The following is a 144,179-nucleotide window of genomic DNA, read 5'->3' as shown; positions in this document are numbered from 1 at the left end:
TTTCCAGCCTTCTCCTTCAATTTGTATTTCCTTTTAGCAGACAGCATTCTTGCAAATTTAATTTCCATAGTGCAGAGCTCAACTTGTAAATATTACTCCAACTATGATCTTGTTAAGACTTTATATCAAATTGCCATTATATTCAAAATCTTTTTGCCATAAAGCCCAGTGTTCCATGAACTTATGATCATTTCCACTTGAGGTGCTGCCTTTGCTGTCTAGTGAACATAAAATCCCCCAGCTTTTCCCCATCATCCAACCTTTAGTGCTAGCCATTGCTCAGTTGGTAGCATTTCGGCTACTGAGCCAGAAGGTTATGGGTTCAGGTTCCACTTTAGGAACATGAGTACAAAATCCAGGCTGGAACTCCAGTGTAGGAAGAAGAGAATGCTGCATGGTCATTGGTAATGTCTTTCAGATAAGATTCTTCTAAACTGTTGCCCTGGCCAATGTTTATCATTCAACAATATTACTGTAGCAGATTACCATCAATTTATTGATATTTGTGAGAGCTTGCTGTGTGCACAATGGGTGCTGTGTTTCCTACATTACAGCAGTGACTACACTTCAGAAAGTATTTCATTGACTCTAGAATGCTTTAGGAAGTCCTGGGGTTGTGAAAGTTGCTATATAAATGCAAATCTTTCTTTTTCTAAAACATGTCTCCTGCTTTCAGGCCAAGGCTGCGCCACAGAAGAAGGACCAGCACAGACAGGGTACCAACTGTACTAAACCAGTCCTATATGAAGTGATGGGCCTCATAATTTCAGCTCAGAAGCTGTGATTGAAGTCAGGTTTGATAGCACGAAACCATCATCCAGCAACTACCCTCCAAGTATTATGGTCTTTCCCACACTCATCTTCATCCTCTGTTGGGGTTACACTTGCTAATCAGCTATTGAGATGCACAAACTATCTTATAATCTTATCATCTTCCCTCTTGTTGAAGGCTTTCTCATGGGAATACATTTTAAACTCTCTTTTCCCAAAAGGATGAGGCCCTTAATAGGCATTTATTGACCACTTAAGGACCTCTATTGGTGGCAGGCTGGGAAAGTTGTCCTCCAGCCTTCCTGCTACTGATTTAATCTGAATGGAGGCAGGAAGATGGCGCTACCATCCTGCCATTTAAATGCCTCCCACCACCAAATACACCACAGGGCACAAGATTCCATTCCCATGTCCCTGCAAAATTTTCCCTTTCAAATAGCTATCCATTTCCAGCTTGAAAGATATTATTGAATCTGTGCCAAGGATTGCCCCAAAAGAAACTGGGCCAAGAGGCACCACGGACCCTGGCACATCATAATGTATTGTTTCAAGTACTTGACTGTCCCAGCCACACGCAAACGTTAGCATCTTGGGAGTGCAGAGGAAAGTGCACTCAATGAGCCATACGTGAGGAGGAATGAGAGGAGGTGACAGGAGATGGTGAGAAAGGATCTGTTTGGAAGCCACAATGTGATGGTAATTTTGAACTAATCTGCCCAGTGCGAAATTGGTGGGGTCAGATTGGCTATCCGTTTTACTGATTTTATTCTCCAGTGAAATTAATGTGGAGTAAAATTGGGCTGGATGTAAAACTTGTAACTAATCTGACCCCATCAGTTTGCCACTGGGCATGTGAGGTTTAAATTACTCCCATGTCAGCTACATGGACAAGGGATTGGCATTCTGCTGAGTCTCCGTCCAGATGGAAGTTAATGGAGCAAGACCATTTGTTACATCCTTTAGTCTACTATGAATCACCTGCAGCATTACTTGGAGTAGTGCATCTTCTATATCAAGCAGTTCTGTGGGCAGGATTTACAGGAATGAGGAGTTCAATGGAATGGGTGCTGCAATAGAATCTCAGACTGCTGTCATGCAAGGCCTGACTGCTACCATCATGATTGTGGATTATACTGTGCAGGATATCACAGCAGTCCAGCAAGCTGCTCTTCGACAGATTACTATGATTGCTGTGGTGCCATCATGGGGGCCAGCAGAAGTGGCTCTAGGGAGCAGGAACCTACTGTCCTCTCTCAGGAAGGCAGCATTTGTCCTTGCACGCTTGCAACTAAACCAGTACCTTTGTTGGCTGCCAGCCTGCTAGCCCAAACTGCCCTACACTGAGGTGGTGCAGTCCAAAATTTGGGACCTGCAGAGTTGTTCAAGGTCATCCTGCAGGGCCACCTGCTGCCTTCCCCACTGAAAGTCAGCAGCCTTCCACCAGCCATGCCATAGTCACTGGTGTAGCATTGCACAGGAGCATTGGGAAAGTCAAAAGCACATGGGAGACAGGCATTAATAGAATGCGCAAGTGTGATTAGTTGATTCTTGTATAACGTATGGTATGATTAATAAATTTGATTTGGAATACTTTTATTTTTGCATTGAAGCCAAGTGGACACTGAGATGGCCAGTGACAGAGAGAAGGTATAGAATGGGACTGTCGGAAAATGGGAAACTGAAGCTGTGGTTACTGGTATCACACTTTGATGAAGTCTTTGCAGACAACTCAGGCAAAAAAGTATTGCCTAATTTGCTGCCTTCCTTACTCATTCTCTTCTTCTTCCTCATTCTTCTCCTCTCATTTTCCTGCTCCTCAGCTGATCCCCATAGAGCTGATGGCAAGGGTCAATCCTGATTGGTAGAGGTGTTGCCATGGGAAATGCATCTTGGCAACACCTCTACTAATCAGAGTCCACTTGCCAACCAGTCAGCACTGTCTTCTCATGCAGTATAAATTGTTGTTTCCTTTAGAATTGGTATTCTTGCAAATCTGTTCTGATGAGTATAAGATTAAAAGCTTTGACAGTATGTCTCTTTTTTCAGCAATAACATAGGAATTGGAGTAAGAGTAGGCCGTTTGGCTCCTCAAGTCTGCTCCATCACTCCATATGATCACAGCTGATCTTCCATCATAATGCCGATTTTTCACCCAATCCCCAAATCCCTTAATTCATGGAAACAGAAGATATTTACTTGGGGAAAAAAGCAGTAGCTGTTCAATGAGTTGCTTAGCCAGCTTGCAGCCATCAGGCAGGGTCTCTTGGCCAAACTTTTAATTAAATATATTTTACCACCAAAACTTCTCTCTGTACGTTTTCAATGCCAAATAAAGCTTCAACTCATTAAGTTAAGTTGCATCCTAACAGCAATAAATACGATCTCATTTCTCCCCTAAAGCCTGAATCTGACTCATGCCAAAAAAGTGATTAGGACACCTTCCATAAATCCTTCTATATAGCACTTCGAAAGGAAAACAATGATGAATCACAATCTAAATGCTTATATTCATTTGTAAATTACTTTTAAATGCACAATATTTCTTTTCTTTTTGTATTACTTAGTAATGTGGGAGCTGTACTTGACAGAGCCAAGTGGTTTGATGTCAGCCGAGTTGCAAAAGGGGTATTAGCAGATCGGCTATCGCCATATACTCTGACCAATTCTCTACTTCATTGACTGCAATGTGCCTTATGTTTGCTGTGCACTGCTGATGTTGAACTTCACCCATTACATTGCTAGGAAGTTCCAAACAGGTTCTCTCAGTCTCAAACAGATACAACACTTCGGAATAAAAGCAAAAATATTGTGGATGCTGGAGATCTGAAATAAAAACAGAAAATGCTGGAAAAGCTCAGCAGGGGCATCTGTGGAGAGAGAAACAGGGTTAACATTTCAAATATTTACTGTGGCTTCCTCTATTTCAATAACTGTCAACCATCTTCAAAAATAATGCATCAGATGGTCTGTATTTGTTCAAAAATAGGTTGGATCCTTCCTTACTCTTTGCAACTTAACTGATAAAAGCTGCAGCATTGTATTAATTTAATCTTGGAGCCAGGTTCTGACAGTAAGCAGTTTAATTTTCAGACTGGGAATTCTAATCAGCAATCCTTTGTTAGCACCAATGGAAGTCATGCCAGTTGAGAGTAGAATTGGGTTCTATGTAGGGCTTATTAAAGGTCTTAAATAAAAAGGTGAGGTACCAGAAAGTTTGCTTTTTCCAGAGGACCCAACAAGAACCATTGAACAAAGGAAGCTTACAGCACAGAAGAGGGTTTTTTGATCTATCATAATTGTGTTCAGGCAATCCAAAATGCTCTCTCCATACATTATTGCATCTTCCTCAGCTTCAAATATTTATTTATGTTTCCTTACCATTCCCAAGTGGTACTATTCTCTCTTTAACATTTTTTATATGATTATAAAAACCTTTATTACTTCTTTTTATATTATCCTTTTTCATGTTTCTGTGTAAGTCTTCTAATGATTTTTAAAATTATTGTTAGACCCAATTTTACCATATGTCTCTGTTTTAAGTTTCAGCCTAGTTTAATCTTATATCTATAGCATTCTAGTCTTTGATGCTATCCTTTCTGTTTTATAAGAATACATTTATTTTTACTTTTTCTCATATTTGAAGGTTTCCCACTGTTGATCCAATGATCTAGTTAATTAACTTTCCTGCCCAGTTAATTTAGGCAAGACACCTTCTTGCCTCCGTGAAATTTGACTTCTTCCAGTCTAACACGTTGACTCTCATTATCCCTTTCTATTTTCACATTGAACCTAACTATGTTGCCAGCAACTTCAGGAGAGAAGGTGGAAAGTTAGGGGAAAATAATAGATTTATTAAAAATAAACATATTTCCCAACTTCTTCTAAAATATTTAAGGGCTGGTTAATTCTGAATTAGCACAAGATGATGCCAAAGGGATCTCTTTCCGACTTTAATGTCCCTGTTTGGCACCTCGCCCATTGAGGCTCATACTGGAACTTTGGATTTGCGGATGTGCACAATTTTCCAACCATTATCATCAGAAAATAGCTTATAATTTGTACTCAAAGCTTAGGTATTGCTACTTTTGTGCAAGGCAACTTTCTAACAAAATGAACTCAGGAATTGATCTCTCATAAATGCAATCGCATTGATTCATTGATAGGCTCTACATAAAACTTTCAAGCCAATGGAAGTCCATGGTCAGCAGTGACCTCTTAACTGAAGGAGGAGGATAAGAAAAGCATCAAAGGAACCAACCATCTTTGTAAATAGACAAATTATTGCAAACAACATGCTCAGGTTAATTGGGTCAGTATGTGGAAGGAAAGTATCAGCAATTGGATTCGGAGGGTGGAATTCAATGCCTCCCCCTGTGGCAAGTTTGGGATGGGGGGAGAGTTTAATCAGGCAGAAGAGTGGCAGGTGGGGACCTCGATGCCTTCCCACTACTGCCATGTTTAATGCCCACTAAGGGCCTCATTCTGCTGCCATGGGTATTGACCCAGTGGCGGGTGAGAGACCCGCCATGTTGGGAGCACAACAAGTGAAACTGCAAGGGGTTGCTTGTGGGCTCTGAAGTGAATAGATGGGGGAATCTTTTGTTTGAAGGCATTTGGTGCCTGATTGAAGGACCCGGTATTAGTAGGGGTGGGGCCTGCTACCCTCTGCCTTGCAGCTAACCCCTTCAACTCCACTCCTTGACCCACTTCCTGCCATTGCTCACCTGTGGCCTGGGATCCAGCGGTAATTCTAGGCCTCTGGTCTCACTGGTATTGGCCAGGGGCTGCAGCTGAACTGCTGACACAGGTAAAAGCAACTTTTGACCTGAATTAACCTGAGCACAGTCACTGACCTGAGCAACTTTTGAAACTGAGTCCAGTCATTGGTCTGGGCTGACTAGAACCGGTTTTGAAGTAGCTGAGTGACTTGAAGACAAAGGAAATGTGATGAGTCCTTAGTTAGAAAAGGAGGAATGAGGTGATGCTGACTAAGTCTTGGAACAGAGCCAATGAGAAAATGCCACAGATCAGGCAAGCAGGCCTAAACCAACAGGAGAGAGACAGCATAGCTTGGAGAGATAAGATTTCGGAATAAGACTGGGAGGATTTTGGGCGTGGAGCAGCGAGACTCCAGAGACCAACCTTCGCAGAAGTGGAAGAACCTACGGCAGCAACGTAGAGATGCAAGAGAGAGAGAACGGAATGCCTGGCCAGCGTCAGCTCTCCTTTTCGGGTATTAGCTTTTATATTCTGTGACCACTCAGGGAGTATCAGATACTCAGGGTGTGTGTTTAGATCCTAGTTTTGGGTATAAAACTGTATAACCTGCTGTAAACTGCATGTCTATATTTAACCAGACGTATAAGCTATATGTAGATGATCTAACGTCATGAATAAAGCGAGCTTAGAGTTAAGAGAGAATTGACTCTTCTCTTCTTTGTACTAAGCCAACAGCCATTACTGGTGATCTCCGGCAACACTGGCAGCAGCCATTGCCTCCCCAGTGGTGCTGCCGTTCAACACAGCTGCTGGGCTCTGATTGGCCAGGAGCTCCCAATGGGCCGGACTTTGCTCCCAGGGTCTTTGATACCAGGGAAAGATCGCTGGCCTTTCAAGTGCCTGGGTAGCACAACATATGGCGGGCCTTCCCTAAAAGATGTGACATGGGGCTCTCGTTGGCTCTCCAACTGGTCAGTGAGGCTCCCATTGCCTCCATTAAATACCACCCAGATAATATCATGTCACAGAAAAAAAATTTAATTTCTGGTCCCTATCTGCAAGAGATCTTAGAATCTGGAATATTCAGCCCTTAAAGCATCACTTCTGAAAGCAGTTTAAGTTATCTCATAAGGATGCATGGTCAAGAACTTTTAAGATTGATTTTCATGAGCCCTGCGTTACAGTGAGGTCCTGGGAAAATCTTCTTATATATCCTAGTGGGTCTCGCATCACGGTGTGTCTGACAATTGCAGCATTAGACCATGTAACACAATATATACTATTTGTAATAAGGTTGACCCCCTATCTGTCTGTTTGGCTAAGTGGTAGTTCTCTCATGTCTGAGACATTAGGATTCATGCCACTCCAGATTTAACCGGCAGCAGAAAGGGAGTAGAGAATGATAACTGTGTTGTTGATGGTGCTGTCTTCAGGTGAGACGTTAAACAGAAGTCTTACCTATTTCTCCAATTGTATGTAAAAGGTCTTATGACAGTATTTAAGGAAATGCAGGGAGATGCCCTGCCTAGGCCTAATGCTTCAATCATCACTATACGAGACAGACTGGTCATTTATCTCATTTGATAAAACATAGCAACTGGAATAAGACATTCAGCCCCTTAAGCTTGTTCCACTATTCAATCAGATCAATTAGAGGAACAGGCAGGTGTTTCTGCAGCCACAGGTGTGACTCCAAGATGGTATCTTGTCTCCCTGATGCCAGGTTCAAGGATATTGCTGAGCAGCTGCAGAACATTCTGAGGTGAACACCAGAAGTTATTGTCCATACCAGTGCCAATGAAATAAGCAGAAAGAGGAAATGAAGTCCTGCTGGCAGACTTTATGGAGTTAGGAAATAAATTTAAAAGTAAGACCTCACAGGTAATAATCTCTGGATTATTCCCAGTGCACTACTGAGTGTGGAAGTAGGAGATAGTACATATGGTGCAGCTGGAGGAATGGTGTAGGAGGGAGGGCTTTTGATTACCGGGACACTGGGACCAGCTCTAGGGGAGGTGGGACTTGTACAAGTTGGACAGGTTGCACAGCAACAGGGCTGGAACAAATATCATTGCGAGGAAGTCTGCTAGTGGTTGGGGAGAGTTTAAAGTAGCTGGATAGGGGCATGTGAACTTGCGTGTAGATTCAGAAGGAAGAGAAGCAAAGGTGAAAACAGAAGGCAGGAAATTAGTAAGTGAGAATGGAAAGCCAAAAAAATAAAGGTTAGAAAATAGACAACAAAGGAGTTGTTCAGTGATCAATGGTATATACATCAATGCAGGGGGTATAGTAAATAAGGCAGATGAACTGAAGGCACAGATATACACTTGAAAGTATGATATCATAGCTATTACTGAAGTGTGACTTAAAGAAGGGTGGGAATGGCAGCTCAACGTTCCTGATTACAGGGTTGTCAGATGGGATAGAGATGACGATGGGAAAAGGAGAGGGGCTTCATGCAATTGGTTGAACTGAGGAACAAAGCAGGGGCAAACACACTAATGGGAGAATACAATGGAATAAATGTACAGCACTTCTAGCAAGCATTAATCAGTCACATTACAAGCTTGAGTGGTCATCTTCAATTGGCTGTTAGTTTAGCTATTATTGCTCTCAGGATTGTTCAGCAAGTTCCACCCAATTGTGGAATCATATCAAACAGTAGGTGCCTTGTTTTGGGTTTTGCAAGCACAGGCTGGTTGAGTATAGTTTGCCTATTATGAACAAGCAAATGAATATGCTGTTTGATTCAATCTGCCAATCACTGGGACATGCGGGATATGTACATGGCATTGCATCAGTACTGAAATTCATACATAAACCATACAAGCTATGTGAATGGTAATGCCTCAGCCAATCAGAAGTGACTTGCCAGCCGACTAGCACCCTTTTCCCCTGTAGTATAAATTGTTGTGATTGGTTGAAATTTAGCATTCTTGTGTTTGTACAGAAGGGTACATGACAAAAACATCAGCAACATGTCTCTTTTCAACAAAATTACTAACTTATTCTCAGATCCATGAGAATTTTAAGATAGGACATAGAATTCATGTGTTTTATGTTTATTGATTTGTTCTAAAAGTTGTAATAACACCACAGGATTTTTACTGAAAAAGGACCTGGGAAGAAGAATTTAGGGACCACCAAACTCAAGTTGCTTTTCATGGGCCTTTGAACTAGAAATACATCATCCCAGGCATTGTGTACAGATTAGACGAACTAATAGAAAGGGAAAGGAGAGGATATCTTAAAATTTCTATACAAAAGCAAATAAATAAAACATCATATTTGGCAGAAATACAAGATCCATTCCAATTTACAATTTATTTCATTGATTACCTTGCATGAGATAATTGAGCAATCTTTCCTGGATTGCTGTTGAAATCCAGCAGGTGGCACACAAGACATGACTTAGTTTTGGACATATGGTGTTTCTGATTATATTGGTTGATATAAGTTCAGCATTTAATGCTTAACACACATTTTACACTGCAATGCTACAATAACTTGAGTTTAAATAACAAAACAAACATGGTGCAATGCAGTGTTCGATATGTTTAACTGACGTTCTTGTTAAATGGTAAACATTGGATAAACTAATTAAATGAATGGGGATCCAGCCACATCCTTGGAGACCGAGGTCTCAGCAAGAAAAGCCTTGCATGTTAAAGAGGAACAAAAAGTTTCATTTGAATTTCATATCATTTTGAAATTCCGAACAGGCAGATCATACAATTTAAACAATACACCTTATTCCAGTTTATCTTTTTCTGAGTATATTTACTCTGATGCCTCAATTTCTTAGAAATGTGTGGAAGTCAGATGTAAGTCTACATATTTGTTGTTATGTAGTATTTCTGTAACTTAAAGGGGTAATTTGTTTTATTTAGTTAAGGTAAAATAAATGATGCCTGAGACATTCTATCACAGAGGTCCCATTTTTGATGCACTTAGTGAACTCCTAAACCTCTAACGTGGCCAGCACAAAGCACATGTTCAATATGAGCCAGATATACACCTCCTGTCATTTTGGTAAAGGCCAAGTTATTGGTCTGAAATTTTCCTGGCCCCATCACACCCTTTCCCAGTCACCTGCCCTACTGCCCACACCGACCACAACCTCACGTATTTGAGGCCTGCAGCAGCGCATTCTCCATTGTGTTTTGCTGGAGAAATGCCTTTTGCTGTCTGCAGTTCTCCAAACTGATGAAAATGAGGCCCGAGGCACAATATTGTTTGCACCTTGGTTTTCACCATTCAGTCACAAGGGCTGATCCCTGTGCCGTCCCCACCTAGGCACCCAAAAATTGGCACACTCGCATTTCTGGGTCCATCATGTGCCCCCTTTATCTCAGTGCTGTATTTTTCACATGATGCTATGATACATTTCAGACAGGTTTATTTCAAATGAGAAAGATTAGACAAGTCCTTGTTCATGAAGGTGGAACTCCAATATTTTAAATGTATTGCCACATGCCAGTTGTAGAAGCTGTCACTACAAGCAGCAATGCTCAAAGTTCATTGGTCACTTTACTGCTAAATGATAGATTTGGGAAAGAACTGCTCCTATGGAATTTCATATGCATGTTTTTTTTGGCCCTGCTTTAGCAATAGGTACATTTCCGGTGGGTGGCGAGGTGAGTTGAAAATGTACCGCTCCTGCAGAAATCACAGCTATTTTAATTCTCAGATCCCATTAATATGTCAGGAAGTGGATGAGACATGGCTGCGACCCTGTGGAAAATCAGGAGAGTCATAGCCACCTATGGGCATGTGGTAACTGTGGGTAAAGGAGTCCTGGGAGGGTCTAAGGTGAGAGAAAGGGGAGATAGTGGAAACCTGGAGCAAGGAAGACTTCTACGTTTCTTATGTGGTCTTAAGGAGAGAAAGCTTATTTTACAGTTCCTCTTCAAGCCTGATCTTCTTTTGACCTGGCAGAAAAGTTACTGTGGTTTCCCTGCTCAGGTCGGAGTTAAATTCCATGGACCCTGACCCTGAAAGATGTACTCCATAGTCTCTGAGCCAGCTGTTTAGCTATCCACCCAGAACCCTGCATAAAAATCACTGTTGGTGAGATTCAGCTATCTTGAGGGAGAATAAACATCCTGGGTGATTTTAGAGGCTCATCTGTCCAGTTTCACCATGCTTCACTCTCCTTGTTTTTAGTGTTTCCGTATGGGGGATATTTTAATCTCCCTGCAGCCTAATCTTTCAGGAGGAGCCAAACAGCAACGAGATCAATTTCACAATGGAAAACTTACCATTCTCTTTCCACTTGCTCTAATTTTGGTGCTGGCCTTGAAACAAGCAAAGGTCCCGCTAGAACCAGATGGGAGTCTTATTACTTGATGCAAATCAAGATCCTATGACTTAGGATTCCAGTGCAATTTTGGTTAGCGAGTGCCCAGGCCATGTGCACAACAACATAGCGGAGTGTGGCTAAACAGCATGTCTCAAAGGAACCTTTGGAGGCTGCAAAGAAAATGTGTGCTGCATATTGGTTTTCCTTGCATCAGTGCAAATTTGCTAGGCTCATTTACTTGCAAATTGCCAGCTTGGTCCTGCAGATAGTTTGCTGGATTTTTCACCACCTGCAACAGTGTTGGAAATGTGCGGGCAGCTCACCTATCACATTTAAATAAAGCCCGACCAGCAGAATGGTTTGGGTATCATATTGGTGACATCAAGAAGGTGTACTAATCATTGCAACCAATGTACACCTTGCATGAAAATTACCTGCAGGATGTATCAGTCTTGGATATCTGGGGTTTACTATGACTGATGATGGTTCAATATAACAGCTTGAACTGTTCTCGTGTTCAATCTTTTATATCACTGGAGCAAATAAAGCAAAGCCATTGAGCCATGCAGAATCTTCACTGAAGCAAACTGCTCTTATACATCCCTTGTTTATTCTGGCCAATTTGTTCATGACTTAAATTGTCAGCACTGGTATAGCCATTTCTACTTAAGAGACCACTTATGGGACTTGGCCTATTGAAATAATACCATAGCCTGCATTGTGAGAAGCTTAAGTTCTTGGCTGATCTCCCACTGCTGTCCAGGAACTGTTCTTCAGTATACAAAATAACTCCTTTGCCCTTTACCCTGGAAGTATGAATTGCACTTCATTCTCATTCTTTCCTCTGTGTTCAACTCACTCCCTTTTCTCCTCTTTGGCTTTCACTTATTTCCTATAAAAATTCCAGGCTGAGGTGCTCATTTATTAATTTTCCACTTTGTTTGTGCATTCCTGTCTGCTGAGGTGTTAATTTTCAATGGTTAACCTCAATCTCTGGTTTCACTCTACATGTGCTATGGATTATGATCCTGGACTGGGTGGGATTTTTTTTGGAAAGATTCTGTTGAGACTAATGCTTGTGGTTCAAGCTAAGATATTGATAATTATTTTACTCTGGGCCTCTTTGGAAGAATATTAATGAATGTCACATTGTTAAATCTTTAGGGTGCTCTAAATCTGGAGTTGTTGCTGTTTCCCAGCTTTGCTTTTAATAGATACATTGTTTCATCATTACTTTTGAATGGCCCACCATTAATTTTCTTTGATAACTGGAGCAACTGAAGTGTAAATTACACTCAACATTTAGGTGAAAAATGGAAATAAATTGTCTAACAAACATCGAACAGAGACTAATTTAAAGGCAAATCAATCAGAAAGGCCTTTGTGCCGCTGTGCTAAGATTGTTTGCGCAAACACAGAGCAGGCAAAATAAAATTAAAGACTTCCATAATTTTAGAGTCTGAGAAATGTCTCAAAACATTTTACATAAAATGCCCAGACATCCTTTGACACAAGGAATGTCAGGAGCATGTATGAGAGGATCAAAAAGGCAACAGGTAAATCAGCAAATAAAACAGCTCCACTGAAAATAAAGGCAGCAAAGGTTATCACCAACTGCAATAAACAGTTGGAGAGATGAGTGGAGCATTATCTTAAGTTGTACTCTAAGGAGAACAATGTCATCAAGGAAGATTTAGACAACATAGAAAGCTTGCCTGTCATGGCAGAGCTGGATATCGGACCCACAGTGGAGGAGCTCACCAAAGCTATTGACTCGCTTGCCATGGGCAAAGCTTCAGGTGCTGATGCTATACTGCCTGAACGCATCAAGCACAGGAAACTGGGGAGACAGTGGTATAATGGTAATGGTCTACTGATTATTGGACTTGTAATTCAGAGGCCCAGGCTAATGTTGTTGGGAACAAAAACAGAATTATCTGGAAAAACTCAGCAGGTCTGGCAGCATCGGCGGAGAAGAAAAGAGTTGATGTTTCGAGTCCTCATGACCCTCTTCTCCGCCGATGCTGCCAGACCTGCTGAGTTTTTCCAGGTAATTCTGTTTTTGTTTTGGATTTCCAGCATCCGCAGTTCTTTGTTTTTATCTCTGATATTAATGTTGTTGGGATATGAGTTCAAATCCCTCTTTGGTAGCTGATGGAATTTAAATTCAATTAATAAATCTGGAATATAAAGTTTGTCTCAGTGATGGCGTTCATGACAATAATCATTGATTCTTGGTTCATTAATGTCCTTTAGGGAAGGAGATCTGCCATCCTTGTCTGATCTGGCGTACAACTGACTCCAGACTCACAATAAGGTGGTTGACTCTTGCCTGCCCTCTGAAATGGTCTAGCAAGCAACTCAGTTCAAGGGCAGTTGGGGATAGATAACAAATGCTGGCCTTGCCAGTGATGCTCACATCCCATGAAAGAATACATTTTTTAAAAAAGCCACTCCTGCAGCACCTGCATGACTTTTTTCTTCTCTGCTGGAAGGAGGATTCGGTGCCCAGGATATGCAAAATGTAAAGACTGCGATCCTGTACAAGAACAAAGGCAACCAATACGCTTGCAGTAACTATCAAGGCATCTCCCTTCTGAGGTGGAGGTGCAGTGGTAATGTCACTGGGTAACAACTCCAGATACCCCAGATGGTGAAATTTGAATTGAACAAAAAATCTGGAATTAAGAGTCTAATGGTGACCATGAAACCATTACCCATCTGTAAAAACCCATCTGGTTCACTAATGTTCTTTAGGGAAGGAATCTGCTGTTCTTACCTGGTCTGACCTACATGTGACTTCAGACCCACAGCAATGTGGTTGACACTTAAATACCCTCTGAAATGGCCTAGCAAGCCACTCAGTTCTCAAATGCAATTAGGCATGGATATTAAATGCTGGTCTAGCCAGTGATGGCCACACCGCATGAAAGATTTTTTAAAAAGCATCTTGGGAAAAGCATTTGCCCATTTTGCCCTTGTCAGGCTGCAGATCTTGGCTGAAACCATCCAACCCGAATTGCAGTTTGGTTTCAGAATTGGAAGGTCTACATTGACATGATCTTCTCAGTCTATCAGCTGCAAGAGAAATGCATATATTACCTTCACTAGTCTCTCCAAGGCATTCGACCGTGTGAGTAGAGGTGGACTATTTAAGCTGCTGGAGAAAATTGGCTGCCCGCCAAAGCTGTTCATTATAATCTCCTCTTTCCATGACAACATGATGGGTAAGGTCAGCTATGACAGGGTAACATTGGAACCCTTTGAGATCTGAAGTGGGGTCAAACAGGGCTGTGTTCTGGCACTGACTCTCTTCGGCATATTCTTCTCCTTGCTGCTGTCAAATGCCTTCAGATCACCTATAGAGGGTGTCTATTTACATACAGAACTAATAGAAAACTGTTCCACCTTGCTTCTCTGAGATCCAAGACAAACATCTGCCAAGTCCTCATTGGAGAGGAGGCTCTATACTGATGATGCCGCACTAACATTCCATACTGAGAAACACCTGCAGCGGCAAATGGACAGACTTTCTCACACCTGTAAAGAGTTTGCTTCGACTATCAGCATCAGGAAGACTAATGTCATGGCCTAGAATATTGTCATACCACCATCTATCAGTATTGACAATGTGACCTTGGAGGTTGTTGATAGATTCGCATCTCTAGGCTTCACGTTCACCAGAAGAATCACAGAACTGTTATGTCCCTTTGTGTCTGCATCAGCTCTCTGAATGAGCAATTGGCTTAGTACCATTCTCCCGCCTTCTCCCTGTAACATAGCAAACTGTCACTTGATGCTGAAATCCACACGTGCTTTACAAAAATTGCAAATGTTATGTTTGGACAGAGTATGAAAATGTGGAACAACAGCAACTTAAATGGGAATACCAAACTGAGAGGTGACCTACCCTGCATCCTCAGCACACTCCTCTACAGTGGTGAGACCTGGACAATATATTCCAGGAAAGAGAAAAGGCTGAACGGTTTCCACCTTCGCTGCCCCAGGCGTATCCTTGACATCTCTTGAGAGGACAAGATCACCAATCAGATATCCTGGAGTGTGCTAATTCCATCAGCATACACTCATTGTCAAGCCAATGACATTTGCACTGACTCAGCCATGTTCATCAGATGAATGACAGTTGTGTACCAAAAGACCTTCTGTATGGTGAATTGGCCACTGGGGCATGGCCTCGTTGGCATCCATACTTGCAACACAATGACACTTGCAAGCCAGATATGAAGATGGTGGGTATTGACACTGGCAACAGGAAGACAGTCGCTGACAACTGTGGTCTCTGGAGGCTGACTGTGTGGAAGGGCATTGAAAAAGGAAACAGAAACCAAAAGCACTGCTGACTAAGAAGAGGACCAAGAGGAAACAGAGGTCAGCGAATAGTGCACCTTCTCAGCTCACTGTCTTCCTCAACAGAGCATGTGACAGAGACTGAAATTCCAGAGTGGGCCTCCTGAGCCACACCAGACAATGCTTAACACAGAGCTGACTAGCAGGGCACAAACCTTTGGGTGGAATTTGCCGCTTTCGTTGGCGGCAGGCATGTTTGGTGGCATGAGCGGACAATATGGCAAGAAGGCCAAAGATCAGTTTTACGCCATTGTGAAACCAATTTGAGATCATCTGCTCTGCCCGTCAATGTAGGGCTGCGTTTTCTACCATCCAACATCGGGAACTTAATTTTAATGCAGTTGAGTCTCATCATTGTGCCTGCATACAAGAATCAACTCCCAACTTCAAATTTACCACATACGTTGACATTAAAAGGTATGCACCTCGCAAGCTGAACTTGAGGAGAACTGAGAGGTGGGTGCACAAAACTTGTGCAGCACTCACAAGGGTAGCCCATAGGACATCAAGGAAGAGGTACCGTGCATCTGGTGGAGGCACAGGCAAGTGACTTTTTCCCGCTGGCTTTTAGTGCAGTACTGGGGCAAGGGCTCCAATGCAGATGGGGCTGGGGGGTGGTGTGGAGGGGAGGGCATGGCAGAAGAGACTGATGGAAGTACACAAGCACAAACTGGGGGCAGTGGGAGGTGCAGGGGTGGGGGGTGGGGGAAGTGGGGTGGAGAGGGTGAGGGAATTGGCCACACATTTGGAAAAAATGTCAAAAATGAGCATTCTTCCACAGCTGAGACCGTTCAGCAGCAGCTCCATTGACATGCTTGGAGTCGGGCCTCTGAAGATTTTCTGCCAACTCAAGCAACCCAAAAGCATGAAAGTGCCACCAAATGCTCCAGAACATTTCACCCCTTGGGCACAGACTGCAAATTAATGTGCATATTAGGGGACAGTGGAACAACTGGCCAAATGGGCAAGTTGTAGAATCCCATTGCGAGGTGGCCATGGTGCAGTCACTGGTGGAGGCGTTCAGAGCCCCTTGCAATGTCTTTATTCAGGTTCGGACCAGTCTCCCTCATGGTTCAAGCTAACAGTGCAGCCTTGCAGTGCGGGTTCGGAGAATTCCTATGCCTGAGCTGAGAGCACAGCATGCAGTCCAGTGGCTGAAGCTGTGGAGTGGGTGAGGTTTTGGATAGCGATAAAGTGCATTACACACTGGCCAATCAAGTGGTGGCCAGCACTCTCCGGCATGTGTGAAGGGGCCTTAATACACAGCTGGAGACGGAGACTCAACCAAAAGAGGTCCTTAGGAGACATATGCTAAGTTACGAGTCTCTCTCTCTTTGATCCTGCAGGAGGAGGAAATCAGGATCTTGGAGCCTGATGATCTAACGTTATGCCTGATGGCTTACAGGGAGCAGAAAAGGAGAAGAGAGCAATGGAGACAACTGACTCAGCAAAGGGAGAAGCATCACCCTCAAGAAGAAGGTATGGCAGGGCATCCAGCACATGCAACTGAAAAGCCAAAGTGAGCCATCACTCGTCGGTGCCTCGCTAGACCCAGGGTCTATAGACGGCACTTGTCATTCCTGCAGTTGACCGAGAACAAGTGTCGTTTAAGAGTCCACACGTCTAGGGAACTGGTTGGTCACATATGCCACCTATTGCAGGATTTGGTGCGACGGGGACTTGGATGGCATCCACTGCCAGTGGCCATGAAAGTGACAATGGCACTCAATGTTTACACCAGTGGCTCTTTCCAAGGCTCCACAGGTGAGCTGGGGAGGATCTCGCAAGCCTCCACCCACGCATGCATCCAGGAGGTCATGAATGGCATCTTCGCAAAGTCACACAATTTTGTACATTTTTCCCAGGATCAGGAAAGGCAGGAAGCAAGAGCACTTGGGTTTGCGCAGATCTCTGGTTTTCCACTGGTGCAGGGTGCCCTTGACTACATTTAGATCTCTGTGGCAACAAGCAGTCTAATATGTTAACTGCAAAGGCTTCCACTCACTGAATGTTCAGCTGGTCTGCAACCACCACAACGCATCCTGCAGATATGCGTACAATTTCCAGGGAGCATCCATGACTCCTACATTCTTAGCAGGTCACAAATCCCTGACATGTCCCACAGAGGTTGCAGCGTTGGCTGCTTGGGAACAAGAGCTACCCGCAGAGGATGCGGCGGCCTCAGAGTGCTGCAGAAAGATGACATTATGAGGCTCATGCCGCAACTCGGACTTTGGTGGAGTAAAAGATTGGCATATCGAAAATGAAGTTCTGGTGCCTCGACAGGTCCAGAGGATATCATGCATTATTGTAGCGTGCTGTGTGCTACACAACCTGGTGCCGCAACAAGGGGGAGGGGGTCCTGGCTGAGGAAGAGATGGAAGAGGTGCACGTCTCCTTTGATGAGAGAAGTCGAAGAGGATAAGGGTGATGAGGTTCTTGAAGATGAGGATGCCAATGATGAGGCCATCACACTGGCCAGACACGGCAGGCACCCTATTAGCCACAAGATTTATGGAGGATGATGATGAAATGCAGTGAGAACAGTCCTGACATCCTCACATTGCATCTGTGAACGTCTGACTCCTGTGTGGCCGAGGGCAGCTTGCTTGTGCTCTGTGATCAGGGTCATATTATGGAGATGCAGCCATGAAACTTTAAATTGCACCTGATCCTTTGTCAGCCTTCAGCACCTGACCCCTTCAGGACCACACCGTCACTGGACACAGATGTTGAACAGCTGAGAGCACACAGAGAGAATGACGGAACTCTGTGATGTCTACCCACAACATTCTGGCAGTAATGACAAGGACCATCAAGGTGCAGACATCACTGATGTGTTCAGTGTGTGTGAAGTCTGGCCATCACTTTGGTTTGAAGGCTACTGTGCAGTACAGGGAAGAGGTCCTGGACTGAGACACCTGCCTTTATCTTGTACAGAAACCAATGTTTCAAATCTGAGTGATACGAACACTGCCCATCATAACAAGGAGCCATAGGCAGGGAGACATTCTTGGGAGTTTATTTACAATATTAAACATTATGTACAAGTGATTAACCCCGCATCCAGGCTGTGCAACTACATCTTCTTAACCTTCCTAACCCTGCCGCCATGTCTTGGTGCTCCCCTGACATTCACAGCAGAGGTGGAGGCAGCCTGCTGACCTTGCGCCATTTGTGCTGACCTTGGTGAGTGTCCTCTGGAGGTCTGAGACCTGGAGGACCCCAGCCTGCATTGGGTGTCCTGCTGTAGGCCAGTTACACCCACCCCAACTAATTGAGCTGAAGCTGCGAGTGTCACAGGAAGAGGGGGGTTTGGATTAGGTGGACATTCCTGGGATCACCTGGGTGGATGGCCTTGGGGTGTCAAGCTACTGGTCCACTTCCTTACAGGTGCCCGAGGGCCTCTCGCTGACTCCTTGAGGAGAAGCGAAAGTGGAGTGGCATCAGCGATGGAGTTCAACCCATGCAGTAGTGCAGGACATAGGTCTCCATGGCAGCTGCCATCCTGCCAGTGTAGACCTGGATGTGTTGGCATGCTGGTGCTACCACCTCAGAGTGAAGGTGGACAGACTCCTCCATCGTCCCTTGCAAATTGAGGTGTGTACCAGACCTCCCTTCCTGATGTTCCCATGATTATATTTGCAGCTCCATGAACGCATTGAGGACCGAGTCCAGAAGCTCATCATCTGATTTGGACTCAGCAGATTCCTTGTCCCTAGCAGCCTTCTGAGTCCCGGCAACCAACGATGTCTCTGCCTCCACCTGCAGTGGAACAGATTGTGTGTTGTGCTCAACAGATTGTGATCCCGAGACTGCTCTACATCTAGGTCCCACCGAGATGTGTGTCGCTGCGCTGGTGGAGGGTGTGGGTGAGCGCCATGATGGGTCTTCAACGGTGCTGCCCTCAGGGTCCTCATCCGAGGTAGTCTCAGTGCTGGAGTTGGGGTCAAGGTTGCCTGAGGGCAACATGGCGGATGTGCCTAGGAGAGAAAGTGGAAATTATTAGTGCCTGGCAGCCATGTTACACACATCAGTGGACTCAGTGTTGCATTGAGAGAAGGATGATGTGGTGCAGGATCCTCACATGGGTGTTCACCGCCGACCTCACCATCGTCACAGGAATAGTCCATGTCCTCTTCGGCCAGCTCCGGCACGTGACTTTTGAACGGATTGAGGACTTTGATGTCTGGCACTCCATTCTTGTATCTGTCTCTACCACACTTTCAGGTGGTGAGTTCCAGATTCCCACCACCCTTTGGGTGAAATAATTTCCTCCTCACAACCTGCCCCTTACCTTAAGTCTATGCCCCCTAGTTATTGATCCCTCCACAAAGGGGAAAAGTTCCTTCCTGTCTATCCTATCTTTGCTCCTCATAATTTTATACACCTCAGTCATGTCCCCCCTCAATCTTCTCTGCTCCAGGGAAAATAACCCAAGTCTATCCAATCTCTCCTCATAACTAAAACTCTCCAGCCCGGGCAACATCCTGGTGGATCTCCTTTGCACTCTCTGTAGTGCAATCACATCCTTCCTATAATGCGGATTCCAGACCTTCAAGCAATAATTTAGCTGTAGCCTAAACAGTGTTTTATACAGTTCCAGCATAACCTCCCTGCTCTTATATTCTATGCCTCGGCTAATGAAGGCAAGTATCCCATATGTCTTCTTAGCCACCTTGTCTACCTGTCTCCCTACCTTAAAGGACCAGTGGACATGCACACTAAGGTCCCCCTGATCCTTGGTACTTCCCAAGGTCCTACCATTCATCATATATTCCCGTGCCTTGTTTGTCCTGCCCAAGTGCATCACCTCACATTTATCCGGATTAAATTCCATTTGCCACTGATCAGCCCATCTGTCCAGCCCATCTATATCCTATTGTAATCTAAGACTATCCTCCTCACTATTTACCACCCCACCAATTTTTTTGTCATCCACAAACTTACTGATCAACCGTCCTACATTCAAGTCTAAATCATTTATATATATCACAAACAGCAGGGGACCCAACACCGATTCCTGTGGAACCCCATTGGCCAAAAGCATCCAGTCACAAAAACACCCCTTGACCATCACTGTCTGCTTCCTACCACTCAGCCAATTCTGGACCCAATTTGCCAAATTGCCTTGGATCCCATGGGCTCTTAATTTCATTATCAGTCTCCCATGTGGAACCTTATCAAAAGCTTTGCTGAAGCCCAAGTAGGCTACATCAAATGCATTGCCCTCATCTACACACCTGGTCACCTCTTTGAAAAATTCAATCAAATTGGTCAGATATGATCTCCCCTTCACAAAACCATGTTGATTGTCCTTGAGTAATCCCTGCCACTCCAAGTGTAGATTAATTCTGTCCCTCAGAATTGCTTCCAATAGTTTCCAGACCACTGAGTTTAGGCTGACTGGCTTGTATTTCCCTGGTTTATCCCTTCCTCCCTCCTTGAATAATGGTACCACATTGGCTGGCCCCCAGTCCTCTGGCACCTCAACTGAGGCCAGAGAGTTATTGAAAATTATTGCCAGCGCCCCTGCTTTTTCCTCCCTTGCTTCACTCAACAGCCTGGAATACATTTCCTCCGGGCCTGGAGATATATCTATTTTTAAGCCTGCTGCTTTTGAGTCCCACTGCTCTGAAGCAGATTTACATAAAAGTAACTGCTCCCAGTCCACTCTGGCCAAATCATATCTGATCTTATAAAAATTGGCCTTCCCCAATTTAGAATTCTGATTTCTGGCCCATCCTTGTCCTTTTACATAACAACCTTGAATCTAATGGAGTTATGATCACTATCTGCAAAATGCTCCTCCATTGATACCTCTACCACTTGCCCATCTTCATTCCCTAAAATTAAGTCCAGGACTGCCCCATCTCTTGGAGGACCTTCTACATACTGGCTTAAAAAGCTTTCCTGGATGCATTTTAAGAATTCCACTCCCTCTAAACCTATCACACTATGACTAACCCAGTTAATGTTGGGGAAGTTGAAATCCCCCACTATTACTACCCTATTATTTTTACACTTCTCTGAAATGTGCCTGCATATCTGTTCTTCTATTTCTCTCTGATTGTTTGAGGGCCTATTGTATACCGCCAGCAATGTGATTACTCCTTTTTTGTTTTTAAGTTCTACCCATATGGCTTCATTTGAGGAGCCTTCTAAGATGTCATCCCTCCTTACTGCTGTAATTGATTCCTTGATCAATATTGCAATATCTTCTCCTCTTCTACCTCCTTCCCTGTCTTGCCTGAAGACCCTTTTTCCTGGGATATTGAGCTGCCAATCTTGCCCCTCTCTCAACCATATCTCTGTGACAACAATGACTTCATACTTCCATGTGTTAATTAGTGCTCTCAACTCATCTGCCTTATTATTCAGACTCCTTGCATGAAAATAAATGCCATCTAACCTTGCCAAACTCCCTTGTGCCTTAAATGGCCTGTAATTTCTATGCCTTCCAGACTCACTTGCTCTCTCTTCTAATTTTGGCTTTGCATCTCCCCCTGCTGAACCTCCTCTCAGGATCACATCCCCCTGCCAAGTTAGTTTAAACCTTCCCCAACAGCACTAGCAAACCTCCCAGCAAGGATGTTGGCCCCATTCCAGTTCAGGTGCAACCTCTCCACCTTGTACAGGCCCCGCTGCCCCCAAAAATGGTCCCAATATCCCAGAAATCTAAAGCCCTCCCTCCTGCACCACCTCTTCAGCCACTCATTCATCTGGACTAACCTCATATTTCTATACTCACTAGCGTGTGGCACCAGAAGTAATCCAGAGATTATTACCTTTGAGATTCTGTTTTTTAATCTGTTTCCTAGCTCCCTAAATTCTGTTTGCAGGACCTCATCCCTCTTTCTACCTATGTCATTGGCACCAATACGTACCAAGATCTCTGTCTGTTTGTCCTCCCCCTTTAGAATGCCCTGCAGCCGTTCAGTGACATCCTTGATCCTGGCACCAGGGAGGCAACATACCACCCTGGAGTCACGTCTATGGCCGCAGAAATGCCTGTCTGATCCTCTTACTATCAATTCTCCTACCACTGTTGCTCTTCCTCCTTTTTTCCTCCCCCTGTGCAGCTGCACTCACAGTGCCATGAGTGTGGCTACACTCCCCAGAGGAACCGTTTTCCATCACAGAAAAATGGTTCTCAAGCGAGATGCACCCTGGGGATTTCCTGTCTACCTGCCTGACACCTTTTTTCTGACTGATGGTCAGATGAGCAAGTGAGTCTGGAAGGCATAGAAATTAAAGGCCAGTTAAGGCACAGGGGAGTTTGGCAAGGTTGAATGGCATTTATTTTAATGCAAGGAGCCTGACGAATAAGGCAGATGAGTTGAGAGCACGAATTAACACATGGAAGTATTGAAGCAGGACACGTCTCTGTCTGCACTTCTGTAAGGTGTGTAGTGACCACATTTAAAAACGTGCTATCCATGAAACTCTCAGCCTCGTGGATGCACCTCAGTGCCTCCAGCTGCCGCTCAAGCTCTGAAACTCGGAGCTCAAGTAACTGCACCTGGTGGCACTTCCTGCACACATGGTCGGTCAGAGCGCAAGGAGCATCTAGGGCTTCCCATTTGTTGCAGGCGGTACATAACGTGGGACTGAGCTACCCTGACATGCCTCTAATTGAAAAAAAACCCTTACTTTAAGTTAACTACAGTAAAAAATGTTACATTATTTATGTGCTTTAATTAAAAACTAGAACCCTTAACTTTCCTTAGCTTAAACTATTTTAAACTGGAGAAAAACTGGAGAAAAACACTTAACCACTACTCACCAATCAGCTCCCACCTTTGTGCTGATGTCACTTTTTGAAGCTTCCCCACACTCGCGCTAGTTCTGATCTCTCCGCCGCTCTCTCGCACTGTCTTCTGATGTTACCCTTTTTATTTTCAACAAGAACTGACTGCAGGGACACTCTTCCCAGACTGCTGCACCGTGATGCTAACTGCAGGACACTCTTCCCAGACTGCTTCACTGACATTCTGACTGCAGAACACTCTTCCCAGGCTGCTTCACCACAATGCTGACTGCATGACACTCTTCCCATACTGCTTCACTGCGATGCTGACTGCAGGATACTCTTCCCAGACTGCTTCACCGCAATGCTGACTGCTTGTGAGTGGGTAAGTTTAGAATGATGAGATGGTTGACTTACCCTGGCAGCGTAGATGAGGTCAGCCATCTGTTGTCTGCACTGGATGGCAAACCTCTTGTGCGCAGCATTGGCGTTGACCACTGCTGCCACCGCCTCCCAAGCCAGAGGGGTGAAACTGATGGGCCTCCTGCGGAGCAGGGGCAGCGGACATTGTGGTGGGCCTCCATGGAGCAAAAAGTCATTCCTGGATGTGTCACTGACTCAGGGGGCTGCTCCCTTCTTGGCCCTTGGGGCCATGTCTTCACTGGGGCAGTTCTGGGTTGCAAGCATTGGGTGGTGCGTGCCCGGTTGCTGTTTAAAAATGGTGTCAGGAGTGAAGAAGTGGCAAGGTAACAGTGTGACAGCCAAATTGGAGGCTGCCTGCCTGCAATCCAGCATGATTGCATCATTTATGAGGCGGGAAAGGGACGATGCGGTGGGAAAACCCGCCATGGCGGTTGGCAGGTAAAACATCATTTCTCACGCCCGCTACCGCACTTTGTGCAAGCTTGGGACAGTTCCGCGCATTGTCTTGCAAAATGAAAGGCTGCCACCAGTAGTTAGTTTCTGAGAAATGTGTTAAAGTAGTTTACATATAATGTATTACTTTAAAGCACAATGGTTGTTATTATGCTGAGAAACTTGTTTGCTCACAGTACAATCCCACAGGAAAAAAGATGAATGTGCTTTTTGCTGGCATTAATTGAAAGGGAGTAGATGCCCAGGGTACTCAAAAAACTTGTTGCTCTTCTTCAAGTATAAGGTAATAATCAATAATAAAGATAAGGTTTACTGAGTGATTCAGTAGGTAAATATAACAGATGGAATGATACCAAGCCCAACAGAATAGGAGGATCTCAGGTTTGTTCCCTGGTTTCGTGATGTATCAGTCAAGCTGAGCTGGGGTAGTATAGCAGCACCAGAATGGGTCAGAAATCCATGTCAGATCAATAACCTTGGCCGCTGCTGGAAATTCACGTGTGAACAGCAAGTGAGGGTGGGGTCAGGTTCAGCAGTAATGCACCCTACAGTGGGATAGATTTTCAATACTTGCTGTATTTAATGGATAGACAATTGAATGACATGCTTAATAAAGCAGGCTCCTCGGTCATTATAAATCATTAACCACTTCAGGAGGGAAAGTAAAATCACTGAGGAAAAAAAGTTATTAAGAGAAAACTACATTAGCATCACGCCATGTAGGAACAGAATATTGACACATACTTTAATGTAGTTAAACACAGTTCCTCTGACATTTGTTTCACAGACTGCCATGTGTTTCTGTTCAGGCTGGACATAAATTCTCAGCTAAAAAATGCAACAAACGAAGGTAAAATTACAGTTATAATATTATTGAACTAATTTTATTCTGCGTGAGAAACATTATACCCTTGTGCATTTGACCAGATACTGGGTTTCCTTCTCTTGCAAAGAACAAATTGCAGATGTTTGATCAGTTCCACATGTGTAAGGGTGAAGTAAGCGAAATAAAAGTGCCTAAGCTGAAAGGGCACTTAACATGATGGCCAAATATTGATTTTGTCAAGCGGAAAGCTTAGTGACCCACCCAAGGTTCTCTAAACTTGGTGACTACCTCTGTACTTCTTTGTTGAAAGGTGATGATGTAACTAAGGGCTAACATTTCTTGTCACAATTATATCCTGTGGTGTATAGCAAAGTCTGCTACAGCAATTGCTTAATTTCAAAATACATTTTATTTATCTAGATGTACATTCCAAGCACTTTAATATTTGAAATATGCTGTAATGTTTGAATCAGTCTGTCACATCAGAAAATGTTTTGAGTAAGGAAGTATTTCTTTAAGTTACTGATTACATACTTGGGGGTTGATTTTAAATCCTAATACTGTGGAAACTGAGAGTGGGAGGAGAGTGCACAGTTCGATTGGAGAGGGGGCTTAACCACCTCTGTTTCAACCCCACTGTGGCCAAATGAAATGTTTAATTGCCTGAAGCCACTGCCATTTTGGTCAGGAAGTGGCAAGCGACATGCTAATGAGGGCTGGCTGTTTAAATCGGCTAACCTCCATTTTACTACTGCTGGACACTTACTCGGCTGCCCTCCCACCCAGTAGGAAAAATCAACCCCATATTTTCCCTTAAAAGCTGCAACTTCTATTGTCATTCTTAAAATGATATACAACATTGCAAATGTGATGATATACCTCAGGAGTCATGTTTACCTCAATTTTCTAGCACATTTATAAAACAGATAAGCAAGATTAAAATCAGGCTTGCTTACATGTTAAATTATTAAGTACAACTATTCATGGAATTGCTAGAGTTGATAACAAGACCATTCAGGTCTAGGTCAGCTGTTGAAAGCTACATTGGTCATCCTCCAAAATCGGGTGTGGGGATCGCTATGCAGGGTTATCCCAGGCTCATTCAAAGTGATACAGGCAGTATACAAACTTGCTGCTACCTGCCAATTATAATGATTGTGGCATACAGCCTAACCCTAAACACCCTACTGAATGGCTGCATGTCTCAGCATGGGTCCATACTTTCTAGCTAGTACCAATTAAAGCCAGCCTGCAATACTTAAGGCTAGACTGCATGTCTTAAAAGGGATGGGAGTTGAAGCTGCTTGAAGAGTGCAAGATCATGAGGCGACAACAAAAATGCCACACTAGGTCAGAGAGTGTGCCTAAGAACAAGAAGGAAGGCTGGCATTAAGGGAATGCATAAAGGTGATTAGTTGACTTTTGAATGAAATTTTGGCTGGTTTCTTGGATAAAGTTGCTTTGGGCACTTGTGGCGGTTTTTATTTCAGAATTATGGTGCAGATGTTATTGTGATGGTCAGTGATCAGGTATGTGACTGTTGTAGAATGGGGATTTTAGGTTACGCTCAGAGGAACCAGAAGCCAATGAGGTGATCACGGACAGCCCAGCCAGAAAGGTGCTGCGCTGGCTGCCTTCACCCTTCCTCTTGCTCTTCTTTCTCTTTCTCCTTCACTTCCTGCTCCTCAGATGCTCAACATATCCTTGTAACTATTTGCATTTTTTCACTACACTTGTATTAATCAACAGATTATAATCATGCTTATCAAGTATATTTTTATGGTCATTTATTGACTTGTAACTTGCTATTAATTTTCTTTGGATGGAATTGTCCCAGATTTGTACAAAGTGCAGTAGTGGGCGGAAAAAAAAAATTGTTTTATCCACAGGCAGCAATGGCAGGCTTTCACGCGTATCGTCCCATTCCCGCCTCATTAATTATACAAGCAACAGGAAACATGTCGTCTCACTGGCAGGTGGCCTCCAATTTGCCTGCCACACAGTCACCTCACCACTTCCTCACACAAGGTGCCATATTTAAACTGTAGCTGTGCACACACTTCTCAATGCTTGCAGCCCAGGACAGCTCCAGTGAAGACATGGACCCAAATGCCAAAAAGAGTGCAGCACCCACCCCTTCCCCCCGATTCATTGACACATCCCTGGGACATCTTCTGGATGCCTTGGAGGCCAGCTGCGAAGTCCTCTATCCCCGCTCTGGCTGCAGGAAGCCAATCTCTCTACTCCAACTTGGGAGTCGGTGGCAGTGATGGTCAGTGCCAATGCTGCACACAAGAGGTTGGCCATGCAGTGTAGAAAACGGGTGAATGATCTCACCTGTGCTGCCAGGGTAAGACAACCATCTCATTGCTCTAAACTCAAATACAGCCCCAAGGCCATCACACATTCACTGGCATCTCAATCACTGCCAGCTCAAGGGGCATCACCACTCACTCTCTCACACACACACCCTCACATCTCCAACTGGCCTCATCTGCTCTGGAGGCTGCCTCCTCACCCCTCAGCATCTTGAGGCCACTTGCACAGGTCAACATGTGCCCCCACACACACCCTGGGATTCCCCATTCCCCAGTACAGCTCTCATCCTGCAGCCTCTCTCCTTGCCTGAGGCCATTTGTCCCCGTTCTCCAAGCAAGACCTTGCACTGCAGCCTTTGAACAGCCACCCACATATGGCTGACTTGGTAGATAGAGGCCTGCCCGTGAGTCCCCCTAAAAGTGATGTGATGCTGCCTGTGGAGCCTGGCGCTGGTGATGGCAAGTGCTGGCCGAAGCAAGCCTCAAAGTCCTGAGCAAAGTGCAGCTCATCAGGTGCACGTCATTTATGTACAGTTTTGAAGATGCCGATGTGCCCGGAAGCCCCAGCTTGGTGGGGTAATTCTGGCGAGCAGGGCTTATAGTGAGATGCTAAAGTATTGAAATTAGGTTGCTGATGTGTGGCAGTGGGAAACGCAGCCTGCCGTCAACAGGTGGAGTGCCGACCACAACATCGTGAAACCAATTTTTGGATTTCTCACCATATTGTTCTCCCCGACTGCCATGATGCCCGATGCCAATGGGGCCGGAAAATTCCGGCCTTTATTTGTTCACTCAAATTTAGTCTATCAATACTATTTTGATGTATGTTTTCTGTTTTGGTACACATCATGAGTGCCATTTATATTTGTATAACATCCTTTCAGTTCTCATTTGCTTTGAGCCTGGATTTGTTCATCTTTTTTGATATAATAGGTAGGATTTTCTGGCCCCATCAGTGACGGGCATTATTGCAGGTGGTATAGGAAAATTTGGAGAGCAGCCTTAGCCCACGACAATGCCTGCTGCTAGTGGGACCGGAAAATCCCACCTTATACCTTTGACTAACTCATCCATAATCACTCCTTTATCTTTCAGTCATTTGGGTCCTTTACTGATTCCTGTGGCATTGCCTCCTTCTCACAATGCTCCTCTGTCCTGGTTTCCTACATAAACTGGCCACATAAATGACCTGGGAACTGAAGGGATATTTCAACTTGTGAAAACATAAAAAACAATAAATTTGTTCAAAAATTAAATTTAAACATGTGGTATAAATGAAATGTAATGTGGCCAACAGAAAGGAATGATAAATCTCTTTCCTCATGAGGCTAACCATGCACCAACCTCATTGCTCGTGAGTTTCCAGGCAGTCTCACTTGTAAAGGAACTCATCCTTCCTCATTGGCTAAGTGTATCCAGTAGACATATTTCCAAGTCAGGGTGGGGTGTGTCATGCAGGTGGCGCCGTTCCCATGTGTCTGCTGCCCATGTCATTCTGGGTGGTAGAGGTTGCACGTTTGGATAGTGCTGTTGACAAAGCCTTGGTGAATTGTTGCCGTAGATGATACAGACTGCTGTCACCATGCGCCAGTGATGGAGGGACTGAAGGTTTAAGGTGGTGAATAGTGTATCAATCAAGGGATCTGTTTAGTCATGATGATTTTGAGCTTCTTGAATGTTATTAGAGTTGAATTCACTTCAGCAAGTGGGGAATATTCCATCACACCCTTGTGCCTTGCAGATGATGGACAGGTTTTGAGGAGTGAGGGGGTGAGGTGATAGCCACAGAATACTCAGTTTCTGACCTATTCCTGTAGCATCAATATTTATATACCTGGTCCAGTACAGTTTCTGGTCAATGGTGATTCTCAGGATGTTGATGATGGGTAATTTGATGATGCTAATGTCATTGATTCCTTGGCTTGAAGGTAATAGTAGATTGAGGGATATGCCAGGTATGAAGTTACATATTATGGTGGAATACAATTCTGTTGCTGTTGATGGTCCACAGTTCTTCATGGATGTTCAGTCTGAGCTCCTTACATCTGTTCTGAATCTATTTTCTTTGGCACGGAGATAGTGCCACAGAAGATAATGGAGGGTATCCTCAGAGTGAAGATGGGAATTTCAACTCCCCAAGGACTGTGTGGTGGTTGCTCCTACCAATACAGTCATGGATAATTGATTCTTTGGCAGGTACACTGGTGAGGATGAAGTCATGTGGATTTTTCCCTCGTGTTAGTTTCTCATCACCTGCCACAGCCCGTTCTGGCAGCCATATCCTTTAGGACTCAGCCATTTGATCAGTAATAGTATGACTTGGTAATGGACATTGAATTATTTCACCCAGAGCACATTCTGTGTCCTTGCTACCGTCATTGCTTCTTCCTAGTGGTGATCAACATGAATGAATGCTAGTTCACCAGCTGTAGACCAGTAAGTGCTTATCAGCAGGAGATTTCGCTGTCCATGTTTGAGCTGGTGCATTGAGAGTTATGGGGTCCAGATTCAATGCCCAGGCCCACTCACTCCCGATGGTATACCTCTGTGCTGCCATCTCTGGTCGCTCTGTCCTGCTGGTGGGACAGGACATAGCCAGGGATGTAGGAAGAAGTGACCATTGGGAAAGGAATAAACCATTTAGCCTGTGACCTAATTCCATAAGCTGCCTTTGCCCGATACCCCTTAATACCTTTGCTTAACAAAAATATATTAATATCAAATTAACATTTGATCTTGCATCAATTGCCGATTGTGGAAGAGTTTCACTTCTACTTCCCTTTGTGTGTAGAACCATTTCCTAAATTCACTTCTGAAGGATCTAGTTCTAATTTTTAAGACTATGCCTCCCACCTCCAGTCCATTTCCAAACTAGTGGAAAAGCATCTTTCTATCTACCCTATCTATTCTCTGGGCAGAATTTTCCGTCTGGCGGGCGGGGTGGAGTGGGAGCAGGTGTGGACCCGATCGCTGCCCGTGGACACAATTGCTGCCTGCGATTGGGTCTACACTGCAATTTTATACGGGTGGGCTAATTAAGGCCTACCCAGTGTATTTCCTGACTCCCGAGGACAGCAGGAGTGTGCAGGCTGTGGCAGGCGTGCACAGACCACTGGGTGCAGTAGCGACCCAGCAGTCTGTTTAAAAGAAGGCCTGGCAGCCTTTTGTAGGCTGCTCACAATGGCCAGTGCTTGGCCGCAGCAGAGGGGTTGGGTTAGCAGGCCAGGCTAGAGGATAGGCCAGTGGAGCAGGGCAGGCTGGAGGGCAGGCCAACGGAGCAGGCCAGGCTGGAGGGTGTGCCCCTCATTTTTCAGATTATTGCCTTCCTACCCTCCTTGAGGAGGTGTCAGCACTGCGGGAGGTGTTGGTCCCCCAGGATGGGAGGTGGAGGCCCCCCCACATGATGAAACGTGCCTGGGAGGAGGTGGAGGAGGTGGTGAACTCCCGCAATGTGGTGTGGTGCACCTGGATCCAGTGTCACAAGCGCTTCAACAATTTGTTGTGCTCTGGCAGGGAGAGTACCATGTTGGCATTGGACATTTAACCCAGCAGGTAGCCTTACTCTCTGCAGCGCCCCCCAAATCTCAGTATCGTGACTGCATTGAATTGGTGGCATTTTTCCTTTGCTGGGTGGGCAAGCAGATAGTGCCCATGCTGAGGTCAGCCTGAGTGGGTCATGAGGAGACGAGGTTTCCCCCGCAGCATGTGTTGATCTGAGTCCCGCGTGACTAGTTTGGGGACAGCCTGGAGGAGCTGCACCTGGGCGCAGACTCAGAACTCCAGGACATGTCCTAGTCAGGGTGATGAGATGGTGGAAGGGGAGCCTTAAGGTAGCATGGCAACGAACCATCTTCTGCCTTCTATGCTGCATGTGCTTGTGCCTCCTTACTATGGGAGGAAATACCGTGTGGTTCCTAATGTGATGTAGTCAGCAAGTGACCAAGGTCGGGGGGTGGGGAGCAGGCCTAGCATCTTTGTGTGAGTGATCGGCAGCAGGGGGGTTGAGGAGGCACTTGAGGCTCTGTTTGGGGTGGGCCGTGCGCGAACAGAGTCCATGTGCAATTTGCCCTAATCAATACTTTTCTCTCTTTTTCAGGAGAAGAATGTGCATAACGCAGCCTAGCATGTGAGGACTGGAGGCAGCCAGGCACAGCGCTCCATACTAAGCCGCTTTGAACAGGAGGCCTTGAACTGGAGAGGCACCACGCACACAGGTCTACTGGCTTCGGGGAAGCTGGGGTGCCACAGCCAGGTATTTATGCCCAACAGCGAGGTCAGCATTGTCCCCCCAACAGCCATAGCACTGTTGATTGTTAAATTAGTTATTGTTGCAACATTGCTGGGCCATTGGTTATGGAAAGCTGAGTGCATAATGAGCCGGGGGGACAGGGCTGAGCTTTGTCATTGTCTGCATGCTAACTGAACCACAGTCCTTGTTCTTCCTTTCAACATCATCGGAGCAGGGCTGGAAGGAGGAGCAGCAGAGGCCCCCACTCACACCTAAGTGGCCTGAAGTCTCACCAGCATCACACCATCTCTGTGAGGCCGGCACCAGTGAAGATACTAACACCTCGTTGGGAATTAGAACAACGGCTAACGTTCCAGGGCACAGTGATGGGGACACATCACACTTGCTGTAGGAGCTGGCAGAGACAGAGAGTGCCCATGGTGCGAGCAGTCAGAGGACTGCTGGGGACCAGGCACATGCTCAGTCGGTGCCTGAAGATGTGCCTCTGGAGTCGTCTGCAATGCAGCAGGTGCAGGAAATGCGGCCAAGTGTGTGGGAACATCTGGGGGAGATACATGAGGCTATGCTTGGCTTGGTCTCCATGGTGGAGGAGTCTACGCAGATGATCGCTGAAGCAATGAAACACATGTCCAAGCGCCATGCGTCCTCCATGGAGAAAGTGGCGACCCTTGTGGAGAGCCTACTCCTGGAGACCTGCCAGGGCTTCCTGGGGATGCGCTCTGACCAGCAAGCCCTCACATTTGCATTGACCTCAGTTGGTCAGTGCCAGTGTAGGAGATAGTGTGGACATCAAGCTTCCCAGTTCATTGCCCATCCATCCACAGTGAGCAGGGGGGTCTGAAGCGACCTCACAACGGCGCAGCAGCTGCCTGTCATCTCTGTGGGCACCTCTCAGGGTACTCTGGGTGAGGGTGGCAGCTCCTCCGCCCCTCTCCCAGTGACCGTAGCATTTGGTGAGGCTGTGACGACTCAGGAGATGCCAGCTGCGGAACTGGCAACTCCCTCTCAGGCGGGGCCAGCACAGGCTCCACAGGCCAGAGGACAAGCGCCAAGGTCATCGAAGCCAACAGGACAGCAGAGTCAGCAGGCCGGCTCAGATGCCACTCCGAGCGATGGGGCAGCACCAAGTCGTAGCACCCGTAAACAAAAGCATAAGGCACCTTAGGCACACCACAGGTTTCTCACTGGTGCTTTTGCATTAGCCTGAGATCAGGTCCTCCTGATTTCTTTTTGATAGTTAATACTATTGTTTTCTATTTGTGATAAGTTATTTTGCTTCACACATTAAATGCAGATGTGTGACCATGGCTGAGGGTGCCTCGTTTCTTCTGCATGTGTATGGTTGACAAAAGTGTAATGAGTGATTTGTTGGACATTCAGCTTTACTTACAATGGCCTTAGTGCTGCTGGCCTGGCAGATTTTGCACTTAGGTGTCAAGTATCGAGGCGGCAGCCCAGGCTTGTCCTGGTGATCCATCTGTGGTGTGCTTGCTGAAGGTTCATTGGGTTAAAGAATCCCAGGTGTCCCTGCCTCCCTGGAGTCGTCCTGGGTCAGTGCCTATCCCCTCAGCATTTCCCTGTGCATGCTCATCCTCTGACTCACTGCTGGACTCATCGTGTGCAGCTGCAATCACTGCGTCGACATCTCCATCATCCACTGCATTCCCCCCCTTTTCAGCGCAAAATTGTGCGGAGCGCAGCATGTAACCACTATCAGAGACATGATCAGGGGGGTACTGGAGTGCGCTCCCTGAGTGGTCCAGGTACTGGAAGCACATCTTGAGAAGACCGATGGCTCTCTCCACCACAGCCATTGTGGTGCCTTGACTCTTATTGTAGCGCTGCTCAGCTTCTGTTCTTGGATGGCAGAGAGGCGTCATAAGCCAACTTCTGAGGGGATAGCACTTGTCACCCAGCTGCCATCCATCCAGTCGGGCTGGAGCACTGAAGAGCCACGGCACCTGGGAGAGTCTAAGGATGTAGGCATTGTGGGAGCTGCCTGGCTTACTTGCACAGACTTGTAGAATCAGCATCCTGTGATCACACACTATCTTCCACATGGAGTGGAAGCCCTTCCTGTTGCCAAAGGCACTGGGCTCACCTGCTGGCGCCTTGATGGCCACATGTGTACAGTCTATAGCACCCTGGACATGGGGGAAGCCAGCAATAGCCATGAAGCTTCTGGCTCGTTGTGTCTAACTTGCCTGGTCGCATTGGAAGTGGATGAAGGTCAATGCCCGTCTGAACAGAGCATCTGTGACCTGCTTGACAGAAGTATGGACAGCTGATTGGGAGACGCCGCAAAGCTCATCCACTGAGCCCTGGAAAGGGCCAGAGGCATAGAAGTAGAGGATAGCTGTGACCTTCAGAGCCACTGGCATGGAGTGTCCACCCACACAGTTAGGGGAGATCTCAGGCCCAATCATCTGACAGATATAGTTGACTGTGTCCCTTGAGAGACAAAGCCTCCTTTGGCACTGCACCTCAGACATATTGAGGTAGCTGCTTCGCCGCCTGTATACCCTGGCAGCAGGATAGTGGCATCTTCTGCGGCCCCTTCCACCTTGGACAACCTCTTAGCCCTGCGCCTCTTGTGCCTGTGCCTGTACTCTCAAAGGTGGCTCCCCTGGAGGCTGAATGTGCACTCCTGGCCTCCTCCCCCTTCTAGCCCTCCCTTCCTCCTCAGAGGAGCTGCCTCCAGTGGACAGATCAGCTCCCATACCCAGGCTAAGGGAAAGCTTCCTGAAATCTGCAGGTCTGGAAAAGATTCCTCACTGCAGAGTGCTGACTTGAAGCTTAAAAGTTCAGGAAAAGCAGCTGGGATATGTTCTGAAGCACTGCAGATCACACAGGCAAGTTTGAAAAACTTTCACCAATAAATACTTCACAGAGCAAATTCACGACCCCACTGAGCCCTCATCCCACCTGTGGATGAGGTTAATACAAATGTCTCCGACCCGCCTGCCCGTTGCACCCATGCGCCAACTCAGAGATTGTAAAGGCACCGAAAAATCGGCATCGATTGAAGACTAAAGGGCCTTAAGTGGCCCGTTAATTAATGATGGGCGTGCATTGGACTTCATCACGCGCCCCGCCAGCAAAATATCACGATGGCGCACGGCGATGTTGGGACGCTCACCCGAAATCACCGTGCATCATTTTACGCGCGGACTTGTGGGGCCCGCCCCCTGTAGTTCAAATGGAAAATTCTGCCCTCTAAATATCTTGAAATCTCCAACAAATAACTTCTTATTGTTCTAAATTCCACTGAGGTGGAAATACCACTATTAAATTTACACTGTACTCCTTCCAAGGCTGATATATCTTTCCTAATGATGAAGGAGTCTGTGGTCTTGGATGAAAGGAATGATCTGGTGATATGACTATATTAGGCTGTGACTGCAGTAGTCAATAGGGCAGCTCCCCCAGTTTTGGCAGAAGATCCTAGATATTAGTGAGTACCACTTTGCAGACTTGACTGGCCTGGGTGGGCCTTTGTCATGTCCGATGTTTTAGTCGATGCTGGGTGGTCTGTGCATTTTTGTTTTTATTGTAGCAGTTTGGTAACACTGAGTGGCTTGTTAAGCCATTTCAGAGGACAGTTAACAGTCAATCACATTGCTATGGGTCTGAAGTCACATATAGTCCATATAGGTGTAACTTCTATCACTTCAAACCCATTGTCAGTGTGAAGCACTCCCAAATTGCTGGCCGATTCCATGCTTGTGGGTGGAAATGTGAAATAGTGCCTGGGGATTGAGATTATACAATGTTATAAACACTCAAGAATAGTCATAGGTCGTAACAGCAGAGGTAGTTTAACTTTGCAACCATCTAGCAACTTCCTGACCTGGGAGTGCTTAACATTAGCAATGGGTGCAAAGAGCAGGCTTTGGGCTCTTTTAATTGTTAGATTTAATCATGTATCTTCTCCAGACAATAATTTCCTGTCTCTAGTCACAAACACCTTCTTGAGAAGGAGGGTACAATCCCCTTCAACCAATATAGATAACATTAAAATATCAGATAGAGTTGTGATTTTTAAAAAAATATATACGTATTGGGCAGGATTTTTAGGTCAAAAGCAATATACTGCGGATGATGGAAATCTGAAACAAAAACAGAAAATGCTGGAAAAACTCAGCACGCCTAGCAGCATCCGTAGAGAGAGAAACAGAGTTAATATTTTGAGTCTGTATGACCCTTCTTCAGTGCTGAAGAGAAGTGGAAATGTGATGAAACTTATGCTGTTTAAGGGGGGCCGGGGCAGGTGGAGCTGGTTAGGAGGCTAGTGATGGGTGGGGACAAAGGAGGGATTGACAGAGATGTCATGAAATAAAGAACAAAGGAGTGTTAATGGTAGTGGTTAGTACTGAAAAAGGTGTTTCTTCTTCTTATCGTGTCCACGGACAGTCTATACATAGCCCAGCCAGAACTGGACACATTTTTGTGCCTTGTTGTTGAATTCAGCAAGATCTGCAACAGTGCAGGGTTCCTCTAGCGATAGGCATTGCAGGAGATGTTGCATAGTCTGTGGCTCAGTTCCACATTCACAAGTTGTCGGGCTTGTTGTGTATCCCCATTTGCTTAGTGACAACTTTGAACAATCTACGCCAGTCCTAAGTCTGTTAAGGCACTTCCAGGTTGCCCAGTTGCAATTAGCTCCTGGGGGAAGGCTTTCATCCGGTAGAATTTCCATCACTGGGGCTTGTTCGAGACTGGCGAGCTGGTCTTTCCACAAGGCGATGTGGGCTTCAGATGGTGTTGATGGTAATGGAACAACACTGTTCATGAAGCTTTTCCTTGACTTTAGGCGGCTGGGTGTAGGTGTATGACCATGTAGAGGGTGCCTCTCATCTGATGTTTGACGGAGTCGCTCTTTCTTGCTGGCTACCGTTCTTCTTATATCAGGGGGAGCAATACCCGCCAGGATATATAGGCTGTTGGTGTTTATTGGTTTTAAACAACCTGTGATAAGTCGGCAGCTTGCATTCAGAACGGCTTCCATCTTCTTAGCATGAGTAGATCTTTCCCATGCAGGGCAGGCTTATTCGGCAGTGGAATACCAAAGAGCAAGTGCACTGGTTCACAATGTTTTCAAGCTTGCTCCCCATTTTGTGTTAGTAAGCTTATTTAGGATGTTGTTTCATGTGCTCATTTTTGCCTTTGTCTTTTTGATGTGGTTCTTGAAGGTGAGGCATCTGTCAAGGGTGACTCCTAAGTAGATAGAGTGCTCACAGTGTGTCAGTGTTGCTCCACACCAGGTTACTTTAAGCTGGTGTTTGCCTTCACGGTTTGCCTTCACGGCACAAACAAGGGGCCAAGGTAGAAGCGTTCACGTCGTGGCCCTGTTTCAACCAATTCTACCACTACCATGCACAGCAAGTAGTGTATAAAAAGGTGCTGATAGTGGCATAAAGGTAAGAAAGCAGAATGTGATTATAGCAGAACAAGGGTTGCATTGTGTGAAAGAACAACATAGAACAAGTGACAGATGGCCCTAGGGGAATGGGTGGGGGGAGGGGTGGTGGTGGGGGAAAAAAAAGGATAGAAAATGGGATAAAAAAGTGGATAAAACCATGGATAAATACAAATAAAATTAAGTGGATAAAAAATAAAAAATGACTGTAGGAAAAGGGGGTTTAAAAAGGGGTGAGGATGGAGGAGAGAGTTCATGATCTGAAGTTGTTGAACTCAATGTTAAGTCCGGAAGGCTGTAAAGTGCCTAATCGGAAGATGAGGTGCTGTTCCTCCAGTTTGCGTTGGGCTTTCCTGGAACATTGCAGCAGGCTAAGGATGAACATGTGGGCATGAGAACAGGGTGGTGTGTTGAAATGGCAAGTGACAGGGGGTTCTGGGTCATGCTTGCAGACAGAATGGAGGTGTTCCGCAAAGCGGTCACTCAGTCTGCATTTGGTCTCCCTGATGTAGAGGAGACCACATTGGGAGCAGCGAATGCAGTAGACCAAACTGAAGGAGGTGCAGGTGAAGCACTGCTTCAACTGAAAGGAGTGTTTGGGTCCTTGGACAGTGAGGAGGGAGGAGATAAAGGCGTAGGTGTTGCACCTTCTGCGATTGTATGGGAAGGTGCCTTGGGAAGGGGGTGAGGTGTTGGGGGTGATGGAGGAGTGGACCAGGGACCCCCGGAAGGAATAGTTCCAATGGAATGCTGACTAATGGGGTGAGATGAGGATGTGTTTGATGGTGGCATTATGCTGGAGTAGACAGATATGCCGGAGGAAACTCCAACTCCAATGCCAAACCCTGGGTCAGGCTGGGAACAAACCGCTGACTGTGAATGACCCCCAGGCATGATTTTGCGCTGGCTGGCCAATTAACAGCCAGCCACGGTGAAGTGCACACTGAAATGCTCAGCGCTGCCGGGGTGGGGGTGGGAGGAGGGCGGGTGCTGACATAAGCGCGGGTGTGGGCGAGCGCTTAATGAAAGCTCCCTGAAGGCAGAGAGCTGCCTCAGGGAGCTGAAGACTTGAAAACAGTTAAATAATGTTTGACAAATAAGGAAAAAAATGTTCAAGCATCACAACCTGAACATATATGTGATAAAAATGCTGTCCATAGATTTTTATTTTTTTAAATTTAGTAAGAGAAATCTCATTCCGCTTTTGGATAGGGTTTCATGAAAATGCCAAGTCCGCCTGGCCGATTCACCCATCCACCAGCCGTAAGGTTGGACAAACCACGAAAAATCAGAGACAATTACAACTTTAATCACCTTAATCAGCCTCTTAATTGTCGGCTGGTGCGCTTATGACTTTCATGTGTGCCCGCTGGCAGAAATATTGCACGAGCGCAGGATGACATCGGGATGCTCACCTGACATCATCTCACACGATTTCGCATCTGATTGGGTCAGGCATGTGCCTGCACGCTGACCTAAAAATTCTGCCCATTGAGTGAGATTTCTTTGCCAGTGGCAAAAGAATGATGTTAGCCATTTATTACACTTACTCTTGCCTATAGACCTTCTATGGGATTTTGCACTGGAATTGACTGTAAATTAGAGAGCCAAAATGGTGCAGTGCCCTCTAACTATTGAGGTGTGCAATGTTTGAACCAGCCAGCATAAGTTATAACCGTTAATTCAATGTCAAACCCTGTTTAGAATGTAAAATAAAAGGAGAGAAAAGTGGCATTAAGAGAGCTAAGTAAAAGCAACTGAGAGGAAACATAACAGATGTTTTACTTACTAAAAAAAATTATTTTAAGTTTCACTAATAATTATATTCTGAAGGAATGAGACTCCACACTTGTAACTGTTAACTTTCAATGGCAATAAGGTTGTTTGCAATAATGAAGACTGATCACACCATTAAAATTTTATTTTCGCTGGAATGGACAAGCCCTAAATTTTTATTGTGAGTTTCGTGGGTATCTATCACATTGGCAGAGCATCATCAAGCACTTCCATGTCTTTGACAGTGAGCCTCTCAGCAAGGTACCAGTACAAATGAAGCTTCTTGAGCAGGGCAAATTGGCAGCAACTTTCTGATTTCTATGTTTTTAATTTAATAATTTATTTATGGGATGTGGGCTTCGCTGTGGCCATCATTTATGGCCCTAATTGCACTTGAGAAGGTGGTGGTGAGCTGCCTTCTTGAACCGCTGCAGTCCATGTGGTGTAGGTACACCCACAGTGCTGTTAGGAAGGGAGTTCCAGGATTTTGACCCAGCGACAGTGAAGGAACAGCGATACATTTCCAAGTCAGGATGGTGAGTGGCTTGGAGGGGAACTTCCAGATGTTAGTGTTCCCAACTATCTAGTGCCCTTGTCCTTCTAGATGTAGTGGTAATGGGTTTGGAAGGTGTTGTTTAAGAAGCCTTGGTGAATTCCTGCAGTGCATCTTGTAGATGGTACACATTGCTGCCACTGTGCATCGGTAGTGAAGGGAGTGAGTGTTTGTGGACATGGTGCCAATCAAACAAGCTGCTGATGGTGTCAAGTTTCTTGAGTGTTGTGGGAGCTGCCCTCATCCAGGCAAGTGGGAAGTATTTCATCACATTCCTGACTTGTGCTTTGTAGACTGTGGACAGGCTTTGGTGAGCCAGGAGGTGGGTTACTTGTCACACAATTCCTAGCCTCTACCTGCTCTTGGTAGCTACAGTATTTTTACGGCTAATCCAGTTCAGTTTCTGATCAATGGTAACCCCCAGGATGTTGATAGTGGGGGATTCAGTGATAGTAATGCCATTGAACATCAAGGGGCGATGGTTGGATTCTCTCTTGTTGGAACTGGTCATTGTGACACTTGTTTATTTGTGCGTGTGCAGTTGCCGGAAGTTGCTGTCTGATTCCTGCCTGAATAATGGTGAGCATTGATAGCCTCACTATTTATTTTAAATTAAAGTCTGAGCCCATTTCTTTACTGGTAGTTAAACCTTTTATTCTAAGCAGAGAAAGTTTTGTGGTACACTGGTTCCAACTGAAAAGTAAACAGATAACCATCCAGATTATTGAATGAGCACATAGTAACGAGAGGGGAATGGGGGAGAATGAATCATCTCACACTTCAAGGATTCTTAGCATTCATAGCCAGAAGACAAGAACAACTGTGCTTAGTTGGAAATGAGCGCTTATTCTGTTTGAACTGCTTTAGTACTCATTTGCCGCAAGAGATATGTGAGAGATATGGCTTTGCCAGTCATGCTCACATCCTAGTAACAAATTTAAAAAAAAAACTGTACTAACATTAGCCATGCCAGTACACTCAACCTCTGACTTTCAAGCAAGCAATAGACAATTTCTTCAATCTCAGGGCTTCCGGAAGCATAGTGATGCAATTATTTTTGTGTTGTTTTCAAAGCAATATATATCATCCAAGAATGGAAGCAGTTGCAATTGCACATTTCTTTACTAAAATGTATTTATTTCATGTTTATCGTTTTGTCATGAATTTCTATTCTCATCAAAATCTCTGGGTCAGAAGATTGTGGGACTTGAGCGGACGCAGCTCATATTTCTGAGGTTCTTTTCTATAATTAAAAATATAAAGGCTGGAAATGGTTTTCCTCATTACTAAAATTTTAAAATAAAAATTCATAAACTCGTCTCCAATCACTTAGATATCAAAAGATATATTATACTATTTCAGTACTCCACAAAGCAATTTTTTTTTTATGTTCTCACACAAGACGAATGATATTCTGTGGAACATGACCATATTCATATTATCATTTATGCTTTTCTTTTAAAGTTCATGATATGCACTGGTCTGATTCAAGGCAGAAAACATGTTATGAATTTTTGAGCAGCATTAGTTTACAGAAATTATATAAGTATTAGAAACATGAATTTATTTTTTTACATCCACTTGGTTTGGTTTAACTTGGTTCCAAGACTCACAAATTTCAACAGCGTGGAAGCAGGCCATTTGGGCTACCTACATCAATGGAAGGGCAAATTGTGTGGCCTGTATGTAACAAGTGGGTGATCTGCTGCCACCAGTTTTCTGCCACTGCTAATTATCAAAACCTACCCTGGGATAAAGTTTGGGTTTTCCATTACAACCCAATTCTGAGGTTTCACTCCAATGATATGGAACTGCTCACACACCCCAAACTTACCTTAAAATACAAACTATTTCAAATAAAAGGGGAGAATTTTTAGCTGGTTGGGCGAGCGCACGCCTGACCCAACAGCATGAAATGACGCACAATGACATCAGGGGAGCCTCATCATGCACTCATGCAATACTTTGTTCGATGGGCGCACACCAGTGTTGGCAGCTTGCCCGCCGACAATTAAAAGGCCTGTTAAGGCCATTAAAAAGTTGATGGAGACAAATTTTTCACTGCCCGTCCAACTTTACAGTTGGTGGGCAGGCAAAAAGATCAAGCGGCCTTTGGATTTTTTAGGAAACCTCATCCACGGGTGGGATGAGGCTTCCAACAGCAAATAAAAATAAAATAAAAATTTGAAAATTTCATTAGTAACATGTCCCTGCTCATGTGACAGAGTCACATGAGGGGACATGTTATATAACATTTTTAAAATCTTTATTTTTTTAATTTTGAAAATGTCCATCTCCCTGAGGCAGCTCTGTGCCTCAGAGAGATTTTCAAGCGCGAACCCATGTGTATGCATGAAGTTTGTGCCCGCCCTCCTCCCCACCTCTCGTTTCACGCTGGGCAGACCTTAATTGGCCCGCAAGTGTGAAATTGTGGTCTGGCCTCGATTGCGGGTGGCGGTTGCCTTCCTGACTACCCCTGCCTGACGAGGGAAAAATTCTCCTCAAAGAGATTTTCCTCGCAGAATAAACAACTAATACCATTTCAGTGAAAACCGGTAAACGTGAAATAAATATATTTTAGTAAGGAAATGTGTCATCGTAACTGCTTCCATTTTTGAAAAAAACTGAGAGGAAAATAAGCAAAACAATCCCTTTTTCTAAATATGGGCAAAAGAAAATCACATTAAGTGCTCCTGCTTCCTGACATAATCTTTGAGAAGTTCATAATAGAAAACAGAAAGCTCTAAGTCACTTGTCTGAAATAACGCTTTCAAAATCCAATCTCCATTTCCTTTCAAACTCTTGGAAAATGCGAAGGAACTTCCAAATCCTCACAGGATGGGGGCATATCCTTCTAGCCTTCAGTTATTACTGATGCAATGACATTTTTTTCTCAAATGCTCTAAACTGCACATGCTCAGAATACTCAGATGCGGATTAATATGCTGAGGCCTGGAATTTCCCAAAATCTTATGCAAAGAATGGCACAAGTAGGGCACCATGCTAATTCGCAACATGAAAGAATGCTGAATTTTGGGCATATGTCACTGAGGCTCATTTTTTATGGAATGTTTGAATTTCCTCAATCTTTCAAGTCAATTGTATAAAAGCTCCATCAAAATCCTCCGCTGTTCATTAAAATAACACAGCCTTCTATGTAAAAGTGTAACTCGTGAATTTTCTGAATTTACACTCACTCCGAGGGCTTTAAACTTCCACCCATACTTTGTGGCGCAACAAAACCTAAAGTCATTTTTCTTTTTAAACTTTTTTTTTTACAATCTCACCTCACTGAGACCTATAATATATTTTCTGAATCTTTGAATGTCTCTTTATGGCACCAGAATAATTTGAATTAATAATTGGAAAAACTTCCACAATTGCATTTTCTTAAACATGCTGGGTGCTAAATTCATTAACCGTCTGTTGATTGTAATGCAGGCAGCCCGACAACTTTGTGCTGCATACTCATTTCCATGATTTCTGCGTCCACTGATCACACTGTCCATTGGCTGAGCATGTCAGCAGGGGGCCAATATCATGAGTGGTTAGCACTTACTTAATGCTAGCCTGCACTGCTTAAAGGAGAGGAGCATGACGACTAAAGCAGGTAATGGGGATCGCGGTTGAAGAAAATCTAAATTCTGAAAGAATGTTACGACAGAAGAGCAGGCTCTGGACATAACACTGCACTGGAGGTCTTGGTGGAGAAAGTGGAAAGGAGAAGAGATGTCCTGTTTCCACAGGGGTGAAGGAAGCCCTCCTGATACATGCTTAAAAAGTAGTTAAAACAGATTACCTAGAGGTCAATTCCAAGAGTCAAGCCATGAGCACCTGGATGCAGTACAGCAAGAGGCTCATGGGGGCAGTCAGGAATACGTCTTCAAATGTCATATCCTACTAATTGTGCCACTGGCCTCAGACATTGGTCAAGTCTCCATACCCCCCACCATCCGTTGCCATCTCTCACCACTTAACAGCCTCTATCAATTAGGCTTCACGTCAGACATTCATAGCTTCACTTCATCCTCACATACTTAGCACTGCGTCAAGCCTCACACAAACTCATAGGTTGCACACAATGCTATGACAGCCACAACAGCCAAACAAATTGCACAACACTGACTGATATCTTTTCTTCTCTCATGTAGAACAAGGTGACACAGAACAGGAGGCAGCAACAGCTAACCAGAGTAGGAGCGATGTGCCTGCATGTTCTAATCCCAGGGAGGAGATGTTACTGGCGATGGGAGGAGATTAGTGGGACAGGCATTGCTGAGGCCAGTGGTGGGGCTGAAAACACTGAATATGATGCAGTCCTGCATAGAAGTAGTGGCTAATTCTGTTCACACACTTGTAGACTCAACCATGGTGCAGCGTCTGATGGCTCATATCTCAGCTTCCATTGCAGTACAAGCAGCAGCCATCCAGTGTCTGGGTGCTGCAGTAGAAGCTCAGAATACTGTCATTTAAGGTCAGCTTGCTGCCATGCAGACTCAAGACCGCTACCATCAAGGCTGTCAAACCCAGTGCTCAAAGAAGTTTTGCAGGTTGTCACAGCAGTCCAGCAATCATCCTCCAATAGATTACAAGGATTATCAAGGCACTGCCCTGGGAGAGTAGCATTAGCTTCATGGAGCATTAACCTGCTACCTTCCCTCATGCCACCCTACCATTCTACCAATGCCCTTGCTGTGCCTGTCAGCAACCTATGCTTCTTGGTTCATAGATGCTTGACATTGTTCTCCAAGGCCATCTGCAGCCTCTTTCACTGAGTTTTAAAAACCTTCCACCAGCTATGCTGCAGCCATTGGGGTAGCACTGCATTGGAGCACTAGGACAGGGAAAGGCATTAAAGATAATTTATTTGACTTTTGAATGCAATATGGCTAGATTTCATCATATAATTGGTTTGGAATGTTTATTTTGTGGTTGCTTTTATTTTTACATTATGGCCAAGTGGATGCCATCATGATCAGTGACAGAGGGGATTTAAGGTGTGGGACTGCTGGTGAATGGGGAATGAAGTGCAGCTACTAGTGTCACATCCAGTCGAGTTCTTCACAGCTTGGATATAAAGAGGATATAAAGGTTTGTGTGCTTTCAATAACTGTTTACAGTGTCAAAGATCTGCAGAGAGTGGTCTGGCAGCATTGGTGAGAGGGAAATGAGACTTGAGAAGGAGGATTAGGTATGAGGATACCAGCAACTTCAATGGCTTCATCCTTACCAGTGGTCATACACTCACAATGGCGCTTCTGAAAATGGTCAACACCATCTATTCCATGGAGGTTAGAAGATGCAAGTGCACCTGTTCCCTCTAGTTAACTCCTGCTGCTTCTGTTTGTGTGCCACCTTATTCTGCAAGAGAGAGGAAAGTGTGTCAATGGGTGTATTGCAATCTTTTTGGCTGTCATGGTTGCATAGCAGCAATGTATGCAAGCTGTGAGATGTGGTTATGGGCTTGTAGCGATGGTAAGTGTGTGAGGATGAGGTGAAGGATCTAAATATTAGATATGAGTTCTGATTGATAGAGATTGTTGACAGTGAGTGATGGGGGTCTGATGAGTGATGGGGATGTGGTTAATTAAACAGTGTCTGGGGGTAAAGGTGCAGTTGGTAGGGCATGGCATTTGAAGATGCATTAACTGACGCACTCATCTGGAGTAATTGAACATCTTATGCCACTGCATGCAGGTCCTCAGGGCTTGATTCCTGACACTGATTTCCCCAAGGCTATCTGCACCCACTCTCTTCTGAAATGGTGTCTGGCCCTTTGCTAATACAGGACATATCTCTGTCTTTCCAATTCCTCCAAGGCCTCCAGCTCAGTTTCTGAAGCCTTGGAAACTGTGTGCCCCATGCTGCTCTCCCTTTCATTGCTGAGGCCAGCCATTTTTCATCTCCCACTTTTCAGTTCCATTCACTTTGGTAAGACAGAATTTTGGAAGCAATATATAACTAGCGGCTGCTCCAGTATTGCCTATTTTACACTATTGTCAAAAAATTAAAATTACACCCAAAGCAGTCATGAAAATTACCTAATATGTAAACATCTTTATACATTTATACAAAAAAAATAACCTGCTACTGAAATAAAAACAGCTACAATCAAGGTATATTATATATAATATTCTCATTCAATTTATTTAAAACTCATCTTTACAGTAGTAGTTTTCTCCTTTGTTGTTTGTGCTACAAAGATGAAAATGCATGGCTTATTCCAATCAAACTGCATGGATTGTAAACACTGTCATCATAAGGCACAGTAGGAAAACAAAAGATGGCACCTGAATTCCTTCATAAACTATATTGGCAAACCAGGCCACAATTAAAACATTTGTAAAAAACAGGACGTCTTTAGGAAAAGAAACACCATCCATTTTCATATAATATAAAATTTTCAAGCACAATAGTAAAAATATAATTGACAAGGGTCTTTAATGCCACCATGAAAGCTGTTGGTGCAAACTTGGATTGTGTTTACACAGAGAGTATTGTGCTCCTATTGACATTAGGCATTGCTCTGCAGCCATTGTTCTATTTCAGCCTTGTTTCTTTTTAACCATTCTATATTTGTCTGCACAGTTTCAAGGGCTTGCTTGCGAGGAGTCTCTCCTGCTCCAGCCTTTGGATATTTTGCAAAGAAATCTTTCATCTTAAATGGGAAAAAAACATAAATTGGGTAACTCAGAATGAAGAATTTGTTAACTAAAGTAATGACCCCTTTCCCTCCCTTCTAGAACCACAACAGCTTCCTTAATTGGCCCCTCGCCTTCTACTACAGAAAGCTATAGAAAGGATAAAACTGGAGCCAATCTTTACACACTTTTATAAACATTTATTTACAGTGATTCCCATTACAAACATTTGCCTCCTAATCCAACCATCATAGTTTCAGTCTGTTCCTATTTATAAAAGCACAAGTGCATCCCCAGTTAATGTCTACCACCTACATACGATTAACGCATCGGACTCCACATTCAATGGATTATCACCTACCACATCCATCATAATGCCACCAAGCAAATCTTACCTTCCTCTCCCTTTTTAACATTCCAAAGGGACTGTTCCCTCCATGACACCCCCTTCCATCACTCTCAATACCCACTTCCATTCCCAAGACACCTTACTGTGCAAGCCCAGGAGATGCAACACCTTTAACCTCCTCCCCTCCCAACATCCAGGGGCCTAAATAGTCCTTTTAGGTGAAACAGTGAATTAGTTGTGCTTCTTTCAGTTTAGTGTACTGTATTCACTGTTCATGGTGTAGTTTCTTCATGGGGAGGCCAAAGCAGCTTGGGTGATCACATTTTAGAACGCACGTTAGTGGTTAGTTCACACGTATGACCCTGAGTCGCTTGAAGCAACTTGAAGAACAGCACCTTACCTTTTGATTAGGCACTTGACAAACTTCTGGAGTAAGCACTAAATTCAAAAATTTCATGTCATAACCACTGCTCTCATTTCTCAGACAGCAGATGTGGTAATGATTTTCCTGCTGGCATTTCCATCTCCTCTAAATGTTGTTTCTTTAGTTGTCCTTTTTCTGCCCCTTTTGACTTATACTGTCACTCCTTTCCTCTTTTAATCTATTTTGCCTTCCACACTATCACAGACCTTTTACAAAAGCACAATATTGCGGATGCTGGAAATTTTAAATAAATAGAGAAAATGCTGGAAATACTCAAAAGTCTAGCAGCATCTGTGGATAGAGAAACAGGATTAAAGGTTGGAACTTTTCAGTGCTCCCCCCCACTACTTCCTGTAGCTTACCTGCCACAAGCTGAGCTCGGTGTTAAACGATCTTGTTATTCTTGAAACTAGTCGTCCTAGATTTCTATCGTTAATAGTGTATCTGAAATTTGAACAAAATTTAAGCTAACCAAGTTGTAATTTAAAACAATGCTTCAGGTTAATGCTCCATGATGATCTTATCCTGAGTATTTATCTTTAAAAGGCTTCCTAAAAAGATTTAAGAGTGTGCTACTAGCCCAATAGACATGCATATCAGAAAATGATGGTTTTGTTAGCTGTGGTTCCCTGATGTGCAAGGCTCTCCATTAACACCATGTACTCAGAAAATCAGTCCAAATTGTGTACCAAAGTCTAAGCAAAAAAGATAATCTGGCCAGTGTCTCATTGGTGAACTTGCTATGTGCAAAGCAGTTGCTGGATTTCCGACATAACTACGGTTAAAAAAGCATTATATGGCTGCAAAGTACTTTAGATGCTATGAGATCATTAATTGTATTTTATAAATGTATGCCTTACTTTTTAAGTTAGCAAAAGAATGGGGTTCAATTATTAGGTTTAAAAAAAATCCAAGTATAACTGAAATTCTTAAACATGTCTTTGCTCAGTGCTGACTCCCAGCATTCACCAACCAACTGTGAATTTCAAATCTAAATTGTGCATTTTCAAATAACGTTTTGAATACTTTACTGCATACTCTGTGCATCAAATGAGCATTGTGAGAAAGAACTGAGATTCAACTCAATAACACCTGGAGAACTGACCATTAATACCTGGAAGAAACATAGGCTGGGATATTACGTTCATCAGGCGAGCACGCATCCAACCCGAACGAACATAAAATGATGTGCGATATTTTGGTTGGCAGGCATGCGTGGGCGTTGGCAGTGTGCCTACTGACAATTAAAAGGCTTATTAAGGCCATTAAAGTCCCAATTAAATGCTATTTTTCGCTGTCAGCAAAAAGGCCAAGTGGCCGTTGCACATTTTAGGAAACCTCATCCATGGGCGGGATGAGGTTTCCAACAGCAATTAAAAATAAAACAAAAATGTTAATATTTCATTAAGAACATGTCCCTGCTCATGTGACAGAATCACAAGGGAGGACATTTTATTTTACCATTTTATAATTCTTTATTTTTCATTTTTTATATCCTCAGCTCCCTGAGACAGTTCTACCTGTGCCTCAGGTAGCTTTTCCTGCGTGCATGCATGAACTTGCGCCCTCGCCCTCCTACCCGTGCCCCCCAACTCAGGCAGCGCTGAGTGCTACCACGCGCATTTCACACTGGATGGGCATTAATTTTCCTGCCAGCGTGAAACCATGGTCTGGCCCCAATCGGGGGCAGTGACTGGTTTCCCGACTGCTTCCTGCCAAGAATGCCCGATGAGAGCAAAATTCTGTCCATAAATTTAAATCAGAAACAAAAACTACATAGGAATGAATGTTAGTGTATGACACTGTAAATCAGGTATCATCACATCTACACAATATATCTACCTACAATCAAACTTGCACTGAAAAGTGGGAAGAGTTGATCCTACCGTTCCACTAAATATTCCCAGTTGAGTCGCATCCAATCCCAAGCCATAGTTTTTCCATACTTGTTGTATGAAATGTACCGGAGAACAGTGAACACATCCTGACTCTTAATGAGACTTTCGTTTTTAATATATTTTAAGAATCTGTATTACAAAGCAAAAAGGAAATTTGAAAATTGATCAATCAATTTTTAACCCATAGGAAATCACAATGCAAAAAAAAATGCTTTTGAATTATATTGTTGAGCAGACTGATTCTTGGCAAGCTATTACAGATATATTTTTGAAACTTATAAAGATGTCACTGACAGGTTGGGCATGAATTCTGCAATTTGTAGTTAAATTGGCATCGCGACCGTCATTAATGTCAATTTACATGTATTAACGTGGGTCCCACCTGCATGTGACGGGAACTTCAGCTGACTCCGAACAGTGTGCTGTTAGAATAGCAGCATGCTGAAGAACTGGGCAATTGGCAAAAGAAAATTTGGAAAAAGACTCACCCACTTTCCATCCAATTTCTGTGCAGGCTTGGAACATGGCTAGTTGGCGCTGCCACACAAAACAAGCAGCAGTCTCCTTTAAATATTTCAATCAAAGTGCTATGCCCATAGTAGGACCCTGGACTGATTTTTAAGCACCAAGTGGGCAGAGTTTAGATAATGCCCATTGCTGCCTGGCATGAATTGGCCTAATTAATTGTCCTTCAAATGGCAGGCTGCTCCAAAAACAGACAAAATTTATTTTATCTTTCATTTTTGAGGGGCTCAGAAGAGCACAATCACCACAACAAACCTAAACTGGCTTGCAGATATTTTTGTTGTCTTTCTCTTCAGCATCTCAAGCGCTATATATACTTCCTACGATATGACAACCAGTGCTGGAGACAGTTCTGCAGATAGAATCTAACTCATTAGTCACAAGGCAGAGCCCATCAGGATCTTATTTTATAGAATTTAGGTACAAATCTTTAATTGGTTGAGTAATTCTCATTCTGAACTGGTAGAAAGATAGCAATAAATGTTAAAAAGAAGGTTATGTTATAAATAAAATAGTTAGCAATCTGCACAATTGAATCCAGTATTGTAACTACCTGTCCAAAAGCCAAACATTCTCCACTGAAGCCAATCCATACAGAAGCTTGTCCTTCTCCTGAGCAAGAGGTGTTTCCTGGTACTTCTTAAGCATGAATTCCCATGCAGGTGTCTTCCCTGAACTTTGCATCCCATAACGATACACAATCTGACGCAGATTTGGGCTTACACTAGTTAAATAAAAATGTTATAGTTATTATCAAAAGACACTCTTCATTTTCTTTTATGCACAAGAAGACAGTGGCGGGGGGGGACTTTTAACATCCCTATGACGGCGGAGCGGGGTTTGGGGGTTAAAATGTTTAAATTGTGTAACATAAACACAACCCACTGACAGAAGTTCCATGTCCTGTCCTCAAGAGGTGGGACACTTTACTATAATATCAAAATTAGGCTCTGACAGTGCAGCTGGGAGCTTTAATTAAATATAACTGGTTTTGGCAGCGCAGCAGCTAAATGGAGATAGCAGTGACTGGATCAAGCAGGTAAATGCTTTTAATAACATTGCTTGAGAGTCAAGAGGAGCAAGGCTGTTTCGCCCAGCACCCCCAAACAAGCCTTCTGCTGTGATCTTTGCCGTATACCAAGGACTGTAATGGCCTTCTACTATAGGAGGCTTTTCTAACCAGAGGTGAGCTAACTTAGCGGGCGGTTCCAGCTGTCTGGCCAGAAACAAAGATATCTCGTCATTAAATTCAGCAGGACCTCTGCTTGTCTGGGATTTCCAGTGTATCTGCCCACCACTACCCCAATCCGCCCCCCCAAATCCAACACCCACACTGTGCTCCCTACTTCCTCCCTGCCTCCCCATAAACAGCAGGGCCAATATACTCACGTTTTTCCTTTCATCCATTCTTCAAATAAATTAGAGGCTTTTACTAATGCTTCAGCATCTCCCATCCGGCATGCAAGCCCCAGAGCATCTTCCCTCAATAACCTGGGCACACACCAAAATTATTCTCTAATTAGTTTATACAATCCAATAAATGCTGTTATTCATAATTATTTTACAAGGAAAAATTGCAAACCTGTCCAAATGGGGGCCTTCATCTTTCCATCCAAGTTTGTCTGTAATGGGTTTAATTTGCTTCTTCCAATATGTCTGTAAAAGTAAACAAGTCAATTTATTTTCATTGTCAAGGAAAACATATACATCAATCTTTCAAGGTATTTATTTCAGCTCACCTGGAACTTTAAGTAAAGAATCTTATCATCCTCTAGCATGTTCCGAATGTATGAACTGGATGAAATTGCTTTCGACCAAGGCAAATATTCTGTTTCATTCTTCAGATATCTTGTTATGTTTAAAGCTACAGAGTAGTTTAAGAGAGTCGCTCTGAAACAAGCAGGGAAACCATTAAAGGATTTGTCATTAGAATTCAGGCTCTGACACATTTCACTCATGTCCACTGCAAAGTTTGACTTCAATTGTCACTGGCAGTGCTGTAGAGATGTTACTCTGAGGTCTTTTTGTAGGAGAATGTCAGGAGAGGTCAAAGTTGGTGCAGCATTTAGCTGTCTATTAACATAATAAATAAATAAGATAGATGTAGGAGCAAGTCAAAGTTGAGGCAATATTTAGCTGTCGATTACAGTGGCAAATAAATGAAATGTAATTATGAATAGAGGGTAAAAGTATTCTTTTAAACAAATGGTGAAATTGAGTTCCCACCACTGAAGTGTAAGTTGTCTGGCAGCCAACATGCTGGAAAAAAGCCTGCTCTGGAGCCACAATATGCTGGGAGTGGGCTAAACTTGCTGAGAGTGGGACTTTCGCCTCTCAGTGGGAGGAAATCCTGCCCTCAAGAGCTGCCGGCCAAGCTGATCGACTAACAGCTTTAACATCCCAGCAGTGCCAGAGCTTAGTAGTAGGCACTTCTGAGACTGCAGGAAGGAACATGAAGTAGAACGATGGCTGCGCAAAAAGGGCTTTTAGGGTGATGAGAAATCGAGAGCCCAGGGAGGTGTGAAGGGAGTTGGGTTTTGGGGGGCAAGCGTGAAGGAAGTGGGGGGCTGGTGGGGGCGGTGGTGGTACTGACATCCTTGGGGGTGGGCGGGGGAGGAGTGCTGTGATGCACACAGGGTGTGCACTGGGACCCTGAATGAGATGCCCCCCACTTCTTGCTGTTTTTCATCTAGGCCACAAAAAGTGGTTTGCCCACTCCTTCCCGCCTGCTCATTTCAACCATATTATGGCGTGGGCAGCATATTATCCCAGTCCATAGGCTTACTAACAAGATTAATTGACCTTTTAAATATTGTTCATTTAAATATTGTGGGTGGGCTGCCCATTTCGACAACCACCCGCCTAGCATATTATGGGGGTCAGGTCAGAAATGGTGGACTAGCCACCCTACATATTTTACATGCTGCCCCTGCTGAAAATATGCCTGGCAGGGGGCTGTAAAATCTAGCCCTTTGAAACTCAGATATATAAATGTTTAAAAGTAAAGGGACAGTGACTAAAACTGGGGAAAAATATCATATGCAACCCTAACTTTAATAAATAGAGGCACTGAGTAAAAATGTGAAAAAGAGGTATTGCTAAACTTAATAAGGTCAAAGCTTGGTAATGTAAATAGCAAAAAAAAAACTGACTTGTTTGTGAAGTGATAACTGAATGCACAAATTTAAGATCATTATGATTTTTAATTTTTATATATAGAGAGAGATGGTTGTAAGCACTTGGACTACTTTACCAAAAACAATGGTGGAAGCAGGATCCACAAAAAAACTTTTCACAATAAATATTTGAAAAATGTTTTGAAAAAAGAGTCTGGAGAAAAGCGGGACTAAAGGGACAACTCTTCCAGAGAGCTGTGAGAGACTTTCAAATGCTGGTCACCCATTTCACAGATGGAAAATAAGTGACCGGCAATTGAAAGTCTGGTGGGGAACTTGTGCACCAATTTCCCATCTGAATTAACTTACAGGCAGACCTTTAAATGGGTACTCCTGCATGAAATAAATGGGAAGCTCTTTAGATGTGCAAATTGGTGTCCTCCAACTATTCTAAGCTGCTGATTGACGCTTTCAAGGAAAAACAGAGAAAGCATGTCAGTGTCTTGACAACGGGAGGCCTATCCTGCAGTCCCTCAGAGACCTCTGGAAGCTGCTCCCAAAGATTAAAGTTTAAAATAAAGATTTTTGTGGGACCAGGAGTGTTCCTCCAGGCTCCACAAATATGTTTTGACTCATTCTTGCAATGTTCCTGGTATTTGGTCCCTAAACAGGTCCTACATGCTTGCTGGCCAGAGACTTAATTTTTCTCCCAGTAAAAAATATTTGGTGCCCTCAGCTCATCGAGAAACTGTTAGAAGGCTGAAACCAGGGGGTTGTTTGAACCTCCCCATTGCTTCATTAGTTAGGCACGGTGGGCAGCAATGAACCTGTGCCCATTTAGTACCAAGCCTGGAAATCTCCCAGGACGATTCTAGAAATGAGATGCCCAACTAGCACCAATCTAGTTTTGTGTTACCCAGTAGGAATCGAGCTGAAATTTTCCAACACTTGTAACCATAACCATCAATGTAGTGTGGGTTTCAATCGATATCCTAAGGACAGAAGGACAGTGTCAGAACCCATTGCACCACCCAGTTCCTCCTCTGGAAATATTCTCTTCCAAAATTCATGAATGAAATGACTCAAACACTTACCTTCCAAGTGAAAAAGCGTCATCAATTAATCCCGTACGATCAGCAACTGAAAACAGCTAAATGAAGATGCAGATGTTATAGAGTTTTGTCAGCACAAGAGTTCTCTTTAAAGGAACTATACAACTTCTGGTGCATGCACTTTGAAACCTAAAATTAAAGGAAAAACAATTATCCTTACTGTATGATTCTCTATCAGCTCAGCGATGATTTGATCCCAGGTTGTTGCTTCATATTGCACACGATAGAACCCAACATGGTCCGTGTTTATTTTCAGTAATCCATCAGCTATGCGATAGTTTAAAGTAATACCTAAACATTTATCAAATAAGGAAAGTAAATAAATTATTTGTACTTGTATTCTAACAAAACACATAAGGTGAACCAATGCCATGAGCAAAAATCTTTGAATGGTAGAAAACTCATACTTCTTACATGCTCTACGTTCTTCTATCAGCAAATTCTGGCCTTTAGCCCTATGATCGAATGTCTTATTTCATCAATACACTTTAATGTCTCCTGCAAGAGTTTCCTTCCCTTGGTTTTTGGCCTTCCATCTAACTGTCTATGGTGAAGATTTGCAGATTTGTTCTCCAGCCTTCTGAAATGGCTTCACTAAGAAGGAAGCTTAGGGATAGCCTTCTCTCTAATTTTCCTTCTCTCTGGTAGGGAGGGACCACTCAGAAATGCCCAATAGTGGCACAACTCCAACACTGGGCCATTCTTATAATAGTTTTCCAGGAGAGCACCAATCTCGTCTCCAATGAAGGGCAAATAGGGAGAAACTTGCATTTTTCTGATCTTCAACCTCTGATCTTCAGACTTAAAAAATATTGATTCCAGATCTGGTTGGAGATATGCAGGGGAATATTAACTACCAGGCAGGAAAGCCTAAGGAGCAACTAGCTTGTCTGTGACCAATAGAGGGAGGCCCATTTGACCTTAATGGCCAGACTTGATTAATGTGTCACTGACGAACTTCCCAAGCAAAATAATCAGGAAATGTCAGCTTGATCATGAAAACTGATTAGCTCAAAGGCCAGTATTCAGGCCTAAAGTATGTGCATAGATGTAGGTTTTGGTCAACAGTTTGAGAAGGTTGGGGGGGGGTTGCGGTGGAGGAATTGGAGAATGAATTTGTAGAAAAAATCCAGGTGGGGGGGCCGGCCTGTAGGAGCACCCTTTACCTGGAGTGACCTCTTTACCTGCTGATCATCCTCCATTTAGCTGCCGGTTATCAGGAACACCACAGTAATTACTCACTTAGGCCAACATTAAAATGGCAGTCAGTTCCCTTGATGTCCCCAGGACCTAATTAGCATACTTAGAGAAGGACCCCATTACTTCAGATGGTTATCAAAGCTGTCCACAATTTCAAATTGCAGTCAATGGGATTTGGCCAGGAGGCCAGCAGGTAAAGCTTGCACACAAAAGCAAAATATTCTGGATGCTGGAAATCTGAAATAAAAGCAAAAAAAAATGCTGGAAATATTCCACTGGTCTGGCAGCATCTGTGGTGAGAGAAACAGAGTTAACATTTCAGGTCTCATGTAACATAACAGATCAGAACTATTGGGCTGGATTTTCATCAAGTTGGGATGACTTGGTGCAGGCTGGTTTGGGTCAAAAGCCCACATTTTGTATTCTTGACCTGGCCAACTCCATTGTGAGAATAGGCATGTCCTAGTCCTCTGTGATTTTCATGGAGTCTAGCCAGGTTTTCAATGGCTTTTGGCTCACAGCACCTCAGAGGTCCCATGAACCATGGTATGCATGAAGGGACCTTTTAAAAGATAAGTTCAAAATGTCCTCCTCATGCTTCCCATGCGAAGATATGCCCCCCCAAACAACTCCTATGGTTCCTCATGCCACTCCCATGTCATTATTCCCCTAAACAAACCATATGGCCCCTCATGCCCATCATCTCAAGCTATGACCCCAAAACAACCCCTATGCCTCCTGTGGCACTTCCATGCCCATTTGTTCTACACAGTGTATAGCGGGTGAATGAACCCGATGGTGACAATAGCAGGAGCACAATTTTTTTGAAGTCATTCATTCATAATTTTCCATTTATTAAACTCAGTCCTTTTACTATAGGGCAATAGAAGCGTCAATCACCCAGAACCTTTCTAGTTTCAAAAGCTGGAACTACAAACCCATTAACCTTGTGTAAATATTACACAATTGACAGCAGAGAGCCAGAGCTGTTAATCAAGCAGTGTTTTTCTGGGGTTCAGGTGTTTCAACAGACCAATGGATTTGTGGGCTCTCAGCCAAGCCTCTTTGTGTACTTTCTGTTGGGAGCCTAGGAATCCATTGGAGTACTAAAACACCTGAGCCCCAGAGAAAATATTATTTGACTGACAGCTCTGGCTCTCTGATCCTTGTTGTCACTTTCACAATGTTTGTTTGCAGAAGGCTTTTTAAAAGCTTTTTTGTATACATCATATTGTCACTATAGGGTTTATTGGTTCTATTCACTGTACATAATGGGCATGGAAGTGCAACAGCTTGGCATAAGGAGTCACGGGGTGAGTGGAGAAGCATAACTTTGCATAGGGGCATGAGGTGCTATGGGAGGTTGGTGGAGAGGCAAAGCTTGGCATTGGGTGCAGGTGGAGCCATGGAGGTTGTTTGGAGCATACCTTAGCACTGGGGGCATGAGGGGCCATGGGGTAGGTGAGGGGTATGAGGTGGCATGGAAGGGGTACATGTTTGGGGTTGAAGGAGTGATGGCTGGAGGGCCTTCCTGGTTTTATTTTAACTGGGATGAAATCCCCCAGCACTGAGAGGAGCCTTTTAAACAGCCCCCCTTAGCACTCAACAGCTCCTGTGGCTGCCTCTGACCTTTTTCCCAGGCCAGCTGGGCTGACTTCAGCCCGCACCCACCCCCCAACAATGAAAGCCCTGCCCTTGTGGGCACTTCCTCCTGAGGCAGGCGGGCTAAGCGTCAATCTTCCTGACTCCTGCTACCCACCTCAAGGATGAAAATCCAGGCCATTAACTTTCTTTCCTTCTCCTCAGATGCTGCCAGATCTGCTGAGCATTCCCAGCATTTTATAATAGGTAAATCTCCCACTTCATTTTAACCAGAAGGTTTAATTTTTTCCCAACAGTGTGCACTTCCTTTACTGCATAGTGTAGTATTAGGGTGGGAGAGCCATGTATTGCTGGCACTGGCGTGATGGGCCAAATAACCTCTTTCTGTATGATTATGATTTGCTGCCAATAGCATTCCACAAATTAAAAGTATAGTGATGACATGGAGGTCTTGTGGCGCAGTGGTAGCATCCCTACCTCCAAATCAGGAGCTCCAGGTTAAGTCCCACTCTGGGACGTGATGGTCTTGAAAGGTGTGTTCATAGCATGGTGAAACGGGTTGATCATCAACCTCCAAATTCTTCCAATATGCCTATGGCAGGCAGAAAGAGTGGGAGAGTCTCCTGGTCAGCCAGAATCTGCAGAAGGCAAAGCCAAACCAGTGCAGTGCCTTGCCATGCATAACTATGGAAATCACACAGTAGCCAATGCCCTCTTAGGGCATAGTACCTCAAGAGAGTGACGGAGGAATGACAAGGGCTTGAATTCATGTCCTCCAATTCTGCAGTAGATGATATTGCTGTTCCAGTGTTTCACGTTATTTTAAATGGAACTATATGCTACAATTTAAAATCCTTAAAACTAGGCTAAGATATATATATGAGCCTGTGCACTTTTAAAATATCTATTTTAGTTAGAAAATGTTCCAAGCATTATCTGAACCACTGTTTTGAAATCAACTTACTACAATTTTCCAATGCATATTAGCAGCTGATGAGATACCTCCTCATGGGCAAGGACTTGGAAAAATCTACCATTTGGGCCACACTCACTTAAGCAAGTTACAAGACTGTCAAAACCAATATAGATATTTTAACGTTCAATGTCTATATTGATGAATGCTTTACATAAAATCTTTACTCATATATGTGTTATTTGGAAAGTACTACAAAAACATAGGTGGTTCAGTGTTGAATACTTTCAACATCCCTAAAATTATTTTACGGAGGAACAAAGGGTAATTGAAGGTTGAATGTTGATCTGTAAGTTTTCATTGCATTTGGTTTCTGCTTTAATATGTGATATATACATTTAGAGATAGTATTTATAATTTATATAGTCGTTTGATGTATGTTATCTATTCTTCATCTTCCACTGCCTGCACTGTGAACTGCTTAGCCAAATTGATAGAAATCATTTGTTTTAACATAAATTAACTAAACAGTCAATTAACATCAATAACAAAAACAAAAATTGCTGGAAAAACTTAGCAGGTCTGACTGCATCTGTGGAGAGAAAGACAGAGTTAACATTTTGAGTCCGTATGACTCTTCTTCAGAACTAAAGAGAAGTAAAAATGTGGTGAAGTATATACTATTAAAGGGGGGTGAGGCAGGTGAAGTTGGATAGAAGAGCAGTGATAGGTGGAGGCAAAGGAGAAAGTGCAAAAGATGTCATAAACAAAAGGTCGAAGGGCTGTTGATGGCGTTGATATCTCACCTTTGCCTCCACCTATCACTGACCTTCTATCCAGCTTCACCTGTCCCACCCCCCTTCAACAGTATATATTTCGTTACATTTTTACTTCTCTTTAGTTCTAAAGAAGAGTCATATGGACTTGAAACATTAACTCTGTCTTTCTCTCCACAGATGTTATCAGACCTGCTGAGTTTTTCCAGCAATTTTTGTTTTTGTTTCAGATTTCCAGCATCTGCAGTATTTTACTTTTAGCAGTCAATAAACATCTTAGATGACTATTTCTTTGTTACCATGTAAATCGTCTTGCACGAGAAAATTTTATATTTTAAAGCTGAGAGAAATAAAAACAATTCTGATGATGATGCTTGGGTTAGTTTCTGAGTTTGCACTCCCAATGAGGAGCCTCAGCTGTTGAGAACTTATGTTGATAACTTGGGCTCACTCCATGTGTGGACCTCCAGGAGTACAGTTTCAGTTTTCCACTTAGGCATTGCTGTCCGTTATAGAAATGATCATTTCCATGACCTTCAATGCACTTTCAGCATTTTCTGCTTTTATTTCAGATTTCCAGCATTCGTAATTTTCGGTTTTACAAAAGCCTATGATTTGGAGTCCCATCTTTCTTTCATCTGATACTTACTGGTTGAACTTGAGTTGAAAATTGTTTCATTCTTTCCATTCAGTGTGTGCCACTTTATGGGGATATTCCATCGGTAGCTAAAATTGAAAAATAAAGGATTTAATAATTCTGCGAGGTTTACCGTATTGTTTTACCATGGTATTATGTGTTGTGCTCCTGCACCTTTCCTGCACTATCTACAAGATGCACTGCAGCAATTTGGCAAGGCTCCTTCAACTGCACCTTCCAGGCTCATAACCTCTACCACCTAGAAGGACCAGGGCAGCAGATGCATCCTGGAACTCCCTCCCTAATAGCACTGTGAGTGTACCTACACCAAATGGACTGCAGCAGTTCAAGTAGATGGCTCATCACCGCCTTTTCCATGCCAATTCTGGTTACATAACATGAATGATTTAAAAAAAAGTACGTCAGTCAGTGTAAACTGGAATTTGTGTGCACTAAAAATTTAGAAGGATTGTGCAGTATTGAAAATGGGAGGCCATTCTGAAGATCAGAGCTAGTACAATCCCTTTGTTATTGCTAAATAATCATTCACGCATGCTAAGTGAACCACCATCATACATTTTGGGGTTGATTTTGAGTACCCTCATCTGGTATAAATCAGATGATAACAGCCTCAAAATGAGGCTGGTAATGTTTCTGCCTCCTGGATACCAGCAAGGCACTATTTAGAAGTGACTCATCGCTAGGTGGCAATATTCTCCAGGCTTTCAGGGCTGAAATAATCTGGGCTGCTGCTGCCCAGGGACCTCTGCCTCCATGATCACAACTCAGCCCCTAACCCCAACCAGCTACTTACTTTGCTGACAGGAGCTCAAGGCTGATTTACAGTCTTCAATTTGGTGAGCTGCATTGGGATGTCTGTTTGTCACTCTGTAGTTCGTCAGCCAAATTTAAATGAGGCCAAAAGTCTCAAAATAGATCGGGGCCTCTGCTGTCAAATGGGTGACTGACCAACATGCTATACCTGTCGGTCACTCAAAAGTCAAAATTTACCTCTTTAGTTAAATAAACTCTTTTTCAGTCACCATCCTAAGATAAGAACATAAGAAATAGGAGCAGGAGAAGACCATCGAGCCTGCTCCACTATTCAATATGATCATGGCTGATCCTGGGCTTCAACTCCACTTCTCCACACGCTCCCCATTTCCCTTAATTCCCTGAGAGACTAAAAATGAGTCTATCTCAGCCTTAAATATATTCAATGATGGAGCAACCACAACTCTCTGAGGTACAGAATTCTAAATACTCATACCTCTTTGAGTGAAGAAATTTTTCCTCATCTCAGTCCTAAATGATTGGCCCTTATCCAGAGTCTGTGCCCCCTTATTCTAGCTTCCTGAGCCATGGGGAAGAATGCCTGTGTCTAACCTGTCAAGTCCCTTTATAATATTGCATGTTTCAATGAGATCACCTTTTATTCTTCTAAGCTCGAGCGAATATAGTCATGATTTACTCAGCTTCTCATCACAGGACAACTCTATCATCCCACAGGCCAATCTAGTGAACCCTGGCTGTACTGCTTCCAGTGCGAGCAATATCCTTCCTTAAATATGATGGCCAGAATTGCACACAGTATTCCAAGTGTGGTCTCAGCGAAGGCCTTACCATTGTAGCAAGACAGTTTTATTCTTGTACTCCAGCCCCTTTGCAATAAAGGTCAATATGCAATTTGCTTTCTTAACTGCTTGCTGTACCTGCATGGTAAATTTTATGCTCCTTGTGTGAGTATACTCAAGTCTCTCTGAACATTAACATTTGCAAGTTTCACACTTTAAAATAATTCTGTTTTTCTATTTTTATGATTAAAGTGAACCATTTCACACTTCTCCACATTATAGTGCATATGCCATTTTGCTGCCCATTCATTTAACCTGTTTATATGGCTTTGTAAGACTCTTTGTGCCCTCCTCATAGTTTGCATTCCCACCTAGCTTTGTACTGTCAACAAACTTAAAATATTACCTTCTGTCACAGAAGCACAGATTTGTTATGATCATGTCTGCTTGAGCTCTCTGAGCATGTTAACTTAGTGCCAATCTTCTGCCTTTTCCCTGTAACCCTGAACATTATTTCTATTTAAATAATCATCTAATGCTCTCTTGAATGCCTCAATTGAACCTGCCTCCACCACACTTCCAGGCAGTGCATTCCAAACCCTAACTACTTGCTGTATGAAAAAGTTTTTCTCACCTCGCATTTGCTTCTTTTGCAAAACACTTTAAAACTGTGCCCTCTGGTTCTTGATCCATTTATGAGTGGGAACAGTTTCTCCCTATCTACTCTGTCCAGACCCCTCATGATTTTGAAAACTTCTATCTAGTCTCCTCTTAGCCTTCTCTTCTCCAAGGAAAACAGGCCCAACTTCTCCAATATTTCCATATAACTGAAATGTCTCATCCCTGGAACCGTTTTTGCAAACCTCTTCTGCACTCTCTCCAATGTGTTCACCATTGTTCCTATAGTGTGGCACCCAGAACTGTACACAATACTCCAGCTGAGGTCTAACCAATATCTTATGAGTTCATCATAACCTCCCTGCTCTTGTACTCTATGCTCCTATTAATGAAGCCTAGAATACCGTACACTTTAGAAACAGCTCTCTCTACCTGTCCTGCCATCTTTAATGACAGATGTACATATACACCCAGGTCTTTCTGCTCCTGCACACCCTTTAGAATCGTATCCCTTATTTTATACTGTCTCCATATTCTTTGTTTCAAAGTGTATCACCTCACACTTCTCCGCATTGGACTTCATCTGCCACCTTTCTGCCCACTCCACCAATGTGTCAATGTCCTTTTGAAGTTCTACACTGTCCTTCTCACAGTTTACAAATTTTCTACAGCTTTGTGTTATCCGCAAATTTTGAAACTATCCCCTGCAAACCAAATCTGGATCATTTATATATATCAGGAAAAGCGAGGGTCCCAATTCCGACCCCTGGGGAACTCTAATACAAACCTTCTTCCAGCCCGAAAAATACCCATTAACCATTACTCTGTGTTTCCTATCCCTCAGCCAATTTTGTATCTGTGTTGCTGTTGTCCTTTTTATTCCATGACATATCATTTTCCTCACAAGTCTGTTAAGTAGCACTGTACTGAATTCATTTTGGAAGTCCATATACACCACATCAATGGCTTGCTCTCATCAACTACCTCTGTTACCTCTTCAAAAAACTCCAGCAAGTTAGTTAGACACAATTTTCCTGACTCTTCCGAATGAATCCACATTTCAATCCACTCTTCATTGTTAATATAAATTGTAAATAGCTGAGGTCCCAGCACTGATACTCCTGATACTTGCCAACTTGAAAATGTCCCATTTATCCCTATTCTCTGTTTCCTGTCTATTAACCATTCTAAGTATGACCCTCAGTTCCATGAGGTGTCATCTTGTGTATTAAGCTTGTATATTTATGTGGCACCTTATTGAATGCCCCTTGGAAATCCAAGTATACTGCATCTACTGGTTCCTCTTTATCTACCCTATTAGTTATAGCTTCAAAAAATTCTTAATAAATTTGCCAAACAGGATCTCCCTTTTGTAAAACCAAGTTGACTTGTTCTAATCATGTTATGCTTTTCTAAATGCACTTTGGCTCCATGCCCGCCCAAGCCCGCCCCCACACAACACCCCCAATGGGGAGAAAATTCTTCCTGGTGTCACATTTGCTAACTTCTAGGGAATTTTGGAAAACCATAACCAGCACATCCACTACCTGTGTAGCTATCTCTTTTAGAATCCTAGGATGTAGGCCATCAGGTCCTGGGGATTGTTAGATTTTAGTCCATTAAGTTTCTTCAGTATGTTTTCCTTTGCTGATACTAATTTCCTTAACTTCCTCACTCTTATTAGCTCCTAGGTTACCGTCTATTTCTGGTAACTAGTGCCTTCCACTGTGAAGAGAGGCATAAAATATTTGTTAAATGTCTCTGCCATTTTCTCAGTCCCCATGATAATTTCTTCTGTCTCTGCTTCTAAGGGAGCAATGTTTACTTTAGCTACTCCCCTTTTTACATACTTACAATAGCTCTTACTTGTTTTTACATCTCTGGTTAGTTTATTCTCATATTTTATTCCTTTCCTTTTTATCAATTTTTGGTGGCCCTTTGCTGGTTTCTAAAGCAATCAGAATCCTCAGATTTATTACAACTCTTTGCAATATCACCATCTTGTCTTTCTATAAGTGTCCAAAAAGGGAGAAACTGCAGGCACCTGTGAGCACAGAATATCACAACACACAGTGTCACTCAAACTGTCCAATTGGTAGCAAGCATCAGCACAGATATGTTGAATCTTGGTGATTTAGGCAGTTAGATTGATGTGGGTACATCAGGTGAACACATGTCCTTCTTCAGCTGCAGAGGTCTGGGTTGTGGGTCATGAGACCTGCTCAAGTGGAAATAGCCCACCACCATTTTTTCAGGCGCAACTAGGGATAGGCAATAAATGCAGCCTTGCAGCTTCAGTTACATCCCAGAAACAAATAAAAATAGTTTAAAAGGGGCACTAATATAGGCCCTAGAGCATCTACCAACACTATCACCAAAGGGAAGCATGAGGGCAACAAATATTAGATACTTAGTAACATTGCTTATTGTGTATTAAACCTGGTTGCCCCTTACTTTAACTGTACTAAGTGCTTACTGGTGAAAGTCAAAGGATCTAATGTTAACTGAATGAGCACCAAGGGCAATAAGGATGCAAATGACGTCAGGATCACTATGTGCAAACAGAGTCTCATTGCTTGTTTTAAGCAGGCAAATTTATCCCAATGAGAATTAATACGGTTTGCTTGTGGATTAAATATATAGGCCTGAAATTTACGTTTGGTGGGTGCATGCGATCTGTGGGCCTGGGAGCAGCCAGGAAATGGACCACCCACCATGATTTCACGCTGGCTGGCCAATTAACAGCCAACCAGCGTGAAACACACACTGAAAAGCTCAGTGCTGCCAGGGCAGGGGCAGGAAGAGGGCAGGTAATGACATTACCGTGGGCGCAGGTGAGCAGAGCTCCCTGAAGATAGACAGCTGCCTCAGGGAGCTGCAGACCTTCAAATGGTGAATTAAAGCTTTAAAAAGCTGCAAAAAATGTCCATTGCATCAAAATCAAGCACCTGAAAATACACCTCATAAAAATGCTGTCCAAAGATATTTATTTTTGTTTTATTTCATAATGGAGATTTCATCCCGGCCCTGGATGAGGTTTGATGAAAAATGTGAAGGCCACCTGGCCAATTTGCCTGTCCGCCAACTGTAAGGTTGGATTGGCCACGAAAATTTGGAGACAATTGCGCTATTAATGGGCTCAATTGACCTCTTGTCGGCGGGCATGCGCAAAATTTGGAAGCGAATTTTGTGCGCACCCACTGAGTGAAATATCACGTGCAATTTTACGCTCTATTGGGTCAGGTGCATGCCTATACATAATTAAATAGACTTATATATAAATTGAAGCTCTCATATTTTTTTGAGAGAGCCCCTAAGGCCCCATCTCCAGGTCTAACCAGATATCTACATGTGTCGTGGAATGGACCAAAAATCAGGTAAATTTATCACCACCCAATTTCTTGACCTTGCTATTTTGCTCCAGAATCATCATTGAAAGAGACATGAAAATTGACCCAGTTGTCCTTAAACATCTTAATTATTAGATTAAGTTAGTTTTATAAATTGTATCTGAAACCAACTACAAGAGGTTGCAAAGTGTATTCAAAAAAAATCAAAGCAAATTAGTTATATACTGGACAGGATGTCTTACTTTAGAGGTGAAGGAGGTTGAGTTGCATTCACGTCTGAGTCCAACAAAAAGCGTTTCTGTGTGAGAATTTTCATTGATTCAACATTCAGTACAGGAAAGCCCATCTGCTGTGTCCATGTATCCATCACTTCCTTTACAGGCTTACCACTGACCTACAGTAGAAATTAAATCAATGCTGTCTAAGAACATTGGAAAATTTGAATCAACCCAAATAACAAATTCTCACACTAAAAGCAACAACATTGATAAACATATCTAGACTTTACCTCAGTGAGGGCTTGCCAGAAGTCATCAGTCTTCGCATTTGCAAATCTATGATCCATGAGATATTTCTGAAGGTAGAATTCAGCAGTTAAAATACTTTCCTCAGTTATTGTGAACAAAAGTTTTGCCTTTTGGTAAGGCAAGTATTATTTTCCTTCTTGGCCTCTCAGCACCTTGCATCATCCACAGGCAAGATGTAGGCAACTGATCAGACCTCCTACCAATGCCACTCTCCTCATCTCTGTTGGGAACTAGCTGGCCTCCAGTTGGTGTCCCCAATGACAGTATGACTGATAATGGGAGTTCACCGTTAGAGCAATATCAGCACAGAAACTGATCTTAGGACAATGCACTGAAGCCATGGTGCACTGCCACATCTCCTTATGAAAAGAAAAAACTAAAAATGTACCTGGCAGCCCTGCTGAAATTCTTCTGGAGTTATCCAGTCACGCAACATACGTAGAATTGATGCACCCTGCAACCATAAACACACGGCATAAACAAAAACATCATAATTCTTCAAAGTTTGATATATGACTTCAAACAAAGAAAATAGGAAATGTAACAGAAGCTACTTTTTAAGCTGAAATGATTTTAAATCCGTGGAGCAGACTATTGACACAGCAGTGGAATGAGAAACATAAATAGGTTTCAATAAAGAATAAGGCAGGTTCTGGTTAACAAATGCGATTGAGGGTTACTAGAAAAGAGCCACAAGAATAGTTTGGATAGGTAGGCTGAGGGATTGAATGCATTTGCCTGTCTGAAACTGGTACTGTGTTAATGTGTTAACAGAAAAAAATCAAAATATAGAAAAAGTTTCACTTGAAGTGTTATAGCTGGGGCCTATGTGATAATATCTGTTGTTACAATTTTATGGCTCAGCAAGTAATTGAATTTGTCCATCTTGACATTGACAACAGGTTGAAATTTGAGATGGAGCTTAGTTCCACCAGGATTACACCTTATTTATTGCATCTGTTTAATTAGCTATTATCTAATGCCCCCCACTCCATGCTCCAAGGGGAGCAATTCCTGGGGCAATTCCTTGGCTGTCTTGAGAACAACTTTATCATGACTAGAGGCAACTCATGTGATTGCCTTCAGTACAGACCCACTGGCTGCACTGGGAACTGGAGAGAAGCAATACTCATTAACCTGTAGTGCCCTTTCTGAACTTTTCTTCCACCCTTGGAGGGACATGCAAACCCCTTGATCTTTCAGGCCACTGCTGGTGCACCTTTGCAGTAGCTGAGAGTCCACAGATGACTCTGTCCCTAAAATTGCGCTGGTGTATCTGGATGGCTAGAAATTCCGTTCCAATATACTTGCTCTAGCAGAGTGGGAATGCCATGGGATTCCAGCCTGGACAACATGATTTTCACTGCACTCTATAAAAAATGGGCCAGATTCTATTTGCGTAGTGAAGAAGAAAATCTATCTCTGGGATCAAAAGCCAATGTCATTACAGAATCATTGCACAGATTGAAAAAATAATGCAAGTGAAATATTCTTTCTACTTTTGGTGAAACAGTAAGTATGGCATAGACTCAGAATTATTATTGGAAGCACAAAGTGGGTTAGGAGCATTTGCACACAAAAATGGATTAGAACATGGGTGCATTGCTATTAGTGATAAGGTAAAAAAAACTTATCATTTAAGATGAAATTGCAGAAATATTGAAAAAGAAGAATATAAACAGTGATGGTGAAAGGGAAGGGAAACAAATGGAAATAACAGTTGGGAGTGATTTAAACTGCCGACTCAATATGCCAGTTTGGCAAGAAGTCAATAAGTTAATGGCTGGAAAATACCATGTAGCATGTGACCACATTTCTAGTATGCACTGTTGATAGGCAAAGTTCCCTGCTGGCAACATGAAGGCAGAAAATTGTTGCTTTTATGTCAAAACACTGGCTTATAGGGATCATTATTGTTAAATTATGTGCATTTTTCACAAGGTATCCAAGCATATGATAGTCATATAATCAGCCTCATACTAATTTATGGTGCTTTGCCATTTATATTATAATACTTTTGTGAGATTGGACAGTCATAAAGGCATATAAAATGAAATATTTGAACAATTAATTTACTGCGGTATACATATAATATTTCAGTAAATGAATAGGTTTTAAATAAAGGTAAGTAATGCTCTAGGGCAAAGACTACAACAGAATATCATTATGGTCCATACTAGCCACTGTTTGCATTCAAACATTATAGTTTGCAAGATAAGTATTGTTTACAAAATTACTTTTGTTTACAGTCAATCCAGCATATCTTTCATTTCACCACCGTGACCTAAGTATCTTGCTGGTAACAGATGTCTGCAATGCAATTCAATAACATGGAGCGATAACAAGTTTAAATTGCTCAATAGTGCACATTTATCAAGTATACTGGCCCCTATTTACAGTGTCAGGTTTTAGAGTCAGGTTGAAATTTTGTTGTACAATAATTGAGAAAAACATCAATTCCTATTCATGATTTTAATGAATGCATTTACCTTTCAAAATAGTGCATTTCATACAAATGTGTTCATGCATTCTTTACTAACACCTCATAGCACTATTTCAACCCATAGTTTCTGAATTATTGGGCTGGATTTTGTCAATGGGCTTGAGATCCCAATGCCGGGGTCATTCCCAGGTCGCATAGATGGTGGGACTTCTGCAGTGATCTTCTAAAAGCCAGCCAATTAAGATGAGGGTTGTGGGGGAAGGTGACCAATAATGTCAATAATGGGTGGTGGGGGGAGGGGCAAGGAAGTTACTGCCTTGTGGGAGCCACCTTTAAAGGAGAATCTGCATCCTTCATACTGGCTGCACACACACAAGGCTGCAGAAGGGGTGCGGTAGAAGGAATTGCATGGGGCGATTACGGCATTGTGAGGAAGGGTGGCTTTACTTTTCAATGATGCCTTCCTGGAGGTGCTCCTACAGGCGTTACAGGAGGAAGAAACCAGCCAACCTCACGATGAAGGCTGCAGAAGTGAACAGCTGTGGGATTATTGCATGTATGTGAGTGCAGTAGTTGGTTAGGGCTGGCAAGGTGAGTGGCATGCATAATGGCAAGATGGCAGGCCCACATGTATGATATGGCAGTCAATTCATGCGCTGTGGATGCCCCATGCACTGGGACTCAAGGAGGACTTATATGTGCATCAGGACTGAGCACAATGTCACACCAGAGAGTCATGCCAAACATTAACACTTAATGCAGTGCCAAACATGGATGAATGCATGAACAGGCCTTCCAGCGCCACTGCCTTACGAGCATCGCAGAGGCAGGAGAGATGGGTCACACTTTTTCTTTGTTTTGTTGCAGAAGAGTTCAAAATGCAACAGAATGGACACGTACAGATGTTATGATTATGCAGATGGAGGAGGAGCTAGTGGAAATTGGCAGGATGGCAGACCATGTTGTATCAGAGGGCAAGGCACATATGGAACCCAGAGAGAAGAAATGGCAGTGAACCTGAATCTTTGTCATTTGTCTTTTCAGTGACATCTCTGTGGTTCATGATGGCCATATGAAGTTCAAGAATACCTACTGCCAGAAGACATGGGTTGCATAGGGTTGCTGTTAGTAGCACTCTTGTCTCTTCCACTTGTCAATTTGGTGGAGGCTGTGTAGCAGAGGTCATCAGGTTTATCAGAGATCTCAGAGGAGGCGGAGGAGGCGCTATATGATGATGCACTTCACATCAGTCCAGCGAATTCCTCTATCAACGCAGATACGCACTCACTGGTGGGCCATGAAATGTGATTTGAATGAGCATGGCATACATGTAAGAGCAACTGTTGGAGGCAGTTAAAGCTGCGGCCAGTCCCCATCATAGGACTGAGGACAGATCCGACAATGCTCAACTTTCCGCAGATGCTGAAACTCAAGGTCATCAGCAAAGTTGGTGCTTATAGAGTAGCAGCAGGAAATGTGTGAACATCTGTCAGAATTCCCAGACGCTGTTTATTCCTAAACACACATGATGGAGAGGCGAATCCATGACATGAGTGGTGCCATTTCTCCGGCTTATGAGTGCATGGCCTCCTGCCTTGAGACAGCGGTGACCCTGATGGAAAGCACATACAGCAGGCCATGAGCGCATGCAAGTGAGTATCAGCCTCCGAAGTCAACGTTAAGCGATGTTGAGTTCTGGCTTGGCAGGATGGCACACACACTCTGCTGGTAAGCAGGGCAATGCAGGTGGACTATGAAAAGGTCAAGGGATATTTGGTTGAAGACAATGGGGGCTCTGCTCAAATCACTCCCAACTTTGACAGGTCCATTGGCCTCTCTGACATGATACAAATGTTGCTTCCAGCACCAATGACAGAGGCTGTCCTTGCATAGATGTAGGTGGCTCAGCCTGTGTCAGGTCCCTCAAGAGCTCCACAACCAAGAGGTCATCTGCCACAGGCATGTAATGGACCAGAGCAATGAGGCCAGCAGGCTGCCCTTCATCAGCTCCAACTACAGAAGGAGCACAGTGTAGAAGCACTCAGAAGCAAATGAGTTAATGCACCTCGTTAGGGGTCTCAAAGGATTACCTTTATTTCATGTATGGCACAGTAAGTTTAGTGAACCTCAACATGTGTTTCATGCCTATTTAAATGTGTGTGTGATTCTTACTCTCATAGGAGGCCAGGCCCAGGTGTAGGGGCATGGAGATGGAGCCCATGAAAGGGATGGCAGAGACAGTAGGGCAAGGATGGATGATAGGGGTAACATGTGATCCTCATCGGCCCATGACACTCTTATGATGTGCTACCACATGTCATTCTGGCATCCATAGGAAAACGAATGGTTCTGGTCCAGAGGTGGCTGAACTTACTGTGGATTCCCTTGCATGTATGTCAATTGCTACTGCCATCAGCATCGCCTGTACATGGCCATTGTCTGCCAATTCTAACCCCACACCCTCCCATCCTCATCAGAGGAGGATAAGCGCGCCCAAGAGAATCATTCAGTGCCAGGTTGTACAGAGCACAGCAGACCAGCAACTTACAGGAGACCTTTGAGGGCTCCCCCAAGCGACCTAAACAACTGAAGTACATTTTCAGAAGGACAATTGCTTGCTCAATGGTCATTCTTCTAATGCGATGGCCAGATTTCTCCACCTCGGTGTTGGGATCCCACACTGGTGTGAGCAGCCAATGCTCAGTGGATACCCCTTGTCATCTGCTTTACTGCTCCTAAGAGCTTTGCATGTGTCAGCACATCATGATCCCACTGGTGATCCTCTACCCATGGCAGCCCATTCCGATGTGGCCGCCTGACTGGAGGGGGTGCTCCTCCTTTCATCCTTCAATCCTTAATGGGTGTCAACTCCCTTGCCTTGCTTGGCTTTGCTGCAGGAGCCTTGGAAGCAAAAGCTTCCACTTCCTGACCTCTGTGGCAGTCCTTTCACACAATAATCCCTTTAAATTTCACTCCTTCCCAATGATAGCCAATAGCCTTCCTGCTTGGAAACTCTACACTTCCTATTACCCATCAATTGCACACAGCAATCACCTCACATTCAGCTCCATCCATACTGCAGCTGGTTGACTTTGGAACCATGTACCTTCGGCAAAATTCAAAACACAATAAAAAATCACCATTAATGACTCCCTCAGCAGCCTCAAATTGGAGGCCTAATGCTGGCTAGAGGGCTCCTGTCCCCACTCCCCAGCCACCCCTGGGAAATTCAATCAGTGCCAGGAAAACGTTGGGAAGCAGTCCAAACAAGTTCTCGTCTTACTTGTCCAGCACTCCCCCCAATGCCCTCTCACACCACCTCCAATGCCTCCTCCACAGGGCTGGGAAAATGCAGTCCATTTAGTAATTGACAGTCCATGTACAACACTGCAACATATAGTGCTACCAAGAAGGTTCAATGTATAACTCAGTTATAGTAACTGAATGCAGTTCTTACCTTACTATATGATATGCCATCAAATACGGAGGTAATTTCTGATGGTGTTGATACATTAACAATGATTGGATGGGATGATAACAAAGCATCATCAGCCATTACAGACAAGACATCATCTATAAGAATCTGATCCAACTGTGAAAGATAATATCAGAGATATTAGTGACCAAACTAATCATGTACAGTTGTACAATAAAATTCTACAATAATACAGGAGAAGTAAGTGATGTATATAACCCACTAGTTTAGCAACTTATAAAACTTGTGAGAAGCAATTAGGGAATAAGAGACAATAATAGCTGCTTTCACTAGATGGATAATAAAGAATTCCTAATTTTGATCATTAATTTTACTTCAGTGTTCAGATTTGTGTAGCTGTGGTAGTTAAGTAGTGGTGTTTCAATTCACTTAATAAAAGGTTAAAATTTAGGTTATTGGCATTTGATAGTGAGTCATGACTGTTTCACTACACTATCCTCCATCGTTATTAAATTAAATGCTTTTCAAAAACTATAGCAAATTTTTAGGACCACTGATCAGTTACTTCACTAGCCTGGTCAACTTTTTTCCCATCCCAGCTACCATTGATCATCCTTTTCCTGCTCATCGGATAGTGAGCTGCTAATTTTTAACTCAATGCGAACCCATTTATTTTAAACAGATTACTACATCATTGATGCATCCACTTAAATAGAAGAAAAAGGATCAAGCATTTGAATGCTGGTATTCAAATTTCAGATAATTTCAGAACCTGTGTGAAAGATTGACTTACCATTAACCAATCAAATTCAGTGGCATTTACTCCAATGTACTCAAAGAAACTGGCAAACCCTTCATTGAGCCACAAGTCGTCCCACCAATCCATGGTCACAAGATTTCCAAACCACTGCAGGAAAAATACATGTATCATTGGCATGCTAGTTAGCTTGGTAGATTTGATTTCAGTACACTTCGACTTCAACTAAAAAGATAATTAAATGAAACATCTGGAACTAATACCAATTCTCAAAAGGGAACAACAATTTGTACTTCATGAGAAGAGGGCGCCAGTTGGTTGACAAATGGACTTTGGTGGAGGTGTTGCCATGGAGAATGCACCAGGGAACAGCTGACTGCCAAACTTTTGTTTGAATTCAAACTAGGCAAGTTGACTTTGAAAAGCCAAGACATTTCCAGTGGAATGAACCAGGGAATGGCTGTCCCGCAAGCTTTTATTTGGTTGAAAAGGAGCAATGCATGGACATATTCTTTCTGTTCGCAAAGGACAGGGCCCTGTGTGTGAATATATGTAGCTTAGAGCATGAGTAAGTGAACCACACTGCGAGCAAAACTGATAATCTTAAATTGGCTGTTAGTGTAATTCTTAGCACAACTGGGATTGTTTAGTACGTGTGTTCCAATTGCCTGCCACCTGGCATCAGCCCGATCCCATACATACCTGAATGTCTGGGTCTATCGCTGAACACCACCTCCTTGGTCACTGCTCCTTGGTACCGCCAATGCACAGAGCTGCAGGCCTCTGATTGGCTGGCAGGTCTATGAGGCAGGACATCCTCAAACTAATTAAAGGGCCATTGCCCAAAAATTAAAGCAGGAAGAGCTGGGTAAGTGGAGGTGGACTCATCCCCAAAATTTACACTGGACACAGGGAGCTCACCCTCATCGTAAAATCCAGCCCGTGGACCGATATATTATATAAGGGATTCAATGATAATTTTCACATATGAAGAGTAATGTTATGGTAGATGAAAACAAAACTTTTGCAGCATATTTCTTAACCAAGTTATTCATTCAAAACCCTGAAACTTACAGATAGATTTTTTTTTAAATGGTCTCCCACATAACTTCTGCCCACCTTGTGTTATTGGGGAGCTGATTACAATAATTTTATTTGTTAGCTGTATGCATTTTGCACCATTTTCAAATCATGTTGAAACAAACATAATGAAAATAAATCAAGAAGTCTGCAGCTCAATAAATCTTTTAAAATAAACTTTGATTTGCTCCCAAGACTAAATAAGTTATGGACAAGCACTCTCAGCTCACTTATAGCATCTCATGATTTCGGCCAAATTCAGGACCTCACAGAGCATTCTTGTCTCCCCCTCCCCTTTACCTGAGTTCTAAGTCAGTATTCTTTACTTCTAGTTGAATTAGGAATCTTTCAGTGTACTTTTTTAATGTTTCATAAGAATCAACATTCACCAAACTTGGTGGAGAGCTTCTCAATAAATTAACAATTCCACATAGTAGGTTGTTAGTCTCTAGAACATAAGAAATAGGAAGGAGGCCATTTGGCCCATCGAGCCAGTTCTGCCATTTAATAATTTCATGGCTGATCTGATCATGCTTGAGCTCCACTTTCAAGCCTGACCCCATAGCCCCTTGTAGATCAAAAATCTATCTAACAAATTGTTTGCGGTTTCTGAACCTATTCTCAGATATCCAGTTTCTAGCCCATGTTTTAACACAAAGATCATGTCTTCCTTAACCTTTTTATCCAATTAGTATTGATTTTGTTAGATCCCTCTGTCTTTTTCATAGTTGATTGATCTATTTTAAAATATGTCAGTGTCGCTATTTCTAATTACTTAATTTTGGTTAGTGGGAACCCAGCAATTCCAGACTCATCACTGAATAAGCAAAAGAAAAGAAAATGCTTTTAAGCAGGTACAGGAGGCATTTATGATTTAGCATAAGTTCCAGGGTGTGCAGCTCATTATAAATCCATAATAACGTACAAATTTGGTATTTGTGAATGCTGATTGTTGCATCCTTACAGTACCTGGTGAACAAGTTCATGGGCAATAACTGAAGCAACCCGTTGTTGATTATATGAAGAGGATTCATTTTGATCAAACAGCAAGTTTGTCTCCCTGAACGTTACCAGTCCCCAGTTTTCCATTGCACCAGTACCAAAGTCTGGGATGGCAATCATATCTGCAATGTACGGAATAATGTCAACAAAATGTACAATTCAGAAGTAAGATTTGTTTTCACCTTATCATTTCAGATTTATAAAATAAGGAATAAAGAACAACCACATGAACCTATACAATTCACAACTCCAATATTCCTTTGTCACTTGTAGATCACTAGATGCTATATTTGGCATTTAATGGTTATAATTATTAATATAATGGTTCATCAGCACCCACCCCTGCTCTCACATTCCTCTTGCCACGCACACCCCCTCCCCCATGCTCTCACAGGCGCTGATTACACCAACACCCCACCAGCACACTCTCGCCAGCAACCCCCTACCATGAAAAGCTTCCCTTAATTTTTTTTCTCCAAGAGTTGGTCAGCCTGTCTGAATATCCATGGAGGAGACGGCTGGATGTTAATGGGAAGCTCATTGCTGAGGCCACCGTGGCGGGTCTGAAACCATCAAGGGTGGCAGTACCCCCAATCATCCTTCCCACATTAAAAATCTCATGCCGCATTCTCTTCTGATTTACAAGAAGCAGATGATGTAACCATGTACCTTTTACTCCCTTCATTTCCCACCACGCGGAGAAAATGGAGGAAGAGCAGTAAGAGAGTGATAAAGACATAGCATCACCACTTGATTTCCCACTCCCAGCCACCAGCTCAGATACCAAAAGCATGTGTATCTGAGAGCAGTGGTTCTCAAACTGATGATCTGGACCCTGGGATAGACAGACATTGCAGTGAAAATCAGGTACACCCATCTCACTGATAGCTAATAACTAAGTACTTGCATTGTTGAAAGCATTACAAAAGCACTCTTTACATGCAGCACACAGGGGAGATTGTGGCATCATGGTAATTCCACTAAACTAGTAATTCAGAGGCCCAGGCTAATGCTCAGGGGACACAGGTTCAAATCCCACCATAGCAGCTGGTGGAATTTAAACTCAATTAATGAATCTGGAATCAAAAGCTAATCTCAGTAATGGAGACCATGAAACCATTGTCAATGGCTCTAAAAACCAATCTAGTTCAGTAATCCCTTTTAAGGAAGGAGATCTGCCATCCTTACCTGGTCTGGGCTACAACCACAGCAATGTGGTTGACTTTTAAATGCCCTCTGAAATGGCCTAACAAGCCACTCAGTTGTATCAAACTGCTCCAAAGTCAAAAAAGAATGAAACTGAATGGACAACTCGGCATTGACCTAGGCACCAGAAACAACAATGGCAAAGCCAGCCCTCTCGACCCTGCAAAGTCCTCTTTGCTATCATCCTCACAACCTGCTACCGCAGATGCATCTGTCCATGACACTATTGGCAGGAGTGACCACCTATCTTCACATTGAGGATACCTTCCATCGTGTTGTGTGGCAATACCATCGTGCTAAATTGGGTAGATTTGGAACATGTCTAGCAACAGAAAACTGGGCGTCGATACGGCACTATGGGCCATCAGCAGCAGCAGAACTGCATTCACTCGCAACCAGTAACCTCATGGCCTGGCATTTCCCCCATTCTATCATTACTATCAAGCCTGGTTCAATGAAGAGTGCAGGATGGCCTGCCAGCATCAGGCACACCTAAAAATGAGGTGTCAACCTGGTGAAGCCACAACACAGGACTACTTCATGCCAAACATTGGAAGCAGCAAGTGACAGACAGAGCTAAGCAATCCCAAAACCAACGGATCAGGTCTAAGCTCTGCAGTCTGCCACATCCATTCCAATTAAACAACTCACTGGAAGAGGAGGCTCCACAAATATCCCCATGCTCAATGATAGGGCAGCCCAGTACATCAGTACAAAAGATGAGGCTGAAGCATTTGCAGCCATCTTCAGCCAGAAATGCCAAATGGATGATCCATCTCGGCCTCCTCCAGAGGTCCCTAGCATCACAGATGCTAGTCTTCAGTCAATTCGATTCACTCCATGCAATATCAAGAAATAGCTGAAAGCACTGGATAATGCAAAGTCTACAGGATCTGACAACATTCTGGCAATAGTTCTGAAGGCTTGTGCTCCAGAACTAGTCATACCCCTAGCCAAGTTGTTCAAATACAGCTACAGCACTGGCATTTACCTGGCAATGTGGAAAATTGTCCAGGTATGTCCTGCACACAAAAAGCAGGACAAATCCAACACCAGCAATAACCAACCTGTCAGTCTACTCTCAATCAACTCTGTGATGCTGGGGACCTCCGGAGGAGGCCGAGATGGATCATCCACTTGGCATTTCTGGCTGAAGGTGGCTGCGAATGCTTCAGTCTCATCTTTTGTACTGATGTACTGGGCTATCCTATCGTTGAGGATGGGGATATTTGTGGAGAAAAGTGATGGCAGGAGTCATCGACCGTGGTATCAAATGGCGCTTACTCAGCAATAACCTGCTCATTGGAACTCAGTTTGGGTTCTACCAGGGTCACTCAGCTCCTGATCTCATTACAGTCTTAGTCCAAACATGGGCAAAGAGCTGAACTCAAAAGGTGAGGCGAGAGTGACTGCCCTTGACATCAAGGCAGCATTTGACTGAGTGTGGCATGAAGGTACCCAAGCAATACTGGAGCCAAAGGCAGTAAATTCGCCACTTGTTGGAGTCATACCTTGCACAAAAGAAGATGGTTGTGCTTAGTGGAGGTCAATTGTCTCAGTGCCAAGACATTGCTGCAGGAGTTCCTCAGGGTAGTGTCTTAGGCCCAACCATCTTCAGTTGCTTCATCACTGACCTTCCTTCTACCGTGAGGTCAGAGGTAGGGATGTTCACAGATGACTGCATAACGTTCAGCGCCATTTGCGACTCCTTAGATATTGAAGCAGTCTGTGTCCATATGCAGCAAAACCTGGATAATATTCAGACTTATGCTGATAAGTGGCAAGTAACGTTCGCACTACACAATTACCAGCCAATGACCATCTCCAACAAGAGAGAATCTAACCATCTCTCCTTCACATTCAATGGTATTACCATCATGGGATTCCCACTATCAACATCCTGAGAGTTACCATTGACCAGAAACTAAATTAGGTCAGTCGTACAAATTCTAGGGCTACTAGAACAGGTCAGAGGATGGGAATTCTGTCAAGAGTAACTTATCCCCTGACTCCCCAAAGCCTGTACATCTTATACAAGTCTTAAGTCAGTAGTGTGATAGAATACCTCTCAAACCCATGACATCTACCACCAAGGAGGACAAGGGTGGCAGATGCATGGAAACACCACCACCTGCAAGTTACCCTCCAAGCTACACACCATCCTGACTTTGAACTATATCACTTTGAACTTCGCTGCCGCTGAGTCAAAACCCTGGAACTCTCATCCTAACAGCACTCTGGGTGCATCTACACATGGACTGCAGTAATTCAAGAAGGCAGGCAACAACACCCTCTCAAGGGCAATTAAGGGTGCGCAATAAATGCTGGCCCAGCCAGTGATGCTCACATGCCATCAATGAATAAATACATCTTGTTTTAAAATTATCCTGAGTATTATATAGTATTATAATTTAGAGAGTGGGTCCTTAATTATAAATCCACTTGAATAGGGATCTTTCACAGAAAAACCTTTTGAGAACCACTGTCTTAGAAGATAAATGAGAGGTAGCAACTGCAGGTGGTGAGATGTGGTGAGGCTGCAGCCAGAGCAGGAGTTATCTGGTATTAGATAGGGCAAGGTTGCACATAGGTTGCTGACTTTCAATGGAGGAGACTAGGTGAAGGCCTGGTATTCTTGCATCTATCCTGATGAGTGTAAGAGGAAAAGCTTTGACAGCATGTCCCTTTTTTCAGAGTTACATTTTTCTACTCTGTTTTCTTACCATGTTATAATATTATACCCATTTGTAATAAACAAGGAAGAAAATTATAGGAACAGTACCTAATTTAGGAAGCGAATAATGTATGTTAAAATATTTCTCAAAGTAGTCAAATACGTTTTTCATAGTATCTGCTGCATACTTTGCTGTATGCTTCTGCTCAGGCTGCACATAAATTCTCAGCTGAAAGATAAATACAAAGAAAAGTGGAATTATACAAATATAGTTTTACTGAATTCAGTTAATTCTGTAAGAAAACCTTTTCGACCTTACACATTTCCACACAGGTACATTATTTTTTCTTATAGCAATCTAATCTCTGTGTGATGAACTCCATAATTTTTTTTTAATCTTCAATTTTTCCCTCCCTCTCCTGAAGCTTCTTGCTTGTACCAGGGCTTCACAGGTTGTAAGGTTGGCTATTCTTCATGATAAGTTTAAAGCAAGTGTGGAAAGATTGTTTTACCATGGGAACATTACAGATTAACTCGATCCTGTCGTTGAGCAATGTCGACTTCACGTTCATTTCCACCATCTCTGGATAGTACTCAGGAGCAGCTTACAAGCTTGACTAGTTTACGAGCACGAATGCCAATTGCAGTATCTTGACTATTAGGGCCAGCGAACTCAGCACAAACTGAGGCTGAAAACTGTGACCGTCCTGATATGTGTGGCTGAGTTCCACTTATGTTAGTAAAGTCACTAGGTAGAATTAAAAAGTTTAATACCCTTGTCAGTCTCCTGGTGCCAATTCTGTTTAGACATTATAGACCCACTAAATAGGATACTCAGCAAATTGGTGATCCTGACCAAATAGAATGGGAGTAATTTTTGAACTGGTGCACTATTGCCCACTTTACAAAATTGCACAAATTCAAAATTAGCCCCAATCATTGCTATTGTGATTCCCTTATACCAGTTGTGTTATCAATGACTTGTTCTTCATTTAGATATCTCGCAGTCAACACTATATGAAACAAATATATCTCTGGGGCTTGGGAATAGTTCATTAAGTATTCTGATTTTACAAAGAAAGGAATACTTCAGCATAAAATGCTAGCTTATTCCAAAGATATTAAATAACTCACAGGGATTCCACGTGATGAATACCTTTCTTCAAATGTAAACTGATGAACAGCAAAACAGACCAAATATGTACTCATTGGGACAGATTTTTGAAATGTTGCTTTCTTCAGGCCACCATCTAGAGGGACCACTTTCTGGAAGACAAAGAAGCCAATTATCCATGTACCATTGTCATATCTGTATTTTGGCTATGTTTCAGTGTCTTTATGCCTGACATTATATTAATATAATATCTAAATATTTCAGATGTCACAGTTTAAAGTGTCAATTGTATAAAAAGGTCAGACTAGTCATTTATGACTTAGCAAGACCAGAAATTTCAAAGATAAAAGCAAAATGCTGCAGATGCTGGAAATATGAAATGAAAACAGAAAATGCAAGAAAAATTCAGCGGGCAGAATCTTCAGTTCGGCGAGTGAGGGCAGGACCCGCTCGCTGACGCGTAAAATGATGCACGGTGACATTAAGCGTGTGTCCCGATGTCACCACGTGTCGCCCAGATTGAGTCCAGAGTCGGTTGCACGCCCGCCGAACTGTCAAGCGCCTATTAAGGCCATTTAAATTCCAATTAAAATAATTAACTGATCTGCCTGTCCAACTTTAAGATTGGCGGGCAGGTGAAGAGCCCAGGCAGCATTTGCATTTATCATGAAACCTCATCCACGGCCGGGATGAAGTTTCATGAGGGCTTTTAAACTTTAATAAAATTTTTCAAAAAACTTCACAGAGGCACTGTCACATGAGGGGACATGTCTTAATTTTTTTCTTCTTCCTTTATTTACATTTTTACATATCAAACTGATCTTCCTGTGGCAGCTCTGTGCTTCAGGGAGATTTCTGCGCTCTTTCGTACACATGCGCAAAAGAGCATAGACCCCGGGTCAGCCTACTCCCCCCGCCCACACAGTGCTTTCAGATGTGCGTTATGCAGGGTGGGCTTTAATTGGCCTGCCCACGTAAAATGGCGGCACGCAGCCGATCGCGGGCAGTAATCAGCTGTGCGCCTGCCTACGCCCGCTCCTGCTAAGCCCGTCCGACGAATGGAAAATTATGGCCATTAACTCTCTCCACAGATGCTGTCAAGCCTGCTCCATTTTTCCAGCAGTTTCTGTTTTTATTCCAGAAATTTCAAAACTTCCCTCCTCCATCCCCAAGAGCACAATCTGGGGACTTACAAATTACTGCCAATTTACAGAAACTTCATTCAGTATTATCTAATTTAATCACTTCCCAATAGCGAATATTTTAAAAGTGGCCTTAAAAGGATTGGCCATATTAAATATAGCTCCACCATAGCAGTTAAATACGGCAGCCAGGCTCCAGATTCTAGATTACCCATGAGCAGCATCGCTGGAGGTCAATGAGAAAAGAAAAATATTGATTGAACATGCTCTCGATTTTCCCATAAACAAGTTTGTCCATGTGGTTTAGCAATTCGAGGCCTATGTCTACACCAATTTAATTTTTGAAATGTTATACAATTACCTCAACTGGCATGTTTGAAAGCACTTGATATGGCTCGTTATATATCAAAGAGATGGTATATGTCGCCTTCTTATTAGGTTCATCGAAACAAGGGAAAGATTTCCGTGCATCTGTTGGTTCATGGTCAGTTGCTGCAATACTCCTGTTAGCAAAACAACATTTTTTATGGATATTTAAAATTAAATCGTAAAAATCACCAGAAAAAATTAAAATGACAAAACAATTCTGATAAATACATTATTTAAGATTTTCGGATCATGTATTATATAACAAAATACAGGTAATGGGGCAAATGACAAGCGGCACACAATAAAAAGCAAAACCCTCCTTCACTTGTAAAATTTCTATTGCCTTTTAAATGAATGCATCTATTGTTGACCAATCTTCCTTCATATACACTGCACATGGATAGAACAGTATACTCAATATCCATAATCTGAATCTCATCCAACAGTACAAAACATGATTTCTTGCTAATTATACAAATTACAGTTTAATTCATGTATGAATGGACCCAATTGCAAATATCAGCAACGAGATAGAGAACTAAACTTTGGCCTAGAGATTGTAACCTTAAGTGCATCAGTGTAAACATTTCTGCGGACAGCAGCAGAAAACAGGTTACACCAATTCCTCCCTTTGACTGATGAGATTCTTGTGTCACTTGCGCTGGAGTTTAATCACAGAGCTCTTTTTTTTATTCATCCATGGGATGTGGGCTTCGCTGGCTGAGCCAGCATTTATTGTCCATCCCTACTTGGCCTTGAAAAGGTGATAGTGAGCTGCCTTCTTGAACCACTCCTGTCCATGTGGTGTAGGTACACCCACAGTACTTTCCATATCTTTCGCTTTCATTCACATGCACCTACAGTTGATTGATTAGTGATCATATTTTCCATATAATTTTATCGCTTTTATAAAATATTTGCTTAAAATTTGATTCAACCCAATTTCTAAGGGAAAAATATCCCCCCCATTGAGGGGGAAGTGTGGGAGCGGGCGTGCCTCTGATCGGCGCCCCTGATTGGGGGCATGCCACCATTTTACGTGGACCAATTAAGGCCCGCCCAGCGTGACACTTGCCCGGAAACACTGTGCGGCCTGGGCAGTGGGGGGGCGGGGTGAAATCCTTCAGAAGTTCCCTGCGTTCTTTTGTGCATGCGTGCCTCATGGAGATTTGTTTCAGTGCTAGAGTCTTTTAAAACATGTCCCCTCATGTGACACTATCATAAGACCTGGGACATGTCAAAGAATAACAGTATACATTTTTATTAGATTTTAAAACACCTCACGAAGCCTCATTCCGCTCATGGATGAGTTTTCATGAAAAAAGCGAAGGTTGGACGGGCAGCTCATTAAATTGAATTAATTAGATTTTAAATGGCCTTAATACTTGGCTGTGTGCCCATCGAACTGACAATCTAAATGATGCGCGGTGATGTCAGGACGCCCACCCGACCTCACTGCGCGTCATTTTACACTTTGGCAAGCGGGCCCTACCCCTGCTCACCGACAGGAAAATTCTTCCCTAAATGTCTGAAAGAGAACTCACTATTGTAGGTAATCTTTATTTTTTTAGTCCAGCTGACCCAATTTTGCTGTGGCCAACCACAGCACAAAGTTTACTGGTGTCTGAAAATTACATAGTCACCTTATTATCTGGTTATTCGGAAGCAATAACAAAGCTGGGAACAGGATATTCCTACTGCAAGCAATTGCTTTATTTGTCAGGAAACTATGCTAATGCCATTAATTTTGTTTGATTTATTAATAATATGTACTCATTAAATCAGGGAAAGGGCATGCAAAATTGGTTCCAGTAGCCTTTTTCTGCTCAGCTTAATTTTTTTCAGTTCTCTTTTTTATTGCCAGCATCTGTTTTAGAAATTCACAGAAGCAAAGTGCAAATGTAATCCTTTAAAACTAATTTGCACAAATCCTCCAAATGACACTTTTCAGTCAGTCACTCCTGTAAAGCAATGAGATTTTTCTTTTGTGGGAGTTGATTCATACTACCTGATATTGAATTGTATGATTATGCAAGATAGGGGTGTAACAATCATGCCCCTTGCAACCAGAACTGCACATGTGCACCTTGTGCATGCCTACTTCTTCAGAATTTCTGAAGACAGACTAAGAATGTGTATCATAAAGTGCGGCTTGAGTGCTGCTTTGTTATGCAGCATGTGAACAAAAAGAAGTACAATTATGGCCAGATTCACTTCTTCCCATCGGCACAACGTGGGCTGGATTCTTATTCTGTGTTCCCATCTAATGTGGATGTAGATTTTAGCAGATAATGATTGCAAATTTATGCAGTAGGTTCTACTGCTGCTTGCTGCCTGATTAGCTTTCAGTCTCATATCCCACCAGGACTATCCTGGTAACCCCTTCCCCGCCATAACATATAAAAGATGGAGGAGGTTGCTGATGAACTTTTCATATGTTGACCGCTGCCACCACTATTTCCCAGGACCACCATGGAGGGGAAGGGTGTGGTATGTCCCAGGAAGGGACGGCAATGCCCAGGAACTACCCCACATAGGCAGAGGGCTTTGTAGCGATTTCTTCCTCCATTTCCCGCCCCTCACCTGCTGAGACCCCAGTCTTGACTAGGGCCTTCAGTGGCAGGGTATCATTTTTCCAATTTCTGGTAAGCTTCTGATCCTTTAAACACTGATCCCACCTCTTTGGGTGCTCCTTCTGTGGCATCAGCAGAATTCTTCCCTTCTGAAATGGCAGGGTCCCTCTTGGTGACAACAATAGCTTTTAGACCATAAGATGTAGGAGCAGAAGTAGGCTGTTCGGCCCATTAAGTCTGCTCTGTCATTCAATGAGATCATGGCTGATCTGATATTCAATTCTTCACAATCCTTGATTCCCTTATAGATTAAAAATGTCTACCTCAGCCTTGAATATATTTAATGACTCAGCCTCTACAGGCCTCTGTGGTAAAGAATTCCACAGATTAACCACCCTCTGAGAGAAGAAATTGACCTTCAGCTCTGTCTTAAATGGGTGGCCCCTTACTCTGAGATTATGCCCTCTGGTCCTAGATTCTCCCACAGAGGGAAACAATCTCTCAGCATCTACCCTGTCAAGCCCTCTAAGAATATTTTATGTTTCAATAAGGTTACCTCTCATTTTTCTAAACTCCAACCTACCCAAACTCTCATCATAAGAAAATCCCTCTATACCCGAGATCAACCTAATGAACCTTCTCTGGACTGTCTCCAATGCCAGTATGTCTTTTCTTAGTAAAAGGACCAACACTGTTCACAGTATTCGAGGTATGGTCTAACCAGTGCCTTGTATAGTTTTAGAAAGACTTCCCTATTTTTACACTCCATTCCCTTTGAAATAAAGGCCAACATTTCATTTGCCTTCCCTATTACCTGCTGAACTTGTATGCTAGCCTTTCATGATTCATGTACGAGGACCCCCAAATCCCTCTGTGCTGCGGCCTTCAGCAGTCTTTCTCCATTTAAATAATATTCGGCTCCTCTATTCTGCCTGCAGAATCTCACATTTTCCCACATTATGGGCAGAATTTTCTGCCTACTCGGCGGGTGGGCCTGACCCAATCTCCGGCGGGCGGGGAACCGATCCCTGCTGGAGGAGCGGGCCCCGCCGCCATTTTAAGTGGGCAGGCCAATTAAGGCCCACCCAGCATGTCGTCCGGCGGGAAGCACTATGAGCTTCCTGTGCGGTGGGGGGATTCCCCAAATGCGAGGGTGCACTCTTTCATGCCTGTGCATGAAAGAGCGCACATCTTCCTGAGGCTAAGTGCTGCCTCAGGGAGATTGCTGAAAGTTGTACAAACATTAAAAATAGAAATAAAAATCCTTAACATGTGCCACTCATGTGACAATGTCACACGAGATGGGACATGTTGATAAATTTCATAAAAACTTTATTACACTTTTTTAAAACCTAATGAAACCTTACCCTGCCGGTGGATGAGGTTTCACATTTTCCCTAGTTGCCGCTGGGGCTCCTGGACTGCCCGCCAAGCTTAAGGTTGGACGGGCAGGTCCTTTAATTGCTTTAATGATCCTGTCAATGGCCTCAATTGGCCATTGATAGGTCGGTGGGTGGACAGCTGATCTCACTGTGCCCCCACCTTCCTGAAAATTTAAATGGGGCGGGATGACGTCAGAGGTTCCCCCGACGTCATCCCATGTCATTTTGTGCATCAGCGAGTGGGCCCCGCCCCCGCTTGCCAATGGCAAAATTCAGCCCTATGGGCAGGATTTTCAACACCCGCCCGCAGCCAGGATCTTCCAATCCCACTGCAAGTCAATGGACTTCCGGCTAGGGCACCGCTTCGCCCGCGGCAGATCCCTCCCACAATGGGGTCGGAAAATCCTAGCCTATATTCCACCTGGCAAGTTTTTGGCCACTCGCTTAACCTGTCTATATCCCTCTATAGACTCTTTATGTTATCCACACTGCTTGCCTTCCCACCTGTTTTTGTGTCATCTGCAAACTTGGCGATAGTACATTCACTTATCTCATCCAAGTCATTAATATATATTGTAAATAATTGAGGCCCGAGCACTGATCCCTGTGGCACTCCACTAGTTACGGGTTGCCATCCTTAGCCGAACTCTCTGTCTTCCATTAGTTAGCCAATCCTCTATCCATGCTAATATACTATCCCCAACATCATAGACTCTCGTCTTATTATGTGGCCTTAAGTGCAGTATCTTATTGAATGCCTTTTGGAAATCCAAATGTATTACATCTACTGGTTCCCCTTTACCTATCCTGCTTGATACCTCCTCAAAGAATTCTAATAAAGTTGTCAGGCATGATTTCCCCTTCATGAAGCCATGCTGGCACTGCTTGATTATATTATGTATTTCTAAATGCTCTGCTATTTCATTCTTTATTACAGACTCTAACATTTTCCTAATGACAGATGTTAAGCTGACTGGCCTATAGTTACCTGTTTTATTTTTGTCTCCCTCCCTCTTTGAATAAGGGTGTTACATTGACAGTTTCCCAATCCTCTGGGACTTTTCCAGAATCTAAGGATTCTTGGAAGATTACTACCAGTGCATCCTGTATCTCTGCAGCTACTTCCCTTTAATACTAGGATGCAATCATTAGGTTCAGGGGACTTATCGGCCTTTAGCTCCATTAGTTTCCCTAGTACTTATTCTCTAGTGATAGTTATTGTATTTATTTCATCCCCCTCTTTTGCCCCTTTATTATTTTTGGTATGCTATCAGTGTCTTACACTGTGAAGACTGATACAAAGTATTTATTTAACTCCTCTACCATTTCCTGGTTCCCATTATTATTTCGCCAGCCTCATTCTGTAAGGGGCCTGTGTTCATTTTGGTTTCTCTCTTCCTTTTTATATATTTAAAGAAGCTTTTACTGTCCGTTTTTATATTACTTTCTAGTTTACCCTCAAAGTTTATTTTGTCCCTCTTTATTATTTTTTGGTCTTTTGTTGGTTTTTAAAACTTTCCCTATCCTCTGATTTACCACCAATCTTTGACATATTGTATGATTTTCTATCAATCTGATACGATCCTTAACTTCCATGGTTAACCATGGTTGCTTTATCCCCTTCCTAGAATCCTTCTTCCTCACTGGGATATACTTTTGTGAATCATGAACTATTTTTCTTAAACGTCTGCCATTCTTCATCAAACTGTAATCTACCCTTCATCCCAGGGATGAACCTCCTTTCCATCTTGTGTCTTTTTTTATTCACTCAGCTTGACTTGGCTGTCAGCTTTTATTCAAATTAGCTACCCACCCGAATCTCACTACCTACTGCTCAAGAGCAGAATCTATCAGCCTAGCTTGGCAATGAGCCTCTGTTGAATTGAATAGCTGTTGCCACAGAAGAATATAAGCAAACACTGGAATGTTAAACTATATTTTCATTGTTAACAGCGTATCGGTTCAGATAATCTGTTTAAATCGAAGTCTAAAAGACATACAATAGTGTGAATGTAACTCTTCAAAGAGCCAAGATTAGCTTAATAATAGCATTTTTAATATGCTAAGATCACCTCATAGGGAGGATGTTAAATTATCATTTTCCTTTATTGCATGTTTTTAATTTGCTTTATTCGTGCATTTTTTATTGTATCTTCTATGGTTATTTCCTGCAAGTCTTCCGTGTTGCCTTCAGTCACTAGACTACTGTTACCAGGGAAGGAAAGATGGAAGGAAAAGAAAGAAGAAGAAATCCATAATATTTACTACATAAAGATTTAATTCTGCGATATTTGGAGTTATTGCGCAAACACCACTGCAATTTTGAAAGGTTAACTTAATTTTCAAGCTCCACTGCGGCAAATTATATGAACCCCTGCCCTGAAAGCTCAGTCTTATTCAGTTTTCTGTTGGATAAGTAAATCGACAACAAAAATGCTGTATTTTTAAAATTAGTCATTCAAACTTGAGCAGATTATTTAGAAATTACTGCTGCTAATACTAGCATAGTGTATTTGTATGACATGATTTCAAAAGTCATTGAATCATTTATTTTAAATTAGTTAATGTCTCCATTTAAGTAGGAAACAGCAATGTCATATCACTGATAGATGGTTATCTGCTTATGTTGCCAATGGTAATTCATAGGTTTATATACATCTCCAGTAAAGTTCGATACAATGGAAACAAGCTTCACTTTAACAGATCCAAGCATCCAGCATTTTATACCTACTGGAATCCCTTTGCACAGCACTGCAAATACCACAATAACAATTTTTATTTATATAGCACCTTTAAAGTTTCAGCAGCTGATGAGCTGAGACAGGGCAATGTTACAGAGGTGAAAATAGGCGGCCTTAGTGATGGCATGAATATAAGGATGGAAGCTCATCTCAGGGTCAAATGAGACACCAAGGTTGCAAACAGACTGGCTTAATCTCAAACTGTTGCCAGAGAGAGGGGAAAGCTTGCTATAACCAAATAGATCCAATGGCATTATTTAACTAGTTTAAGCCTAATATTTAGAAATACAGGAGTGTATAGTTACTTCAGTGTTCATTGCAATATCAGTGAATATTACACAAAAGCATTTTACTTTTCTGTGAAAATGGACATAAGACAGAGGTTAAAACAGCCAATTCTAAATAATAACAATGACCCATTTGGCTCAGTTACAATTTCCAATTCATGTAGAAATTGACCAGATTTATTAAACACCCTGTGTGTTATGTTTCGGAATTGACCCTTACAAAGAGTCAAAATATCCAGGTGCTGTTATATTCCAGGAACCATGATGAGGCAACTCATTTAACAGAGTTTCATCCATATCTGATCAATTGTTACCAACCTTCACATTCTGTGATTTTGATTGGCTAAAAAATGCCTGCTCTAGATTGCAGGACTCAATAGATAGACAAAGTTAACTTTTTCAGGTTTCCGTTAAAATAAGGCACACAAAGCACAAATTCAACATCTATAAACTTCTACAAAGAATGGAGTGAGATATTTTGCAAATTAATAAAGACCCTTCATTACCTATTATAACATGATAATAAATGTTCAAACATATTTTTGGCAAAAGCTATTAAAATTGATAAGAAAATATTTAGTAAAGCTTGTTATGTCATAGCGATAGCAGTTATACCAGTAATCCATAAGTTAACAGTGAAGCATGGTTTAGAAAATGTTTTCTTTCCTCTAAATTGCTGCTATATCATACTGAAGGATGAAAACTTTTATAATAGATTTGGTAGTTATGATGCACATAATCTTGACTGTAAGAGCTGCATGGCTCCTTCCCCCACTTTGACTATATGATTAATGCTGACGCAGGAAGATACTTTTCAATTCAACAGAAATAGTCTTGATTTTGGTGCAATCAGCAGTTTGTTGTCACTGGTAAGGCCTTAGAACAGGCAGCCTTGGACAGCCAGTAGAAACAAAGAAGGCAAGAGAAAAGAAGAACAAAAGTATGTATTTATGAAGTGTCTTTCATGATCTCAGAACATTCCCAAATTTTTCAGAATCTTTGAATGACTTATTGAAGTATAGCCACAGTTTTAATGCAAATAAAAATGGGATAACATTTTCCCCACATTGGGGGGGGTGGGGGCGCGTGGGGAGTGTGGGAGTGGACATGAGCGGGCTCGCTTCTGATCGGCGTCCCCAATCGGGGGCGCATGGCCATTTTATGTGGGCGGCCAGTTAAGGCCTGCCCAGTATGATGTGCGCCAGGGAGCGCTATGCCTTCCCTGTGCGGGTGGGGTGGTGGGGATTCTCTCAGCCATACGCATGAAAACAGCGCACAGATCTTCCTGAGGCAAAGTGCTGCCTCAGGGAGATTGGCACTGATTTAACTTTCTTCAATAAAGAATAGAAAAAAATTTCCCTGCCATGTCCCCTCAGGTCACATGAATTGGGACATGTCCATAACTTATATTGTAAAATATTCTGCATTTTTAAAATCACTCGTGAAACCTCATCCCGCCCATGGATGAGGTTTCAAGTTTTTTCACAAGCTTGTCTGGGCTCCCGGCCTGCCAGCCAACCTTAAGGTTGGACAGGCAGGCCCATTAATGAGTTCAATTGGTTTTTTAATGGCTTTAATAGGCTGTTGACAGGTTGGCGGACACACATCCAACTCGGATGTACGCCTGCCAAACTGACAATCTAAATGACGTGGGGGTGATGTCGGGATGCATGCCCGACGGCGCCCCGCAGCAGTTACGTGTCGGCGGGCAGGCCCCGCCCCCGCTCGCCGACCAGAAGATGCTGGCCATGGGCCAGAATTTTCCCATCAGCAATTTGGGGGCGGGGCCCAGTTGCCGAGGGGAAAATGACATGAGATGACGTTGGGAGGAATCCCCGATGTCATCCCGGTCCATTTAAATTTTTAGGAAGGCGGGTGAAATCAACTGGCCATTGACAGGCTAGTTGAAGTAACTAAAGACCTGCCCGTCCAACCTTAAAGCTGGTGGGCAGGCCAGGAGCCCCAGCGGGCTCCAGATTATTGATGAGACTTCATCCACAGGCAGGATGAAGTTTCATGTCCATATTTTAAAAAATTAATAAAGTTTATATGGTCTTTATTAACATGTGCCATCTCGTGTGACATTGTCACTAGGGGGACATATTAATAATTTTAAAATTTTGTCTTTTTAAAGTTTTTCGTACTGTCACTGGTCTCCCTGAGACAGGACTTTGCCTCAGGGAGAAGTGCGCTCTTTCACGCGCACGCACTTTGACAGCTGGGGATTCCGTCCCCGCCCCGCACAAGATACACATAGCGCTTCCCATCGGGTATGTTGCTGGGCAGGCCTTAATTGGCCCGCCCACTCAAAATGGCGACGGGCCCAGTTTCAGTGGCGGGGGTCGACTGCCCGCCCGCCGCCAAGCCGGTGGGGCCCACCTGCCATCCAAGGGCAAGATTCTGCGCATGATTTCTGCATCAGTCCCACAAAACAGCACTGAGATAAATGAGCAAATACTTTTATTGGGGATACTTTTAGTACTTTAGTTGGTGGATAAATGTTGGTCAGAACACCATGATAAATCTCCTGCTCTTCTCTGAATATTGCTTTTGATTCTTTTATACCCAACTAAGGGTGCAGACGCAGACTTGGCTTAATATCTCACCTGAAAAATACCTGCAATATCGCACTGACAGTTTTAGTTACCAGTGAAACCCGTAGCTGTGGGGATCCCACAAAGCTGCCAATAAATTTATTGCATTAAATATTTCTATTTGTCTGCTGGTAGGAGGACCTGTGGCACAGTGGGTAGTGTCCCCGATTCATGTCCCACTCCAGGACTTGCTGGCCAAGGAAGGTGTTTCAATAATGTGGCAAAACAATTGCTCATTGTAAATCATTCCAACATATGCCAATGGCAGGTGGTAAGAGGGGGACAGATTCCTGGTCAGCCATGTGATAGAAACAAATTGGAGCTTCTACCATTACTATCCATAACTCCAAGGCTACAACATGCATGTAAAAGTGTATGTCGCCACAGCAACTTGGACTCCTTCAGGCGGAGAGTGTGTTGGGGGAGGGTTGAGGGGGGCAGGATGGGAGGTGGCTAGCTAGCTGGTGTGGATTAAATTGGTTCCAACAGCATGGGGCGTGATCCCTATTCTGGCTGGGGTGGATGCAGGACCTGCTTCCTTGCCCTATCTGTGGTGGAGGTTGTGGTGGTGTGGGTCAGACCTACTGTTATAACACAACAGATGATGTGTGCCAGGTGGATCAAATCCACGAGGGAAACTTGATCACACGGTCACAATGGTTTTGCAATTTGCATTTTATTTTGAGACCCATGCCTTGAATTCAGAAGTAATAAGTCCACCAAGGCTTTAGAGATTTTTCAGAAAACTAAATTAAACTTTTATTAACAAAAAAGATCTCAAGCACATACATAGGTCTACAAATTACTACCATAATAATTCCTAAAACCACTAATAATACTGGGCGGAATTTTCCCAACTTTGCACTAAGTGCAAATATTTTACCCGCCGGCAGCGAGGGCAGATTTTCACGCTGTGGCATCCCAAACCCGCCACATTTCGTGGGGCACCACGTTTAAAGTCTGGCCGCAAGCACACATCTCAGTGCTTCCAGCTCACCACTGCTGTAAGGAAGTCAGGGCCCTGAAACTGAAGAAAACTACACCCCCCAGGTTCAGTGATGCATCTGTTGAGCGACTTTTGGATGCCGTGGAGGCCCACTGGGATGTCCTCTACCCTCACTCTGGCTGTAGGGTGGGCAGCAACAGCACTAACCCGGATTGGGAGGTGGTGGCAGCGGTGATCAGTGCCAAAGCCCTGCAAAAGAGGACAGCCACGCAGAGCTTCAAGAGGATGAATGATCTCCTCCATTCCGCCAGGGTAAGTCACTCATCTCATCGCCCATCTCTCACACTCACAAACCCATCACACATCCACAGGACCTGCATTCACTGCCGGTTCAAGGGGCATCACAATTCACTCTCTCACACTCACTGTCACTGCCCTCATCCCGTTCTGTGCTGTTGTGTAACATGTCTGCATGCTTCCCCACTGACATGGACATATGATCCAGCGGGGGTGCAAGAGCGAGATGGACTGATGATATGCTGATATTTTACAATGAGGTTCCCAACGACGGATGGTGGGAAATGTGGCCCGCCGCTGACGTGCTGAGAGGACAATCGCGGCCTGCCTTCCTGCCATCATGAAACCAGTTGCGCTATATTGTCTGGTCATGCCACCTATCATGCCCGCCACCAGTGGGCACAGAAAATTCTGCCCACTGGAGGCTTATCACACTTCTGGAAGATGTTATAGTGCCTTCTCTGACACAGCCTCATTCTCCTTTATACACATTTCTCCCTTTTGATGTAAATCCCATATGTCTTTGGAACTTTATCTTTCTCATAATATAAATCATTTCATGGTGCTAATATTATCAGTAACCTTTGGGAAAAATAAATACATTGCTTGGCCTAGCTTCTCTGGCTAGGTGTAACATCTTACCATCTCTTTGAAATTCAATCTACCCTGATTTATCTAAAAAACTCAAATTCTCCTCACCTCATATTCTAAGACTTCAGCCATGTTTATGTATTTAGCATTTCAACCCTAGCTTCTTTTGGTGAGTCAAAGCCTCCAGATCCACCCCCTCCCTGTGCACCCACCCCCCAACCACACACACACACACACAAACAAATTACAATAATATTATGAAAATTATTACACTTTTGTGACACCTACCCTCAGGCAAAGAATTCAAGAAGGATATCTGTATATTTTTGAATTTATCACATTACCTATTTGAGCACAGGATGGGCTGAAATAGAAGCTGGGGAGGATGGCATTGGAACAAATCCAAAGGCTGTCAGGCATGGAGGCAGGCTGGACACTAGACCTGCCTTTGTGCCCCAGCACTGTGTTTAAATAAACAAAAAAATAATAAAACAAGAAACATCCCCCCAGACCTCATCCCTCCCCATACACTCCCTATGTTCTACCTATGCCAACCAATGTCCCCCTCCCACTCCCCATGGCCTGTCACATCCCACTTCCCACACTCATTGCCCCATACCCCTATGCCAACTTAGTGCTAACTCATGCCTACTCATGCAACCTCTACACCAATTCAACCTAGTATCCTTGGACAATTCCTTGACAACTTTGATACTTCTGGGTGACTTTTTTACAGGTTTGACACTTCATGGATAGATTTAACAAATTTGACAGTTGGACAGCTCCTTAACATTTGCTTGACAGCTGGACAGTTCCTGGACAGCTGGGCATCTCTCTTACAGCTTGATGGTGTCAATGAGTTTGTGCATAAAAAATGTGGAATCATGTACATTTTTAACAATCTTGGAGGGTACCTTAACTCTCACAAAGGGTAACCTACCTCTCCCAAAGGTGTCACAGAACCTTATCCAAAGGGTACTTTACATCTCTATAAGAATCTACCAAGTTCAAACCTCCTCTTACCTATCCTAATCTGCACACTCCTGTTCTTCCAAAATCCCACTTCAGTGGAGGCAGCTGGCGATTTAAATGACCCCAGCTGCCTCTGCAAATTGTGCATGCGTGAACCCCACCCCAATACCAGTCCAGCCCCCGCAAAGATGGGAAAAGCCGGTTTCAGGGACAGAAGTCAGGATTTTTGGCCATTTTTGGGATCCTCACAATGATGGTGAAGCTCCCCGTTGTGGCAAAAATCCAGGCCTTTGTATTTCTTATACATTCTCTTTATGACTCTCAGAAATGTTGATTCTTCTCTTTGTTATGTGTCTGTCTCGCCCTCTTTTTCTATGTTGTAAAAATGCTTGTGGGGGCGGGAAGTGGCTGTTAACCAGCCAATTAATTGGTCATCCATCTCCAGTTGGCAGGCGGCCCAGTCCTTGATATTCATTGAGATATTCATTGAGAACATCCCACACTGGTGAGAAGATGTCGTGCTCCCAACCCGCCCACCAACAACACCCCCCCACCCCCAATGCCATTTTATGAGGTCCCCCGCTTCCCAGCCAGTCTCCAGAGGGCTGGTAAAACTCAGCCCAAGGTGTTTTTGGGATTGTGTCAATATTAACAGGAAGTTCATCACACAACAGAGGTGAGGAAGTATTTCTTCTCTCAGAGAGTAGTGAATCTGAGAAATTCATTACCGCAGAGGACTGTAAGGCTGGGTTAAGTATACTCAAGGCTGAAATGAACAGTTTTTTAATCAGTAAGGGAATCAAGAATTTTGGGGAAATGGCAGGAAAGTGGAGTTGAGAATTATCAGATCAGCCACGATCTCATTGAAAGGCAGAGCAGACTCGGTGGGCCAAATGGCCTACTTCTGCTCCTCCATCTTATGGTCTTATAAAAGTTTCGGAATAGCAGAATCATTGAATCTATACAGCTCAGGAGGTCATTCGTCTCATCATGTCTGCGCCGGTTCTCCATAGGATCAATTTACCTTGAGTCACTCTCCCGCCTCCTCCTTGTAGCCCTGCATGTTCTTCCTTTTCAGTTAACAATCCAACTCCATCTTGAATGACTCCACCACACTCTCAGGCATTGAATTCCAGATCCATCCATTCATTGTGTGAAAAAGATTTTCCTCATACCACCACTGCTCTTTTGCCATTTACCTTCAATCTGTGCCTTCTGGTTCTCGATCCCTCCACCAACAGGCACAGTTTCTCTCGATCTACTCTGTCCTGACCCCTCATGATTTTGAATATCTGAATTAAATCTCCTCTCAGCCTTCTCCAAGGAAAACAGTCCCAACTTTTCCAATCTACCTTCGTAACTGCAGTTCCTCATCCCGGGCACCATGGTCGTTAATCTTTTCTGCACCCTCTCTACTGCCTTCACATCTTGCCAAAAGTGTGGTATCCAAAACGAAACAAAATACTCCAGTTGAGGCTGAACCAGTGTTCTATACAAGTTTAGCATAACTTACTTGCTTTTATACTTCATGCCCTTCTTAATAAAGCTTTGGATACTGTATGCTTTATTAACCTCTATCTCAACCTGTCCTGCATCCTTCCATGATTTATGCATTTATTCACCCAGATACGTCTACTCCTGCACCCCCTTTAGAATTCTACCTTTTATTTCATATTGTCTCTCTGTGTTCTTCCTACCAAAATGAATCACTTCAAACATCTTTGCATTAAATTTCATCTGGCACTTGTCTGCCCATTCCACCAACATCTATCTCCTTTTGAAGTTCCAAACTATCCTCCTCACAGTTCACAATGCTTCTAAGTTTCTATCATCTGCAAGTTTTGAAATTGTGCCTTGTACACCGAGATCTATGTCATTAATATATATTGGGAAGAGCAAGGGTCTCCCAACACTGACCCCTGGGAAACTCCACAACGAAACTCCCTCCAGTTGAGAAACATCCATTTACCATTACTCTCTGTTTCCTGTCACTCAGCAAATTTTGTATCCATGTTGCTACGGTCCCTTTTATTTGTTGCACTATAACTTTGCCCATAAGCCTGTCGTGTGGCACTTTATCGAATGCCTTCTGGAAGTGCATATACATCACATCAACAGCACTAATCTCATCAACCTTCTATTACCTTATCAAAAAACTCCAGCAAGTTCATTAAACATAAATTGCTTTTAACAAGCTTGTGCTGGCTTTTCTTAATTAACCCACATTTGCCCAAGTGACAATTAATTCTGTCCTGAATTATCGTTTCTCAAAGTTTCCTCATCCCCAACGTTAAACTGATTGGCCTGTAGTTGCTGGGCTTATCATTACACCCTTTTTTGAACAAAGATGTAAAATTTGCAATTCCTCAATCCTCTGGCACCACCCCTGAGTCTGAAGAGACTGGAAAACTCTGGCTAGGGCCTCTGCAATTTCCACATTCCCCTCAGTATCCTTGGATGCATCCCATCAAGTCCTGGTTCCTTATCAGCTCTAAGTACAGACAGCCTTTCCAACACTACTACCTTATCAATTTTAAACCCCTCATCTGCCTAAATTACCTTCTCTTTCACCATGATCTCTCAGCATCCTGATCTTTGGTGAAGACAGATGCCAAGTATTCAATTAATCCGTCAACCATGCTGCCTGCTTCCATGCATAAATCCTCCTTTTGGGCCTTAATCAGATCCACTCCTCCTTTTACCACCCTTTTACTATTTATATGCCGAGAGAAGACTTTGGATTCCCTTCTTTATTAGCTGCTGGTCATTTTTCATATTTTCTTTTTGTCTCTCAGATGCTTTTACAATTATGTTCTGAACCTCCTGTATTCAGCCTGGTTTTCAGTGATAATCATCCTTCTGACATCTGTCATAAGCACACTTTTTCTTCTTCATCTCAATCTCTGTCTCTTCTATCATTCAGGGAGCTCCAGATTTGTTTGCCCTGCCTCGCACTTGGTAAGAATATATCTTGTTTTTGCCTGACAACCTTTGGTTCCAATTGATCTGGGCCATTTCCATTCTCACTCCACCGAAGTTTGTTCTCCTCAGTTAATTATTCTTACCCTGGATGAAATAATGATCACTGTGCTCTACACGTTCCCCTATGCTGACACTTGATTCACTTGGCCTACATCATTCCCAATAATCAGGTCCAGCTGTGCTTCCATTCTCAGTGGATTGGAGACATATTGCTGTAGAAAATATTCCAGAACACATCTTGCAACTCTTGACCTCTCTGCCCTTGATATTACTACTATTCCAGTCTATGGCCTGAATTTTCCCGTCGGCGATTTGGGGGCAGAGCCCGATCACCGACGGGAAAATGACGCGGGATGATGTCGGGAGGAACCCCCGACGTCATCCCGGTCCTGTTAAATTTTTAGGAAGGCGGGCGGACAGAATGATCAGCTGTCCATCCGCCCGCTGACCTGTCAGTGGCCAATTGAGGACATTGACAGGGTCATTAAGATAATTAAAGACCTGCCTCTCCAAGCTTAAGGCTGGTGGGCAAGCCAGGAGCCTCAGCGGGCTTCTGATAATACATGAAACCTCATCCACTGGCGGGATGAGGTTTCATGTCCATTTTTAAAAACTTTAATACATTTTATGTGATATTTATTAACATGTCCCATCTCGTGTGACATGGTCACATGAGGGGGACATGTTAATAATTTTTAAATTTTTCTATTTTTAAAGTTTTTTGGATTGTTACTAATCTCCCTGAGACAGGACTTTGCCTCAGGGAACAGTGCGCTATTTTGCGTGCATACGTGACAGAGCACACTTTGACAGCTGGGGATTCCTTCCACCCTCCCGCACAGGAAACGCATAATGCTTCCTGTCGGGCAGGACGCTGGGCGGGCCTTAATTGCCCCCCCCTCCACTCAAAATGGCGGCGGGCCCCGTTTCAGTGTTGGGGGTCAGCTGTCCGCTCGCTGCCGAGCCGGTGGGGCCAGCACGCCCATCAAGGGCAAAATTCTGCCCTATATTCAGATAATGAATTTCTCCCATATAACTACTTTAGCATTCTTGCATTTCTATAATTTCCTTGCAAATATGTTCCTCTAGCTCTTTCCCACTAGTTGGTGACCTATAGACTACACCAAACAATATAATTGTACCTTTTTTGTCCTTAGCTCTAGCCAAATAGATTCTGTCCTTGACTCCTCTAGGACATCCTCTCTCTCCAGCGCTGCAATGTTATCCTGACAAAATACTCACACCTCCCTCTTTCCTGAACATCTTGGCGTAAAATGATGATGTTTACAGATAAGTGTATTGCACGAAGAACTCATCATTACACTCGATTGCTTTCAGCTGCATACCAGACAAAAAATTGCCACGGCTCAATGTTTGCTCCATGCAGTAACACACTCTTTGTTAGCTTGCAGCGCCATCTGTTGTTAATTCCTTTGTATAAAACAGACTGTGGGGCTCCATTGAGTTCAACAGCCAGTTATGTCCTCATTCCCTAGAGTGGCATATCAAGCATAAAACTCAAGTTGAATGTTACCATAAAACATTTTAGTCTACTATTACCCTACATATGGTTATTCCATTAAATGTAGCAAATGTTTTACATGAATAGAAAAATGGAGCTGGGGTCAAGAGGATAAAGGAGTTTCTGCTCCTGGAGACTGTTTCTTTCATTTATTTTCAGACAGGAGATCATCAAACCAGTTCAACCACTGCAAGAGGATCCTGCCATCTGCCTATTCAACTGGGCCTAATATGAAGATATTAGGCCAGGTTTTGCTGCAGAAATTGTGCTGAGGTGTACAGGGCTTGTGGTTATTGATATGTAAACAAGTTGCACATTTAAATGCTGAAATCAGGACATTGCTGTCCAAGATTGCCCTATTGCTCCAAACGTTTTGCGAAAAGGCATTCTGCCATCTGATTCACCATTGAAATACAATGAACACATGGGGAGAATCTTTGGCTTGGCGAGCAGGGGCAGGGCCTGCTCTCCGAGGCATAAAATGAAGCAATGTCACCGCGCATCATTTAGATCTTCAGTTCGGCGAGCACACAGCCGAATCAGCTGCATGCGCACTGAACTGTCAAAGACCTATTAAGGCCATTTAACTAACAATTAAAATAATTAACGAAGCTGCCCGTCCAACCTTAAGATTGGTAGGCAGGCAAAAAGGGCAGGCAAAGAGCCCAGGCGGCCTTCACATTTTTCATGGAACCTCATTCATAGGCGGGATGAGGTTTCATGAAGGTTTTTAAATTTTCTCAAAATTTTTTTTTGAAATTAATGCACATGTCCCAGCTCATGTGACAGTTTCACATGAGGGGACATGTCATAAAAAATTTTTCAACACTTTATTGAACTGTTAAAATTCTCTGCACTCTTTTTCGTGCACGCACAAAAGGGTGCATTCCTGACTCAGGGAACACTACCCACCCACCCCCACAGGGAGTGCACAGCGCGTCCGGCTGCACATCACCTTGGGCAGGCCTTAATTAACCCGCACACGTAAAATGGCGGCACGAATCCGATTCTTCAATCTGATTGGTTAAGGAGATTCAGTTTCTTGTCGTGTTTGCAAATGCTCTGAAGAGTTTTGGTTCACTCATTTACGGCATGTTCCAGTGCAAAACCCTGTAAAAAATCTTTGAAGAAATTGCAAGTATAACAAACGGCTGCTGCAGTTTGTCCACCGCTCCCTTGTTACCTAGGTGACGTCAGCCGATAGAGAGTCTCGGGGAGTCTCATGAAGCACTCCTTCAGTCTCTAAATAGGAACGGTGTCATTGGACTGAATCTTACCTATGTCGGGCAGGCTGGGCAGGAGCAGGCAGAGGCGGAGCCAATCACCGCCCACGATCGGCTACGCGCCGCCATTTTACGTGGGCGGGCCAATTAAGGCCCAACCAATGCAACATGTGGCCGGTAGCACTCACCTGCGCAGGCTGTGGGGGGAGGGAGAGTCAGGGCCTGCACTCTTTCGCAGGTGCTGCCTCAGGGAGGTTAAGTTGATAAAAATTTTTTATTATAAATAAAGTAAAAAACTATTTAAACATGTCCCCTCATGTGACAGTATGTAGTGAGTGCAGCAAAATTTATTAAATTATTTTATTAAACCTTCAGGAAACCTCATCCTGCCCGTGGATGAGGTTTCCTGAAAAATGTGAAAGCCGCGCGGGCTCTTTACCTGCCCGCCAACCTTAATGTTGGACAGGCAGCGTTGTTAATAAGCTTAATTTTTAATGGCCTTAATAGGCTGTTGACAGTTAGATGGGCACGCAGCCGCCTCTGGTGCGCAGCCGCTGAACGAAAGATCAAATTGACGCGTGATGACATCGGGATGCGTTATTTTACACGTCGGCATGTCGGGCTTGCCCCCGCACGTCAATGGCAATAGTCTGGCCACTAATACTGTTTCAGGCAGTGAAAGAGCCAACCAGGTCACCATGAATCCACTAGAAACAGTGTCATCTCCAGTATAGCCAGGAGATTTTCTGAACTAAATTTCTGAAGAAATTACTGCAGTTGCAAATCTCAGTCTCTCATTTATAAATATTTTATACAAGTGACAGTTTTGTTTATGTATAGTCTGAACTGGGAGATACAAGCCAGAATTTGCTCCACCTTAGAATTTTTCAGGAGGTAGGACCACTTGCATGTCCCGATCCTACTCATGTCAGAAATGCGCCCTGCACTGAGATCTTATGGGAGGCAGCCAATTACCAGCTGCCTCCTCCATCGCCATTCAAAACCACTGGGGAAGGTGAGGATTGTTCAAGCAGACAGAGAGCGGGAGAATGCCACGAGACAGGGGTACTCATGGTCCATACAGAATCCTTTGAATAGGGGCTAGAGCCACCTTGAAGATCAGAGTGCGAGGGAACAACTCCAAATTCCTTCAGACGTGCTGGTTACAACCTTTCTGCCCATTATTACTTGAATCTGAAAGATCACATGTTGACAGTTTTACCCCCCGCTGTGAAGTCACCCCCCATGTGTTGCCAGGTTCCTGGTACAGTGAGGAGACGGTGGCCTGAATTTTTAAGCAGAGTCTCCCTTCCCGCCATCTGAAGAGGCAGGAATCTGAGTGCCCTGCAGCCATTTCGTGCTTGTATGGCATCAATTGGTTGTCGGTGGGACTTCTGTCTGTCACTTGGGAGTCAGTCCTATTTTAGACTGGCCAGCAGCTCTCCAGTCCCTGCAGTGACAGGAGCTGCACTGGACTGAAGAGGAAATGCATGAAGGTGCCTGAGCCCAAGCCCTGGGCTGGAGGACAAAGTAAGTTTAAGGGATCCCAGGGTGGGGAAGAGTAGAGAAGACCTAAGGGGGCAGAAAGGGGACGACTGGGGTGTCAAGGGGAAGCGGTGTGGTGGGGAAGGGGTGCCGGGAGCTCCAGTGGCCACTGGACCTTAAAGGAGTGTGTGTGCCTGCAATCAGGAGGGGGCTTCTGAGCAAGAGGCCTCCCCCCCCACCCACCCCACCCTGCCCTGCCCGAATTCTAAGCCCATTCTTTAATCGGGCTTCCCCCAACCAGGTAAATTCCCCCGCCAGCCTAAAACTTGAGCCTGGGTGGGAAATGGCTCTTAAGTGGGCAATAATTGACCACTTAAGGGCCTTAATTGGGGCAAGATCCCATCTGAGGCCTTGTCTGCCCCAGCGTAAAATCATTGCAAGGTTGGAGTGGGCAGGAACCCAGAGGGAGTTCCTTCAATTTCACTCTTCCTCCCGCCAGCCGGTAGCATGAAATTTAGGCCCATGTGCCATTGGGAAAAGTCCAATGAATTGCCAGAGTCTTTGATCCTCTTGAAATATTGGAATATTTCCCTATTAAGTATCTTAATTGGCTTACTGCGACTGCCAGGTAGGTAGCAATTGCCGCTGGCAGCCAACTTCTAGGAAAAGCCTGAAGTTCTAATACCACTTTCGTGTGGCTGGTAAAATTCCAGCCAGTCACATTAAAAGTATTCCCTTCTGCATGATCATGCCCTTGAACTAACTCTATTCATTCGGTATCTCTCACTAAATTAATGATGTTCACCTTTTAAAATTTTGTGAGCTATGCGCCGGCATTTCAATGTTCATGAAAACAACAGAAGCAAAAAAAAAACGTGCTAATTTTTTTTTAATTGATTCACAGGATAAGGACATCGCTGGCAAGGCAACATTTCTTGCCAATATAGAATTGCCTACATCTATTATGTTATTTTTAAAAATAATTGTGCAACATTTATGTTTTGCTATTTGATATTCCAGACAATAGGAATGACTGGAATGTGGTTTTACAAATTTCAAGTTTTGCACTGGGATCAGGTTTGAGTTTTTTGGTAGAAGTTGTCTACATATCAATTTGAGAGATTTCCATGTCAAAACAGAAACGTAGGCCGGGATTTTCTGGCCCTGCTGCGGTGGGACCCATTGCGGGAGAATCGGCGGCCCAGCCAAAAGTCCATTGACTTTCGGTGGGACCGGATGATCCTGGCGTCGGGGCCAGAAAATCCCGCCCGTAGTTTCAGTAGCTTCGGACGTATCCCATCCAGACCACATGGCTTTCCAACTTTGAGGACTTCTAACCTGCCAAGTGCATCCTCTTTATTTTTGACCTATTCAATAATACTACCGTTGATGAAGGATAGAGCGGGAGACAATCTATCTGCTTCTTGTCACATGGTTAAGTGATGAGAGTCATGGAAGTGATCTCAGCAAAGCTCTCATGAGCTGTCACTGTTCTGTAAATATCTTTAAATTTAAATCTTGCGAGGTCAATGAATTTTAGTTATCATCCTTAAAAAACTTTTAGTATTTTTATCAAGGTTACCATGACTGGGATGTTAATAATTGTACAATAGAAATATCTGATGTGAATCTCACTTGTTTTTAACATGGAGATGTGTCAAATTGGTACGTGGACAACTTCTGTCAAAAAAAAACTGAAACATGATCCCGGTGCAAAACTTCAAATTTTTAAAACCACAATCCAGTCACGCCCATTGTATGGAATTTAGCAAAGCAAAACATAAATGTTTTACAGTTACTTTTTAAAAAATAATATAATAGATGCGGGCAATTAGAGATAGGCAATAAATGCTCCCTTGCAAGTGAGCTCCTCACTGAATTAAAAAAAAAAATTGCATATCTGATCAATTTGGTAAAAAAAAATTTCGTTCAGTTGCTTCTGCTATTTTCATGAACATTGTTCATTACTAACATCACAAAAGGACAGAACTGAACAAGTTGTCTGTTCTCTTTCTAACAAATACAGAGCTCCAGATACAAGCATAACATTTGTTGGCAAACAAATTGTGTCAGTATTCAGGTATATTGCAGAGCTTTGAGTCTCACCTCCATTAAGCTAACTCAAGCACAGGATGTGGCCGTCTCTGGCAAGTCAAGTATTTAATCACAATTCCCAATTGCCCTCGAGAAGCTGGTGTTGAGCTGACTTCTGGAATCACTGCAGTGTATGTGGTGAAGGCTTTCCTACAGCGCTGATAGCAAAGGACGGTGGCAGTAAAGGGCTGTTGATATATTTCCAAGTCAGAATGGTTTACAACTTAAGAGGTGGTGGTGTTCTCATGTGGCTGCTGTACATGTACTGCATGTCACCACCACTTGCTCAATGGCTGTATGGGATAGGCAATAAATGCTAGACTTGCAATGCCAACATCCCACTAAGGAATAAAAAAATAAAGAGCAGTAGTCCCAGTACCAACCTTCAGGGAACACCTTGCATACTCCCCTCAAGTCTGAAAAACAATCTTTCACCTTTACTCCAATTCTGATCCCTGAGCTAAGATTGCATCCTTACTATCCTTTTAATGCCAGAGGTTTTAACTTTGCCAACAAGTGTATTATGTGGTACTTTGTAAAATGTTTCTGCAACTCATATACAGCATCAACTTAACTCCCTCAATAACATTCTCCATTACTTCACAGAAATAAATCAGGTTAGTCCAACACAATTTTCCCTTCACTAATTTGTGTTGCCATCACTTATTAGCTCAACATTTTCCAAAATCCAATTAATTTTATCCCAGATTATTGTCTCTGAAGTTTCCCCATCACCAATGTTGGCTGACAGAATCGTGGTTGCCAGATTTATTCCCCTTCTCTTTTTATAAAAACAGGAATGTAACACTTGAAATTCTTCCAGCCCTCTGGCACTACCCCATCATATCCAGGGAAAGTTTGTAAATCATGGCTGGAACCTCTGTGATTACCACACTTCATCTTTTTTTCAGTAACCTAGGATGTATCCCATCTGGACTGTGCAATTTTCCTACTTTGAAGACTGCTAACGAGCCAAGTGCATTCTTTTTATTTTTGACTTATTCAATATCATTACTGTTATATGTTACAAAATGCCAGTTGGTAAAGGATAGAACTGGAGCCAATTATTATGCATATTTAAGCATTTATTTACAGTTACACATGGCAAGCATTCGTTTCTTAACACAACAACCACCAGTTTCATTCTATGCTTATTCACTGAGGCACAAGTGAATTCCTACTTAGTACCCTCCATGCAAAATACAATTAATCAGTTCCCATAAAGCAATTACAGGAAAAAAAAACTGTCGTACCTTCTAGAGTAGGAGGACTATTGCACAGCACAGAATGCAATTTGGGATTTCACATGCAAATCAATCAATAGGGGACTATCCCTTCCAACCATCTGAAGTGAATTCTTTGCATGAATCATCCATGTCCGAGCAGTTGTCCAATTCTGGTCTGGTTGATCAGCATTTAGGCAACATTTCATTGATTCCCAACATGATTCCTTTCACAAAGTTCATTGGTGAAAGGACTTTCAGTTGCAATATTCATGACTATGATATTCATCTTTCACACATCCCTAAACTCAGTATTAAATTCTCCTCCATTATCAGTCATAAAACTAGCTGGTATCCCATGTCTGGCCCCTACTAATTTCTCCATAATTTTACCACCCTTTTGTCCTTACCGAGTATTATTACAGAAAGACTAAGGCTGGGATTTTCCCGCCATCATTGCGGGACCCGCCGCAGAATATTCGGCTGCCCAGCAAAAGTCCATTGACTTTTGGCGGGGCCGGAAAATCCCACAATAAGTTTGGTCGCCATGCATACAAAATGCAGAATAAAAATATTTCTGTCTTTGTCTATCTATGGCAACTACCTTAGTAAAGTCACATGCCATTGGTAGGCTTACAGTAGGGTATGGTGGCACACTTTTCACAGATTTTACACTTCTCACTAATTTCCATTAGCTTAGTATACTCTTCATCTACCACACCTGCATCGTTTAGCAGGATTTTTAATCTTTGACAAGTAAGATGAGAAAGCCGTCTATGTATCTTTAAGACATATTGTTTTTCCTCTGATTCTTATCACCTGATACCATTAACACTTTTCTAATGTTCTGAGAAACATCAGATTTTGTTAGCTGGATACAATAATGTCCTGAGTGGGTAAACTGCAGACCCACTGACTTTCCAAAAATAATTGCTTTTTTCATAATATGCCTTTTTCATAATAGGTTTACTCAACAGCATAGGCATTTCACTAGAGGCTACATCACTACTTGTAAAATAGCTGGAGTAAGCCATTTTATATAGAATTAAAACTCTTTAGTCTCCTAAATGTGTTGTCATTGCTGAAGCTAAAAAAAGCAGTACTTTTATCTTACTTATTTGCATGAAATGCGTGAAAACAGGAACATCACGGTCATTTTGCAGCTGCAAGTTCTTTCAGCAATGAATTTTGTGAAAGGAATCACGTGGTGACCAATTAAATGATCAGCCAAGTCAGGAGTGGGAAACTGCCCTAATATGGGTGATTCATGCAAATAATTCACTTCAGATGGTTGGAAGAGATAGTCCCCATTGAGTAATCCACAGGTGAAATCCCAAATTGAATTTTATTCTGTGTAATAGCCCTCCTGTTCTAGAAGGTTCCAGTGTTGGGCCTTTCACTCTTACACTAATCCTCACCACTTAATGTATCAAGATAACATCTTAACCAATCTATTCCACATATTGTTAAAATGCATGCACTATTTACTACTGTGCAGTTAAAAAAGTCCATGACTAACACATTCACCACAGGCCTAAAGCTCCTGATGACCAGTATAATTTGTTCAAATGCATCATTATCCTCATCCCCTTCCTCAGAATTATCATTCAAGTGTTATTTTGACGACCCTGTCTCTCAATTTTAGTCAGCTCACTGCATTATACTTCATGTCACACCTGAAGCACCTATTAACAGTTCCTTTGGAATTCCTGGGATTCATTCAAATGTTACTGCTATTCAAATTCTGTCTCCTGCCAAATATAATAGTAATACCCTCATTGTGCCTATCTTTAATCCTTCCATTGCATTGATTCCCGCTAGTATCTGAACCATTCCAAAATCTGGCAATCACCGTGTCTTCTAGTCTTTCTGTCATCACAGAATGTTTAATTTGTTCTATGGAGGCTGAAGGAAAATACTTTCTCCAGAATATTTTTCAAGGCAGCAGACATCAGATCCAGGGTCTCATTCTCAGAGAACCGAACGCCAGTAGCTTGTCCATATGAAACATCTTAGTACAATCCAGTAAACTTAAATGCTGGTCCTGCTCCAAGGATCCAAAAATTGTATAAAAAATTGACAATAGAATCTGTTAAAGTCCATGATATGTTCTTCCATAGAAGGGTCATCTGTTTTCTAAAATCTATCAACCTCTGACTATAACTCAAGAGGCATTAAGAAGATCAGGCAAGATGTAAAATCAGCAACCAATCTGCTATCTTCCATTTTGTGCCCCTGCCAAAGTGAAATTTAACTCAAGTATTCTAATTGTAGCTTAACTAATATTTCTTACAAATTTACCTTCAAGGTTATTCCTACTGTACTCTATAAACCCTATTTAAAAGACGTATAATCCCATATTTTTTTAAAAGTTCCATCAGCCTGCCTTTCCACTTCTTCTTTTACATATCTTAATCACGCAGTCTCTCTTCTTTCTTCTCTATGCCATTTACCATTTTATTATTTAGTTTATATGCCCCCTCATTCTTCTGATCAAATTACATCACATAACATTCATTTCAATTAGGTTTCGTCTGATAGCTATCTTCGATCTTACTGAAGTCAGAAAGATTTTTACAGCCCTCTTCAGAGTTAACTGTGTCTTCTGGAATTATCACTGTTGTGCCCCTACATCCAAGTCTGGATCACATATATTGAGAATAGCAAAAGCCTCAATACTGGTCCCTGGGGGAAACCCCACTGGTTTCATCCCTGTAGTCTGAAAACCATTCACACTGACTACCACTCTGGCCCCAATACTTAAAGGGAAGTTCAGGAGAAAAACCCAGCGAGGCTAGGGAAGCAGAGTTTCTACGAAATTTAATGACATAATCTCATTATTTTTCTTTCCATTTCCCACCCAGCAGCCATCCAGGCAAACCGATAGGCTGTTTGGATTCCTGGAAAGGAAACATGTTAGGCAGGAAAACCAACAGCAGAAGGCTGTAATCCAGGACCTCTGGAGGCAGTCTTGGCAATTTGATGACGGCTTGGGCAGGATGAGTGTGGGGGGAGGTGGGGGGGTGCGAGATGATGGTGGTGTTTTTGTGTGGCAGTATGCGCAGCATGGACTTTGGAAGGGATTGGGGAGTACTGCGGCAGCACCTGGCCCACAAGAAGGGCCATAAAAAAGCACTTACCATCCTAAGCAATCCCCATCTCGTTTACACTGTTGGGTTTCTTGAGCCTTGAAAAACTCATTCAGAACTGTTAAAATCAGGCTGCCAACAGAAATGTGAGAGTATAATTTAAAATGCAGTTTCTCAGTTCTCCAAGATGGGACACATGCATACTCACCACCATAAAAATGGTGGCATACATGGTCAGGTAGGGTCTTTTAAAATTTAAAATTTTATCACACCCCTCGCCCTACCCCCTCACTGACCTTCTCCCACTTGTCTTGGTTGGGAGGTGAGAATTGATACCAAGGCCTCTCTGATTTCTGTCCTATAATCAGCTTTCTATCCACGCTGGCACAATAATAATGCCACATGCCTTAATTTTATCAGCAACCCTCCTAATTTGTTGGCTGTACCTTAATTTTGACGATGCAACTAATCAGGATTGCAAGTTTCTGCCAAGGGTCTTCATGTGAAAGAACGGGCAGATTCTCAACCCACAGATACTTGGGCACATGAGGCAGGATGTCCCACGAAGCAGTGGGATCTGGAGTGCAGGATTTGCTTCCTTTTCTGCTGACTCTGTGCCTCATCATTAAGACTTTGTAACTCAAAGCATGATGCAAAGTGCTGGTCAAATCTTCGCCATTTTGAACAATTTGCAGCAAGTTCACCCAGTCATTAATGCCAAAGCTGCTGCCCTTCAAGGAGAACTTCAGAATGACTTTAAGCACTTTCTTTGTCCTCCCTTGGAACATTGGCCATTTGAGAATTGATAAAACTGGACCTGACCAGGGAGATGCTTTTTGACCATCCAGACACAGTGTCCAGTCCACTAAAGTTGATTTTTCACCTGAATGCTTGTGCAGCTGGCTTTAAGGGCATTAGTGTTTGTTCAGCAGCCCTCCCACTGAATCTGGAGGATATGGCTGAGGCGCTGCTGGTGGAATTTCTCCACCACTCTTATGTGTTCCTGATACACAGTTCAGGTCTCACTGAAGTACAGGAGTGTGGTGACGACACCTGCTCTGTATACTAGCACTTTTGTTGACTTGCGGGGACCTTTGTGGTCAAACATTTGCTTCCACAGTTTGTAGAAGACTGAGCTGACGCAACTGCTCCAATGTTGGATCTCCACGCTAATGTTGGCCTTTTGTGAGAGGCAGCTGCTAAGGTTTCAGAAGTGCTCAAAATATTCCAGGATCTCTCCTTCAACATATGGCAAAGTTCAAGGACAGGCCAAGTCACTTGCATGCAGAACTGAAGAGATCAAGATTGGCTTGCAAATCTGGCACAGACTGCGCAATGACACTGTAGTCTGCAACTCTAGATCATGTATATCTATGGTAGCCAATTTAGTTTTGGCACGGAGGCGCTGAGGTTAAAAAGCCAATCGACACTGGATACCAAATCAGTGGAGACAAACTAACATCTGTGGCATATTCAAAAAAAGGGATAAAAGTCAGCCAGAAAACAGCATGCTGGTATCTCTCACCAGCATCACTGGTGAATTACTTGAACATCTTGTTCATTCCCACGTCATAAAGCATTTTGAAGCTCATAATATCCTGGGAGATAATCAGCATGGTTTTCAGTCAAAAAAGATGTACTGAAACACAAATTTTCCAGACTGTTGATGCCCTACCTTCAAGTCTTGAAAGAGGTTAAACAACTCACATGGCAATACTAGATTTCTCAAAGCCCTTTGACAAAGTTCTTCATGAAATGCTCTTATCCAAACTCCACTGTTATGAAATCAGGGAATGCTATTAAATTGAATTCAGCACTTCCTTACCAACAGAAGATAGAGTGATTTGTGGGGAATCACCCTCTCCTGGAGATAGCCTCTCTGGACTGCCCCAGGGAACTGCGTTGGGACCTCTCCTGTTCTTGACATACATAACTGGCCTTCCCAACAAGTAAATTAAAGGGTGTGACTATTTGAAGATGGTTGCATGGTTTACACATCAGGGAAAACTCCAGATTGTAACAATTCACTACAAAATGACTTATTGGAATTGCAAAAATGGTAGGACCAATGGGAGATGGCATTCAATGTCAAAAAGTGGTATGTCATGTGCATTACCAACTCAAAGGATCCACCAACAAATAGCTTTAAGTTTTGTAATCAAATTCGCCAACAGATGGATACACAGTAATTACTAGGCGTTCATCTGAAAAACAATCTTCAATGGGGATTCTAAGTACAGCAGATAACACCCAAACCAAACACAGCCTTGGATTTCTGAGAAGCAACCTTTTGTATTCCAACAAAACTATCCAAGTTACCAAACACTTGTTCATCCAATCCTGGAGTATGCAAGTTGTGTGTGGGATCTTTATATGGTGAGAGATATAAATAAGATTAAAGTGATCTAAAGATGTGCTGCACAACTCTGCATGAATCAGCTCTGCAGAAGAGTCATATGGACTCGAAACGTTAACTCTGTCTTTCTCTCCACAGATGCTGTCAGACCTGCTGAATTTTCCCAGCATTTTTTGTTTTTGTTTCAGATTTCCAGCATCTGCAGTATTTTGCCTTTATCTGCATGAATCAGTATGGGAAATACACCAGTGCCACATCCTTGATCAAATATTTGGAATTGGAATCACGACAACAAAGGAGGGAGAAAAATAGACTGACTATGTGTTAAAAAACATGGGATGGACTGGTAGAAATTGACAGTGACAAGTACCTGGCACCCTCCGGTAATGACAAAATGCGACATAGCCATCCACACACACTACAAAGACCATTTGTGTCTGAGACAGTACATCAACAATCTTTCTCCCCAAGGACAATCCTACAATGGAACAAGTTGCCAAAAAAATTGCCCCAGCCCATCACTTCAAATCTTCAAAACTCATCATTAGATTATTTCCATTTAAAAGTTTTTACTATCAGAACTACCATTTTAGCAGGCCATGCCTGGTTCAGCTAGCGTTACCCCTATAAGTGTTGGCAAAATACAGATATTAGTCTGTGATGCCAACACAACTAAAGTAGAAGAGTTTTCTTGGACATCCAAAACTCTGAAGCACAATCCACAAAGCCTCGCAGTTTACTGAGTCAAGTGCTTTGCTCAGGTCGATATTTGCAATGAAAAGTTCCTTGTTGCGTTTGACATTTTTCTTGGATTTGTCTGGCAACAAAGACCATTTTGGTGGTTCCTCTAGAAGGTCTAAAGTCACATTGTGTCTTTAGGAGGATTTCCTCAGCCACAGGAAGTAGGCGATACAGGAGAATGTATGTCAGGACCTTCCTTGCTATGAACGAGGGGAAATACTCTGATAGTTTCCACAGCATGATTTATCTTCCTTTTTGGAGATAGTAACATTTGTTGCATTCCTGGAGGGGGCTTGGGAGCTTTGTTGCTTCTCATTTGACTGCTTGTTGCAGCTCTCCCACTGATGGTGGTTCACCCATAGATTCTACTATAGGTTACTGGGAAAATTCCTGGAGCTTTCACTGTAGATTCACAGTTGAAGAGTTGTTCAAAATGTTATTTCCAGCCTTGATGGATGGCATTTTCATCCTTCAGACGAGAAACGTCACCATGTGAGCAAAGGGGTGTTTGGTCCGCTGGCCTCGGTCTATAGACGGCCCTGGTGGCTTCAAAAAAGCTTTGTTTGTCATGATGGTCAGCATGTGGTCGGATTTCTCAGGCTTTCTCTTCACACCACATGACCTTTATCTTTCAAGCTAGCATCTTATCAAATGCCTTTTGAAGATCAACATGCACAATTTCCACAAATCCTTAATCAATATTTTGCCTTTTCTCAAAGAATTCTATTAAAATTTATCTGACATACCCTTACTTTTACAAATCCATGTCCTTAATTGATCCAAGCTTTTCCATGCAGGCTTTAACTTTACATCATCACTACAAACTTTAGGTATTTTCTTCTAGGCACCCTCTTTGTTTTAATATAGTTGGGTCCCCTTCATAACCGCGCCATGAATCACTATAATCCGAACTGACAATTAGATAATGGCATAACCCAGGGATCATGATGCATAGCTAATTCTGGAGCAAATCAACAGCTAGGATGTTGTCAGGCCTCACAGCTGTATCCAGTGCACTCAGCTGTTTCTTTGTATCACTCAGGCTGAATCAAACTGGCTGTGACTTGTACCTGTGATGGTGGGGACCCCAGGAGATGGATCATCCACTTGGCACTTCTGGCTAAAGACAGATGCAAACACTTCAGCCTCCTCCCTTGCACTCCACCATCACTGAGCATGAGTATGTTCATGGAATCTTCAGCTCCCATTAGTTGTTTACTTGCCACCCAGCATTCACCACTGAGTGTGACAGGACTGCAGAACTTTGATCTGATCCACTGTTTGTTGGATCGTTTAGCTATGTCCACACTGCTTCTGCTATACAATCCTGTGTTGTAACTTCACCAGGTTGACACATCATTTTTGGTACCCCTGTTACCATAATATGTAACATAATATGTAGAATTCAGTACTCAGCTTGAGAATGAGAAACTTGGGTTGGAAACAACTGTGCTAAACTTAAATAAGGGTAATTACAAAGGAATGAGGGCAGAGTTGGCTGGAGTGGATTGGGATAGGATTTTATCAGAAAAAATGGTTGATGAACAATGGCAGACATTTAAGAAAATAATTCATGACTCACAACAAAGACATATCCCAGTGAGGAAGAAGGATTCTAGGTAGGGGATAAACCAACCATGGTTAACCAAGGAAGTTAATGAGAGTATCAAATTAAAAGAAAAGACATACAATGTAGCAAAAGTTAGTGGTAAGCCAGAGGATTGGGAAAGTTTTAAAAGCCAGCAAATGATGAGCAAAAAATAATAATAAGTGAGGAAATAAACTTTGAGGGTAAACTAGCAAGTAATATAAAAACGAACAGTAAGAGCTTCTTTAAAAATATAAAAAGGAAGAGAGAAACCAAAGTGAACATAGGCCCATTACAGAATGAAGTTGGGGAAATAATAAAGGGCAACCAGGAAATGGCAGAGGAGTTGAATAAATACTTTGCTTCAGTCTTCATGGCAAAGGACACTAATAGTATTCCAAAAATACTAAATAATCAAGGAGCAAAAGAGAGTGACGAAATAAATACAATAACTATCACTAGAGAAAAAGTACTAGGGAAACAAATGGAGCTAAAGGCTGATAAGTCCCATGGAGCTGATGGGTTGCATCCTAGGATATTAAGGGAAGTAGCTACAGAAATAGAGGATGTACTCGTAGCAATCTTCCAAGTATCCTAAGATTCTGGAAAAGTCCCACAGGTTGGACAGACTGGGCTTGTTTCCACTGGAGTTCAGAAGAATGAGGGGTGATTTGATTGAAATATACAAGATCCTGAACGGCCTTGACAAGGTTGACGTTGAAAGGATGTTTCCTCTTGTGGGTGAGTCCAGAACTGGGGGGGGCACTGTTTTAAAATTAGGGGTCACCCTTTTAGGACAGAGATGAGGAGAATTTTTTTTCTTTCAGAGGGTTGTGCAACTTTGGAATTCTCTGCCTTAGAAGGTGGTGGAGTCAGGGATCATTGAATATTTTTAAAGCAGTTAGACAGATTCTTGTTAGGCAAGGGAGTCAAAGGTTATTGGGGTGAGATGGGAATGTGGAAATCAAAACACAGGAAGGTCAGCCATGATCTTATTGAATTGTGGAGCAGGCTCAAGGGGCTGAATGGTCTACCCCTGTTCTTATTTCTTATGTTATGATTGGAAAATTGCCAATGTAACACCTTTATTCAAATAGGGAGGGAGACAAAAAACAGATGACTGTGGACCAGTTAGCTTAACATCGGTCATTGGAATGGAAAATGTTAGAGTCTATTATAAAGGATGTAATGGCACAGCATATAGAAACACATAATCTAATCAAGCAGAGACAGCATGGCTTCATAAGGGGAAATCAAGCCTGACAAATTTATTAGAGTTCTTTGAGGAGTCATCAAGCAGGATAAAGTGGAACCAGTAGATGTAATATATTTGGATTTCCAAAAGGCGTTCGATAAGGTACTGCACATAAGGCTACTTAATAAGTTAAGAGCCCATGGTGTTGGGGTAGTATATTAGCATGGATAGAGGATTGGCTAATTAATAGAAGACAGAGGCTAGGATTTTCCCCTCAGTGATCTGGGGGCGGGGCCCGCTCGCCGAGGGGAAAATGATGCGGGATGGCATCAGGAGGAACCCCCGACGTCATCCTGGTCCCTTTAAATATTCACGAAGGCGGGAGGACAGTGAAATCAGCTGCCCACCGACCTGTCAATGGCCAAGTAAGGCCATTGACAGGCTAGTTAATCTTGTTAAACATCCTGCCCAGCCAACCTTAAGGCTGGCGGGCAGGCCAGGAGGCCCAGCGGGCTGCAGATTATTAATGAAACTTCATCCTCTGTCATTGTCACATGAGGGGGACATGTTAATAATTTCAATATTTATCTATTTTTAGAGTTTACTTACCTCTCACGAATCTCCCTGAGACAGGACTTTGCCTCAGGGAGCAGTGCGCTCTTTCACGCACATGCGCGAAACAGCGCACTTTGACAGATGAGGATTCCCTCCAATCCCGCACAGGAAGCGCTATGCTATGCGCTATGCGCTTCCTATCTGGCAGGCCACTGGGCGGGCCAGCTCAAAATGGCAGAGGGCCCTGTTTCGGCGGCAGGGTTCGGCTGCCCACCTGCTGCCGAGCCGGTGGGGCCCGCCAGCCAAGGGCTAAATTCTGCTCAAAAAGTTGGGGTAAGGAGGTCATTTTCAGGATGGCAACCCATAACTAGTGGAGTGCCACAGGGATCAGTACTGGGGCCTCAATTATTTACAATATATATGAATGACTTAGGTGAGGGAAGTGAATGTACTATTGCCAAATTTGCAGATGATACAAAAATAGGTGGGAAAGCAAGTGGTGAGGGTGATAGAAGGAGTCTACAGAGGGATATAAACAGGTCAATTGAGTGGGCAAAAAAGTGGTAGATGGAATATAATGTGGGAAAATGTGAGGTTATGCACTTTGGCAGGAAGAATAGAGGAGCTGGATATTATTTAAATGGAGAAAGACTGCAGAAGGCTGAAGCACAGAGGGATTTGGGAGTCCTTGTGCATGAATCCTAAAAAGCTAACATACAAATTCAGCAGGTAATAGGGAAGGCAAATCGAATGTTGGCCTTTATTTCAAAGGGAATGGAGTGTCAAAATAGGGAAGCCTTGCTAAAACTATACAAGGCACTAGTTAGACAATACCCAGAATACTGTGAACAGGGTTGGTCCCCTTACCTAAGGAGAGATATACTAGCACTGGAGGCAGTCCAGAGAGGGTTCACGAGGTTGATTCCGGGTGTGAAGGGATTTTCTCATGATGAGAGTTTGAGTAAGTTGGACCTGTAATCATTGGAGTAGAAGAATGAGAGGCGACTTTATTGAAACATCTAAGATTCTTTGGGAGCTTGACAGGGTAGCTGCTGAGAGGTTGTTTCCCCTTGTGGGAGAGTCTAGGACCAGGGGGCATAATCTCAAAGTAATGGGTCACCCATTTAAAACAGAGATGAAGAGGAATTTCTTCTCTCAGAGGGAATTAATCCGGGGATTCTTTACTGCAGAGCGCTGTAAAAGCTGGGTCATTAAGTATATCCAAAGCGGAGATAGATTTTTAATCAGTAAGGGAATCAAGGGTTATGGGGAAAAGGCAGGAAAGTGGAGTTGAGGATTATCAGATTAGCCATGATCTCATTGAGCAGACTCGATGGGCTGAATGGCCTTCTTCTGCTCCTGCCTCTTCTGCCCTGACATGCTCTCCTACAGCCCTCATTGAACCAAAGTTGGTCTGCTGGTATGATGGGAATGGCAAAGTGTCATGTGCTAGCGCTAAATACCTAAGGTGAGTTTAATACAGATCTGCGCAATTACGGCAACTGCAAAGTATTCAATGGTGTGGCAGACAGCAGAACGCTGTTTCTGAGAAGCTAAAAATAGAGCAACGCAACTCAGACCGTAACTTTTAAGTACTGTCATCGAACAGACCCCTCTGAAGGTGCCGTACCAGTCACTTAAATAACGGCCAGCACCATTGATCTCACTGTTATTTTGACAAGAGTTTAGCAGATGAGGTAAATCGACTAAAGGGAAATACATCTGACAATTGGTTTGAGGCGTCCCACTGCACAGCAACTCAGCATCTTCGCACGACCTTCCTCCAAAGCAGTTCCCGCTTTTCATGTCATTCTCCGTGTGAAGCCGGGTGCAGCTCTCTCGGCGTTAAATTACCTATATTACTATATAGTGTGTAATGTTAGTCATGTTAGTATGTAGACAGACTGACCGTGCCGCTCTCCTTCCTATTCGCACAGAGGAGAGGGTCCGGCAGCAACGAACCACGCCACAAAATAGTACTTTTAGCCACCGCATCCCATGGCGAAGCTCATCGAACTTCATCGCACGATCTACCTGTGCATCGCGGGAAGGTCTTTCCAAATCTTAACTGCTGCAGAAATAAGCGAGAAAAACATTACATTAAACAGAGATGGAGGGGGACTTACTTCACGACTCCATTTTCCACATAAGTGGTTTTGTAAAAGCCGATCAGCGAGCCAAGGAGGCTGCCCTCAAACTCCAAGGTGAGACGGTAACTTTGGTTGGCGGCCAGTTCTTCGACCGCTTCCAACACCAGGTATTCCTGAAACTTGTACTCGAAGCAGCGGCGCAGCTGCAGCGGGCGGAGGTCAGACGGGGTCACCGCGTGCTGAAGGACGGGCTGCGCGGTCACTCTGGTCGCCTTGATGTGCAGCCACAGGTATTTGGTGGGTTTGCTGGTGAGGATGTGGATAATGTTCTTACCCGTGTAGAGCTCGCCGTCCATGTCAGGCTTCAGCTCCAGGTCGTAGTGAATCGGGTTGATGTAGTCGGGGAGGCGAAAGTTATTCCACGGCCCCTGCGAGATCCCGTTGGGAGGGCAGGGGCCCGGAGCCGGCGTGGAGGGCGCCGGGGAGCCCGGGCTGGCAGTGGTGGCGCCGCCCCCCGCCTCGCAGACTTCAGTTCTGCTGCTGAGACCTACTCCCAGCCCCACTGCCAGACCCACGGCGACCACCACCGCGGCCAGGATGATAGCCGCGTTTTTACCACTCATGCATCTTTTCCTCCGCGGCCTCTCCTCGCAGTCCATGCTTTGTATTTGGTGCTTCTTTCACCGGGCGCACCCCTCCAAAATAAAAGTAATTTGGCGAGAGGAGAAGACGGTAGAAGTTCCTTCCCTTGATGTAACTGCGTCCAGCGCACCCTGTCTGGCCTCAGGATATCCCACCCGAGTTAAATATAAATCTGCAGGATGTTAATAAGCAATGGGAAGCTACCAAAGCGCAAATAACATATGAAAAACTCCTCCCCCACCCCCCCCCCCCCCAAAGAAAAACAAAAGTGAACGACGAAACAGTTTGAAGATTGGGTTTCAGGTATGCAAATTGCAGATTTTATGACTATTCGCTCTGACACAAATATTGCTTTCGCCTTGGATTCTGAATTGTCAGGTCACCAGCTGATAGTTTCTTTTTTATCGTTTCTGTTTATGATCTTAACCCAAATTCTACCGCAGTAAATAAAGGAAAGTTAAAATAACATTCAGTTAAAGTCTGGTTTTATTTTTTGTTGTTTTTGCTCATGATTCATTGGATTCTGAATATAGCAGTGTGTCTTTTATTGGATATTTAACGGAGCTGGACTGAAACTGAGAACATCATCACATCAAACCAAGCTAGCCGGTGGATCTTGTATCCAAGAAGGATTTAAATGACATCTTTTAAGATATCACCTCAATCTGAATTTGGTATTTGTTGTTCTAAAATCTTGAAGCAGTAATTGACACTTCGACAGAACTGATTGAATGTTAGAAGAGGGGTGAAATATATGCTGGTTTGGGGGGGGGGGGGGTGGGGGGGGGGGGGTGGGGGGGGCGGGGAAGAGAAGTTGCGGGGGGTGGTGTGGTTGTAGGGACAAGCAAGCAGTGATAGGAGCAGATAATCAAAAGATGTCACAGGCAATGGAACAAAGAAGTGTTGAATTATCTAACTGAATGTGCTAATTAAGAATGGATGGCAGGGCACTCAAGGTACAGCTCTAGTGAGGATGGGGTGGAAAGACTAGCCTGGCATACAAGATTTAAAAATAATGGAAATAGGTGGGAAAAGAAAAATCTATATAAATTATTGGAAAAAAAACAAAAGGAAGGGGGAAGAAATGGAAAGGGGGTTGGGGATGGAGGAGGGAGTGCAAGATCTAAAGTTGTTGAGTTCAATATTCAGGCAGGAAGGCTGTAAAGTGCCTAGTTGGAAGATGAGGTGCTGTTCCTCCAGTTTGCGTTGGGCTTCACTGGAACAATGCAGCAAGCCATTGTTTCCAGGACTGTCACTGATCTCATCTCCTCTGGAGATCTTCCTCCCACAGCTTCCAATCTGATAGTCGCCCAACCTCGGATGGCCTGCTTCTACCTCCTACCCAAAATCCACAAACAGAACTGTCCCGGTAGACCGATCGTGTCAGCCTGTTCCTGCCCCACGGAACTCATTTCTTGTTATCTTGACTCCTTTCTCCTCTTGTCCAGTCCATTCCCACCTACATCTGTGATTCCTCTGACACCTTACGTCACATCAACAATTTCCAGTTCCCTGGCCCCAACCGCTTCCTCTTCACCATGGACATCCAATCCCTCTGCACCTCCATCCCCCACCAGGATGGTCTGAGGGCCCTTAGCTTCTTCCTCGAACAGAGGCCCGAACAATCCCCATCCACCACTATTCTCCTCCGTCTGGCTGAACTTGTTCTCACACTGAACAATTTCTCCTTTAACTCCTCTCACTTCCTCCAAATAATAGGTGTGGCTATGGGTACCCACATGGGCCCCAGCTATGCCTGTCTCTTTATGGGGTATATGGAACATTCCTTGTTCCAGTCCTAGTCTGGCCCCCTCCCACAACTCTTTCTCCGGTACACTGATGATTACTTCGGTGCTGCTTCATGCTCTCGTCGGGACTTGGAAAAATTTATTAATTTTGCTTCCAATCTCCACCCCTCCATCATTTTCACGTGGTCCATCTCTGACACTTCCCTTCCTTGGCCTCTCTGTCTCGATTTCTGGCGATAGACTGTCCACCAATATCCATTACAAGCCTACCAACTCCCACAGCTACCTCGACTACAGCTCCTCACACCCCACTTCCTGTAAGGACTCCATCCCATTCTCTCAGTTCCTTCACCTCCGTCGCATCTGTTCTGATGATGCTACCTTCAAAAACAGTTCCTCTGCTCCTTCTTCCTTAACCGAGGTTTTCCACCCACAGTCATTGACAGGGCCCTAAACCTTGTCCGGCCCATCTCCTGCGCATCCGCCCTCACGTCTTCTCCTCCCTCCCAGAAACATTATAGGGTCCCCCTGGTCCTCACTTATCACCCCACCGGCCTCCGCATTCAAAGGATCATCCTCCGCCATTTCCGCCAACTCCAGCATGATGCCACCACCAAACACATCTTCCCCTCAACCCCCCCGGTGGCATTCCGTAGGATCGTTCCCTCCGGGACACCCTGGTCCACTCCTCCCTCACCCCCTACTCCTCAACCCCTACCTATGGCACCTCCCCATGCCCACGCAAAAGATGGAACACCTGCTCCTTCACTTCCTCTCTCCTCACAGTCCAAGGACCCAAACACTCCTTTCAAGTGAAGCAGCATTTCACTTGCATTTCCCCCCAACTTAGTCTACTGCATTCGTTGCTCTCAATGCGGTCTCCTGTACATTGGAAAGACCAAACGTAAACTGGGTGACCGCATTGCAGAACATCTGCGGTCTGTCCACCCAAACCTCCCCGTCGTTTGCCATTTTAACACTCCACCCTGCTCTCTTGCCCACATGTCTGTCCTTGGCTTGCTGCATTGTTCCAGTGAAGCCCAACGTAAACTGGAGGAACAGCACCTCATCTTCCGACTAGGCACTTTACTGCCTTCCGGACTGAATATTGAATTCAACCACTTTAGGTCTTGAGCTCCCTCCTCCATCCCCACCCACTTCCTGTTTCTTCCCCCTTCCTTTTGTTTTTTTCCAATAAATTATTTAGATTTTTCTTTTTCTCACCTATTTCAATTATTTTTAAATATTTTAAAATCTTTTATGCTCCCCCCACCCCCACTAGAGCTATACCTTGATGCCCTACCATCCATTCTTAATTAGCACATTCGTTTAGGTAATACCTTCAACACTTCTTTGTTCCATTGCCTGTGACATCTTTTGATTATCTGCTCCTATCACTGCTTGCTTGTCCCTACAACCACACCACCACCACCCCCCCACTTCTCTTCCCACCCCCCACTTTAAACCAGCATATATTTCACCCCTCTTCTAACATTCAGTCAGTTCTGTCGAAGGGTCATGAGGACTCGAAACGTCAACTCTTTTCTTCTTCGCCGATGCTGCCAGACCTGCTGAGTTTTTCCAGGTATTTTTACTGTTTGATTGGGTTTGTTTGATTCCTCTGTATCAAATATATTAAATTAAACCAAACGGGATATTGATTAATGCCCAGTTCTCCTAATATATGTCATATCCATAGCACATAGTATTTAGACTGCACTGATGTCAAACATAAGAAACATTTCAGATTTCCAAGAATTCAGCAGCCTGGCACTGATGAAAGACAACCTGGAAGAGGTGATACCAATGCTTGTACTGAAATCTGGATAGAATCATTCAAAATTAATTTGTTTAGTTTAAAGTTCTCCAACAATATACCACTACTTTGACATCTCAAATATAAAGAAAACTGCTACATTGGCTACGAACGAGTGCTTTGATGTGCTTTGCATTTTTAAGGAGGATTGAACCCTTGTGGCCAGAACTCCCTGCCCTGGGTTTTTAATTGACTGCCACTTCTCTTAAAGGAATACCTACCTTGAAGAAGTATTGCTCTTCTCTCCGACAGGATTTCCGCCTCCCTCTTTTGCCTTGTTCTACTTGTCCCACTCCCCCCTTAAACCAGCTTATATTTCACCCCTCTTGTATTTTTCCTTAGTTCTTTTGAAGAGTCATACGGACTCGAAACGTTAACTGTATTCCTCTATGCAGATTCTGTCAGATCTGCTGAGTTTTTCCAGGTATTTTTATTTTTGTTTTTGTTTTGGATTTCCAGCATCCGCAGTTTTTTGCTTTTATTTCATTCCATCATTGCCTTGTGACTGATCTTCCAGCTCTGATAATTTTTTTAGAACCATTCCCTTTCTCCACTTGCCTCAAATATTAATCTCTATCCTGTTTTAGTACAATCAAATTCTCACTTCTGCTATCATTTATAAGAATCAGTGCAAAATATTTAATATCTCTACCATACCATCATCATCTTTAGAGCCTCCTTTGTCCCTGAGTGGCACAATACTTTCTTGAAGTATCCTTTTACTCTTTATGCACTTAAAAAAAAACAATTTCAAATTATTTGTTGGACTTATTTTTGTTTCCTTCTATCTCTCTTTATGCAACTGCTTGTGATTTTCTTTGGCATAATTAGCTGTAACTTTATCATTTACCTCCCTTTCAAGTTGCAATTTAGTTTAAATCACTATATATGCAGGGCAATTTGATTCATTGGTGCATTATCTTTCTGGCTTATTTTGTACATTATCTATCTCAATGCTTTGAAGATTTCCCTGAGGCAATCCATGGATGCATTTCCTAACTTTTCTGCTTAGTTATTTTGGGCCATGTTATCTCACTGAACTTTGCCTTTTTCCATTCAAGCATTCATTTCCTTATTACCTTCATTATTTTCTAATGTTGGAGTTAACTATGTTTAGTGTTGTGTCAATGTGGCATGAAAATAAGTCCAAAACTGTATTTATCAAAACTTTATCCTTTTTTGCTATTTTTAAAATGGGCTTTCTGCTGAACCAAAAATGATGACTGCTACAAGTCACATGACTAACACGAGTTACAGGAATGAAAGAATCCTCCTCTAACCATCATGGACTCACACCCAATTGTAAGGGCATTATAATCACAAAACTAGGGAACTTGCAGATCGAAACTCATTCTGCAAACAGAGCTATTAATAGACTCATCTCACACCTAGGTCTGTCCAGGTCCATTTCAAAAGGGAACTATTGGGGGGCCAATGGACGTCACTTGCATCTTGATAAGCTTACCTCTTTAGTGAAGTTAGAGGGTCTGCCTAGACAATGGCTTTCCAACACAAGAACCTCAATATGGATGGTAACTCTTTCAAAAGCTAATGGCTTGCACATTATCAGCCCTGAAATCAAAGTCAGTTCCAGGCATTGGTTAAATATCCTTTTTGAAATCGTTGTGGACAAAGAAGGTCACAGGATTCAAATGACCACTTTGAAATCTCTATATTCCTTTGAGAATTGAGAAATCCTCAGTCTGTTGTTTAACATACAACCAGTGAACCACCAAGAAGCAGAACTCCAGGCTGAACAACAGCCTGCTCCTTGAAGCCTATCTCTGCTGGAAGATTTTCTACCATTGCCTGCAGGACTGACCCTGTCTCTGTGTACCAACTTTGTGTGTGTGTGTGTGGTGGAAAGGGCCGTTGTCAACACTCCTTCCCTGGCTTTTGAATGTAAATTAACTAACATTCTAAGTTCATCATCATTCAAATTTGCTGAGAATGATGAGTAAATGGATCACACAAACTGAAGGTTTGGGAAAACACACCACAGCGTACTTCAAAAATAATTCAAAATGCCTTCTTCTTACAGACAGTTGATGAACGAAAAGCGTTCAGTTTGCTTATCTCTCCTGTCTAAAACAGTAGTCACTATGTCTCCATTGTTTCACAACTCTCATATTAGTTATTTACCAGAACTAATTCATGCAATGCTTCTTTCCTTGTTGAGCCAGAGACCTAAAAGACATACCTCACTTTGACCATGATTCCAGTATGTCTTGGGATAGTTAAAATCACCTAGCTGTTGAAATGTTCTTTCCAATGGTGATGGATGGCATTGTCACCCTTAAGAAGAGAGATGTCATTCTGTCAGCGAAAGGAATTTTGCCCATTTGACCTCGGTCTTAAGATGGCCCTGGTGGCTTCAAAAAAGCTTTGCATGTCATGATGGTCAGCACCTTGTTGAATCTCGCAGGCTTTCACTTCCCACCACTTATACTTTATCTTCTGGAATTATCTTTGAATGTCAGATTTAAGCTGTTGGGATGCTGCCTTCTTGACTTGCAACCTTGGGATATTCTGCCAGGCAATGAAGGGTGCACATTTTTGATCCAGGAGATCACATATCTCAGTATTGCTTTCCTCAAACTATTCCTGGTGACAATGATGCTCAAGCCCAATGACTTGGACACAGGAGTGTAGTACAGCTGACTTTATTTGATCCCAGTGTTCTGAAATTGAGTTGAATCTGTGAAGATTTTCCAGATTGGTCATAAGCTGCACTTGGAATTCCTCTCTTCAGTTGGGTTGCTTTAGGGCAAGCCGTTGATCTTCTTCAAACTTTTGGTTTTTGCAATGTCTTGGTGGATGTTCATTACTGATTGAACAAGTCTATGATCTGCCCAGCAGGCATCAGTCCCCTGCATGGATCGAGCGATACAGACATCACTTAGATCTTTGACTCAAACACTGACATAATCCAGGAGGTATCAGTGCTTTGAACTAGGATCTCTCCATGTAGTTTCGTTTTTGTCCTTCTGGTGCAGAAGGGTGTTTGTAATGAAAACATTCTGAGCAAACTTTGTCAGCAGGGGGACACCATTTGCTTTGGCTTTTCCCATTCCGTTTTTCCCAATGTTTCTTCTCCGAGTATCATGGCCAACCCTGGCGTTAACGTCCCCCAGAAGGATGCTTACTTCTTCGTTTGAGATGGCAGTGAGGACTTCATCAAAGTCAGAATAGAACTTTCCTTAATATCTTCATCAGAGTCAAGGTTCAGGATCTAAGTGCTGATGATGGTGGCATATTTATTATAACTGAGCTACAGCTGAGTAGGTGAAGTGCCATGAGACTTCCATATATACAATTGGGGATTTCTTGCAGTTTATCCAAGATGCTATTCTGGATAGAAAGTCAACTCTGTGGACATGAGGGTCACTGTTAGCCTTTTCTTTCCAGTTGATGGAGTATCCCCCACTTGTTCTTTCAGCTGCCCTCTCCAGAAAGACAGGCCTCACTGAGAATGGTGATGTCAACTTGGAGGCTGATTAGTTCGAGTGACATGATTGCAGTTCTTCTTTCCAAATGGTCGCTTCTGAGATTATTCATGAATGCCCTAACATTCCAAGATGCAAAATTTAAAATTTTCTGTCTTAAACCACAAAGATGGTGGTCCCAGCTGGGGATATGTATAATGTCCCATCATAGCTATTGATATTTCTAACTCTCCACTTTTTTGTTAATACTTTGTGCATGGACATACCACTCATTTTATTAAAATCTCAACCCTTATTGCTTTTCCTTGTTTTTACTTTTTTTTATATCGCTTGCCTCTTTTACAGTAGTGTTTTTATCTCTTGCCACCTCAAAATCTTATTCTTTGCCTTTCTCTTCTGATAATATTTTCTCACAATTTAATTAATCTAAGCCTCCTACTTCTGATCCAATGGCTTTATTAATTTTATTCCCCCTCTCTAGTCTCAAACCTGGAGTCCCAACCACCACATTAGTTTAAATACTTTGCAAACAGCTATTTTTTAAACCTTATATCCAAGCACATTGGTGGTGTATTAATTTAAGTGATTGTTGCCCCTTTGTTATAGGTTTTGCTTACTCCAGGATTTGTTGCAATGCTCCAAGAATCTTCATAATTGTCCTCTCTTTGACTGGTCTAGAAATTGACACAGGAAACAATCTGGAGATTTCTGTCCATGAGGTATCCTTAAATTCCCATGGAATATCCAGGTCTCTTGTCTCACCAGGAATTGATCACACTCTGCAAAATCACAGGGGATGAGCGGTTTCTGGATTATATGCTCCATAACATGGTCACTATGAGGTTGTGTCAGACAGTTCAGAGCATGGTGACACGACCAGAAGAGAGGAGTGGATGACTATCTGCAAAGGTTGAAGAAGGGACTGGATTTACAGATAATGGAACTTTCCAATAGATGCAAAATGGTGGGTAAGTATGAAGCAGATGTGATTCAGATGGTAGCTCTGACCTGCATGCAGAACTGTGGAGCAAGGGCGAGGGAACCTAGGTGAGTATGAGATATGTAAACTGAACAAACAGGAGAGCAGTAATGGTGAGAGATTATACAGTCATGGGAATAGACAACCATTTTGCAGTTTTGCTGTACTATGCTGATGGCGCTGATATCCTACTGCTGCCAACCATGTTGTAATAAGGTGCATGGTAGTGTCTCAATGATGAGATCTTGAGATTTGTATATTTAAAAATGAACCCTTTATTAACTTTTAACTATTTACAGATCCCAGGTTACTGTCATGCATGGTGCTGTTAGCTCCATGCGGGCTAGTTCCAGAGTGTTCTTTCTAGACTGTTCTCTCAGTCTATTACCATGTGACTCTATGCAGTATACCATGGGTGGTGCTCTTCTCAAGTCCCACATTAATCCTTGCTCTGCCAAGCACCTTTACATTACAATGGCATGCAGGCACATACAACTGTTATGATTAGGAGGCCTCAGCGTTATGTTACCTCTCAGGTGCCAGGGTATAGGACATTATAGAATAGGCAGAAAATTTCTAGGAAGGGGTGGAGATCAGTGAAATGTTACGGTCCATGTTGGAGCCAAATTTTCTGATGATACAGAGATAGGCAGAAAGCAAGTTCTGAGGTTTATCGAGTAGGCAAAATTTTGGTAGATAGAGTATAATGTACGGAAATGTGAGGTTATCCACTTTGGGAGGAAGAATAGAAAAGCAAAATATTAATTAGATGGAGTGAGACTACAGAATTCTGTGGCACAGAGAGAACCGAGTGACCTCATATATGAAGCACAAAATGTTAGCATGCAGATACAGTAAGTAATTGAGAAGGCAAATGAATGTTGATATTTATTGCAAAGGACTCAGAGTATAAAAGTAAGGAAGTCGTGCTACAACTATACAGGGCATTGGTGAGACCGCACCTAGAATACTATGTACAGTTTTGGTCTCTTTATTTAAGGAGGGATATACTTGCATTGGAGGCAGTTCAAAGAAGGTTCACCAGGTTGATTCCTGCATGAACAGGTATCTTATGAGAAAAGGTTGAGCACAATGGGCCTAAACCCATGGGAGTTTAGAAGAATAAGAGGTGATCTTATTGAAACATACAAAATTCTGCAGAAGCCTGAAAGTGTAGAAGCTGAGAGGACATTTTCCCTCATGGGGAAATCTCAACCTGGGGACATCGTTTCAGAATAAAGGGTTATCCATTTAAGATGGAGATGAGGAGGAATTTCTTCACTGAGATGGTCCTGAATCTTTGGAATTCTCTACACCAGCGAGCTGTGGAGGCTGAGCCATTGAATATATTCAAGGCTGAGATAAACATATTTTGCTCTGTTGGGCAATCAAAGATATGGCGAACAGGCAGGGAAGCGAAGTGGAGGCCAAGATCCGATCATCATCCGATCAATCAATCATTCATTGAATGGCAGAGCACATTTGAGGGGCCATATAGCCTACTCCTGCTCCACTTTCTTGCATTCTTATGTATGGCAATGCTGAACTCCCTGAGGCCAGACATTTGCTGAGGCTAAATTCCACATTGTGCTGGCCTTCACACTCCACTGGTCTCTCACAGCTTGACATTGATCTCTTGTTACTAGGCATAAATTCCAGTTTTTAGGTTCTGGCTAAAATTGTGTTAGACTGCAAGATTACGTAATATCTTTGGCTGGAGTTTACGACCCCACCTCCCCCCCTTCCCCTCATCCTCACTGGTTGTTTTTTCAGCAGGGGTAATTTAAAATATGCTGGGTACCCAGCCTGCCTCTTTCCTGCCCACCCCTGACCTGTTCTCCATACTGGGGATGGGTGAGTTGCCCACTAGGCTGCCTGACCTTAGACTGTTGAGTCCCTTAACTGCCCGATTAATTGGCAATTAAGGGGTTCAATCTGCCTCCACTGCCATAAAATGCTGGGCAGTGACAGGTGGGCCAGAGTGCAAAATGGTTCCAGGGATGAGAATCATGAGGTATGAAGATAGATTTGAGTGGTTGGGACTGTTCTCCTTGGTGAGGAGAAGGCTAAAAGGAAATTTGCTAGAGGTGTTCAAAATCATGAGGGGGCTGGTTAGAGTAGATAGGGAGAAATTGTTCCCACTCATCAAGGAATCGAGAACAAGAGGGCACCAATTTAAAGTGATTTGCAAAAGAAGGAAATGTGATGTGAGAAAAAACTTTTTCACACTGCAACTGGTTCATGTCTGGAATGCATTGCTTGGAAGTGTGGTGAAGGCAGTTTCAATCGAGGCATTCAAGAGGGCAATAGATGATTATTTGAATAGAAACAAAGTCAAGGGCACAGGGAAAAAGCAAGAGATTTGCACTTAAGTCAATGCTCATTTGGAAAGCCAGTGCAGACGTGACGGGCCGAATGGCCTCCTGCACCATAACAATTCTGTGTTTTGCGATTCAAAGACTGTTTTTGAAAGGGTTCTTTGAAAAGGTGGAAAGGAATGGGAAGGTGGGTGGGGGGACGCCCCAGAATATCACTTCTCCTGTTCATTCCTTCCTCCTGCCCTCCAAAACTCAGCCCCCAGCCCACACTCTTTCCTCCCCCACTCCACCTTCCCTAGGCTCTTCGATCCCCCCATGCCCTAAAATGCTGGGATTTACCTCTCTCCGATGGCCAGTCATCTTCTTCCAGCACCTGCACCTGCGCTGCCGGGGTTGCTAGAGCTGCCGGCCACTCTAATTGCATGTTATCGCTGCAGGACAGGCTTTTCAAAAGCTAATCTGTTTGAGACAGAATTTCCTTCATCCCTATAAATCCAGCCATGTGATTCGAACACCATGTGAATGTATGGAGCATATAGGGATGCATATTTGGCACTTGAAAGAAATAATGGAGGGAAGTTCAGGAGTGCAGTTATGATAATAAATCCGTAACATAGGGAAACAAGAAAGATTACAATGGAAACACAGTAATATTTAGTGAAGCTATCAGCAAAAAAGTACAAAGGATTGTATGATGTGCGCAGGAGACAATTGAAATGAAGAAGGAAATGAATGGGGAAGTAAAATAGAAAATGGGAAATTAGAGAAGGAAACAAAGTAAGCCAAGGAAGGTCAGCTTCCTCTTTCAAAAAAAAGTTAATGATTAACTGGGTAGAAAAGCTATGAAAAAGAGGTTTCATAGAATTTAACAGAGGAAGTTTGGGCAAGGCTCCAGAAAAATAGATTCCTGGAAAGACAAGATGATTCAAGAAATGTATACATGAACAATTGTCCTGCTCCACTGCTGTAACTTGAGTGGCAGTTCAGTAGAAACCCTCATTACATGGGCAGACACACTGGTGTACTTCCATATTCGACACACTGTCTTGCCGGGAGATGCCCAATATTCGTCTGAGGCATGTAGGTGGAAGCTGTTCAGCCGCTTTTCTTGGCAGGTGTAAGTTGTCCATGCCTTGCTACTGTAAAAGAGGATGCTGAGAGCACAAGCCTAGCACGCATGGAGATTTGTATTTCCAGTTGGTTCACACGCAACTCCTCAACTTTGACATGACAGCTGCAGCTTTGGCAAATCTGATGTTGATTTTGGCATCAAGGGACTGGTTGCTGGTAATTGTTGATCCAAGATATGTGAAGCCGTTGACAACCTCCAGATTGAAGGAAGGCAATGTGTAGTGGTATTGTCCCTGGACTAGTAATCCAGATACTCAGGGTAATACTCTGACGATCCGGTAGATGGTGGAATTTGAATTCAATAAAAATCTGGAATTAAAAGTCTGATGATGACCATAAAACCATCAAGTTCACTAATGTCCTTTAAGGAAGGAAAGCTGCCGTCTTTACCTGGTCTGGCCTACATGTGACTCCAGACTTGCAGCAATGTGGCTAACTCTTAAAATGCCCTCTGAAATGGCCCAGCAAGCAAGTTGTAAGAAACCTCTACAAAGTCAGGAAAATGGAATGAAACCTGATGGAGCAGCTGGCATCGACCTAGGCACTAGAAACAACAACAACAATCTCAGCCCTGTCGACCCTGCAAAGTCCTTCTTACGAACATCTAGGGGCTAGTGCTTGGTGGGGGGGCTGTATCACAGACTAGTCAAGCAAAAGCCTGTCATAGTCATCCTCACAGATAATGTCCCAGACGCCAGCATCCCTTGGTATGTCCAGTCCCACCGGCAGGACAGGTCCAGCAGAGGTGGCAGCACAGTGGTACACATTCGGTAGGGAGTTCCCCTGCGAGTCCTCAGCATTGGGTCCAGCCCCCATGAGCTCTCATGGCATCAGGTCAAACATAGGCAAAGAAACCTCCTGCTGATGAATCAGTGCTCCTCCATATTGAACACCACTTGGAGGAAGCACTGAGGGCGGCAAGAGCATAAAATATACCCTGGGTGGGAGACTTCAATGTCCATCACCAAGAGTGGCTCGGTAGCACGGCTACTGACCGAGTTGGCCGAGTCCTAAATGATATCACTCCTAGACTGGGCCTGCGGCAGATGGTGAGGGAACCAACAAGAGGGAAAAACATACTTGACCTTATCCTCACCAACCTGCCTGCCACACAAGCATCTGTCCATGACAGTATCGGTAGGAGTCATCACCACACATTCATTGTGGAGACGAAGTCCTGCCTTCACATTGAGGGTACTCTCCAGCATGTTGTGTGGCACTACCACTGTGCTAAATGGGATAGATTTCGAAGAGATCTAGCAACTCAAGATTGGGCATCCATGAGGCGCTGTGGGCCATTAGCAGCAGCAGAATTGTGCTTGAACACAATCTGTGACCTCATGACCCGGCATGTCTCCCACCCTACCATTGCCATCAAGCCAGGGGATCAACCCTGGTTCAATGAGGAGTCCAGGAGGGCATGACAAGAGCATCACCATGCACACGTAAAAATGAGGTGTCAACCTGATGAAGCTACAACACAGGACTACTTGTGTGCCAAACAGCATAAACGGCAAGTGATAGACAGAACTAAGCAATCCCACAACCAATGGATCAGATCTAAGCTCTGCAGTCCTGCCACATCCAGTCGTGAATGGTGGTGGACAATTCAACAACTCACTAGAGGAGGAGGTTCCACAAATATCTCCATTCTCAATGATGGAGGAGCCCAGCGCATCAGTGCAAATGAAAAGGCTGAAACGTTTGTTGCAATCTTCAGCAAGAAGTGCTGAGTGAATGATCTATCTTGGCCTCCCCTGGAGGTCCCCAGTATCACAGATGCCAGTCTCCAGCCAATTCAATTCACTACATGTGATATCAAGAAATGGCTGAAGACACTTGATACGGTAAAGGCTATGGGCAATGACAATATTCCGGCAATAGTACTGAAGACTTGTGCTCCAGATCTTGCCGCGCCCCTAGCCAAGTTGGTGCAATATAGCTACAACACTGGAATCTACCCGGCTATGCGGAAAATTACCCAGGTATGTCCTGTACACAAAAAGGAGCAGGGCAAATCCCACCTGGTCAATTACCACCCTCCATCATCAGTAAATTAATGGAAGGGGTCCTCAACAGTGCTATCAAGTGGTACTTGCTTAGCAATACCCTACTCACTGATGCTCAGTTTGAGTTTTGCCAGGGCCACTCAGTTCCTGACCTCATTACAGCCTTGCTTCAAACAGGGAGAACAGAGCTGAACTCCCTAGGCGAGGTGAGAGTGCCTGCCCTGACATCAAGGCAGCATTTGACCAAGTATGGCATCAAGGAACCCTAACAAAACTAGAGTCAATGCGAATCAGGGGGAAAACTCTCCACTAGCATAAAGGAAGATGGTTGTGGTTGTTGGAGGTCAGTCACCTCAGCTCCAGGACATCACTGCAGTAGTTCCTCAGGGCAGTGTCCTAGGCCCAACCATTTTCAGCTGCTTCATCAATGACCTTCCTTCCATCATAAGGTCAGAAATGGGGATGTTCGCTAATGATTGCTTGATGTTCAGCACCATTCATGACTCCTCAGATACGGAAGCAGTACATGTCCAAATGCAGCAAGACCCGAACAATATCCAGGCTTGGGCTGACAAGTGGCAAGTAACATTTGCGCCACACATGTGTCAGACAATGACCATCTCCAACAAGAGAGAATCCAACCATTGCCCCTTGATGTTCAATGGCATTACCATCACTGAATCCCCCACTATCAACATCCTGGAGGTTACCATTGACCAGAAACTGAACTGGACTAGCCATATAAATACTGTGACTACAAGGGCAGGTCAGAGGCTAGGAACTGTGCAACGAGTAACCCACCTCCTGACTCCCCAAAGCCTATGCACCATCTACAAGGCACAAGTCAGGAGTGTGATGGAATACTCCCCATTTTCCTTGGTGAGTGCAGCTCCCACAACACTCAAGAAGCTTGACACCGTCCAGGGCAAAGCAACCCACTTGATTGGCACCACATTCACAAACGTACACTCCCTCCACCACCGATGCACAGTAGCAACAGTGTATGCCATCTATAAAATGCGCTGCAGGAATTCACCGAGGCTCCTTAGAAAGCATCTTCCAAACCCATGACCACTACTATCCTGAAGGACAAGGGCGGCAGATGAACGGGGACACCACCACCTGGAAGTTCTCCTCCAAGTCACTCATCATCCTGACTTGGAAATATATCGCTGTTCCTTCACTGTCGCTGAGTCAAAATCCTGGAAGTCCCTAACAGCACCATAGGTGTACTTATACCTCATGCCTGCAGTGGCTCAAGAAGGCAGCTCACCACCACCTTCTCAAGGGCAATTAGGGATGGGCAATAAATGCTGGCCCAGCCAGCGAAGCCCACATCCTGTGAGTGAAAAACAATGTTGATGCAAGGTAGAGTCTCTTACATCCTGTTTCGGAAGGTCCCTCTGATCTGTGGACTCTAACCATGCTTCTTGGTTACAGGACAAACTGTAGCCTCACTCTGGTACTTGCTCATACTTGTTTATTTGTACTACATCTAATCAGGTTACAGAGTAGACATGTTATTCCTGAGCATGGAGTTCCAGACTCTCTCTCGAGTCTAACATATGATTTAATGATGTCAGCGAAACATCATGATCTACATCACACATTAGCATATCCATTCTGTTTACCCTTTATACTACACCCCTCCCCCAAATATACTATCTACTTTTCAGCAACAACATGGGATTTTTCCATCTGCGCTCTAAGTGCAGTGGCGGGCAGGAAAAGCAGCACTCTCCCTTCCAAGCACAGTGACTTTTCATGCCATATTGTCCACTCCCCATGTCATTACTGATGCAAAAAAGGAAGCACGTCAGATTGCGCCCTGCCGTGACCTCAGCAGTTCTTTCCTCCCGGTACCATATTTAAAGTACACTGGACACAGCTTTCTCAATGTCTCTAGGCTAGGATAGCCTCTATGGAAGAAATTCAAGAAAGGCAAGAAGAGTGCGGCTCCCAATTTCAGTGATGCTTCACTGGGCCACCTGCTGTACACTGTCATGGCCCATTGGTATGTTCTCTACCCCTGTGATGGCCACAGGAGGTCCACCAGTGTCACCATTCTGGCTTGTGAGGCGGTAGCTTCAGTGGTCAATGCAAATGCGGTGCAGAAAAAGATCTGCAATCCAGTGCAAGAAGAGGATGAATGATCTTATCTGTTCCAGCAGGGTAAGTCAACCATCTCATTAGCCTCAACTCACACATTCGCAAGCCCATCAGGACTTAGCAGGATGACACTCCACAGGGATCCCACAAACTGCTAGCTGAAGACACATCACCACTCACACTCACACAGACACCTTTGCATCTCCATCGGGCCTCAAGTCCTGTGTACATCACTTGCTCATCTCCATCCACTGCTCCATTCACCACACATTCAAGGCAAGCATCCTTATCATCTACCTTGGCATGTGTCCTCACAATCTTTCCATTAGTCTTCATGCAGGACAAGCTTGCACACAATAGGATGGAGAGGCCCCAGACCAGGGGATGGAATGACAGAAATTAAGGCCCTCACTCCATATGAGGAGCTTGCCATCATGCTGGCCAGAGAGGACAGTGATCTTGCCTGTGGCGCCGGTGAGATGGGCAGGGTCAACCCAAGCAAGGACCCTGCACCAACTTATTCCATACTGTGAGCCCATTCTGCTATCTTCCAGTCACTTGCTTTGCTTTAGTAATCTCTACTTTCTTTCATAGGCAGCTCTGGAAAGTGTCCATGGGCATCATCCCACCAGGTCCTCATCTCCAGCCCTGCAAACACTTTGGAGGTAGAAGAAAAGGAGAGTACCATTGAAGACCCATCACAGCACTCACCCACACCCTCTACCAGCGCAGAAACGCACAATTTGGCAGGACCTAGTTCTAGAGTAGCCTCAGGGTCACAATCTGGTGAGCACAGCACACAATCTGGCCCACAGCAGGCGGAGGCAAGGACATCTAAGGCAGCCAGTGCTCGGAGGACTGCTGGAGGCCAGGATCCTGCTGAGTCTGAGTCTGATGGTGAGCCTCCGGACTTGGCCCTAACTCAGTTGGTGGAGCTTCAGCGACAATAAAGTGAATATCAGGAAAGGTTGTCAGCTGTTTTGCACAGATTGCAGTGAATGACAGAGGAGTTTGTCTGTGTTCAGTCTGAGGGCAACACTAGTTGGATGGCTGCAACCATGGAGACCTTGGTCCAGGACAATGGTCCTGCACTACTGTAGGAGCAGCATTCATTCACTGTAACCATTGGCATCCACCAGTGGCTATGCGAGAGTGGGCAGGGCAACTCGATCTCACTCCATCTGCCGCTTCTGCAGAAGAAGTCAGCCAGGTGACCTCAGGCACACATAGGGACGAGGACCAGCTTCTGGGGATGCTCCGGTGCCACCCACCCAGGTGACTCCAGGAGTGACCAGACGATCCCAATCCTCTCTTCCTGTGACCCCATCACCTCAAGCTCTACAGGCCAAGGAGGGTGCACCTGTCCCACAACAGGAGCCACAAAGCAAGCCGGGACCCTCCAAATCTCAGCCCTCTAGAGAACGCCTGCCAAAGTCATCACAAACAACAGACATAGCAGTCAGCAGGCTGCCTCCGCCTCCGCTGTGGATGTCGGGAATGCATCCCAACGTAGCGATAAGGTTAGAAAAGTTAAGAAATATTAGGAGCATGACAGTGGCACAGGTGATAACCACATGTTGTCTACTTTGCACTAATATAAATAGAATACCCTCATTTCACAACTTCTGTGTATGCCTCCTCTTTATGATCAGTTGTGTTGTTGTCCATCAGGTGTGACACAATGTTCCCTACTACCACTTATTGCAGATGTCAAAACCATGTGCCTCAGGTCGATGTTGTCAGCTTCCACATCACTACAGTGTGTGTGCGTATTCATATCATTCCCAACATCATTGATGCCTCATCCTTAATGCCAAGTCTGCTTGTGTAAGGAACTTTGGTCACACAATTTGCTGCTTAATGTATTCTTCACTCTTGCCCGTTTAAGATTGAGGCTAAGGTGTTTACCTGCCTTGACTGTATTATTGTAAGATGAAGGTCTTGTTTCCATCAAGACATGTAAATGCATGGTGTCATGAAACTATCATATTTTTCATAATGTTATTGTTGTTTATTGTAAAGTAAGTTTATAAGTGTGAGCGTGTATGGTTCTGTCTGTATGATTTAATTGAGTTGAAGTCAAATAGACTGCAAAGTTGAAATTGTCAAAAGAAGTTAGATGTAAAAGGTATTTGAAATGCTAATGAGTAAACATGGATGAGAACAGCATGTAGGGTGTGAAGAAAATTAGCATTTTTAAATAAGTGAAGGGGTTGTTCAGGTTTCAAAGGGATGATAGGATGTTTACAACTAACAAAATAACCAAGGCCAAGCAGTATGTTTACTTTTTCAAAGGTACTGACCATATTGGCAACATGAAAGAATTTTATACTGTGGGAAAAGTAAATTTTCAAAGACATGTAGAACAATCGGATTTGCAGATTAAAGAGAGAGAAAACATATAAAGAGGAATAGAAGACTATGTATGGGTGTGGCCATGTAAAATGCTGAAAGATACACCATGTGACAGACTTGGAGGAAACCTCTAGCCACTTTTGCAGAAGTCTGATGTGTCCAGTAACTAAAGTTGTGTTAAAAAACCTTCAAAATTCCACTGTTGAATGTGTGGTAACCTTGCTGGATTGCCTATCAGAATTTAAAATATATTGTGGCCTGTTGCCTTAAAGGGGTTGTGTAGTTAGGAGTCAAGTTAATTAGGGATTTTACGATTTGTTATAGTATCAAGTAACTGTAATCTTATATATGTGCTTGAAATCTTTTCTTTTGTTAATAAATGTTTTAATTTAGTTTTTAAAATCTCTAAAGGTGTTCGTGGACTCATTACTTCTGAATTCAGCATACAAATTTTCTCACACTAAATACAAATGGCAAAACCGTTGTGATAGCATAGCCAAGTTTCCCTTGTGGATATGATCCAACTGGCACCTGTCACCTGTCATGTCATAGCAATGGAGGAGGGTCAGAGCTCCTCACACTCCATTTACTCCATTCACTGACATGTGGCAGAATTTCCTACCTATGACACCTAACTCTGAGATCGTGTGCAATCCTGTCCGCCTTGCACGTACCTAGTTCTCACAGTTCTCAATTGCTAAGCTCACCGACAAATGTGAACATCTTTCCACATTTAACTGCTGGAGCTCTGACCCTTGAAGGCACTTCATTTTGCTGGCGCTCAAGCCTCCAATCTTCTGCCTTTCTAACTTTGCAGTTGTCTGTGTTGCGGCCACAAGGTCCTTGTCACAATGTAAGATGCAAAGCTGAGCCACACATTTTGAGTAGCCTTCCCTAACCTATACCTTTGCCAAAATCATTGAAGATAAAAACAAACGGTCATGTGGTGCGATCAAAGGAACCTTGGATCATGCTCTAGAAATGCATATAATAGCTTTTGACACTTTTGAGGGTACCAATGGGATGCATCCCAGATGGTAATGAATCTGATGAGTGCCCTTTATTATCACACTGCATTACCTTGAATGGTTCGTGGTGTATTTGCATTTTGTAGATGGTAAGGTCCATGTCCATTCGTGATCCTAAGGTGCTCCAAATCCACGGAAAGGTCAGGATGAGAGTGACAGATGGCAATGTGATGGAGGAAAACGGGGCACAAATGACCATGTGATGTAAAAATAAAGTTATACCTGCATAACATCCTCTGCTGCCTTGGTCCCAAGTCTGACCTCTCAGTTAAACCATCGCAGTGACACAGAATGTATTGTCCTGTCTTGGCGGATGGATCTCCTTGAGGAGCTTTGTCAGACTAAAGACATACAGTTACGAGTACAGTGAGGATGGTGGAACTGCTTCTGCCTCTACTAGGCTTCCATGGTGACTACAGTGTGCAGAGACATTACAAGAGGCTGTGTCTCTGACATGTGAAGCCGGAATGCCCTCGTCCAGGTTGGACCTCCTCCCAACAAGGACACATATTACCGACAGTACAGGTGTGCACAATATACCCAGGAAGCTGCCACAAATCATGCATCTTGATCCTTCATCATCCTTCAAAGGACCAGGACAATGGTTGGCAGAATGGCTGAAAGCTCACTCTCAGATTGAAGTACATGGTTGCAAGGATAGGATTAGCAATGCTGGTGTTCATGTGGGTTCATGAGAGAGACACTTGTCCACGAGGATGCAGACTACTACTCGTCATCCTTCTCTTGGAATCTGGTGGCTATGAGGGCCTCATGTGCACACCTGCCTTGCCTGACCTGTGCTATAGCCTCTCCCCCTGAAGCTTCGGCTTCCTTCCTCTTTGCCCTCATCCCTTTCAATGTCCTCCTCATTGAAGGAGACGTGCAACTCCTCCATGTCTGCACCTGGCAAGTCCATCCCCTCCCTTTGCAGCGCAAGATTGTGCAGAGCTCACAGATGACACTGATCCAGGAGCCGCTTTGGGGAAGGCACAGTCGTACTCTGCTAGATCTATTGAGGCATCGAAACCGCACCTTGGTGCCAATACTCTGCTCTACCAGTGTTCAGGCAGCGATATGAGCATCACTGCACCTTCTCTCTGAAGGGTCTTGTGGCTTCCACACAGGTCTCACCAGCCAAGTCCTTTGCCAATATCCTTTATCCTTGAGGAGCCAATGCTGGATTCTGACTGGGCCCTCAATGATGTCAAGATCTGTGACCTACTCAAGATGTATGATTTGTGGCAGCTTTCTGGGTATCTTGCGCACACCTGTATTATTTGCTTTTTATGGTCGGAGACCAGCTGAACATTGAGTCCTTTCCTGTTTATGTATTGGAGTGCCTGCTGACAGGGAGCTTTGATAGCCACATGAGTGCAGTCGATGGCACCCTGCACCTATGGGAATTCAGCAATCTCAGCAAAGCCCAATGCTCTGGCCTGCTGGCTCCCTGGATCTCTGGTGAAGTGCACATAATTGTGCGGCTTTGCAAAAGAGGGCGTCAGTCACCTCACGCATGTTTTTGTGCATTGACTCTTGGGAGATCCCACACAGGTCCCCAGTGGAGCCCTGGAAGGAGCCACCCACATAGAAGTTCAGTGCGGTGGTGACTTTCAGAGTCACTGGCAAAGGATAGCCTCCCAATCCCCATGGTGCCAGTTCCTGGAGAATGTAGCAAATGTGAGTCACCAGATCCCTAGACATGCACAGGCATCAACGATACTGTCTCTCTCTCACCTGTAAATAAGACAGGGGAGGTCTGTAGACCCTTGGTCTCGAGACCCGCTTGGGCACCACATTTCTGTTGGCTTCATCCTCTGCGACTGGAGGGGGCCCTGCTGCCCCTTGCTCTTGCGGGTTTAGCTCCTCGCTTTGGTGAGCCTGGCGCCTCAATTGCAATCGTCTCCTGCCTGTATGTAAGAATGCAGGCAGTGACAAATTCATCCTCCATCTTCCTGGTTTCCCTCTTTGCAGCATCAATGAGAAAAAGAAAAAAATTAGGCAGCAAGAGCCTCCAAAGTTCCAATTTTTATATATTTCTAGTGTGGGTTCAAGGACTTGGATTCAGTTGAAGTACTGAAACCCTGGTCAGCACAAGGAACGTTTGTTGGTACACCTTTTCCTCCCGCCACCCCACACCTCTTGACATGACCGGCTGCTATGCATTTGGTTTGGCCAGACGCTGGGAACCTCACTCATTGCACAGTCACACTACATTCTGTGATCCTCATGATGTCTGATGTTCATTGACAAACTGTGATTATTGGAGGTGGCTCTGAGACTTCTCATATGTGAGTCTGCCAACGCCAAGACTGTGGGCTCCTGCTTTAAAGATGCATCTGGAGCTTGCCCAGTCACCTAAATGGTCTAGGCCTCATAATTGCTGTGGGCAATTGCCATTCTAAGAACAAGGGCTGCCATGGCTGGTCATTAATCTCAAATGAATATGCTTTATTGCTTCACTCTCCTGATACCCTGCATTATCATTGAAAGGCTCCCAAAATGTCTCAGATGTGCATCTATCCTCATTAGGCAATACACAGTTGGGTGTGACTTTAATCAGTTCCCCCAGTGCAGTCTGGCAATCCTCCAAATGACCATCGGAGCCCTTACCAGCTGAGCTATTCTTTAGACTAATTTTGTGCTGCACCATCCTTTCAGGTTGCTTGATTGTGGGCTAAGACCTCACCATTAGACCAACTTGGACTCTCCCTTGTGTGAATGCAGTAATCCCTGCCATCATCCTAAGGGTGCATTATGTTCAGGCTCCCTTCCTCCAAGGATTCTCAAGCCATGCCCTCCAAAGCTTTATACATTTTGATTGTGGAGGATATCCCTATGCAACCTCCTGAATGCATTGAGGTAGAAATGCCTATGCTGCAATAGCAGATTAGTCCACCCCTTCTGCAGCCCTATCGCACAGTGAGCTTCTGAGCCCACCCCCACTCCCACACCCATGAAACCCTCGAATAGCACTACAGTTCCTTGTAACCATCTACAGCCTACCCTGACTGTGAGTGTGCCAAGTACGGCCCATTATTGAGCCAGAAAGCTGATAGACCGAGGCATCTGTTACACCAACCACACTCTGATCACAACTTGCTGGGCACAAATGACATTTTACTTACATGCCGCTACCCCCCGCCCCCCCACTCCCTTGTCTAGGGCAAGGACAGTCTTTGCAAGGTCAGCACTGTAAAGTTAAGCACCTCATCACTCTGCAATCTTTCAATTCTGGCCCCTGCTTACCTATGACCCTCTCTGAGAAACTCTTCCCCATTCTGACCCAGAGGACGCTTCCAACCCGCAGCCCCCCAGTCATGTGTCAGAATGCATCCTTTACCACTTTTGCTCCCTTCCCCATGGAGGCCTTGCCCCACGGCCTCTTTCACAACCTCTGTCCACTATTGACCCCTTCATCGTGGAGGCTTTGCACCACGGCCCCTTCCACAGCAACACTGCCTTACCACTGATCTGGTAAGTGGAACCTTGATAGCCCCTGAAAGCGATGTGGTGTGCTGCCTGTGATGCCTGGCGCTGCAAATGCTATGCAATGAAAGGTAGATGAACAGATCTCAAAGTCATGAGCAAGGTGCTGGTCACCAGGTGCACATTGCTTATATATTGTGAAATACATTGGTCTAACTAGATACTGATGTGACCTCTTGATCCGGCGTGGAGGGGATGATACCAGCAAGCAGACTTTATGATGACTACTGATCACATTTAAATCTATTCAAATAGCTTTCCTGACATTGCATGTTGGGAAACATGCACAGCCATTAAAGGCTGGAGGAGACAAAAGGATCCTGTTTTCCCACCGGCATAAAGCAGATTTTTATGCTTTTGCAATGTTTTCTGCTCCCACCAACATTGGGTGTTATGGTGGGTGGGAGCAGCTACTTGTAGGAAAGTCTACATCAGACTAGTGGGTGTCATTCAAAAAGGAAATAGTGAGATTCAGAACCAACATGTTCCCGTAAAAGTGAATAGTAGGACCAAGAAGTCCAGGGAACCCTGGATGTCAAGGGACATAGAGGATTGGATAAGGAAACAAAAGGAGGCTTATGGCAAATACAGAAGGCGGACAACAGCTGAAGCCCTAGAGGAGTATAGAAAATGTAGGGGGGGTTACCTTAAAAAGTGATTAGGAGAATGAATAGGGGGCATAAGAAAACATTGGCAAGCAAGATAAAGGAAAATCCCAAGGCATTTTATAAGTATATTAAGGGCAAGAGGATAGCCAGGGAAAGAGTAGGGCCCATCAGGACCAAAGTGGCAACCTGTGCGAGAAGCCGGAGGATGTAGGTGAGGTTTTAAATGATTAATTTTCATCTGTGCTCACTATGGAGAAGGACAATGTAGGTGTACAAATCCGCGAGGGGTACTGTGATATACTTGAACAAGTTGGAGTTGAAAGGGAAGAGGTATCAGCAGTTTTAGCAGGCTGAAATATGGATAAATCCCCAGGTCCAGATGAGATGTATCCCAGACTGCTATGTGAGGCAAGGGAAGAGATTGCTGGGACTCTGACACTAATTTTCAAATCCTGTCTGGCCTCAGAAGAGGTGCCAGAGGACTGGAGGGCAGCGAATGTGGTAGCATTATTCAAAAAGAGTAGTAGGGATAAACCAGGTAATTACAGGCCATTGAGTCTAACATGAGTGGCAGGGAAACTATTGACAGGATTAATTTCCGCTTGGAGAGCCAGGGATTAATTAGGGATAGTCAGCGTGTCTTTGTCAGAGGGAGATCATGTCTAACAAATTTGATTGAATTTTTCAAGGAGGTGACTAGTTATGTAGATAAGAGTAGTGCAGTTGATGTAGTCAACATGGGCTTCAGTAAGGCTTTTGACAAGGTCCTGCATGGGAGAATGGTCAAGAAGTAACAGTCCCTGGGATCCAGAGCAATTTGGCAAATTGGATCCAAAAATCGGCTTAGTGGCAGGAGGCTGAGGGTGATGGTTAAAGGTTGTTTTTGCGATTGGAAGCCTGTGACAAGTGGTGTACCGCAGGGATCAGTCTTGGGACCCTTGCTGTTTGTAGTGTACGTGATGATTTAGACATGAATATAGGAGATATGATCAGTAAGTTCACAGACGATACAAAAAATGATGGTGTCGTAAGTAGTGAGGACGAAAGCCTTAGATTACAGGATGATATAGATGGGCTGGTAAGATGGGCAGAATAGTGGCAAATGGAATTTAATCCTGAAAACTGTGAGGTGATGCATTTTGGGAGGTCTAACACAGGCAAGGGAATACACAATGAATGGTAGGACCCAAGGAAGCACAGAGGATCAGATTGACTTTCTTGTACATGTCCATAGATGCCTGAAGGCAGCAGCACAGGTAGATAAGTTGGTTAAGAAGGTTATGGGATACTCACCTTTATTAGCTGAGCCACAGAGTATAAGAGCAGGGAAGTTATGTTGGAGTTGTATAAAACACTAGGTAGGCCACAGCTGAGTGCTGTGTGCAGCTCTGGTCGCTACACTATCGGAAGGATGTGATTGCACTGGAGAGGGTGCAGAGGAGATTCACCAGGATGTTGCCTGGCATGGAGCATTTCAGCTATGAAGTGAGACTGAATAGGCCAAGGTTGTTTTCCTTAGAGCAGAGAAGGCTGAGGGGGGACCTAATAGACGTATACAAAATTATGGGGGGGCATAGATAGGGTAGACAATAAGAAACTTTTCTCCTTAGCGGTGGTGTCAGTAACCAGGGGGCATAGATTTAAAGTAAGAGGCAGGAGGTTTAGAGGGGATTTGAGGAAAGATGTTTTCACTCAGAGGGTGGTTGGAATCTGGAACACTTAGCCTGAGGGGGTGGTAGAGGCAGGAACCCTCACAACATTTAAGAAGTATTTAGATGAGCACTTGAAGCGCCATTGCATACAGGGCTACGGGCCAAGTGCTGGAAAATGGGATTAGAATAGATAGGTGCTTGATGGCCGGCATGGACATGATGGGCCGAAGGGCTTGTTTCTGTGCTGTATCACTCTATGACTCTATGAGATCAGTGAGAAGTAATTCAATCAATTCTCCAGGTTGTTGGGAACCTTTTGTTAAATAGTGCTCGCTCTATTACTCAGTTTCACTTTGGGCTAAAATAGGTATCAAAGTCTTTGAGAATGGTCTCAAAGTCCATGGTGGACTCCTCCACTCCCTGCCTCAGGAGATTGTTGCCTGCTACTGGACCTACAGCATAAAGAAAGGAACTACTTGATGCTTTTGCTAGTTTGAATGTGAGGGCCCGACACTGCTAGATATAAAAGGAAATGGCATTTTCATAACTCCGACTCCTGGCCCCTCAGCAGGCCGTCGAGGCAGTCAAATGGTCGGGGCAGGGACTGCTCACCAGGTCCGGTCATTGTCACCACTCTCCAGCTTACCTCTTCCTTCCATTGGTCATAAATATGAGCTGCTATCAAGTTTGTCTTCACTGTGGCTTCGTCAATAGCACCAATGTATTTTTTACATCAACGTCTCCACTGCTGCCACCATGTTTTGGATGGTCCCTCTGATCTGTGGACTCTAGGCATGATTCTTGGTTGCTGGACAGACTGTAGTCATTTTTTTGGTACTGGGTTAAGATTTGTTTAATAGTACTACATATAAACAGGTTATAGTGTAGACATAAAAACAAAAAACTGCGGATGCTGGAAATCCAAAACAAAAACAGAATTACTTGGAAAAACTCAGCAGGTCTGGCAGCATCGGCGGAGAAGAAAAGAGTTACAGTCGTTCTTTTCTTCTCTGCCGATGCTGCCAGACCTGCTGAGTTTTTCCAGGTAATTCAGTTTTTGTTATAGTGTAGACATGTTGTTTGTGAGCATGGTGTTCCAGCCTCTCTTGAAAGAGAGTCTAACATATGACTGACTGATGCCAGTGATACATCATCATCTATGTCATACTTTAGCATATCCCATCTGTTAACTTTTTATGCTATACATCCTGGCTCATAACTTTGGTCTTCCTGACACTGATTGTCAGTCCAAACTCCTTATAGGCCATGGAGAACTGATCTATAAGCTGTTGCAAGTAAACTTCAGAATGGGATGCCAGCACGGCATCATCAGCAAACAGCAAATTACAATTGGGGCATTACGCACCTTGGCTTTGGTGCACAGTCCTGCCAAGTTGAAGAGCTTGTCTGCTCTGGCAGACAGGCAACAGCCTCATTTGAGTGTCCGAAAGCATAAAACAGCAGCATGGAGAAAAATATGCTTAAGAGAGTTGGCGCCAGGACATAACTGCTTTACTCTGTTGCTGAACTTGAAAGACTGTGAAGATGCTGCATTTTAACTGAAGAGACCAGGCATATTATCGTGGAAGGATGAAATGATGCCCAGGAGCCCACGCCAGCAGCCTATTTTCTGCAGCAGCTTAAGGTGTCCATCTCAACTGACAAGGTTGAAGGTCTTGGTGAAGCCTACGAAGGCAATGTAGAGTGGCCTGTGCTGTTTGCAGCACTTCTCCTGCGACTTCCAAAGTCAAAAAAACATATCAACTGTCGATCTGCTGGCTCTGAAGTGCACCGAGACTCAGGGTAGATGTGTGATGCTAGGATTTGCAATCTGGTCAGAGAAACGTGAGCAATTACTTTCTCTACAATACCTACCAAGGAGATGTCTCGGTAGTTGTTGCAGTTACTGCATCCTCCCTTGTTTTTGTACAAGGTGACTACTTTTGCATTATTCATGTCTTAAGGCACAAATCTTTCCTTCCAGCAGAGATACAAAAGTTCATGGAGATGCTGCAGCAATGCTGATTTTCCACTTTTGATGATTTCAGGTGAGACTTTATACCGGCAAGATGGTCAAAGCCTTGTTGAGCTCTACTATGGTGGGCTCGCTGTCTAGCTCCTCCATGACTGGAAAGTCTGGTGTGGCACTGAGAGCTTCTTCAGTGACAATGTTCTCTGTTATGTAGAGCTCGAGGTTGAGTTCCACCCACCTTTCCATCTGCTTGCTAAGTTCAATGATGATCATCCCTGTCTTCTAGAAGGTTGATTTGGTTGCTCCTGTGCCTGTTGCTTTCTTGATTCCTTCATATATCCCTCTAGCATCCCCAGATTCAGCAGCAGATTGCATGCTGTTGCAGAGTTTAACCAGTATAGCCTCAAGGCACCTCTTCTCACCAAATGGACCTATTTACTTTAATCCCATTTTCTTACCCTGTCACTATGTCCTTTTATAGCATTCCGTTTTGACTACAGACCCAATTTGATAATTGGCACTATTGGGAGAAATTTTCAAGATCTCCAAGCCTCCTGTGGGCATTGTGCACAGCAATCTGCTTAATCTGAAATCAAGGATTAAAATTCCCTCTTCATTTTTCTCATAAAGGATACATTGCTGGTGTGAGGTATCAGGAAATTTTCCCCATAAATCTCAGATTCAATGGCCAATTGTAAAGCATTGTATTGTCCTAAACTTCTTCCTGAAAAAATGCCTTCAAATTTCCCTCTTCATTCTTTCATTGCTACTCAAAGGATGGAAACAATTACGACTTGCTTTCTCGAAAAACAATCAAGCAGTGGATTTACAGAAGTTAAGAGTGGGGATAAAATTTGTAGGTACAAAACAAACACAGTCCCTTGCAGAGGCTGGAGTATGGGAAAGTTTCTTTTAAAAGGATAAAATTTGAAGAGATCTCAGCGCTGTTGATCGAACAGGATTCTGGTCACAATAGATCCGGAAGTTCCTTCAGACGGATATTTAGGTGAAACTGTCCTCGATGATTCTCGTTTGTAACAACTTTGCAGACTTTCAAAATACAGATGAGTTATCCTGATGAGACATTTCTGAGGAAAGTTTAACACAAATGTGGGGCAGAGAGAGGGAAAGAGAGTCTCTTCTTGCAGCCTGTATGCCCCCATACTCACTCTGACTGAGAGTTTTAAGAGAATACTTTTCTTAGGCCAGGTGTTTTTAACCAATCAGCAAGAGTCTTTAGCCTGGCAATAGCAGTTCTTTGTTAACTTAGATATACCAAGTATCTCTTCCTTCCATAGATGTTCCCTGCTGGACATCTATCTTGACCTGTGGTTTCTTGAAGAATGGTACTTTCACAGCCAGAATTAATATTGCAAACTTTTACAAATAACTCAGTGGGAACAATGTCCAAAGTTCAATATCCTTCAAATTTTTCAAAAACAAGTTCCTCATAATACCTTTTGAAAATCAAATATGTTTTTCTGGATTTTTCTCAACTATTGGCTTTGTTTCCACTTCAACAATTCCATAGTTTTATAAGATATTAACCATTATTTCTGAAACAATTCTGATGCTTTTATCTCTTCCTATGATACCATATTCTGGCTGTTAGAAACTGTAACATTCAGAATTTTGTTGCACAATCTGGTTTCTAATTGCCTGTAAAAATACTGCCAACTTTATCTGAGCTGGTGCATAATATCGATAAGTCACCTACATAAAACATTGGAAAAATCAATTGTAGCGAAGCTAGTGGCTGGTTTCTATGATTGAACTGGCAAGCATAGCTTCTTTCCACCATGCATTTTTATCTTAGCGACTACTGTGAATTTTTACAGTCAAAGGTTTTTCATTATGTAAATTATTTTTTAAAATGGTATCGGGAAATCAGGCTTTGCTGCCAAGAACTGGTACAGTTGTTGAAATATGATTAACACAAGAAGACAAATCTCAGGGGCAATTAGGGATGGGCAATAAATGCTGGCCTAGCCAGCGATGCCACATCCCGTAAATGAATAAAAAAAATTAATAGACAAAATTGGAGCCGCACAAAGTGACTTGAATTTCCAATACACTTTTCTAGGTCAGGAATCTTTGCTCAGAGCACTAAAAATTAAAGCCTACCCCATGGGCTCTTACTAAAGTAAGGCAAAGGGCTTTACAGACCTCTGTTTGAGGAGATCAACCAAGTAGGAAAACCATGTGTTAGTTTCACAAATGTATCACACATAAGTGACATGTTAGTGCATGTAAATGATTTATATTTGTACATTGTAAAAACTTATAATAGGTTTTTGACATTTTTTTTCTGATAAAGATAGTATTGCTTTAAAATTTAACAAAGAATGGCACTGTTGGCCCAAATAGATTGTTTGTAATGGATCCTTGGGTTGCTTATACACAACAACAATTGAATGAAAGCAAAATACTGCGGATGCTAGAAATCTGAAACAAAAATAGAAAATGCTGGAAAAACTCAACGGGTCTAACAGCATCTGTGGAGAGAGAAAAAAAAAGTTAACGTTTTGGTACTCTTCTTCAGAGCTAAAGAGAAGTAAAGATGTGATGAAATTTATACTGTCTAAGGAGAGTGGAGCAGGTCAAGCTGGATAAAAGGTCAGTGATAGGTGGAGGCAAAGGAAAGATTGCCAGAGATGTCATGGACAAAAGGACAAAGGGGTGTTAATGATAGTGGTACTGGATAAAGGAGTTGCTGATGGTGGCATAAAGGTCAGAAAGCAGAATTTGATAATAGCAGGACAAGGGTAAGCTCTCTGGAAAGAATAACATGAACAAATAACAGATGGCTCTTGTGGGGGTGGGGTGGGAGGAGGGGACGATGGCGGGAAAAAAGATACAAGGTGGTGACAAAACAATCAATAAAACTTAAAATAAATAAAATTAAAAATAAGTGGATAAAAAATAAAAATAAAAATGAAAAT

At 43.5% G+C, this 144,179-nt stretch overlaps 1 protein-coding gene across 1 annotated transcript; it reads right to left on the bottom strand.

Moving 5' to 3' along the window:
* Positions 1 to 45,441: 45,441 nt before the first annotated feature.
* On the bottom strand, positions 45,442 to 114,600 carry LOC121273304 (glutamyl aminopeptidase). Its single transcript, XM_041180451.1, has 20 exons — positions 113,975 to 114,600; positions 79,405 to 79,546; positions 77,922 to 78,053; positions 76,896 to 77,016; positions 72,875 to 73,029; positions 70,862 to 70,975; positions 70,090 to 70,224; positions 64,578 to 64,643; positions 64,171 to 64,236; positions 63,905 to 64,056; positions 58,133 to 58,209; positions 53,153 to 53,283; positions 52,975 to 53,030; positions 50,504 to 50,654; positions 50,347 to 50,420; positions 50,154 to 50,255; positions 49,318 to 49,488; positions 48,228 to 48,368; positions 46,704 to 46,785; positions 45,442 to 45,585 (listed from the first exon to the last, which is right to left on the bottom strand). The coding sequence occupies exons 1-20, from the start codon at positions 114,595 to 114,597 to the stop codon at positions 45,442 to 45,444; spliced, it is 2,835 nt and encodes a 944-aa protein (XP_041036385.1). The 5' UTR covers positions 114,598 to 114,600.
* Positions 114,601 to 144,179: the final 29,579 nt, after the last annotated feature.

This window comes from Carcharodon carcharias, chromosome 1 (assembly GCF_017639515.1).
Source record: "Carcharodon carcharias isolate sCarCar2 chromosome 1, sCarCar2.pri, whole genome shotgun sequence".
Taxonomy (NCBI): domain Eukaryota; kingdom Metazoa; phylum Chordata; class Chondrichthyes; order Lamniformes; family Lamnidae; genus Carcharodon; species Carcharodon carcharias.
The sequence above is the reverse complement of the archived record's forward strand: the minus strand, read 5'-3'. Positions and strand labels throughout refer to the sequence as shown.

What these genes read in the sequence shown, in the direction of transcription:
- LOC121273304 (XM_041180451.1), bottom strand. Translation starts at nt 114,597, where the DNA reads ATGGACTGCGAGGAGAGGCCGCGGAGGAAAAGATGCATGAGTGGTAAA. An exon ending in TCTGGCAAGCCCTCACTGAG is followed by an intron (nt 64,057 to 64,170) that starts GTAAAGTCTAGA and finishes TTTCTACTGTAG; the next exon opens with GTCAGTGGTAAGCCTGTAAA. An exon ending in AATGTTTGGCTTTTGGACAG is followed by an intron (nt 48,369 to 49,317) that starts GTAGTTACAATA and finishes TTTGTAATACAG; the next exon opens with ATTCTTAAAATATATTAAAA.